Genomic DNA, 144,179 nt, shown 5'->3' on the forward strand with positions numbered 1-144,179 from the left:
CATTGATTCACATTGACCTTCTAGGCCACTGAAACCCCCAGATCTGCTCACATGGACTGTTGTCCAGCCTCATCTTTCCTCCTGTACTTATGTGGTTGATTTTTTTTTTAACCTAAACACAAGGTTTTATATTTATCACTTCAATTTCATCTCAATAGCTCCAGCTCCTTGTTCCAGCCAATGAAGATCTTTTGGGATTCCAGGTTTGCCATCCAAGGATATTCCTTAGGGGCACAATGGATAGTAGTCCTATAGTCAGAAAGAACTTCATTTCAAATCCAACATCTGACACTAACTGTGTGAACCTGGGCTTAACTTTCATCTGCCTCAGCTGCCTCAACTGTGAAATGAGAATAATTATAGCACCAACCTCCCAGGGTTGTTGTGGGAATCAAATGAGATAGTTTTTGTAAAGTCCTGTGCCTGGCACACAGTAGGTGCAATATAAAACCTTATTATCTTCACCCACCCTATCTAAGAAATCTGATGAGCATTCTGTCTACCCCTCTTCTCAAAGTTATTAATAAAAAAGGTTTAACAGACATAGGCTCAAATAATCTCAGAGTTGGAAGATACTTTATATAATCGATCCACTAGTATGTATTAAGTACCTTCTATGTGTCACTGTATTGAACATTGGAGATGTAGAAACAAAAATGAAACAGGTCCTGCCCTAAAGAGGCTTACATCCTCTCTAAAAGGAGAAAATATACAGATACATAAAATACATAAGCACAGTCTTACAAAACTATATATATTCAGATGACTTTAAAACTTAATATTTAGCTAATAGAGATGTCTTCCAACAAAAGTTGCATATTAAATATTCATGTGGTTATATTTGTATTTGAAGATCAAATTATCAGACTACTGCTAGTCATTTCTTTACTCTGATGTAACACAAAGATTTCATTCGCCCCTGATCATTTAATTTCTAAATAAATGTGTAAAAGGAAAAATAATATTACATACATATAAACTTTATACAGAGATCATCTGATCTAACTGCTTCTTTCGATGTGACTTGCCCAAGATTACACAGGAATTACAGAGGTAAAGGAAACTCTGAGTTCAGACTCATCTGATAGAGGTGTATCCTGCTCCACACTGCCTCTCAACCCCTCCACTCCTTTCACCTGTCACTAGTATGTAAATTCGACTACTAAAGAGCCATTAAATTGGATCTGGAATGATGAACCTTAGGCTATTAGCAACTAAGACCATAGAGGGGAAATGTGTGCCCTCTTTCCTATTCTTCTCATCAATCTGGGGAGATAATAAATACACATGTGGAGAAGAGAAAACTTAAGACCACCTATAGTGTGTTGTTGAAAAAGAATATGGGAAATCCTGGAATTGGTCCAAAGGGACTTCCTGGAAGCAGTAACAAGTTAGCTGGATGTTGATAGACACAGATGGGAGGAGAAGGCATTCTAGGCTTTAGAAATGACAGGGACAAAGATTCAGGGTCAGGAATAGCAGAGACTTTACATTTATTCATCTCATGCCGGCTTTGGAGTCAAAAGACCTGAGTTCCAGTTCCAACATCGTTACTTTAATGTGTGACCTTGGGCAAGTCAGTTCACTTCTCCAGGCCTCCCAAAGGCTCCCACCATCAGCAAACATATGATCCACCACTCAGCCCCTGTCCAGGGTCCTCGCCACCCAGGCAGCTGGAGAGGGGGCCAGACCTGAGCTCCAAGAAGGTGAGAGGGACACTGCTGAAGAAGGGTGTCACTTTCCTTCTTTGACAGGGAAATTTGCAGCATAATTAAAATGAAATGTTGATGTCTGTGTTGCATGTTGCAATATTGATGTATGGGACACATAAAACATCCCAGGAAGGCCTGGTTCCACCTGATGATTTATGACCAGTACCGTCTCAGAGCTGGCTGAGAAACCCAGGAAATAGTGGGTGTACATCAGGAGAAGGGACTGTGCTTCATCGTTATAAAATAAGGGGATGGAAATAGGCAGAAATAAGTGCAGTCACCGAAGAGACAGCCTCCTGCTTTATGGGCCAAGTGTACGCCTTCTGCTGATGGAGGCAAACGGAGCCTAGGATCCAGTGACCCTCCTCCCACCTCTTCCTCTAACTGAGGCATATCCCATGTGAGATGCTTTAGGAATAGAAGGGCTCCATGCATATCCAAGATGGCACAGCTCTAGCAGATCTCATGCCACCTAGGTTTTCCTTCTGCCACTCTTTCTCCCTGCCTTAGTCTATACCGAGTTTTTACTTTCCAGTTTGCTGAAATCACTGGGGAAATGGCCTCCTTTGTATGTCTCCACCACTGCCACTAGTCTTTCCCCTAGTTCATTATTCATCATGAGTACTTCCCCCTTCCTTCCCTTGGGCCCTCAGAGACAGAGGGTGACTTTGGAGAAAGGGTTTTCTTAACTCAAAATTAAGGTAATTAGAATAAAAGCAAAACACATCACAGAGTTACCAAAATACAAAAAAAATTAATATATATGTATATGCACAAGCATATATATGTATATATATACATATATACCACAATTATATAGATAAGTATATGCATGGATGCTAGGGTAATAACATAGGACCTACTGTGTGCCATGCACTGTGCTAAAGTGCTTTACAAACATTATCTCCTTTGCTCCTCACAACAATTTTGGGAGGTAGGTGCTAGTATTATCCCTACTTTACAACTGAAGAAATTGAGGCAAACAGAGGTTAATTGATTTGTCCAGGGGCACACAGCTAGTGAGTCTCTAAGTTTGGATTTGAACTCCCACAAACATGAAGGGAAGGATCATTTCATCACAAGATTCATCAGGGTTGCCCTCTTGCTGCCCACTGTGGGGGTCCTCCATGAAGATGATGGGCAAATTCATGAAACGTTCCAGACGTGTTTCTGCTAAACTACCTACCTTTCCCTTGGTAGTTTCCTTGGTCTCTCTACCAAGCCCTTGCTTCAAAAATAGATTTAGAATTCACTTCCTTTAGGAAACTAGTCTCTATTAACCCTACAAAGACCCAACCATGAATGCCCCATTCTTTGGGCACCATTTTGAAATGACATAAATCTTCCCTTTGTTGCCATTGTAGATTCTCTACATGTGCATTGGTCTGTTTGTGGCATACAATGGTAATCTCTACATGGGACAACACTGACTCTTTGGGACTCCCTCTCCTTATCCCCCAGCTCCTTAAGTTAGAGCTAGAAGGAATCTCCTCAATTCACAGACACAGAAAGTAAGGACTAGAAAGTGTAAGTGATTTGCCCAAAGTAACACAAATAATTGGATTACAATTTTATGTGTTGATATTATGTGACAAAGGACAAAGATCTTAACCTAGGTCTCCAAATCTAACATCCTTCCAATGTACCATATTCTGAAACACAGTTTCTTCATGTGTAAAATGGGGCTGATAATTTCCAGCCTTGTTCTTACTGGCCTTCTTGCTGTTGCTCATGTGACTGTCTCCTAAGCCTAAAATACATCCCTCCTTCTTCACCCCTACCTCTCAGAATGACTCATTCCCTCCAAAGCTCAATTCAAGAGCCATCTCCTACAGGAGGCCTTCTCTGATTGGTCAAAGCCAATTTCATAAAATTACCTTGGTTTATTTCATATATACAGGACAGCTAGGTAACTCAGTAGATAGAGTGCTGGACCTAAAGTCAGGAAGACCTGAGTTCAAATCCATCCTTAGACACTTACTAACTGTGTGACCCTGGGCAAGATGTTTAATCTTGTTGGCCTCACTCTCCTCATCTGTAAAATGAACTGGAGAAGAAAATCACAAACCACTCCAGTGTCTTTGCTAAGAAAACCCCAAATAGGGTCCCAAAGAGTCCGACACAACTGAACAACACCAACGCTAAGAAGATAATGATGGTAACAATAACAGTGGCAATCAATGAGCATGGATCACACATTGTCTTAACAGTAGATCAGGGTCCACTCCCCAAGGTGTGACAGTAACTAATAAATAAGGGAGGGTCACAGAGAGGAAAGGCTTGGTGGGACTAAGGGGAGGGGAGGGAAGAGAAGTAAAACAGGAAACTGAAGAAGTTTTTCATCTTCTATTCTTACACTATGTGTGTGGATGGGAGGTTGCCTCAGGTAATCTGTATGAAGTGACAATATATGTAAATATGTGCATATTCATTTATGCCTACATGTAGGCCATGCATATGTATGTGTTAGCTGATACGTGTATATCTATTTCAATATTTCAAAGCTCCATTATTTCATCCATACAAACAGTCTCTCCATTTATGCAGATAGCAACCCCTCCAAGTCCGAGTAGACAAATTCCCAAGTACCTGAGAAGGGAAGCAGAGTGGTACAATGAGAAGAGCATTGGATTCCAAGGTATAAAGCTCCTGGATTTGAGTACTGGTCCAACTCTTTGCCATCTGAATGGTCTTGGGTACTTCTCTGGACTTTGGTTTCTTTATCTATAAACAAAGAAAAAAGGAAAGATTCAGACTAGGTTCTGTCAAAGATTCCCTCTGTCTCCAGATCTCTGATCCTATCTATGATCACTGTTACACTTCTAAGACAGGGCCAATATAAGGAAAAGATTTTGTGAGCCTTTAAACTCCATGTCAACGTGAGTTATGACTTTAAAATCCAATGCTTGTTGACCAACTTTCTGCCCAGTTTGAACTCTTTGAACTTTGAAGACTCTTTGAACTTAAGCAGGCTGGTCATTATTTGGACTCTACTCAAAGACTTTCCAACTTAGTAAGACCCAAGGTCACATCTGTGCCATGATGATCTAGTGGAAGACAGGTATGTAATCAACAAGGATTTATGACATGCCTACTCTGTACATGCAGTCACTTAAGGTAGATTTTATAAGTGTGTGTGTGTGTGTGTGTGTGTGTGTGTGTATGTGTGTGTGCGTGTGTGTATGTAGAGGTCCAAATATGTATATTCATAGAGAACCCTTGTAGCAAAATGTTAGGCGCTTATGGGCTTTGAGTAAACAAAAAACCAGAACAGAGGTTATTAACCTCAGATTCACAAATTCCCCTCTGTGATCTATAGATAGATTTCAAGGGATCCATGAACTTGGATAGGGGGAGAAATTGCATCTCTATTTTCAATACCCTCTAACTGAAATTTAGCTTTTCCTTCAAATATGAACATAGACAACAAAATACTCTTCTGAGAATTGACTTGTAGGTTTCACCAGAAGGCCCACCAGGGTCCATGACGCAGTACTTGGACTAGAGTGATTAACCTTAGTCAGTCAGTCAATAAACCTTTATGAAGCATCTACTATGTGCTAAGCACTAGGGATACAGATATGAAAGACAGTCATTGTCCTCAAAATCCTTACAATCTAATGCAAGAGCACAAAACACAAAAGCAAGTTGAAAAGGATGTGGGGGCCTTAGGGGTTTTCAAATAGTAGGTTAAATGCAAGGACTGGGTAGGTCAATTATTGACACAAAAAATTGTTTTTAACAACTTTACTATGCTTTATCATAATTTCTCCTAGCTGTGTAAATGTACTTCAAATAAAAATAATTACAAGCAGATATAATTTTTGGATAGCTAGGTGGCTCAGTCAATAGAGAGCTAGGGCTGGAGTCAGGAGCAGCTGCGTTTAAATCTGGCCTCAGTCACTTACTAACTGTGTGATCCTGGGCAAGTCACTTAACCTTGTTTGTCTGAGTTTCCTCATCTGTAAAAATGAGCTGGAGAAAGAAAAGGCAAATCACTCCAGTATCTTTGCCAAGAAAATCTCAAATGGGATCATGAAGAATCAAACAGGACTTAAAAACAACTAAACAATAGTTATAACTTTATTTTGAAATAGAAATTTTCATCATTCTGTCTCTACTATGTGCAAATGCAGTAACATCAATTGACAGATCTTGTTCCTCTGAGGTATTTTTCAGTTCTGCTCTGACTTTCAGGGGATCTTGGACCCTCAGTTCTCCCCCAGAGAACCAGGAGAAAAGGGACTGTTAGTAGAGAGAGTTATTTAGAAGGTGAGAGGTCTCTAGAAATTATCTAAAGGGAAACCAGGACTATTCTACTCACTTACCACAGTATGAGGCACAATGGGTAGAAGTTACAGAGATCAATTCGAACTGAGTATCCAGAAAAATTTCCTAATAATTCAAGCTTTCTAAACGTTGCATGGGATGCTTGGGCAGAAAATGGGTTCCCTTATTCTCTGAAGGGAGCCATAAGGCCAGGTGGCCACTTGTTGGGCATCTGATAAAGCAGAGGGGTCAAACACACTGGCCATGGGCTGCATTCAGCAACACTCCCACATACAGCCCAAATGAAAATAAGGTAAAATATAGGTAATGTTACATTTTAAAACTCAGTCAATATGCAGCCTGCAAAGATCCTTCTCAATGGATTAATGGTGCTTGTTTCTAGGAAAGTTTGACACTATTTCTCTAGAGGTCATTTTGTTCAAGGTCAAATTCAACTAAAGGGCCTCTAAAACCCCTTCAGATTCTGAGGCTGGAAACTAATTGGGCAGAGGGTACCTAATGACTGAATAAGCTTCTCTGAGGTCCAGGATCAGCAAGAAAACAATCCAGAGTGGTCTCCTGTTCACCAAGTGCTTGAGATGGCTGTAGGTGCGTCAGGTGTTTCTAGCCAAGGCAAGAAAGGCTTGGAATATTCCCTGAGGCCACAAGATAAACTTCTTCATCTAAGGTTGTGTGTTTGTCCTTCGTTCTTGAAGAGGACCATGAGATCAAGATGATGACATAACTTGCAGCTGCCTTTGATTTGAGTAAGGGAGGGCTGTGCAAGGTTACCAACCTCACTTTCTCCTCCAGAATCAGCTGAGTCCAGTGGCCTGATATTCATCAGGATGGCTAGAGATGGCCCAGGAGGCAATATGAGATCCTGGCCCTTTCAGGCTAAGGTATTATAGCATTCTCACTTTGAGTGATACACCCATTCAATGAATAGGCTTCTTTAAGGAGGAATACTACTTACTGCTGGCTAGAAGCTACAGGGCTAAAGAAGATGCCACCTGCTGGTAGCTGTAGAGGGCTAGGGAAGTGATAGGAGATGCATCAGCTGCTGTCTCAAATGGAGACAATGGTGGGTGTCAACTGCTTGGAGCTGACAACAGCTGCATTAGGCACCCCTTGTGCCTGCCAGGTGCCTGACTTAGTACAGGACTGTAAATGGCCAAGGCTCCCAGGTCTCTAAAAGAAGTCTGCTTATTGGAGGGTGTCAGTATTTTCCATCCAAGATTTATATTGTTTTTCTTAAATTTCAAAAAAAAAAAGGGAAAATTTGTTTTTTCTTGGAGTTTGGTGAACCTTTGGTTTGCAAGGGGATTTGATGAATAATATCCTGGGAGGTGCAGAGTAGTTTCTAGATTTGGGGGTGGAGTTAAGAAATCAAAAAAGTGGGGGTGAACCCCAAAAGGTACCTGGGCCTTTCATGTGAAAGGTTCTCACATGAAAATTTTTTTGCACGGCGAACTTAGAGTTTCCAGGGACACCCTCCTTAGACCTGTGCCCCCATCCAAGCAAGCTCTCCATGGGGCCAAAATAGAAGCTCAATTACTTGGTTTAAACCAAAATTTACTGAGACACTCACAAGGGGGAGGAAAATGCAAGTAGAACTGTATTGGTCGGCCAAATTTCTAGTAGAAACAAGGTGGGGAGGGAGGTTGGGAAAAGAGAGGATAAACAGACATTGTCTCACCTTTCCTCCTCCTTTCCCACCTCTTCTTTCCCATCCTCCCCTTCTCTCTACTCTCTTTTCCTCTCCCTCCTCCTCATCTTCCTCCTCTTCACTCCCTCATTTCCTCTTGGTGTGCTGAGTTGGCCAGAAGCCCAAGAGTGAGCCCCAGTCAGACCCTCCACTCGGTTGATAATTTACTGCAAATGAGGAGCATTTCTATAATGGAAAAAGGCCTGCCCATCCCACTAGACCCCTGAGGGTGATTTGCTGGGGATCTCTCAATAATGGAAAAGAGAAGCTTCACTCATCAACATTTCCTTAAAGAGCTGCCTGGGGGAGGGGAGGGGAAACTAGGGGAAGAAAGAAGAGAAGAAACCATAGAAAAGGGCAATGGAAAAGTGGTGAGAGAGGAGGAGAAAGCTGGGAACTAAGTGAAGGGAAGGAGAGAGGGAGAGAGGGGAGTAAACCAGAAAAGCAGGAAGGGAGGTGTGGGGAGGAAAAATGAGGGGAAAAAGTAGGAAAGGGAGAGGAGGGGAAAAGAGGAAAGGAAGGGAGGAGAGGGAAAGGTGCGATGGGAAAAGGAGGGGAGAGATAGGAATATTTAAATGGCCTGGGAAAAGAAAATGAGACAATGAAAATGGGGGAGAAAGAAAATAACCACCCAACCACCCCACAGCTGAGAGTTAAAAATAGATTTGTGGAGAAGACAGAATGAGAGCAGTTGTCTTAAGAGAGAAAGAAATGGGGATGAAGACAGAGGAAGAAGCTACAGAATAGTTACAAAGAATAAAACATGACAAGAGAATTTAGGTTGCCCCATATGTGTCTTCAGGTGGCTCAAGCAGGGCTAGAAAAGTTATTCCACCTGGTTCATCAGCAATTATGTTTGGCAGACACTGGGCCTGGCCTCCCTAGAGCCAGCTGGGCCTGTCCTGGGACACCGATAGCCTCCCTGGGGTTCAAATCATGACTGCTCCTTCCCCATCAGAAAAGGACTGTCAGGGAAGGTCCAAGCATAAGCCTATTCCTGAGGAATAGGGAATTGGGGGAGAGGTGGGGGCTGTGCATAGACCTGATTCCACTTATCTTAGCACCAGATCAGTTTCAAAACCAACCTCCTAACACAAGTGTTCACATGCCAGACCCCACACCCACACCCACACCCAAAAAAGTAGCTCCCTCTAGAAACTTTGGGACTTCAAGTCAAGAGGTTTGAGTTCAAGTCCCAGCTGAATCACTAAGTTGCTTGGCAGCCTTGGACAAGTCACCACCCCATTCCAGGCCATGGAAGAGATTGGATCAAATGTACTCAAAGGTCCCTCCCAGCTCTGACCTTCTAATAATCTATAGATCTGGGTTAATGGTAACAGAGGCCTCTGTGGCTGAAATCAAGACTCATTTTAGAATTTCCAAGCTTGGAGACCTTCTTCTCCAGGCTTCTGCCCCCAAAAGATTGACAAATGAAAAAACTGTCGAGGCAATGCAGAATAACAGGAAGAGCCCTACATTTGGAGTCAGAAGACTTAAGGTCTCCCACACTTGACCTATGTGATCTTTGGCCAACTGCTTCCCCACTTCTGAGCCTCAGGTGCCTCCCCTCTCAGAGGAGGGGATTGGGCTGGAGAGTGTCTGAAGTATGTTTCAGCCGTTTACCCTATAAGCCAATGAGACTCAAGAGGGAGACTCCATCAAGGTCTCACACCAGGTCAGTGGCAAAGCCAAGGACTTAAGCCAAGTGCTCTTGGCTCCTAATCTTGGGCTCTTCAAGTCACTCTAGATAGCAAAACCCAGCCCAGCCCTGGCAAACATGGCTACAGAAGAGCACCAGGCATTGGAAAACCTCAGTTGTCCATCCTGAGGGATCATCTCCTTTATAGGTCCAAGAGTCTTTCCTGAGTACCTCCTGAAAGTCTAGTCTGGTCCTGAGTGCTGAGCGGAATGGGAAGGGAATTCACTACTTTGTTCCTGTTCAGTTATTTTCAATCGTGTCCAACTCTTAGTGATCCAATTTAGGCTTTTCTTGGCAAAGCTATTGGAGTGGTTGTCATTTCCTTCTCTAGCTCATTTTACAGATGAGGAAACTGAGGCAAACAAGGTTAAGTGACTTGCCCAGGGCCACATAGCTCATGTCTGAGGCTGGATTTGAACTCAGGTCCTCTTGGCTCAAGACCCAGTGTTCTATCCATTATGACACCTCACTGCCATCCTCAGAAAGCCTCTAATCTACAGTGACTAAAAAAGATGAGGATACGCATAAACTACAAATCTATGTGGTGGTAACCTAATATAGCTGGACCTATCCAAGGGTCTGAGGCAGGTTTATCTTTTTAACTATAGCCACTGGCAAGAGTGAGCATACCTTTGTGGGTAAATACTGTCAACTCTCTTACACAAACACATTAGCACTAGAGGGATTTAGAAATGAAAGGAATCATACTACCCAGATAGGTCACACAGTAAATAGAGCCCTGGACCCAGAGTCAGGAGGACTTGAGTTCAAATTTGACCTCAGGCAGCTGTGGGCTGTTGGATAAAGTCACCTAACCTGTCTGCTCTATTTCATCAGCTGCAAAATGGGAGGCATAACAACCCTACCTCCTGCTGTTATTAGAGGATTAAATGAGATCATATTTATAAAGTGTTTAGCACATAGTAGGCACCTCATAAATTTGTGTTTCCTTCCCCCAACTCCCTAATTTTATACAGGAAGAAACTTGCCCAGGATTCAGTTCAATTCAATTCAACAAACATTGACACAAGCAATGCAAAGGCAAGTTCCATGGGATCTCTGGCTCCAAATCCAGGCTCTTTTCTACCATACTGCACTGCCCCCAAGAGTGTGGAGAAGTGGGGCTGCCCATTGGTCCTCTGCCCAGCCTGGCCTTCTCTCTGCCTTGGCCTCATTGGGTGGCATCCTGGGAAGGCCACCTCTTCCACAGGACCATTCAGGAGTTTGACAGCTGGAGATTATCCAGAGCCTCGCAGCCAGCACCCAGCTGAGAAGCAGAAGAACATTAGGTTCCCAGCTGAGCTCCACCCCGAATCCGCTGTGTGACCTCGCCAGGGCTTTGGCCCTTCTCTGGGCCTCTCCCAAGCACCCCAAAGGAGCCCGGGTTTCCTCCCACAAAAAGCCACTCTAATGAACTAATTAGGAGTGTCTCTGCAAAGGCAAAGTCCCCTGTAAATGCTTAACGTCCTGAGCAGCAGGAGCCTGGGAGTGTGACCAGCCAGAAACAGCGGTCCTGCTGACTGGGCTGGTTTCAGTGCTGGGGCTGGGGATGTTATTATTTTTGTTAGGAGTGGGGATTATTACTAATATTGGATGCTGTTCATAATGCTTTTACAGAGCCTTGATTCCAGGGACCATGAAGTAATTCTCTACTGGAGATTCCCTGGGAGGCCTGGAAGGGGTGGGAAGGGATATACTGGGGAGAGAAGGTGATATAAAAACAAAGGAAGGGAAGCCCGGAGAGCTTTATTCATTTGGGCAGTCAGAGAGCAAAGGAACAGTTAAATGGAGATTAGAAGTCACAGTCTCTAAGACACTGCTTCATTTTTCTTCCTTTTCATGAATCCAGAAGAGGTCTTAGGGATGGATTGCAATTCCCTCATTTTTTAGAGGAGGAACTTGAGAGGAGGGGAAATGACTTGCCCAAAGTCACACAATAAGGATCCAATCTTAATTCACACCCAGTTCACCTAACCTCTTCCCTCCCCAGCCCCCACAGCTTGAAGGCTTGCAAAGCTGTTTTATCTCATTTGATCTTCACCTGGGACTAAGGTGGTATTATTAGACCCATTTCACAGTCAAAGGTCAGCAAGCATTTGTTAAATCCTTACTATGTGTCAGGGACCATGTTAAAGTGGGTGAAAAGCAGGAAGAAAGCCCACCTAATGGAGTTTACATTCTAATGGGGTTGGAGGGGGTGGAATATATAAAAGAAAGCTGAAAAGCCCAGATGAGGAAACTCAGGCAGGCAGAGGTTCAATGACTTGCTCAGGGTCACACAGCTGAGGCAAGATTTGAATTCAAGCCTGCTTGACCCCAGATTCAGCATTCTATCCACTGTACCACGTAGCGGCCTAGTAGGAAATAGCAGAGCCTGGATTATGGTTCCTCCCACTCCAAATTCCTTTCCACCACCCCATGCTGTTTACCCCCCAGACCCAGACCAACTCCTCCCATATTTCAGAGTAAGTATCAGTATCAGTATCATCCACAAGCATTTATTATTAAGCTCACACTATGTATCAGGCACTGGGCTGAACCCTGGGGATACAAAGCAAGGTAAACAGACAGACTGTTCCCAGAGCCCAACTCCCTTTCCACAAGACCAACACTGGCCTACATAGATTTGGTCAGTGTGGTGCTGTGGACAAAGCACCAGCCTGGGAGTCAGGAGATTCAAAAAGATATTGATTCTCCTCTCTGGGACTCAGTTTCTCCATATGTCAAATGAGGAGCTTGGACTCATGTGGTTATGAGTGGCTCGAAGAGGAGGGGTCCTCCTTGCTCCGAGATTGTTTGCAGTTTGTAGGAACTGACTTCTGACATCGATAAATATTGATCTCCTGGGCTCTCCTGCTGGGCCTTCCATGAGGGCCATTAGGCATCTGCTTTGAAAAGGCACTTGTCTCCAAGGTCCTGTCAAGGACCTGGGGGATGTAGCAAAAGCCTATGTAGATGAGCTCCCCCCCAGCTCAGGACAGGGCCCATGTCGGAGGGAGCCAGGCCCCCTCTGCCAGCTCTGCCCAATGCCTGAATCTGCTAATGAAGATGGATGGACTCAGCCTGGACCTGGGGAGCCCAGGGATCCTGGGCACTAATGAAAATTGTTTAATAGTCAGGAGCGATCAAGAGAAGTGGTGATTAATTAGCAAGAGAAGGGAGTTAATGGCATGGGTTGGCTTGAAAGGAGTGAGCTCACTGGGACTCTTGCCTGCTTGGTCTCACAGTTTCTCTGACTTTTGGCTCTCCTTGAGAGCTCCAGCAATCCCTGGTACTGTCCCCTCTCAGGGAGCACCTGAACTGCAGGAAAAGGGGAAATACATTCATGATCCCGGGGTCCCTTCACTGATGCCTCACATTCCTCAACACTCTGGAGCAGACCCAGCTCCATGAAATAGCTACAGCTCAATAAAATTGTCATAGATTGATTTCCTATGTCCTTATAGATGTATATGGGACTCACAGAAAATACGCTTCTTAAGGATAGACATTGGTGCATTTTTAGCCCTGTATTCTCACCGCCTAGCTTAGTGCCTGGAACATGGTAACTTCTTAATAAATCCTGATTGAGTGATCAAGGGGGAAAGGAGGATAATGAGAGAGGATTACCAATTGGGGTGAATAAGGTGATGACAGAACTTGAGAGTCATTGATCAGATTCAGTACTTATCATGTGCCAAGCATTGTACTAAGCACTGAAAATGAAAAGGTTGAAAAAAAAAGTCCTTGCCCCCCATGGAGCTTACATATTAATGGGGGACATAACAAATTACCAGGAATATACAAAAAATAGAGAGAGGAGGATGGAAGGTAATGAGAAGCAGCTGGGGAAACCAGAAAATTCTCCTACGGAAGATGGGCTTGGAGCTGAGTCTTGAAGGAAGCCAAGGAGGAAAGGGTGAACTTCTCAACTCTGAGTTGGTGTTATTTTCCTCTTGTAAGGAGGATGAGCTTTGGACTAGAAAGGACAGAAGGAGCATGGCTAATAAGGAGCGGATTTCAGGAGAGGTAAGGAGAGATTAAGGGAGACCTGAGCTGCCCTTGATGAGTTCTAAATCTCCAGACTCAGACAAACTCTGTGCTCCAATGCCAGAATGGGCACATGTGATTGCCAATCAATTGGCACTTGTAGAGAAGTGGCTGGTGGACAGTATCCACCTAGAGGAGAGCAAATGATGTCCTGACTTTCAAAAAAAGGAAGACAATGGTAGCAACTCTTTTTTGTAGTGGGAATATCTAGAAACTAAGTAGGGAGGAGAAGGTCCCTTCTGGAGTGGTTGAGCAAAATGTAATATATTAATGTAATGGAAGGTCATTGTGCCATAAAAAATTATGAAGGGTACGGTTTCAGAGAAAACTGGGGAACCTCTGACACAAAGCAAAGTGAGCAGAGCCAAGAGAATAATCTACACAATAGCAACAGTGTTGTAAAGATCAAAAAAAATTTGTAAGACTTAAGAAATATGGCCAATTCAATGACTGAACATGATTCTAGAGGACCAAGGATGAATAGATCCTGGGATGATGGAATCAAGATGAAGAATGAGACATATATTTTTTGGACCTGGCCAATGTTTAAAAAAATGTGTTTTGATTGAATAAAGATATTTGTTGCAAGGGTTTTGTTTTTCTGTTTTTCTTTTTTCACTATGGAAGGGAGAAAGGTTGGATGGAGAGAGGAGGCTGTGGATAGAGTGGCAAAAAAAGAGGATTGTGAAGTATTTTTAAATACACAGAACAGAAGGAAACATACATAGAACATCTATGAAAGTTATAAGTAGAATTTATTATATATTTAAAAGGAAAATCAAGCTCTATGTAACAGAAATGTTTAGTTTCATATACAACCCTCTTTTGTGCTACTCTGTATATGGAAATTCTCATTTTATTTGGTATTTGTTAAGTTCAGAATATATTTTCTTAAAATCTTGATGTAAAAGATTACTGAGATATAGAATAAGAATACGAACTTCTTGAAAATGAGTTCTGTTCTGCTTTTGCCTTCATATTCCTAGTATTTAATATAGAGCCTGGCACAGAGTAAGGGTTTAATAAACACTTGTGGATTGATTGGTTGGTTTGGTTGCTTTGGGCTAAGCAACAGCACCACCAGGCAAATTCAAGAACAATGAATGGGCAGAGCCAGAAAGAGGGTGCCTACGTGCCTCAGGTATCTGTCCTTGGTCCTGTGTTGTCCAACACATTTCATCAGTGACTTGGACAAAGACGAAGACAACATGGTCATCAAATTTGCAGATGACATGAGACTGAGAGAGATAGCTAACATGTTGTATGACAGAGTCAGAATGCAAAAGGATCTTTTGATGAGATTGTTAGAAGGTGGATAAAATTCAGGGCCTGGAGTGAGAAAGATCTGATTTTAAATCCAGGCTCAGACACTAGCTGAGAAAATCACTTCAATTTTATTTGCCTCAGTTTCCTCATCTGTAAAATGAAGATAATAGCACCTCCCCTCCCAGGGATGTTGTAAGGGTCAGATGAGATGGCACAGTGCCTGGCACATAGAAAGCACTATACAAATCTTAGTTATCATTATTGTATTATCTTAAGGTAGAAAACTGGCCCAAATCTAAGATGAATTGTAATGGGAAAAAAATGTAAAAAATGGAGTGCATTCCAGACATGGAAACTGAGGCACAGAGGAAGGAGATGGTCATGAATGTGGAGTGTCATGAATGAGGAACAGCCAAGTTTGACCAGATCATAGAGTGAGGGGGAGAAAAGCGACCACCAATGGGTCTAGAAAGGTCCTGAGGCCAGGAACCCAAGTTGTATCCCATGCATCTCTGTATCTCTCTACCTGTTTCCCATGGGGAGCACAGATCTGGGGGCTTACAGAATACATGTTTGATATATTTCTGCAGAATGAGCAGATGAGATGGAGTCAAATTATATTTAAAATGTACTTCCATGAAAAGAGAGTGAGCAAGTTCCATTGGCAATGTGTGGAGATCTATGAGTGTTCCTCTCAGCTTTGCCCTGAAGTAGTGGAGATCTGGGAAATGAAAGAATAGAAGGCCAGCTGGAAGAACAAACACATTAGATAAGGCAATGGCGTTGGAGTCAGGAAGACCTGGGTTCAAATCCTGACTCAGACACTTACTAGCTGCGTGACCCTAGGCAAGTCATTTAACCCCTAGAAGCTTCAGTTGCTTCATCTGAAAAATGAAGACATCTTCTAAGGTCCCTTCCAAGTGCAAATCTATGACTTCCCTAAAGAGGTAAGGAATATAATAATAACAGTTCACATTTTTATAGGACTTACTATGTGCCCAGCACTGTTCTAAGTGCTTTATAATTAGTATCATCTCATTTGATCCTCACAATAAACCCTAGGAGGTAAGTGCTGTTATTATTCCCATTTTACAAACGAGGAAACTGAGGCAAACAGAGGTTAAATGATCTGTCCAGGGTCAGATCTAATCTAATAATTAGATTAGAACTCAGAGGTCTTCCTGACTCCAAACCCAGGGTTTTCTATTAGAACAAGACTGGTAATGGCATTTAGAGACCATATGACTCAACTCTCTCCTTTTTTTTAAACAAATGGTGAAAATGAGGCCTAGAGATGTCTTGCCCAAGATTCAAAAGCCACATTCTCCTAATCCGAGATAGACAGTTTAGATAGGAGGGAAAGTCTAGGGGAGACAAGGAAGGGAAAATCACTGGATCTGTAGTCAGAAAAATTTGAGTTTGAATCCCAGCTCCTACAGTCACCAGCGTGACTCTAGGCAAGGCACTTGACCCATGACTCAGTACCTCTAGTAGGAGAGGATTAGGTTAGATGTCATCTTTCAAGTCCCTTCTATATCCTGTGGAGCAATGAGCCTTAACAAACCCATGAGCCATCAGTGACTGAGACTGGACTATGGATTACAGAGAAGAAAATGGGGTTTGATTGTCTTTCTCTGGCCCTTGGTAATTAAGACAAGATCTGGTCTTTATGCGGAAAGCCTAGTCAAGTTTCCTTGGCCAGGCCCGCCCCCTTGTGGTGAGAGAGCAGAGTTGCAAGGCAGTAAGCAGCAAAATTTTCCATACTTTGTAAAGAAAGATCAGTTTGATCCCCAGGTGTTCCATTAGTCGGCAGCACTGATCCAGTAACCCCCATTGGAGAGCACTGAACTAGGCACATGTGAAGCTGTCAATAGGAAGGAAGGAAGGAAGGAAGGAAGGAAGGAAGGAAGGAAGGAAGGAAGGAAGGAAGGAAGGAAATGAGCATTCATCAAGCACCTACCGTGTGTGCAAGATACTATGTTAAGCTCTTTACCAATATTACTACTCCTTTGATCTTCACAACAATCCTGGCAGGTATGGGCTATTATTCTACCCATTTTACAGGTGAAAAAACTAAGGCAAACAGTGGTTAATTGACTTGGTCAGTGTCACAGAAAGCATATAAGTATGAGGCAAGATTTGAACTCAGATTTTCCTGACTGACTTTCAGCACTCCATCCCTAGGTCTATCTACATGCAGGAGATGATACAAGGTTATATGAAATGGAGGTGGAAGTGGAAAATATTCAATGCCCACACAGTGCAAGAATCATCTCTACTATATCACAGATATTCAGCCATTTCTGAGCACTTCCAAGAACAGAAAGCTCACTACCTGTCATGGCAAGAAATTACATTGTTCATAGAATTTAGAACTGGAAAGGACCTTATGGGCCATTTTAGTCATTATATACCTTTTCTAAAATGTGGAAAGGACCTTCGAGATCATCTAACCCGCCCCTTCATTTTACCCAAGAAGAAACAGAAACTAGTGATTTGCCCAGGGTCACATATGTAGGGAGTGCCACAGTGTGCAGAGAGCTGGTCCTGAACTCATAAAGACCTGAGTTCAAATCCAACCTCATTTATTTGCCAGCTGTGTGACCCTCAGCAAGTCATTAGCTCTCTCAACTGTACGTGGGCATAATAATAACAGCTACCCTCCATGAGAATCAAGTGAGGTAATATTTTTAAACCTCTTTGAAAACTCAAAATACCATATAAATGGTAGCTAAGAGTATTACTCTTATTATTACCATAAGGAGAAAGTACCTCAAGCCCATTCTATAAGAGCATTCACTGAAGAAAATGGAGCTCTTTCTTCTGGAAAGCAATTGGAGAGAGGGTGGAACATGACAGCCTTCAAGTTCAGGGCTGCCATGTGGAAGAGCGACCTTGGGTTCTCAGGGCAGCCCCAGGAAGCAACAAGTGGAAAAAGAAAAGAAAGAGGCCAAGTAAGTGTTGACCAAGAAAAAAAATTGAGAGCTGTCCATGGTGGAGAGGCAGCTGTTGTTTTTCCTCTTTGAAGATTTTCAGCCAGAAGGCTGAAGGACCACCTGTTAGGTATGTTACAATAGAGGTTCCTTCAGGGTGTAGGTTATACAAGGTGACTCTGGGGACCCTCATGCCCCCAAGATTCTGTGGTTCAGAGTTCCAATTCCCATTCATTTGGGCCTGGGGAGTGTAATAGCACTATGCACCCCACCATACTCCCAACAGACTTAGCTCCAGTCATGGATCAATGGAAGAGAAATTTAAAATAGCTGATATCTGCAAAGCGTGTCACAGTTGATAGAACGTGTTCCAGCGTCCTGGCTCATTTGGTGCTCACAAGCCTACAAGGGTAAAAGGATGCAACACTCATGTTTCACATAGCTGGGGTACTTTCCTCACAACATCCCATGAGGAAGAGAGAGAAGTAGGATCATCCTGTTTTACAGATGAGAAAACTATAGTGCACAGGGGTTAAGTGACTTGTCCAGAGTCACACAGGTGTGAAGGATCTGGCTTGGAATTTAAATCCAAGGAGAAATGTAGTGTCCCTCACATGGTATCCTAGAAAGTACAATGAGCAGAATGTCAGAGGACCTGGGTTTTTAGTGGTAAAGAACCAAGCCGGTTTTCTGTGTGACTCTGGACATGCCCCCTTTCCTCTCTGGGACCCAGTTTTCTATTCTGTAAAAGAACAGAGTTGGTTGACATGATTTGAGGCCCCTCCTATCTTTAATGCTCTGGGATTCACTCTCTGAGAAAGAAAAGAGGCTGTAAATGCTGACTGAGCCTCCACTAGAAGAGAGCCCTCCTCTGTTAAACATTAACCCGAGAAAGGACAACAGGCCTGCTCTGATTTCCAGGCCTGGGCTCCCTTTTTCTTCCCTTTGACTTAGGGAGAGAAGGGGCTTTTCTGGAAGCTTTGATCAAGAAAGGAGGGGCTAAGGGGAGGGTCAGAGACAAGGAAACTCAGCGATCACTTTCCTGTTTAGAAACCAGGGCTGGTCCCTCAATGAGGGGTAGGAGAATGATAGACACTCAATTTTTTGATTGGAAAGAGTCTAGGTTTAAAACTAGAAACCCTGAAGAGCCTTGCCCCCTTCCCTGGCCAGGCCTTCTTCCCACCCCCAGTGTCCCTCCCCTCCCCTGAGAGCTGGCCCTGGCTGGCTAGAACAGGAGAGGAGCCAGACAGCTGCTGGCAGGGAGTGGATGTAAGCCCTTTGCCACACCCCCTGCTATCAGAGTGGTGAGGGAGCTTTGGCCTCGCTGGTTGAGACTACCTCTCTAACTCCCTCCTGTTTCAGCTGTGGTCCTCCGGGGGATTCTCTCCTGCACCCACTCCTGACATGGTAAGGACCCCATGCTGGGGAAGGGCAAGAGCATTGGGAAGCAGCTGTCCAAGATACCGGATTGACTGAGACAGGGCAGAGACATTGAGGGCTGCCTCCTCTAGGCAGCACAGTCCTGTCCCTCAGTTAATCAACAGCTTGCTTCCTTCCTGCAGGCAGCTCCAGGAATGGGAGGGGGAGGGGGAGAAGTTGGGCAAGCAGGGTTCCTGAAAGGAAAGTCTCTCCACCTGGTGCCAGGCAGGAACCACGGTGTGTCCAGAGGTGACAGAGACCCTCCATAGGCCAGCTGGGAAGTGGAGAAAGCTGAGGTCCAAGGGGAATGAGAGCAAAGCATTCCACCAAGATGACCTCCGAGACTTTCCCGCCCTGAATCCATGTTCCCTCGATCACACTGAATTGCCCTTTGACAGGCAGGTGAATGGGGATTTGTTAAATGACCAAAAGATACAGAGTGGTGCGGACAACCCAGAATAAGGAAGACAAAGTGTTCAAATTTGAGTTCTCCTACTTAATATTTGTATGACCTTAAATATCTCAACTTGTGTCTGGGTCTGTTTCCTCATCTGTAAAATGAGATCCCTTTAACCTCCCAATCTTCCATCCCAAAGAATATATTTGAGGAGGTGGAGGAAAGCAGTAGACATTGACCTCCCAAAGGCAGGGGTTTCTAAGGGAGGATCAGTACCTCTGTAAACCTGGGGGAAATGTGCAGCCATTGGTGCAGGAAAAGGCATCTGTGAGATGTTTGCCTGAATGGCTTTTCGATGAACTAGCCTCACTGGTGTGGGATGGTGTTTCCATACTGGGGGTGGTCTCACCCTCACCCATACCAAGTTCTAGTTCAAAATGGGTGGGGGAGGAGGAGAGGCAGGAATGGATCTAAGAAGCCAGAGAGAGGTCCATACCTGCAGAAGGGGCTAGCCTGGCAAATAGGCATTTGCTTGCTCAGTCTGAGCCAAAAAGTCGAATCAGAACTTTAGAGCTGAAATGAACCTTAGACATAATTTAGCAAAGCCTTAAAATGGGGGAAGGGATGGGGATAGATGGAGAGAGTATAGTCCATACTGAGTAAGAGTCTGTGTCTAATTGGGAGATCTGGGGGAGGGGAAGAAGGATCTGACAGAGTGGGCGGGTGGGGGGTGGGGAGGGTGGTTATTTTTCCTCCAGCCTTTCACAGGCCAGGATACTGGACTAGGTTAATCTCCCTCTGAATCTCTACAAATGTCATCACTTCTCAACCCTTGGACCTGAAGGTCAGAAAGGTATTCATGTTGGGTGGGCATCTGGTGGGAGAGAGACAGAAGAGGAGGAGAGACATTTCAGAATTTCTGAAGAGATCACACCCCTTCCAGGGCCATCCCTGAGCCCTGTTTCCCCAGCCCCCACACCCTCCCTCAACACACCAGACAGCAGATATTAAGGCTCAGTCTGAAGTCTGGTTGCCAAGATACTTGGATGGAGCTTATCAGCCAGTCTGAAAGGGCAGGGGTGATGGTTTCTAGACCTGTGTTTACTCTGAATGTTTCCTCCCACCATGGTGTTCCACCATCTCAGCAGCTATCCAATAGGAAAAAGAGGAGAGGAGGGGAGAGAAGGATAATTCAATTCAACAAACATTTACTGATCACCAGCTATGTGCAAGGCACTGTGGGGGATACAGAGAATGACAAGGCATAAGCCCTGTTGTGATGTTTACAGTCTAGTGGAGATGGTATGACTTGTGTCTATTCAAATCCTACAAGGTTCATCTCAAGCCTTGTCTCCCTGAGGAAGTCTTCCTTGATAACTCCAGTCATCACTGATCACTCCTCTCCCTAAAGAATCTCCCTCTCCCCTCTCCCCACTGTCTATAGGATACATCTAGATATTTTACCCCATTTAACACTATTCTTCAGTGTATTCATTGATCTTCTGTTTCCTGTGTCCAATTACATTATAAGCTACTTGAGGACTGGGACGGTTTCTTTTATTCTTTCTTTGTCTCCCACATGGTAACAGTAACTGGGAATCCACAAGGTGCCTGAAAAGAATGCCAGACTTGGAGTCAGAGTACCTGGCTCTGATACTCATTTTGTCACTCAGTTGTTTCAGTCATGTCCAACTCATCGTGACCTCATTTTGGGGTTTTCTTGGCAGAGATACCACAATAATTTGCCATTTCCTTCTCCAGCTAATTTTACAGATGAGGAACCTAAGGCAAACAGGGTTAAGTGACTTGCCCAGGGTAGGTGTTATTATAATCCCCATTTTATAGTTGAACAAAACTGAGGCAGAGATGAAGTGACTTACCCAGGGTCACACAACCTAAGGTTGGATTTGAATTCAAATGTTTCTGACTCCAAGTCCAGGGCTCTGTCCCCAGGTCACCTAGCTTCCTCTAGTTTGCCTTGGTTTCCTCATCTCTAAAATGGAGGGTGTGTGAGGGAGAGGCTTATGATATAAGAACCACCTATTGATTTGTTCTACATGACTGATCAGTGAGAGAGGAAGGTGGTAAGTTGATCCTGAATCAGTCACTGTCCTCACTTAATTTCTCTAAGCCTCAGTTTCCCCATCTGTAATGAGGAGATGGATTAAATGGGCCCCAAGATCCTGCTCAACCTGTGGTTTTAGGAAATCAGAGCATGAATAAACTGGAGCAGAGCAGATTCCTGCCATCGTGGGCCATCCAGAGCTTCTTCCGGAGTGTTGGTGTCTTATCTTGCTTCCCCTGGTTTCTTAGAAGAGCCCTTTCCTTTGGGGATGGGGGTGAAGGATGCAGTGCATCAGGGGTTCAGATTTAGCTAAGGTTTTTGTTACTCTCCTGAGAAGGAAACAGAAGCCTGACTGCAGACTGTATGCAGGGCTGGCAGGTAGAGGCCAGAAGGCAGAATGGGAAGCAACAGGTGGAAATTGTGGAGGAAGGAAGGAAGGAAGGAAGGAAGGAAGGAAGGAAGGAAGGAAGGAAGGAAGGAAGGAAGGAAGGAAGGAAGGAAGGAAGGAAGGAGAGAAGGAGGGAAGGAGGGAAGGAGGAAAGGAGGGAGGGAGGGAGGGAGGGAGGAAGGAAGGAAGGAAGGAAGGAAGGAAGGAAGGAAGGAAGGAAGGAAGGAAGGAAGGAAGGAAGGAAAGAAGGAAGGAATTAGAGGTGTCCTAAAGTCTAAGGGGTGTGAAGTAATGAGCTCCTCATCACTTCCCAGGAATGCTGGGATAGCTGCTTGATGGGAGGGCAGCATTGTCAAAGGGATTTCTGTTCAGGACTAGGTTCCATGGCTTTAGAAGGCCTGTAAAGGCCCAAAAGCCAGTTGGCAGATGGTCCAGGAGAAGCCCCCAGACCTGCTAGCCCCGAGCCTTAACAGCCCTGTCCTTTCCAGTTTTGTAAATTTCTGAAGTGAGACAGGACCTGGAGCTGGGATTTCCATGGTGCAGGGAACTCTCAACTGAGGAAGCGCCCTCCACCCACGCAGGTGGGCACTTTTTTGTAACTTAGGAGTTTCAGAGGCCACAAGGCGGTCTCCCCATCCTAGGATCCATTTGAGGCTGGGAGCGGGTAGGCTATGCCACATTCCCCTCCCAGCAGTGCTTCCGATTTTCTGGACCTTACTGCTAGGATGCAGCTGCCTTCTCACCTGGGAGCATCTCTCCTGGGCACCAGCTCCTTCTGAGAGGCCTCCATTTGGGGGACTGGCCTAGGCTGGCTATGCTTCCTTTCCCCCCTACCCCCACTCCCTTACTCCTCAGCTCCCTAGGAAGTGCTGTCATTAGAATATAAGCTGCCTTTGGGCAGGGCCTCTCTACCCACCATACCACACTGATATCTGTACATACATTACAGAACCCCATTTTCTCCTTCAGGCAGGAAAAGTTCATAGACTGAGTGCTGAGGAGAGAGACCAGCTGCTGCCCAACCTGCGCGCCGTGGGCTGGAATGAGCTGGAGGGCCGAGATGCCATCTTCAAGCAGTTCCACTTCAAAGATTTCAACCGGGTAGGGATCCCAGGGCCTCGTGGGAAAGGGTGCTCTCAGGGACACCTGAATTCATTCTGAGAAGCATTCATTGGGAAGCGAAAGTGCCTCCCTGTGCAGGCAATGCTTTCCTCTTACAGGGGCCTTTTGGGAGAGAACTCCTGGAGACCTTTGCTAATCCATTTTGATGAGGGAAAAAACAGGGTTGGTGGACCTTGCCCATATAGGTGATTCAAGGCAGACTGGGTAATCCAGTCTTTAATAAGAATAACAACTTAAATTTAGATAACCCATTAAGGTTTGCAAAACACTTAATTGATCCTCATGACAACCTTGTAAAGCAGGTTCTATTATTATACCATTGAACAGATAAGGAAACTGAGGCAGGCAGAGGTTGTTACTCTCCCAGGGTTGCATAGCTAGTAAATGTCTAAAACCTGATTCCAAATCGTCTTCCTGACTCCAGGCCCAACACTCTATCCACTTCACCACCTAGGGGCTCATCACAGCAGGGATAGTGTTGTCTGGGACTTTTCCCCAACCCTGTGCTGGTCTTCCTGGGATTTCCACTTCAGGTGAACATGGTTGGTGATGTTTCCTCTTCAGTATATAATAGGAAAGCTAGTATATTAAACACTAGGCTCCTTAGAGCTGGATTATTCAGCCCACCTCCCTATCTCTGGGGAGGTGGCCCTTATCTGACCAACTGTCCATTCATTCTCATGCTGTGGTTACAATGCTAGCCAGGCTTGCCTTGTTCCTCCCTCCCCTAGGCTTTTGGGTTCATGACAAGAGTTGCCCTGCAGGCTGAAAAACTGGACCACCACCCTGAATGGTTCAACGTATACAACAAGGTAAGCCCTGTTCCTCCCCACCCTATCCCCAAGCCAAAGCCTGGACCACCTTTGAACCCTGGCTCTTCCAGCCATCCTTGACCACCTCAGCCTACATGGGATTTCACTCTGAATTTAAACAGTTTTTGTATTGCTTCCTGGGGTTTTTCTTCCTAACTAGATTGAGCTCTGTGAAAGCATAATGTCTACTCCATTATCTTTAAAAACTAATTCTGGCTATCCCAGGGCTGGGCACAGAGTAGGTGCTTAAGACTTAGTGACTTGAACCCAGACCTTGACCCCAAAGCCAGCATTCCAGTTGTATTTCCCTCAGTACAGGCTGAGTGACAAAATGAGACCCAAAGTCACCCGAGTGAGTAAGCCATAGGAATGCAGTTCAGCCTAACCGTTGGTCCCCTTTCCAAGAGGCCTTGGTGAAGTACATATGGTCATCAGAGACATGCGATATTTTTCACTTTTGATCTTTGTTCATTAAAAATACGAGAGAAGATACAGCAAAGGATTTGTTGGTTCTTTTTTTAAAAAACAGGCTTGAGAATAGCGGTCTAAAGCAAGCCAGTCCAAAAATAGCCGGTGTTCCTGAGTCTCAGAGGTGGGTTGGTGGGCTACCACCTTTTACAATGAGTTTAGTGGAGGCCCAAGCAACACTGGGCACATACACCTTGTGTTCAGACAGGTTGTACTGCAGTAACTCTAACTTAGAATAAATCAACCTTCAGTCTCTGGTTTTATTTTTCAGGTCCACATCACTCTGAGTACCCACGAGTGTGCAGGCCTGTCGGAGAGGGACATTAACCTGGCCAGTTTTATTGAGCAGGTGGCTGTGTCTCTGGCTTAGATCTTCTCCCCCTTCCTCCCTCCCTCCGCTATCCCTTCCTCTTGCTGCTCTAGGAGAGTGGGGGTGTTGGGGGGGGTGAGAGAACACGGGAAACCCTAGACAATGAATGGATCAGACTTAGTGGCTGTAGGGGGTAAGTGGGGAATGGACACAAGGACAATATGTGTACTGTGAAATGTTCCCTTGTTCTCAACGCTCGACCCTGTCATCTTTGCCCACTCCCTAACCTCACCCTGTGCTGTGTGCAGAAATTGTGGCGAGTCCAGTGTAAGGAAGTTAGATAGATGGGGTCCAGGGGCAGCCAAGTTTTCTTCCCTTCTTGTATCCTGTGGGTGCAACAGTGAAGTGATGATTTCACCATAAGCTACTGAAATGTAACTAGGAGTCAGCTAAGGATGTCCTGTCCACTGTCACTTTGAGATGGGATCCTTAAAGAAACACCCAGTTGTAATGGACAAATGTGACCTCATACCTCAAATAAAGCTACCTGTGACACACTGGGTCTGGAGCTCTCTGGAGGTAGGGCCCAAATAGCATCAATGCTTGGTTTTCAATGACCCTTTTGGAAAGTCTCTTTCCAGTTGAGGATTCAACATTCAGTCTGTTATTTTCATTAGCAAAAGTAGAAACAGTAAGCTAGGGAAGTCATCAGTCTGAAAGCAGGGTCTTTGAGAAGAGGCTTGATGAATGAATCCCTTCTGTCAAGAACTACTGCTACAGGTGCCACTCTTTCTGCGGGATTCTGGGATCTTGGGGTCTGTGACAGGTCTTAAGCTCCTTCCCCAAGCATAATGGTGCTCAGTCCTCAGTCCCAATCAGCTCACTCTGACTTGTACTCTGCTGTGCAGACAGGGAGATATGGTTCAGCCAGGCTGGGAGTTAAGACTAAGAACCCTGGGTTAGAAGTCCCTCCTTTCCACTAACTAGGTGATCTGAGACAACTCACTTTACGTGGATGAGCCTCAGATTGATCAGATGTAAAATGAGGTGACTGCACTAACTGAGGGTTGAGGTCCCTTTCAGCTCAGACTTTCTGTGGCCAGAGCATGGCTCCTCTAACGGACTGGGTCTCAGGTGGCTCAGTTTACCTGGAGATGATGTCGTGGGAAAGGGCACTAGGGCCAGGGAAGAAACAGCAATAAACCGGGGGCAGGGATGGGATGATTTTTTTCCACCTGAGCAGCCAGTTAGATCCATTTTCACTGGCCAGTGCCCTTTCTCCGGAGAACGCTATTCACACACCACTCACAAACACTAACTCGTCTTTTCCAAATATTGGCTGGACTCACAAACACCAAGCACCCTGAAGGCATTTCCCCTTCCAGGGCCAAAGGATAGGTGGTGCAAAAGGAGGGGAAGAGAGCTGCTCTGCTAGGCTTTGCACCCATAGCTTCCACCCTGCCCTCAGCTTCCAGGGTTGTGTTAGGTAAAGACCATTCCCACATCAGGGCATCTAGACAGAGGGCCCAGGCCTGGAGAAGACTCTTCTTCCCCGAGTTCAAATCTGACCTCAGACTCTTACCAACTGTGTGTTTCCTCATCTATAAAACAAGCTGAAGGAATGACAAATCACTCTAGTATCTCTGGAAAAGAGAAAACCCCAAGAAAACCCCAAACATGGTCACAAAGATTCAGACATGACAAAATTCCCATGTCAGTGAGTAAGGAAGACAACAGCCTTAAGAATCCCACCATGTTGCCTGATCTCGCTTCCCAAGACTGTGGCCTGCTAAGAGCCAATTCCTGATTGTGAATCACACTTGCTTCCCCACAACCCCCTCTGAAACCTGTGTGTGGGAGAGAAGACCTAGGTTACTGAGGACTGTGGGAAATGACCAGTGAGAAGGCACTAGCGTTCAGGATAGATTGTCGCATTAAATGATTCTATATCTAACTGCTAAGAGACAATGGGACTTAGAAGTTTATTCTACAATTGGTAGAGGAGGGGATAGAAGATGTGTTTAATCCCAGATGAATTTCTAGAGGAAATAAGACTGAAGTATTCAAAGCAAGGTAAGGGCATGGAATCCTATGCACTGCTTACAGAGGCTGGTTGATAAGGAGGCCAGATGGGGTCCCCCAAGGCTCTATTCCCTCTTCCTTTCTCCCTCCATCCTACTCCCCTAGGTGATCTCAGCTCCCATGGATTCAACACTGAGGATTCTCACATCCATTTATCTAGCCCTAACCTCTCTACCAACCTCCAGTCCTGTATCTCCACTGCCCTTCAGACATCTCCAAGTGGATGTCCAGTAGATGCCTTAAACTCAACATGCCCAAAATTGAACTTCTCTCCCATGTACCTCTAAACCCTCCTCAAATTTCTAAATTTCCTATTACTATCAAGGTCTCTCAACCCTCCATAACCAATCTGTCGCCAAGGCCCATAGATTTTACCCTCTTAACATCTCTTGCTCCTGGCTTTTTCTCCCCACCCTTGTGCAGACCCTCATCACCTCATACCTGGACCCCTTCAATAGCCTGCTGGTAGATCTATCTGCCTTACCAGTCTCAACTCTGGGGTATGGGGCATTCAGGAGGACTAACCCCTCTGGAGTGGAGGCTGCTGAGCCCTTCTCAAAGCTGCTTATCCACCTTTGGTATCTACCTGTCACCCAACTCTCACCTGTGGCTCCTGTAGCATGATAAGAAGCCACACCCTGTAAAGTGTCTCAGCAATGGGTTAAACCAGGTTGAAGGTAACCAACAGGCCTCAAACTGTAGGGTGAGTTAAGGGGGTGTGTCTACCCCAAGCATGTCAAGACTTCCCCTGGTGGAATGGGTGGATGAGAACAATTTGTCCCAAGGCTATGAAAGTAGCTGAAGCAGGTCCTGTGGAGGGCTTGAAGCTTGGTCAGACATTGAAGACACCAAGGTTATCCAATGCATCCAAGACATTGACAGGCATCCTGACTTTTGTCTTGCCACTGGACTTGGATGAGTCTGGAAGAGAGTGAGGCTGACAACTGCACAAGGTTGCCTGAGACCCAATTTGCTAACAAGTCAGTGACATCCAAGTCCTTTTTCTAAAGCACAGGTCTGACCATCTCTCTCTCTCTCACACCCCACTCACTAAGCTCCAGTACCTTCCTATCCCTTCCCAGCCTGCCCTCCCTCTCCCTAGCCCCCATCTCCTCTTCAATGCTCTTATACTTTACAGAATACAGTGACAATTGTTTCCTAGCTGTTCCTTCACAATGCTCCTCCTCCCTACTGCAGACATGTTCCACGTTGTCCCCCAGGCCTAGTATTCCCTCCCTCTTTCTGCCTCCAGGCTTCTATCAAGCCTCAGCTAAAACCCCTCTTCTACAAGGAACCTCTCTTGAGTCCCCCTTTTAATGTTGGGGCTTTCCCTCTCCAATTTCTCCTGTATATCTTGTTTGTACAAACCTGTTAGCATGCTGTCTCCCCCAGGAGCCCAGGAGCTTCTTGGGAACACATGCTGTCTTCTGCCTTTGTGTTCCCAGTTTTTGGTGCATAATAAGCACTTCATAAACGTTCATGGACTCATTTTACGGCTTTGTCAGAGAAGGCCTTGACATTAGCTTGTTACCACTACCTGAGGATGGTTCCCTTCCTATCAGCTCTGGACAATCATGACCAAGTATTCATCTTTTAACAGAAAGGGAAGCTACCACCAGCACGTGGCACTGTGCCAGTCCTTCAAGAAGCCCAAATTTGCTAAGCCTCAAAGCTGTGGATCTCCCGGATCCTCTTCCTGGGGAGAGCTATCCCCAAACAAGAAAGTATATCATCAAGGGAGCATAGCCCTTTAGCATAGCCAAGGCTATTCTGAAGGCAAGTCAATGGGAGTCCAGAGGAGCTGAAACCCAACTAAAAGAATAAAATGAAATAAAATAGTTTGCTTGAATCAGCTTGGCTCCCGCATGCCCGGTTTTTAGAATTCTTTTCATTCCTAATTCCTGTCTGGAACATTAGATGCCACAATGTTCAAAGCTCTACTATCACCACCACTTACCATGGCCTGATGAAGGATGCTGGGACTGAAACCTCCCTGCCCTTTTCCTAGACCAGGGTCCCATCACTGAGGCAGTCAGAGAGTCAAATGAAGACCACTTCATTATGTCATAGGTTTAAGCTATAGAGACATTCTGGACTCTGACAACATAAGTGGCAAGGCCCTGCCTGGGAACCAGGAGTGAGGTTCCCATCCTCTTTAAAACGGGCATCTCCAATATCTCTGCCCTTCTTTCACAGGGTGTGAAAATGAGTACCAAAACATAGTCAAAGTGCCGTAAGTGCTATGTGGGCCTGTGTCATCACAAGGGAAAAAATTCAAGCTCAGCATGGGCCTTCCTCCCCAACAAAGCAGTCCCCATCTGATGGCTAACGCCAGGGTTTTGGACCAAGGCCCAGCACTACCTCCTGAGAGAAGTTCGCCCAGCTGCAGTCCCATCTAGAAATAACCTCTCCCATTCTGGAATGTCCTGATGCCCGAGTCGGGTTTAAAAATGACTCCAATCTTCCACAGTGATGAAAGTTTTAGACGTTTAATTGTTTTTCAAGGTTACTATCGCAGCTTGGCAGAGGAATCAGGGAGGAAGAGGGGAAGGGGAGGGTAATAGGGGAAAGTACCGTCAAGTTTCCAATTATGAGGCTGAAAACTGCATTAAGAGTGAGTTGATAGCACGTCTCACATGGCTACTTCTCTACCAGCAAGAGAAAGAAGAAATGAGACAGTAAACCAAGGACAGTCACTTGCCTTGCCCTGGGCTGCTGACCAGCTCACACACACCATAGTACAATTATGTCTAAGTTGGAAGAGAGAAGGGAAGAGATTTGATAAAAGAGTGAAACTTGGAATTAAGGCTGCATCAGGACTGACAACTAGTGTGGCTCTCAGTTCCTTGGAAAAGAGCTGAGGGAAGAAGAGCCTTGGGGGCTTGGTCTGCAGAGAGACCTCCATGGTTCCAGGATGCAGTGAAGGGCGAGGACTGCAGCTCCATCCATGCCCGCTGGCTGGTTTCAGGGCTCTGGATCCCCTAGAACACTTGAGACTCAAGTACAGTTCCTGCAATTTTCAGACTACTGGCACCACCACGAAGCAGTGCCTTACACAGAGTAATTAAATGGTCAGAGGGATGGTTGATAAAGAAAATGAGGCATGTGATTCTCAGCTCCAAGGGACTTCTCCCCTTCCTCCAAATCCCTTGGGGCAAAATGTACAGGAAACAGGGTAAAACAAGTCAAAGAAGTCAGGCATGCCATACTATCACATAATCAGCAACAGCTGGCAAGTCCACTACTCTGGCACTTTAAATAAGCAAGACAAGAATGTGACTCTCCTTCCCCACTGGCATGTGGAAGTACAAATTCACAGCATTGGGAGCTCACAGGATCTGCCAAGCTTGTGCCAGTGGATAAGCTGGCCATTCCCAGGATCCCTGAAGAAGGGAATGGCCCGCAGGAAAACATCATATAGCTTTGTCATAAAAAGTCCTATGGGTGGTATTAAAAGAAGTCAGTAGACACATTTCACCAACACCTGGGATCTGGAGCGGCTGCTTACTATGGCAGAGAAAGGCACGCTACTAAGAAATCAGAAAGCAGGACAGCTCCAGCAGAGCAGGGCACTAAAGAGAGGAAGAGCATGGAGCGAATGCAGGATCTGCGCACTTACCCCATGACACCTGAGATACCAGTCTACCAAGGAATTGCAGGGACCAGGACAATCCCCATGAGGCCCTTTATTTCGAATAAAGATGTTGCCCTGAGCCTGCTCCCTTTTAGCTAGGGATGAAAGAGAAAGCCTGAGGCTCAGCTGCCATAAGTACCATGGGAATTTGAGCAAGTTTGGGGCATAAACTGGGCCTATAATGGAGATCCCACATCCTCCTCAAAAAGAGCCAGAATAAGTCAAGGCAGATTGGTGAATGCCCTTTCAAATGTGCCTTCAAGTAGCCAGGATCACAACGCATTTACCAGTTTCATGCTACAGGATGGCTTGAAGAAAAAAAGACAAAGGTAGGAATAGAGAACAAAATTTCAGTGCTTCCCCCAACCCCAGCTTGAGTCCCCATTCCACTCCAATACAGTGAAGTCTAGCTTCTGACTGTAGCAAGTCTTGGGGGGAGGGAGAGGAGGAGGGAGGTAATAGACCATCTCCAGTTCAGGGAACAAACTCCAGAGACAGAGATGCCATTGTACCTTGGTGAGCATTTTCTTTATCCAACCTATGGAAGACCCTGAACCCACCAGAGAAAAAGGACCATGAGTAGCAGTCCCAGAACCAAAAGGGGATTTCTGATGCAGAAGTGGCTAAGTCCAGTGTCACCTTCCCTTTGGGGGAATGGCAGGACTGAGCTGAGTCACTTCCTCTGGGAAGAAAAGGACTGATCCAACCTTATCCCACCAAAATAATGGTTCAGGCCAGCCAGTCTCCTACTAAATACAAAGCAATCAGCCATGATCATCATAAATGGGTCCAGCTGCCTACTCCTGATGCTTGTTGAGAACGGAAACCCAAATCGGTTCAGAGGAAGGACGTCTACTTAAGATAGACATAGGCAACTCGGCTGAGGATGACAAAGGAAGAGACAAGGGGAGACTGCTCAGGACTGCTCCAGAGCCACACCCTTGCTTCCCTAAGAAACCAGGAGAGGTCAGAATAGCCACACAATGATTATGGGTGAAACAGCTAATAAAATACCTAGGAAGGGATGACAGCAGGGACAAGATCATTACATGAGAAACTCTTTCAGTTATCTCCAAATTAAAAGCAACCCTGGGGCTTGGAGAGAAGGAAAGGAGGAAGAATCCTTCAAATCCACGTCTTAGAAGTTGCCCTTGAAGTGGAATGTGAACAACCGCCTCAGTTCAGAGCAGCCTGCTTCCTCCATAGGTCAGCCCAGGAGCACGGCTGGAAGGCATCCTCAGGCACAGGATCAGTGAGATTTGGGGGAACCATTCTTTTGACTGCCCTGATATGTGTCTGTGGAGAAAAGACTGTCCAAAAAGGCCTCTGTCAATTCGGATATTATCTTCCTGTCAGGGACAGTCTGGGACATCCCATAAATGGCACCCTGCAAATCAAACAAGATTTGACATTACTGTTGCTAGAAAATAAAGGAAACGGCTGCAGTCAGCAGTTCTGAATTAAATCCCAGCTCCCCACTGCCTTCTCCTACCCCCCCTGCCAGCCCTGGGAGTTTTCCACTCTTACTTCAAAAGCCTTCCACCCAAGGTCACAATCCCCTACATCAAAACAGAGACACTCTCAGAAACAACATTTCAGCTGTTTTCTCCTCAGCTTCAAACAAACATTTTTTTAACTTTCTTTTTTTTTAATTAGTTTATTTTAGTTTTCAATATTCACTTCCATAAGATTTAGAGTTCTAAATTTTCTTCCCCTTCCTTCCCTCTCCCCTCCCCAAGACAGTGTGCTGTCTGGATATAGGCTCTACATGTTAAAACACATTTTCACATGAGTCATGTTGTAAAGAATTAGAACCTATGGGAGGAACCATGAGAAAGAAACAAAAAAAAAAAAAAAAGAGAGAGCAAATGGCAAGCTTCAGTCTGCATTCAGACTCCATATTTCTTTCTCTGGATGTGGATGGCATTTTGCATCATGAGTCTTTTGGAATTGTCTTAGATCCTTGCATTGCTGGGAAGAGCTAAGTCTACCAAAGCTAGTCATCGCACAATGTTACTGTTACATATTTGAAATTACATTATTGAAATATTTCAAAAGACCTGAGTCCATATTCTAGCTTGGGACTTACTGCCCACGTGACCAGGAGCAAAGTCAATTTTTGAGCTAAGTTTCCTCTTTTATGAAGGACGCTCTTCTAGAGGATATTTAAAGATTCTCTCAGCTCTAAAACCTTATGGTCCCATCATCCTACTAACTTACAAAGAGTGGAGAAAAATGGCTCCCTACCATGCCTGTTGTCTTGGCTTTCGGATTCTTCATGATCTGTGTGACAGACTCCCGGACATCCTTCAGAAACAGCATGGAAACCTTGGGACGAGTATGAACCAGGGTGATGCAGATGTGGATGCTGACAAGGAAAAAAAATAACAGAAGAGAATCATAAAGCAATCCACTTGTCTCTTCCTGGTATTTTTTCCTTTAGTCAAATTCATGGATTCAGCCAACATATTCCAGTCACTGGTCTCCTAAGTATTAGTGCACATGCCAGCACTGTGAGTCTCGGGCAGAGTCAAGAAGCATATAGGATAAGGAGGAAAGAATGTTAACTCCCCCACTCCCCCAAATGCTCTGTTCCCTTTAATCCAGATTTGTACAGGATCCTGTACATCTAGAACTGACAGAAGCCACACCCCGTTTCTCTGTGAAACACCTGAGAGACATCACAAAGAGGCAGGAATTAGTCAAGAACTTTCAAAGATGGCTACACATTTGCACCCATAACTCTCTTTAAAAGAGCCCAAGCTTCTGGAAGCTATGAAGATTCAGACCCTGGAAGGTAGTCTGGACACCCAACTTGGACATCCCATCATGAACTCCAACTCAGACAACTGTGAGCTGTCCCATGAGTCAATAAGAATCTCTCAAAACCTCAGTTCCTCATCTGTAAAAAGAAGGGAATGGACTCAATGATTTCAGAGACTCTTGGGCCTTGGAGAACGAGCTGATCTTTATATCCTCCCATCTAACCAACACAGACTAGGGGATTCAAGAAATAGCCACAGGGTTGGGCTCTCCTGGCCTGCAGTCAAACTCCCATGACTGCCCTGGCCACAGATACTCCATGCTGGGTCACCTTGGAGAGGACCCCTAACCAGCAGCATACTTACCTTGATGGGAATTGCAAAATATTCAAGTTCCAACCCTTGGCAGTCATGAGATTAGACAGTCGAAAAATATCGAAGTCATTAGAGCCTAAAGCGATGACTGACAGCAGAGGGTTCCCAAAAACAAAGATGCCTTTGATTTTTTCTAGCCTTAAAAAAAGAAAAAAAAGATATTTGGTCACAGGTGGTCCTTTTATTATCATCCTCTTTAAACAATACCCTGCACATTGACAGTACTCAATAAAAACTTCAGGCTGCTAAGGTCCAAGCCCTATGACCTACATGGAATGAAATCCTTCAAGTATGCGTGCAATAGGACAGCCACTCATCAACCCAGAAACATTCGATGCCTTCTCATCTGCTCTTCTCTCAGGTTTAATCCAAAGCTATGATTAGATATTTATGCTAAACCTTAAAAATTCAAAAACCTCCAAGGGTAGCGAGAAAAAAGCTAACAACTCAGCCGGATGAGGATAGTGTTCTGAGGGGCCACTACCCACAACAAGGACTGGATGCAGGAATCATTGCCATTATTTATGGTATCCAGGTCAGCAGCCCAGCATCAACAAGGAGATGGCTTCATTCTACATGAAGTGGTCTGAGGTTAAAGGCCGCTGGCCCTTCCTGGTTAGAGGCCTTGGTTCTTGGGGCATGGAAGGAGAAGAAGAACAGAAATCTGGACAACCAAGCATCCAGGACAGACATACTCTGACTTGAGGAAGCGGGCGGTTCTGATGATACTCTTGGTGGCCTCAACATAGCCATTTTCCCCCATGTGCATCAAGGTGGCCCAGCAGGATGCGATGATGCCACCAGGCCTCGATCCTGCTATACTGGGAGAAGCATAGATCCCTCCCTGCCAGTCAGGGGAAACGAAGAACTGGTAGCGCCTATACTCCTTGCTGCTGTACAGTAGCACGGACGAGCCTTTGGGAGCATATCCATACTACGGGGAGAGAAAGCAGAAAGGTAACCACACTAAGAGATGGAGAATAAAGTCAATAACCCTATGAGGCCCCACTTTGGGTCCTGCCCACTCTAGTTGGCACCACTGGACTAATCCATTTTCCTTTAGCATCCCCAATCAAATGCCCCATTTAATAAGGACTCCAGGCATTTCATGTTGGCACAACTGCAATTCACATTCAATTGGAATTCAGCCAGACTACAAAGGTGATTTTTCTTTTTTTCTTTTTTTTAAATGTTATCAACATGTAGTAAAAAATAATAGGCAGTAAGGTCGAAAGGGAAAGAGCAAAGGACTTGGAGTCAGAAATCCCAGCCTCTTGCAGATATGTGTGACCTAAGCATCCTCATTTGTGAAATGAGATGTCAGACTAAACTCTTTCTAATGTTGATCCTAACTCTAAAAATTTCAACAAATTCCCATGAGGAAGTAGGAAAGTGTGAAATTCAAATGCTGGGAGCAAAAGCTTACAACTTCTTCCAGGTACATTATCCATTCCTGCTAAAAAGCTGTCCTTTTTATTCAGTATTTCATCTGTGAAGGAATGATCTTGATCTCAATCTTTGGAGAAAGGAAAGTCATGGAGCAAAAACATCCAATTAATGTCTGGCTGAGAATCCATATGATTTCCTTACAGCAAATCTGCCTCCCTAGTTTGATCGATCCTCTGAGCTGGGTGGTGGGAAAAGTCCATAGAAGCCTTCTAAGAGGTGAGAAGGCAGCGGACTGCGATCAAAAATTCACTGTTGAGCATTCACACATCAAAAAATATGACTTAGCTATTTAACTGACATTCTGAAAATGCAACCAAAGCCATTCAAATACCAACAAGGCAAACAGTGTCCCACCTTTGGCCCCACTTAGCCTTCTTGCCCAAGAGTCCCTAAGTGGTTATCATGGTATCTATTCAGTCTGTTTCAAGGTATGTTTCAAATAGGGGGAGGAGATCATAGCTTCCAAATTCTGGCTACACTCACTTTTTCATACACTCCTTCCCCATAATCTCAAGATTTCAGGGAAATAAGAAATGACTTTTTCCTACAAAAAGCATGGAGATGATAGAATTCTACGATTACAGACATTAGATCAAGATTCTTACAGTCACAGAGGTAAACAAAGATCAGCAGAGTGATAAATTCTAATCAACTCCTTCCAGCTGTTTCATTTAATCACACAAGGAACTCCTCCTGTTTGGCTCTATTTTCTTGGTGGGAGCTAAGAACCAAGAGTCAGATTTCCAGAACAGGAAACTGCTCAGAGATGTGAAATATTGGCCAGAAGTACAATAGGTTACTTTCAGTCACAGCAAATTCCAACTAAGAGTCCAGTGGCTATCTGAGCTGTCATTTTCATTCTCCAGTTTGTCTTACCTTATGAGTATCTGCAGAAATGCTAGTCACGCCTTGCACCCGGAAATCAAAAGGCTGATCCAGTGGGTAGCCTGCTTGCTGCATGAAGGCAATGAGGAAGCCCCCCAAACAGGCATCTACATGGAAAGGAATTTTATACTTGACAGCCAGCTACACAGAGAGAACACAGAACAGAAGAAGTCCTTCAGGACACTGTGACAAACTCAATGATGGGACGCAACAGGAAAGGTAGGCTCAACACAGTTATTCTGCATTTATGTCTGATGCAAAAAGAAACGAAAACTGGAGATGGCCCAACATCTCCCCAGTGTTTCACATAAAGGAATATTATTTTAGAAAACAAAATCTTCCTTCTTCTTATACCTCATTCATCCTTTAATTCTACATTCAACCACAAAATAATATCTTCAGTAGCTAACTTCTTTTTAATATTTTTTAAAATTCAATTTTATTTCATATTCAGTTTCAAATCCTCTCCCTCTCACCCTCCTCCCCCACCCATTGAGAAAGCAAGAAAATAAAACCCCTTACAAATGCGTATAGTCAAGCAAAGCAAATTCCCCCATCAGACATGTCCAAAACCTAAGTATACATACACACATACATGTGTGCATACACGTGCATCTGCATGCTGAGCCCATCAGCTCCCACCTGGGGTGCAGAGCATGATTCACCACAAGCCATCTGGAGCTGCAGTTGCTCATTTTACTGATCCAAAATACGAAGTCTTTGGTTCTCTTTTCAATACTGTTATCGTATGAGTTGTGCTCCTTATTCTACTCACTTCACTTTGTATCCATTCAACAAGTTTTCCCAAATTTTTTTTGAAACTGCCCTTCATCATTTCTTGCAGCACAACAGTATTTCTCACCTCCATACGCAAACTTGTTCAGCCATTCGCCAATTGTGGGCATCCCCCTAGTTTCCAATTCTTTGCCAATACAAAAAGAACTGCTATAAGTATTTTTGTACATATGGATCCTTTTCCTCTTTTGTGTTTATCTCTGGGTTATGGACCTACTAGCATCTAGGTCCTACTATGGATCAAAGGGTCTTTCTTCATGGGCTAATAACCTTTCTGGCACAGTTTCAAACTGCTTTCCAGAATGACTGGACCAGTTTATAGCTCCACCAGCAGGACATTATTGTACCTGTTTTCCTACAACTTCTCCAGCATTTGTCACTTTCCTTTGTTGTCACCGTTGCCAATTTGATGGGTGTGAGGTGGTTTTAATTTGCATTTCTCTAATAATTAGTGATTTAGAGCATTTTTCATATGACTATAGTTTGTCTTTCTTCCTCTACATCCTTTGACTGTCAATTAAGGAATGGTTCTAATTCTTGTAAATTTGACTTGGTTCCCTATATATTTGAAAAATGAAGCCTTTATTTAAGAAACTTGGAAAAAAAGTCCCCATTTTCCTGCTTCTCTTCTAATTTTAGGTGCATTGCTTTTATTTGTGCAAAAACTTTTAAATTTTATGTGATCAGAACTCTCCACTGTGCCTCCTATGAACCTCCTCCATTTGGTCATGAATTCTTCCCCTATCCAGAGATCTAACAGGTAATTTCTTCCATGCTCCACTATTTTATAACGTCAGCCTTTATGTGTAAATAATGTACTCATTTAGAACTTGGCTTGGTATACTGTTCAAGACGTTGGCCTACACCTAGTTTCTACCCAATTGCTTTCTAGTTTTTCCAACAATTTTTGTCAAATAACGAATTCCTGTTGGGATCTCTGTGTCTTTTAAACACTAGACAACTGTGTTTGTTTCTGTAAAATAACAATAACAAAAATGATGCACCAGGCACTGTGCTAAGCACTTCATGATTATTATCTCATCCTCAAACAATTCTTGGAGGCAGATGCCATTATTATCCCATTTTATAGACCAGAAAACTGAGGCAGAGATTAAGTGACTTACCCAGGGTCACACAGCTAGTAGGTGTCTGGGACCACATTTGAACTCAGGTCTTCCTAACTCCAGGCCCAGTACTCTATCCACAGTGCCACCTAGCTGCCCATACAGGTATTATTGTGTACCTAATCTGTTCCACTGACCAACCTCTTTATTCCTTAAATCAGCACCAAACTATTTTGATGATTACGGTTATGTAATAAAATCTAAGAGCTGATCTAACTAGGTCCCCTTCCCCTTTAGTTTTTTTTCCATGAATTCTTCTAATATACTTGACCTTTTGCTCCTCCTGATGAATTTTGTTATTATTTTTTCTAGTTCTACACAGTTATCCTTTGATAGTTTGATTGGTATGGCACTAAATAAGTAAATGAGTTTGGGCAGTATTGTTATTTTTATTCTATTGGCATAGCCTGCCCATGAATAATTACTATTTCAACCAATCATTTTGAACTGTGTTTACTGTATTGCTACAGTTCTATGTTTTTTGGTAGGTAGACTCCCAAGAAGTTAATGCTTTCTGTCATTTTAAATGGAATTTCTCTATCTCTTCCTGCTGAATTTTGTTGGTAACATACAGAAATGCTGATGATTTGAATGGGCTTATTTTATATCATCAAACTTTGCTAAGTTTTTAATTTTTTCAATTAGTTTTTAAGCTAAGTTTCTCCAAGTAAAATATCATGTCATCTACAAAAAGTAATAATTGTTTCTTCCTTGCTATGCTTATTCCTTCACTTTCTCATTCCTGTCTTATTTATATAGCTAGCATTTCTCGCACTACATGGAATCATAATGATGATAATGACGAGCCTTGCTTTACCCCTGATCTTATCCAAGAAGCCTCTAGCTTATCCCCATTACAGATAATGCTGGCTCTTGCTTCTGCATAGAAAATTTTAAGGAAAGTTCCATTTATTCTTAGGCTTTCTAGGGTTTTGTGGGAGTTTTTCAATTTTTTTAAAGCAGCAATGAATGTTTTATCTTGTCAAAGGCTTTTCTTTGCATCTTTTAATGTGATCATATGATTTTTGATGTTTTTGTTATTAATATGACCATGCTTATTATAGTTTTCCAAATATTGAACCAGCTCTGTATGCCTGGCATAAATCTAGCTTAATCACAGTGTGTAGTTCTTTACAATATATTGGATTAGTATCCTTACTAATATTTTCTTTCAAATTTTTGCATCAATATTCATTAGGGATATTGGTCTATAATTTTCTTTCTCTGTTTTGATTTTCTCTGATTTAGGCATCAAAACCATATTTGTATCATAGAAGGAATTTGTCAGGACTCCTTTTCCTATTTTTTCAAATAGTGTATATAATACTAGAATTAATTATGTTTTAAATGTTTTGAAGGATTCACTTGCCAATCCAACTAGTCCTGAAGTTTTCTCTTTGGGACTTCATGTATAGACTATTCAAGTTCTTTTTCTAAAATAGTGCTACTTAAATACTCCATTTCCTTTTTTGTTAATCTGGGCAGCTGACATTTTTGTAAATATTCACCTACTTCATTTAGATTATCAGTTTTATTGGCATAAAGGTGGGCAAAATTGTTCCTAATAATTTATTTCTTCTTCATTGATTGTGAATTTACCTTTTTTGTCTTTTTCACTTTTAATACTGGTAATTCAGTTTTTTTTCTTTTTTTATTCAAAGTAGCTAATGACTTATCTACTATCTCTCTCACACACACACACACACACACACACACACACACACACACACACACACACACACACACAAACCCCCTCCAAAAAAACAACACACCTCCTAGTTTTATTGATCAGTGAGGTTTTTTTGCTTTCAATTTTGTTTATCTAACCTTTGGTTTTGAGAATTTCTATTTTGGCATTTTAGTGGTTATTTTTAAACTGTTGATTTTTTAATTTTTTTAGTTGCATGTCCAAATTAATTGGTCTTTTCTTTATCTCTTTTACTGATAAAAATGTTTAGAGAAAAACAAATTTTCTCCTAAGAGTTCTGGTTGCATTCCAAATTTTTGGTATGCTGTTTTGTTCTTTGCCATTATCTTTGACGAAATCATTAAATGTTTCTATGATTTGTTCTTTTATCCACCTATTATTTAGGATTATTTCATTAAAATTAATTTTTAATCTCTGCTTCAATGTCCCTTTATTGAATGTAATTTTTTTTCACTAATTCTAAAGATACAAAGAAAGGCAAAAACATCACCTGCCTTCAAGGAACTCACATTCCAAGGATAATTTGATAATTAATTAATCTAATAATATTGTAGACCTCCTTGCTTGAGAACTGAACTAATGAGGATCACAGAGAAAGGAAATAGTCTTTCACTACTCCTTATTCTGTTTTCTACATCATCCCACAACTCAAGAAACTTTCTATTCAGCCTCCTCATTGTACTTATGATGAGATTGAGAATCAGAGATCTGGAATGACTTAGCTAAGTCACACGTCCAGTTAGTTAAAAAGAAGCTAGAATCAGTTCAATAGTCTTCCAAACATGTCTTTTTTAATCATTCAGGGTTGCTGATGGAACTTAGTGAAGTAATAATCCTGTATTGCTTCTAAGGCCCAGGCCAAAACTCAGGTTCCTAGTTCACCCAGAATGAGTGAGAATGTAATCCTGAGGGCCATGTGTTTCTTCTCTGGGATTCCGTTTTCTCATCTTCCAGTCTTGGCTGGAGAACTTGAGATCAGTAGTGTTTCCTGGTCAGGGAACCATAATGAGGTTTGGGGGTGCTCAAGATCCCAACATACTGACACCTGGGTCCTGACAAATGAATTCGACTCAAGCCTTCTTTCAGCCAAAGTAAAACAAATTTTATTAAAGGTTCATCATATTGGGTTGACTCTTAAAGAGGCTCACCATTTGTGATGCTTGTATTAACAAGTGGGCCAGATAGAATCTCAGCTAGACTGAGTCAGAGCTGGATTGAATCTGAGCCTATTGAATGTAATTTTAATGCACTATGGTTGGTAAAAGAAACATTAATATTTCTGCATGTTAGATTTCTATGCCTTAATCCACAGTAATTTTAATGAAGGTGTCATGCATAACTAATAAATTGGCCTCCTCCATTCTTCTGTCATTCAATATTCTCCAGAGGTCTATCATAACTAGCTTTCCTAAAATTCTATAAAGGTCCTTCATTTTTGTTATTTTATGGTTAGATTTATCCAGGTCTGAGAGGGGTAAATTGTCTATTTCTCCCTGCCCCTTTTCCTTGAAAATCTTCGACGCTAGGTCATTTGGTGAGTTACGTTGAATGCTGATATTCATCTGTTGTCTACAATACTTCTTAGAAAAATATTTCTCTCTTTTAATTAGGTCTATTTTTGCTTTTGCCTTATTGGAGATCACATTTGCTATCCTTGCTTTTCACTTTTTTTTTACTTCTCCTGAAGCATAATAGATTCTGCTCCAGCCCCTTAGTTTGCCTCTTTGTGTATCTTTCCTATTCGGGTGTGTTTCTTCGAAACAACATTGTTGGGTTTTGATTTCCAATCTATTCTGCTTTCCTTTTCTGTTCTATGGGTGAGTTCACTACATTCACAGTTAGGAGTGATAATTATGTATTTCCCTCTATCCTCTCCTCTTAGTTCTCCATGTTTCTCACCTGCTCTTTAGGAGTTTATTTTGTTTCTGACTAATTCTTCCCATCACCTATCTTCTCTTGTTGCCCCTCTTTCCCTTAATCTCTCTCCCTCCTATTTCTCTGTTGGATAAAATGCATTTCTGTACCCAACTCTACGTTTGTTCTGTTTTTTAAGCATTTCAAATGAGAATGAGGTTCAAGTGTTCCCCATTCCTCCTCTACTCCTCCTTCCTTGCTTACAGACTTCTACTTACACACTCCATTTTTGTGTTCTAATTTTCCCCATTCTTCCTCTCCCTTCCCTCACTTCTCCCAACATCTTCCTCTTCCCCATTTTTTCTATTCTTCTTTTAATACCAACAAAAGATAAGAGAAGCAGTCCCAGGTCCTCTAATAAAACTCCCTCTATGATGATGAGAGAGGTCTGAGGACCACATGTATCTTACCCCCATATAAGAATAAAAACAGTTAAACCTTGTTTAGTTCCTTATGAGTGTTCATTCATGCTTACCATTTTATGCTTCTCTTGAAATTTGTATGTTGGATTTCCTATTCCATCCTAGTCTTTTTAATGAGAATGTTTGGAAAGCCTTTATTTCATTAAAGGTCCATTTTTTTCTGCCTATACACAGACTCCTACCCCCACCCACCTTTCCCAAAATGCTGTTGATATCCCCTTCCCACCACCCACTTGAAGCACATGTCTAGGGACTTCCTTAGAATGGAATCACCCAATTAACTCCTCAGAGGCCATATCTCTCTACTACTGGTATGGCTGAATCCCAAACTGTGACTGTTTTTATTCATCATGTCCAATCAAACGAAGTTGACTTTAGCCCCAGTCAAGACCCCTCCATGTCACTCCTAACAGCCCACTGCTCCCCCAGTACCTTGGCCACTTCAGGGATAGGATCTATCACGCCATGGGGGAACTGAGGCGCTGAACAGACAAGCATTGCAGTGTTTCTGGAAATGGACCTTCTCATTGCCTGGAGATATAAAGAGAAGGAAGATGAGAATTCTCACAACATGCCCAAGAAGGGTCCAGAGTCACTATTTGGTTGTCCCAACTTCCCTGCTCTTACTATAGCACTCCTGCCTGGGAAGAGAGAGCAGGGTGGGATGACTAGGGGCCAGGCACAGCCTGCCAGCCTGGAGGAGGAAGAAGGCAGACTTTCCCATGTCACCTCATCCTGCTCATTCTCAGAGGCTTACTTGAGAACCCAGCTCTGCACTTCTCATTAAGAATTCATATAATCTGAGTAAATGTGGTGGCCAGAGTTTCCAACAGTCTAGCTATTATCACCAAAAAAATAATATTGTTAAGTGGTTATCTGAACAGGGAGAGGGAGAGGGACTGGACCTGTGTTAGAGGTTAGGTGACTTGAACAGGGTCACACTGGAGTAAGTATGTGAGGCTGGATTTGAACTCAGAGTCCTGGGCCTGGAGGTAGGAAGACCTATCTAATAAGCTGCCCTCTTCTGAAGCTTATAGTCTTAGAGAGCTGCCTAGAACAATGAGAGGGTGAACTGACTTGCCTAGGGTCTCAAAGCTAGCAACGTATCAGCGGCAGTACTTGAACCCACGTCTCCCATAACCCACCACTTTGCATTTGAATGTGATGATAGGTAAGATGAACCACATGGATGCAATCCTCATCCTCCTACAAGGCAAGATGGTTGAGAAGAGCTCTGACAAGGAAACTCACCTTGACATTCACCTCCATATTCTTATTCAGTGGGACACGTATCAGCTTCATCCCAAAATAATGGGCTGCCTTCTCGAAGGCAGCATGGACACTGACAGGGGCCACACTAGGAGACAGAAGCATACATTCAGAACTGGAAGAGACCTTAGAGGCCAAGGTCAAATTCCTCATTTACAGATGAAGCAACTGATCTCAGAGTAAATCCCCGAGGGAACTAAGCCCCGAGTGGCGGCTCTGCCCCCACCTGGGCAGCTGAACTTAATCTCACACTGAATAGCAGCCCGCCCCTGTCAAAAGCCCGGAGGCTCGGGAGCAGCATTTGAATCTCTGCCCCCAAGCACTGGCTGGGCAGAACTGGAGGCAAAGTGAGTGCGAAGAGGACACTCAGAAGTCAAGTAACTGGCTGGGAAAATGCCCAGATGAAGCAACTGAGGCCTAGGAAGGGTCAATGATTTACTCAGAGTCACATAACTAATAAATGTCTGAGGCAGGATTAAAAATCCAGGTTTTCCTGACTCCAAGTCCAGAACTCTAGCCACTAAATTAAAGGAGAAAGGAAGAAAAATCAGGTCAATGCAAGGCAAAGGGAAGAGAGTGAATTGAAAAGCAGAACTAACAACCAACTTGAAGAATTAGAAGTCAATCTATTCGTTTTTAATCCCCTTCCTCATTATTCTGGAAATACCACCCTGGTGACACTGTAAATAAAGAAACAAAATGAGAAATAAACGTCTCCTTTCTGCTTTAAAAAAAAAAATTCAACCAAATGGGATCAAAGTTTCAAACAGGATTAACAGAGGAAACTGGTCAGGTTCAGGTCTTCTTTTTCAGACTTATCTGAACTAACACTCAGCATATCCTACCTTAGAAACAACAATGACTTTCCCTTAATACATCCCACCAAACTGTGACCCTTAAGTATCCAAGATCATAAGATGATCATGTGCCCAATGAAGGAAAAGGACAGCACTAGCTGACCCTCAAGCATCAATGATGAAAGGGGATCACGTGTAACATTAGCTCTTGGTCACTGGCCCTGCCTCAGATATCAGTAGGTGGGGAAAAACAAATGCTAAAAAAGGTCAGTCCACTGGGTGGCAGCAGGTCAAGATTTCAAGAAAAGGCCAGAGAAAAAAGGATGGATTGTTCTGGGGAAAACTAGGGGCAGCTTGTGGTTGGAATGGTCTGTCTTAAGGCAAAACAAGAAGGAAAAAAGGCTTTCCTCAATCGACTGAAAGCTTATAATCCAACAGGAAGAGGTCAAACACGTCCCAAAAAGCACATGTTGGCCATTTCACTGGTGAGACCCAGGCCCTGTAAGAGCATGGGGCACAAGATGGCAGGGAGCTCTTAAATTCCAAAGAGTATGAAGCCTTGTCAGGTTGAGTCACTGGCAGGTTTGCTTAGAACAAGGGCTTGAGGATGAGAAGGGTCCCAGGTACCAGAAGAGATCACCAGGCCCACTTTAGGGTTTCTTGCTACCTGGCATTCTAGCAGGGGAAATACATCAAGGCTGGGAAACAAATACATACATTTCTGGAAATTTGATGCCCTTTTCATAAGCTAGGTCTCGATAGGCTTTGCAGGCCACCAGGATGCTCTCGGTCCCCCCTGAAGTCACCTAAAAGGAAGAGAAGACATTAGCCAGGGAGGCAGCCGAAAGGAGCTTCCAGACTGCACTGGATATTCCGACCTGGGGAACCAGTGGGTTTTGGTTTATCAGCCAAAGCTAACCTTCTGGCAAGAGGCAAAGGCTACTGAGATGCTGATTCTCCCTTTAGTTTTTCAATATCTTATACCCGCCTGAAGAAGTTTCTCTTTCTTCTTACATGGAGGTTGGATGTGGCCAATAAACCAAATCCAAAACCAGTCATTTTTCCACCTCCGCCTATAGTGTAGAATGAATATTGGACTTAAGGGATCAGAAGACTTAGGTTAAAATTGTGGTTCACACAGGTACCAGCTATGTGCCCAGCGGTCAATCGCTTTATTACTACGTGAGCCTGTTTCCTCATCTGTAAAATACAGATAATACTTGCATTACGTATATCACAGGATTCTACAAAAATGTTTTATAACTGTTAGACGGCTACATAAAGTGGATCGTTATCATAAATATACACCTGTACAGGCCATGTATATGTATGTATATATGCATATATTTACATATATATGGATAGTGACAAGTATGCATGCTGCAATAGAAACCAACCTATCTTACCTATTCACAAAACAGAAGGTCCTGTTTAAATGCAAAAAAAAAAAAATCATTTGACCCAAGAAGTTCACTAACACAAATGGGAAACTCTTAGTAATTTCTGACAAATATTACAAGAAAAATGACTCCTGCTTCCCCCTCCTTAGAAGCTGGTGTTACAGATGACTTAGAAGGCCTGCCTTGAGTTTAAACAAGAGAAAGGACAACAGAAGCAGTGCTCACTTAGTCAGGAAGGGGATAATATGTATCCTGTTTATCTAAAACAGGAACCATATGAATCATGGTTATGAAGGACCCTAAATATTTCTCTGTAATTCTACCATATATAGCCTGGAAAGAACTTGATTGGTCATTTCAAGAATACTAGGTTTCCAGAAAATATTGTCATCCAACTATACCAAAGAAATGACTATCTATTCTAAAGGTGTGGAGATTCCTGGATCATCAGGAGAGTAGTACCAGCATAAAGTTCATAAGTATGTGGCCCTCTTTTGATCATGCCCCAAAGTAGAAACTCAATATATTAAGTTTATTTACTATATTAAGATGTTTTTTGGATGTACAATTTTAAGTATACTTTCCCTTCAGATCACATGGCATATATGCATGTTATATATCATATACACACAATATATATTCATGGGAACAACCTATTTTATACACTGATGGAAAACTCCATCCCCATCAAGAAAAGACCACTAAGCCCTAACTTGTTGTGGTGAGGAGCTATTCTGAAGCTCTTCAGAGAAAAGTTAGTCCCTGGGATTTGGGAAGTCCTTAAGAAATGTATGATTCTCATGTCCTTATCAAAGAGCAAGGGAGAGTGTGGGATGGCTCAGGTCCCTACATAAATCAATTACTCAGAGGCCTCTCAAAGCGATGACAGAAAAGAGATTTATTCGATTCTTGAGAAGCGGGGCTCACCTGTAGGAGTAGGAAAGACAAAGACAAAGAAAAGGCAGTGATTTATATAGACCCTAACGCCAAGTCCCTCCTCCCCCCACTGACCATTATTCTCATTAGCTGAGAATATGATCTTACATTCTAGACACGAAATCTAACCAATCCCTTTTGAAATGAAGACATTGAAGAATTAGGTAAACTTTATCCAATCATTGAGAACCTAATGTACTACACAGTTTTATATCCTTATATGGAATTATTCTGTTCTAAAAATATAGTAACCTTGAGCCTCTCAGTCTTACCTCACCCCTGGGAGAAGAATTACAATCTGAGAAGTCTTCACTAAACCTATCCCACTCAGGAGTAACTAGGAGTGTTCCCTTGTTTTGTAAAATGATGACAAAACCAGAAGGAAAACAAAGTTTTGCAAATGGTGTCAGAGACAAAGCCCCAGTTCCTTGACACAGTTCTCCAGGGTGTAGCTTGTGACCTAGTGAAATCTCAGAAAGTCATTTTAGGAGTCTGGGGTTCTGAAATAAATAGGATGAGTAAAGCTCCAGCAATGTCTCTGGCTCCAAAGATTCAATCTCTGTACAAAGGTCTGGGCCATGAGCTAAGCAAAACCACTTCCCCAAATCACCAGTCACCAGAATCACATGGCTAGTATCTCAGATCAGCATCTGTGCAGTGATAAACTCCTAATGTAGCACTGGTGTGTTACAAAGTAACGGCTAGATGGGACTAGATTGTTACAAGGACTATAGGAATGGATATGCATGCATATTATTCCTGATAGTTTAGAAAAAGCTCTAGAGTTAGTGGAGCAGGAAGAAGGAGCTACCAACAACCATGTATGTTGCAATAGATGAGATGAGACCACGGTTCATAAAAGGAGTGATGCTATGCTAGCCTCCTTAGAAATCTCTCTTAAATGCCATTTAGAATACTTCAGAGCACTTGACAAACCTTTCCATTTCTCCCTCCCAATTGGGGATCTCAGTTTATCTAAAGCCACAGGGTAAATGAGGTCACCTAAGGCAAAAGGGTATTATTCATGTAGGGAGGTGGAAGGATAGAGGGGAGGGTCATGATAGGATGATGGGACCTGAGCCCTGAATTTTCCCATACATTTCAGCAATCCAAATCAAAGGTACCTAGCTGAGGGATCTGGCCCTGCCCAGCCCAGCCCACCTAGATACTCAACAATCCTTTCACAGTGGTCCCAGCCTACCCCAGGCAATCTACCACTCCTTGATCCCATCCATATCTTCTCACAGTCCTTTTGTATGTGTCAATTTCATCCGCATCAAGATACAGATTCGTTAGGCTACTTTGACTGAAAGAAGGCTTGGGTTTCCAGGCAGACTCACCCTGTACCCTGATATTTCTAAGTTCCCAGCAATCCCAAAATGCAACAATCAGACCTAGAACAACCCTAATCTACAGATCACGTAGATAGCTGGGACAGAGAACCATAGAATGCATCACTGAAAGGGCCCTTTAAGAACCTTCTTACTTCTGTGGTGACAAGGTAGAAAGCTGATCGGGAATCTCTATATATCCCAAAGCATTGTGATTTTGATCTTTTCTTAGCACCAACCAGAGGCAGCATGAAACATATCTTTTAGAGTAAAAGTCTCATGTATACATACATGTATATATGCTCATATATATGAAACTAATTTTTCAAATGTACTTAGATACCATTATGACTTTCAAATGCAAATTACTGAATTCATATTAGCTTGTCATCATGAATTTACCAAAAAAGCAGTTATGAATAGCATAATTACTAACAGGTGGTGATATAGTTAATATTAAAAGAGCACTTTCATTCCAATCTGAAACCAGAATGTGGGATTCCAGGATAAGGAGTTTGCCCTCCTAGAAGTAAGAGAGACCTTGAGTCTTAGGAATATTATTTTGGGAGCTATGTGGAAAATAGATGGGAGAGGGAAGATACCAGATGTAAGGAGTTTGAGTGGCTATTACAATAGTCCAGGAGAGAAAATTAAGACCTGAACTCAGGTTGTGGCCTTGTAAAGTGAAGAAATGAAAGGACTATGAGATGCTATGAAAGCAGAATCAAAAGGTCTTAAGGTAAAGAGGTAGAAAGGGAAGAGTCAAGGATTATTCTAGTTTTCAAACCAGGGTTTCAGGAAGAATGGTCGTGAGGAAAACATCATTTTTAGATGTGCTGAATGTGAGAGTTTCATGTGCTGAGATGTTTAGCTGCAAGTTATAGATATGAGTCAGTATACAAGGGAGAAATTAAGGTTGGCTATACAGATGAGGGAATTAGTTACAAAGTGATGATAACAGAGCCCATCAGCTCAGGTGGAATCACCAAGAGAGGCCCAGGACAGAATACTGATGACCCTCAGTCTTAGGAGGCAGGAGCCATCCTAAGGGGATAAGCCAGCAAAGGACACCGAGAATTAATCAGTCAAAAGGTATTTGGGAAGCAACTAGAACTCTGTTCTAGGCACTGTGTTGCATCCTTGGAACACAAACGCAAAAAGGAAACAGTCCAGCTATCAAAGAACTCACATCCTATCAGGGGAGAAGAAGTACATAAATGCACACAGTATAAATACAAGGTGATTGAGGGAGGGAGAACAATAGAAGTTGGGGGATCAAGAAGTGTTTTATGTAGCAAACGGGGCTTGGAATGAATCTTGAAAGGCTTCCATGAGGCAAAAGTGAGGCAGTGTATTTTGGGCAGTGGGAGCAGCCAGTGGAAAAGTACAGAGATGGGAGATGGCATACAGAGTGGAAGAGAAAGCAAGAAGGCTCCTCCAGACACCCACAGGAATGCAGGAAAGTCAATAATGAAGAAAGGCCCAAGATGGAGCCTCAGGTTATGCTCCCAGTTCAGGGAAGGAATGTTCAGGGAAGGAGCAGCAAAGGAGATTCAAAAGAAGGGGACAGGTAGATAGGAAGAGAACAAAGAGAGAGCTGTGTCATGAGTAAGCGATGAACGCAGGCAGCTTTCTCTAGGAGTCTGGCAGCCAAGATAATAGCTGAAGGGACAGCAGGTCTCGTGGAGGTTTTAAGGATGAAGGAGACTTGAACATGTTCATAGGCATCAGGGAAGAAACCATCACTCAAGAAATGGGAGTCACAAAACCCAAGGAAACTCAAATTTGAGTTCAATAGTATAAAAATATTAAACAGTTAAGAAATAACTCCTAACTTTGGAGAAAACATTTCAGTTGAATGATGAATATATGGGGAGGTGAGAAGCAAGAGGGAGGTGAGCAGGTGAAGGCAGCAAGCACAGAACTTTCTAGGAGCATGGCCAGGAAAGTCAGAAGCAGAAAAAGAAAAAATTCAAAGGAAAGACAGATGAGATCTAATCCTATTTGTAGGAAAACCAAAAGGAGGCAATATATAAGGAGAGATAGAAGATGAGAAGGGAATGACTGATGAAACAGTCTCCTAAATTAAACAGAGAGAGGTAGAATGAAAGTCACAAGTGGAGGAGTTAGTTATGGTGAGAAGGGCTGCTTCTTCCTTACAGAATGGAACAAAGATGGACAGGAGAGGAGTAGATAGAGAAGAAGACTCACTGAGTCTTGGAAATGTGACGTAAAAGCAAAGAAAATAAAAAGACAAGATGCAGTGGTATTCTGAGATGCAGATTAGGGGGAAAAAAGAGAGATGATAATGGATATTTTCAAGTTTTCAGTGAAGTGAAAAGCAAGACCATCTGCTCAAAGAGAAAAAAGTAGAAGTGACTGCAGGGACTCAATAAAAAAGAAAGTTTGGAAGCACCAATGTAGAAAGCTCAAGAGTGAATCGATAAGTGATTAATAAAAGAAATTCTGTGTAAAAGTAAGGGCCCAGCTGAGAATACAGAAAATGAATCCCTATGGTCATTCTTCTCCCAGACTTTATCATCTGCTATTTCCATCAACCAAAGCAGGTCTCAAAGTTTCCTTTTCTCTCCCATTCTGTTATGGCCACCTCTTAATCCTCACCCCTTTCTTCGTGATGATTATGAATTAAACACAAATTGCCTATTTGGTTTCACCTGAACATTCTGACCCTGAGCACTCTGAATAAAGGATTTTAACTTCCCAAGTGTCTCCAGTATGCCAAGTAACTAGGCAGATCAGCTGACTGGCTCTCCTTCAAGTTGCTGATAATGGCATTACCAAGAAGGTCCAACCTATGGAGGAAAGCTGGTGTGAAAGGTGGGAGAAGTTGGAGGAAGAAACTCACCAACTATTCATGTTTTGTCTAACTCCTTACACTGGTTTTCAAAATCAAGAATCATGCAAAGAAGCTTTTTCCAGCCTGGCTTTGTAAGAGATTGCATAGAATGTGCTGTTAGGGTAAAGATGGCCTTGTATGCTCATTCAAAACCAATCCTCCCATATCTACCTACCCTTCACTGCCACAAACCAGCACAAAATGTAGAAAGAAATGTACAATCCTAGCTAATAGCTATTCATTCCACTTTGAAGTGTTATGAGGGAAAAGAGCCCCATCTACAAAAACTGCCTGGAATATCTACAAGGTTCTGCAAATGTTATTTTCTTCTGGTTACAAGAAAAAACACTGGAACCAACAGTCTCAAATATAAAATCTGCATGTGTCCTCTGTTTTCTGGATCACATAACTATAAAAGTCTAAAGAGGATGTCTTGTTTTGCTACCTAATCTGAAACATCTTTTCTTGACTGATTCCTAACAGCATGATTTGTCCATGGCTGGTAGGCCCCAAATATTGGCAAGGGAATTTAAAACAACAAGTATGTTCAGAAACTCCTGCAACCAGGAAAAACCAGTTCTTAAGTTCATCAGACAGAAATGGCACCACTGCCAGCTGGGAGAAAGGATCATTAGGCTACCTCAACTTTACAAGGGAGACTCCTATGCACATCAACAAATCCCTACAAGCTCACTTGGTCAGGTGACAAGTCCTGTACTTCAGAACAAAGAAATCTAGCATTCCTTCACACTGAAGTACCAGCAGTGGTTACCCAAAGTGCTAGTTCATTTTTTGCCACTGAACAAAAGAGTTTCAAAAAATAAGTAGCAGCATTTATGAAAAATCAGAAATGAAAGAAAACACATCAAAACCACCGGCAACCACTTCCTAAAATCAGAAAATTGGAGATTTGGATCCAGAAGAGACAGGAGAAATTTGTAGAAAATTAAACCAATTTAACCACAACCAGGAAGCCAAGAGTCTAGAAACCACCTCATCCAATAAATACTATTCCCTGACCCAGCAGAGACATGGCAACCAAGGGCAACACCAATTTAGAATACAAAATCATATGCAAAAATCATCTGAAGGAGGAAGATGAGAAGAAATTATCTACACTAACAGCTCATAAAACAGTGAGAAACAGTAGAAGGGAAAATATAAGAAAGCATGGTAAGAAACCCAGTGATCTTGAGAGTATTTAAGGATGAAATAAGGAGGACAGGAAATAAATGACAAATGAAAAATATCTGTAAAATTTCTGTAAAAAGGTATTTTCTCCAATAATGACAGTGCAACCACCATACTTGTACTGTATTATTGTATGAGGAAGTAGAGATTGCACTCAAGGGAGGAAGGAGAGTAGAGCCAGACCAAATGTACACGTGAGAGGTTCGTGCTTGAGACAAAAATTATGAGGGCACTGAAGGATCAATTCTCAAGACATATGAAGCAGGAGGAAAAAAAAAGGACATGAAACACATCAAAAACTACCAACCTGCTTACTTTCTCTACAAAATCCTTAAGAAAATCATCTGGAAATTCCTGATAAAAGTATAAGAAAGAAACAGGCAGGCTTTCACAAACACTCTTTTACAGTTGACCTCACCTTCATATGGCATGGTTCACTGAAGGGTTCAAATAAAACAAGACTTCACTCTGTTTGCTTAATTAAACACACAGGTTGGATTTGAGAGAGCAAAATGCCTTACAGGTTGCTCTCCTCCAAGTTGATCTCTATGGACATAATAAAATTACATAAGATTCCTTGAAAGCTGAATGAATGAAAAAGCATGTATTAATTGCTTACTATGTACCAAGCACTGTGGATGCAAAGATCATCCCTAACCTCAGTGAGTTTACATTCTAAGGAGGAAGACAATACACAGATGGGGACTGGAAGCCAAGAAAGGATACTTTGGTCCAGAAAGTTACAAGATGGCAAGATGGAATGAAATAAAAGATGGAATGACAGAACTCTGATTAATAGCCCTGATTATTAACATTAAGCAAAGCATACAACATAGAGATAGTCACTCACAGTATTTACCACCATTACAAAGGATGTCCAGCTTCCACATGGAACAAGAAAGTGGGGAATGGGCTGTGAAGGCCACGTCCAGTCCTCTATGAAGGGAAGCTCTGGGAGGAGGGCACCCTTCACTTCTCCAATCAGAGTGGAGAGGAAGAGGCTGAGGGAGATGGAAAGGAATTTGAGTACCCAAGGCTGAGTTAACAGCCAACTCTGGAGAAGGCATTCGATTCTCCCAGGCCTCCTCCCCTGCCCATAAATCCCTGGGAATAGTCTCTCCTAACCTCATGGTGGAGGGAGTGGGGCTGGAGGCTGAGGGGTGAGCAAAGACCTTCTTTACCAAACAGAGTCACTGATTTGGGGGCATTCTTCTCTAGGCTCAGAAATTCATGCTAAGACCAAAGCCATTAGTAAACTCCTCAAGAGAAAGCTTTCAGCTTGGAATGTCTGTTCTCTTCATAAAAAAAAAAAAAAAGCCTATACAGCATTTTTTAAAAGTAAGATTTTAAAAATAATTTTTTAAGGAAAAAATTAAAGTCCCAGAGCTGGATGAAAAAAAGATGAGCTGGAAGAAATATGATAGAATTCAACACACATTTATTTCTTAAGTGCCTCCTAGGGACAAAGTACTGTGTTAGGAGCTAGAGATAACAACAACAACAAAAAAACCCAACACCCAATTCCCACCCTCAACGAGCTTACTCAACCCTTGACCAACCTGGGAGCTCTGAATACAAAAAATTTGCTGCTTTGTCCTTTGTGGATGCTTAGATAAGTCTCTGTGAGGCACCCTGATCATTTTCCTACCCAGGGTTCTGAACAGGGTCAGCTGCAAGAGGCACAGCCTAACCAGGGCTGGGGAACCTTCAGCCTCAAGGTCACATGTGGCCTTCTAGGTCCTTGGATGCAGCCTTGTGACTGAGTCCAAGTTTTATAGAACAAATCCTTTTATGAAGGGGATTTGTTCTATGAAGTTAGGGTTCAGTCAGAGGGACTCACTTGAGGACCTACCTCATGGGCTTCATGTGGCCCCGAGGCTTCAGGTTCCCACCCAAAGGAGCCTGAGCTGTGTCGGGCTTCCAAATGCTGTCATTCGCTGGTAAGAAATAGAGTGAGAAGAGCTACCATGTGTTTTGAGGCTCCCAAAGGGCCCTCCTAACCACAACTTACAAGGGAGGTCAGGAAACATCATTCCCCACATTTGAAAGGAATAAAGGACACCTCCAAATCCATGACCAAGCCAGAAATCCACCCCCAGTTTCCTGATCTCAAGAGCAGCACAGTCTCCATGATGCCATGCTGCTTTCTGCCCACAATGACAGCACAAGGAGCAACCACTGGTGCCTCTCTTGAGGTAAAGGACAGCCTCTCCTCCACTGCCCTAACTGCCTAAGTAACTTCTCTGAGCAAATTCTGAAAGGAAATTCCAGGCTGAGAAATGAGAGAGAAGTCAAGAGAGGTGTTTACTTACACAGCCACAAGACTCTGGTCCACCATTAAAGAGGGTGCAAACTATCCTCACAATCTCCGCCTCCATCTTTCGAACTCCTGGAAAGACATCTGGGTGTAATGGATTGCTCCATGCAAAGTCTCCATAAACCTACAAAGAAATGCAACTCAGCGCACAAAGCAAAAGGGAATCATTTCAATTTCAGGAAGGTCATGCACAATGCCAAGGGATGGCTAAGCAGGCCCAACCATCCATCAGGTTCTTCAATGACACCCCAAACGTACTGTGCAAGGGAGGAGGGAAATTCATCCTGAAAAATTTGTTTTTCAACTTGCACAAAACAGAATCTGAGGAAACTATAATTAGGCTTTCACACCTTTTCAATCTTCTCCAAACCATGCACTTCAAGCTTACCATTAACACAAAACATGCCCCTCTACTCCCTAATATCCATTTGTGCCATCACACAATTGACCCTCTTTTCCTTTCTAACCTGATCACTGCCAACTCTGACAAATAATTCCCAGGATTTCCAAAATTCTGTTTTCTTTGGAATGGGACACATAGCACACAACATTTGGTGTGTTAACATTTCCCCTAAAGTGGACCTCATTTACCTTCACAAGAAGTTCAGTGAGTTTTTCATCACCACTGTACACGGCCCCAGAGACTTTTCCATCTTCCCAATGTGAATTTCCTGAAAAAAAAAGACAAAAACAACGCCCCAGCCGCAAATTAATGTCATCGGGTGCCTCATCAAGCGCTGACACAATATATAATGGAAGAGGGTTTGTTTCCAACAAAAGCCAAAAAAACCCAAACCTATCCAGGAATAAGGAAAGAATAGTTGTGAAACGAACAGCAGATCTATATTGAATTAAAAGGTGAAATATTTCAACAGTAACCTCTCAACCAGTCAGTGTTCATCAGCACTTACTACGGGCTGGGGTCGTGCGCGAAGCGCTGCGGAGACAGCAGCCCTTGTCCTCAAGAAAGGGGACATGTGTATGCACAAGAGGATACAAAACATTCACCCAATGGCTACAGGGCAGTTTTGAGCCGAGGGAGATGAAGAAAGTGGAGACTGAGTTGAGCCTTTCGTTCAGAGGCAGCTGTGAGGAGGGGGCATACTTCAGGCCCGGGGGGCAGCTAGTGCAAAGGCAATGAGTGATGGAACATCATTTCTGTGAAACAGTAAGCACAGCAGGAGGACTGAATCCCAGAGAGGGAAGGGCACCAAGCAGGGAAGGAGTCAGGCTGAGAACTCTGACTCTCAAACAGAAGTGCTTATTTTTGATTCTCAAGGCAAGAGGGAGCAACTGGAATTTATTGGGGGAGGTGACAAGATCATAGTCGGGCTTTTGTGGGGAGGGAGACTCTGGTGATCAGTGAGAACGGTCTTCAGCAGAATGGTGGCTCTGTGAGTGATGTACACTGGAGATGCCATGCAAACAGATGACAAGACATGGCATCCAACTGGAGATGGGAGGCAGATAAGAGCAAAGAACCAGGGGTAACCGTAACCATGAATCGTGAACCTGGGTGAGTGGGAGGACAGTGGTACCCTCCTCCCTAACAGGACACTTAGGAAGAGGAATTGGTTTGGTGGAAGGACAACAGGTTCTATTTTGAACATTTTGAGTTTGAAATGGGACATCAAGTTTGAATTGTCCAATAGGAAGGACAATGGGACCCATGGGAGCTGATGAGGTCACCAAGAGATAGAGAAAAAAGAGAAAAGAGCCAGAACAAAGCCTGAGCATCCCCAGAACGAATGGGGATGGCAGAAAAGCAGGCCTAGAGAAAGAAGCTTCTGGAAGAATGAGAAGAGCAAGGGTCCAGGAGAAACTGGTCAGCAGTTTCAAATGCCATAGAAAGATCAAGGAAGGGGAAAGGCTGAGTGGAGGAAGTCCCTGGAAGCTTTGGTGAGGAGGGTGGGTTGTTTGTTTAAGATCAGATCTCCCTACTGACAAGGCTGGAAGGGCAGAGGTTACAGATTTAGGCCAGGCCCAATCACTAATCGTTTCACTCCACATCCAAAAAATTGGCAAACACAAGCAAAGATGGAAATAGTCATTCCTGGAGAGGCTATGAAAAGGCAGGCACATGGATATGACCATTCTGGAAAGCAATTTGTCATTCTGTTAAAACATGTAATGGAATTTTACAGCATTTTAAGAAAGCCTGAATAAGAGACTCTCAAAAAGCATGAACCGGACCATACAAAGTGAAGTCAGTAGGATGAAGACAAGGGCAAACACAATGACTAAAACAATATAAAGAAAGGACAAAAAAGCATGAAATGCTGCCTCATTCGGACCAAGCTCAACCCTAGAAAGAGAGAATAATATACCTCCCCCCGGCAGAGGTGGAGGGCTGCACTTCAGACAGAGCATGGGCTGTCACACTCAGCTGCCTGATGTGGCTGAACTGCAGTCCCCTCCCCCATCTTGTTTATTGTTATTTTTAAAAGGGGATGCTCCTTGGCCGGGGTGGGAGGAGAGATTTATCTGGAAATGAAGGGGACATAAAAACAAGACATAGCAGTAACAATTTTTTAAAGGTAATAGAAAATGTACATATGTACATAGTTATACGATCTGCCACCCAAATAAAGAAAGTTCTTTGTTGAGACTAGTCTAGCAGGTAGACGGAAGGACCTTTGCTGCTTCTCATAATAAATCTGCCAAATTGTAGTCTGTTAGCTCTCCTCCCCCAGGCTGTGGGTCATGACCCATGATTTAAGAAGCACTGAAGGGGTCTCTAGTGGAAAAGGTTTAAGAAGCCCTGCTCCAGAGTAGACCACTTTTGTGCTGTGCCAGTCTTTATACTAGGGCTCAATGATATTTCTAGTGAGGTGTCTCAGGTTCTGATGCCCATTCTACTAACCTGCTTAAGGTGTGTGGGATGGGGAGCAGGGGAATAGGGAGAATGACTGTGGTGGCACTCACCACCAAGACGTAACTGGAGAAGACATAAAAAGGGGAGCATGCCCCTAATCATTCTAATTTCTTAGGTCATCAAACCCTACTTTATATACCATCAGCACTTGGAGGCTGGCCAGCACCCAATTTTATACTTTGCAATATATACTACCAAGAACTCTCAAAATATACTGATTATTAATTTTTAATTTTTATATTAATTTTTAAAAATTCTACTTCACACATTCCCACATGAATTTTAATGGTCCATAAGATTTTACGTCCTAATTGTTTGTTGATGGAATCTAAATTTAAATGCAACTTACATGGGGGAAATGCAACTTGGAAATATTTGATCCAGCCTTTGAGAAAAAAGAAACTCAAACATAAACAAATGAGTCCTAAAAGTGCAGGCTCCAGCTCTGCGGCTCTCTTTGGCCTGTGGATACAGGCAGCTACCATTCAGAGGAAGGGCACATTACGCAGACTCACAGACTCATACCAAGGGAGTCGTAGTCCTTGAGTCTCTCCAGAATGTCAGATGCACTTAAACCTTCAGCCGGTAGGTTTCTCACGTACTCCTTGTCCACTTTCAGGAATGACAGATTCTTGACAATGTCTTCCCTGGCCTTGTTAAGTCTCTCTCTGATCTGCCAAGACGGAAAAGACACACAATCAACAGCCAAAATGGAAAAAAGAAGGAGCTTAGTGTCTGGATCAGAGCACTGACTCAGGGCCAAGCCCATGTTTTCACAAAAGAAAGGGAAGCGGCCGAGCTGTCAGAATCTGCTTCCTGGGCTGGACAACCACCTTTCAGAAGTCTGAAAAAGTAACTTTTTAGAGCTAAAGAGACGTAAGGGCAAAGGTGCTCTTACACACTCACATCACCACTGGTGAGTCTGGCTTACTAGCAGAGGTCAGAACTTCTTAAAGGATGACAATTTCACCAGTCTTGTGAACAGTGAGAGCTTGACGAAGAGTCAGTGACACAATTATGAAGAATATCCAGAAAAGGGGTTTAAATTGGGATGAGAAGGTCTAGACTTAGGCAATAATTTTCCTTCTATAACAGCAGTGACAGCATTAGAGCTGTTGGGGAATTTTTGCTTTGTTTGGGGAAGGGGAGTTAGAAAGCACTGAAGCTTGACCAGTGAGAGTGAAAGCTTCAGCTCCATTCTGGGTTTGGAGGTTCCTTCCCTACAATGGAAACTTTCTACCCTGGAGTCTACAGCTAATCTGATCTGAGTCACTACAACCATGCTACAGCCTCTAATTCCACTAAGCTCCTTTGCAAACACCAGATATGAGCCTGAATCTACTACCATGTAAGGAGGCACTACTAAGTCCACACTTCAAACAATAAGAACAAATGTTTGCACAAGTGAAGACCACCTGGACACTGAGCCCTTAGCTTTCCAGAAATGGGGCTATGATTCCAATCAGAAGTCCAGCATATATTGATCATCCTCGGCCATTTTGGAAAGAGATAAAGGAATTAATGCCGAATGTAAATTCTGTCAGGTCCCAAGAGCCCCAATCCCTAGACATTTACTGACCCAGAAAGCAGGACTGATTTCCTTTCTTAGACATTTACAACTCAATGGGGACTTGAAGAAGGTCATCTACTCCAAATCCATTCTTTTATAGATGATACCCTCAGATGATCAAAGATGCTAAGAAGTTTGTTTAAGGTCACCCAGGTAAGTAAGCAGCAAAGCCAGAATTCGAACCCAGGCTCCAACCCAGTGCCCTTGTCATTATCACCACATGGCTTCTGCTCCTCTGGTGTTTGCAAGAAAACATGTCAATACCTCCCTGCATCAGCCCAAGATCACTTAAAGGGGGAATCCCAGTCAACTGGTACTTTCCTATCATTTGGCTAATAAACTTGCACAGCCCCTTTTCCTAATCCTTGATTCAGAATCACCAGCTACTTCTACCCATCCTCTCATTCCCATTCCACCCATTCCTCTTGTTTAATGTTTTGGTTTTTATTAATTTATTTATTTTTAGTTTTCAACATTCACTTCCAGAAGTTTTAAATTTTCTCCCCCTCCCTCCCCAAGACGGCGTACAAATCTGATATGGGCTCTACACACACATCCCTATTAAACACATTTTCACATTAGTCATGTTGCATAGAAGAATTATAATGAATGGAAGAAAACCATGAAGAAGAAAAAGAAACAAAACAAAAAAGAAAATAGTCTGCTTCACTCTGCATTCTGACTCTAGTTCTTTCTCTGGATGTGGCTGGCATCTTCCATCATGAGTCTTTTGGAATTGTTTTAGGTCCTTGCGTTGCTGAGAAGGGCTAGGCTAAGTCTATAAAAATCAGTCATCGTATACGGAGGATTTTACTGTGTACAATGTTCTCCTGGTTCTGTTCACTTCATTCAGCATTAGTTCATATAAATCTTTCCAGTTCTTAAATCCACTTGTTCATCATTTCTTATAGCACAATAGTATTCCATTACATTCATATACCACAACTTGTCCAGTTATTCCCCACTTGATGGGCATCCCCTCAATTTCCAATTCTTTGCCATCACAAAAAGAGCTGCTATTTTTGTAAATGTGAGTACTTTTCCCATTTTTATTATCTCTGTGGGATACAGTCCTAGGAGAGGTATTGCTGGGTCAAAGGGTATGCACATTTTTGTAACCCTTTGGGCATAGTTCCAAATTGTTCTCCAGAATGGCTGGATCAGCTCTCAGCTCCACCAACAATGAATTAATGTTGCAACTCTCCCACATCTTCTCCAAAATGTATCATTTTCCTGTTTTGTCATGTTAGCCAATCTGATACAAATGAGGTGGTACCTCAGAGTTGTTTTGATTTGCATCTCTCTAATCAATCCTTCTTAGATGCTAAGGATGAAAAAGTCATTTTGTTTATGCCTTCTTCCCTGTCCTTTACTGCACCTGTGTAATGAGATAAGAGCATCTGGAGGTAAAAGGGTCCTTAGAGACGATCTAGTCCAATTCCCTGATTTTACAGACATGGAAACTGAGGTCCAATCAATCAGCAAAATTTATGAAGTATTTTCTGCACCAGACACTAAGAATACACTGACAAATGCTCCCAAGAAGCTTTAATTCCATCAGAAGAGACAGAAGGCACATGCATGAGTACACCCCCAAATAAAAGGTAATGTTGCTGAGGGGAGGGCAGCAACAGCTGGGGAAAATCAGAAAAGGATTCTCACAAGCGGTTACATTTGAGCTACCTGGGCTTCCAAGAGGCAAAGATGAGGAAGAAGCATATTTCTGGCAAAGGAAATAGCCTGCACCAAGGCCCCCAGGCAGGACCAAAGAGGGCCAGAAGGGAAGTGAGGTTTAAGTCTGGAAAGACAGGCTGGAACCAAGTGGCAGAAGGATTGAAATGCCAAGAGGAGGAATTTGATCCAGAGAGCACTAGGGAGCCAAGGGAGGTTTTGTAAGCAGGGGAGTGACATTTTGGCAGCTGGGCAATGAATGGAATGGAGAGAGGAAAGACTTAAGCAGGAAAGCCCATTAGGGAGCAAGAGGCAATGAGGATCTAGAGTAGGGTGGTGGCAATGAAAATGAGAGGCATTATGGGGAGAGATGAAATGACTCTGCTAATGCTACAGTTACCATTAAAAAGTGACAAGAGGAATTAGAATCAGTCAGTGTCCTGGTCTAAGTCCAGCCAAGGCAGTTCAACCAAATCTTCAGAACATCCAGACATCTCTGTCAGAGTCAAAGGCAGACATACATCGGCACACTTAGCTTGCTAAGGCTCACTTATTATGTTGGAGAGGGCAGGGTTAAGGAGAACATGCGGTAGACTCTCCTCTGCCCCAGATTCTATGCATTTCATTATATCAGTGCTGTGTGATCTCAGGCAGATCATGGTCCTCTTTGGGCCTCCATCCTAGGGACTCCTCAGGTCCACTGAGGTCTTCCCCAGGGTAACTGGGTAGTTCTCTAATCAGGATCCTAGACGGTTACAGTGAAAAGTAGCCACGGAATTGATTGATCTAGTCTCATTTTCATAACTGGGGAAGAGAGGGTTAGAAAGTAATAGAAAGTAATACTCCTGAGGACAGAAAGGAAGGGAAGTCTGCAAATAAGAGAATACAAACTTGTCTGGTTTCATTTTTTTCTGATGGATTTTCTGGGGATGGATTTTGTTTATCTTAACTTGTAAAAAAAGAAACACCATACAAAAGATACAAAGGTCACCATCTACACATGTTACTGACCATGAATCAGAGTGCAAAGGGAAGAGTTCCTTATCTCCTTGACTATCTAAGCCAAGCAAGCAGCCTATTGTTGTTCAGAAAAACCCCTTGTGGCCCAGATTCTAGGTCCAAGGAGTTTTCTGTGCACTGGTCATTCCCCTTCTTTAGAATCCAAAGTATCCAGAAACTTCTTTCCTGGGATCCTCCCCAGGGTCCAAGGAAAACTGTCAATTCCCAGTCAACTTGAATCTCTCTCCTAGAACCCCAGGGGTGGAAATCCATTCAGACCCTTCTGCCAAGAATCTTGTACACATCCCATCATTAAACACCTAACTTACTCAGAATCCATGAAACCCAATGAGAGCTTGAAGGCAAGCAGGCAGGCAGCAGGGAGGGAGAGAGAGAAGGAAGGAATTTATTAAGCACTTTCTATATGTCAAGCATTGTCTCATTGGATCTTCATAACAACCATGTGAGGTAGTACAATTATTATCCCTATTCTACAGTTGAGGAAATTAAGGCAAACAGGTGAAGTGACTTACCCAAGGTGTCTAGACTAAATTTAAACTCAGGCTGACTCCTAACTTTACTCTCTAACTCTAAAGCTCAGTGATCTAGCCTCTGCACTACCTGGCTGCCTCAACACTCCCTAGCAACATCCTTAGTAGCACCCTTTGCTTTCTCTCCCCTTCCCTATTCCACTTTGGAGGTGCCAGTCCCAACCCCAGTGTGTGCATGGGGCACGGGGTGGGAGTTAATGCTTCCCTAGTACTTTTTCTTTGTTGCCTCTGCCTTCCCCTCCATACTCCTTTGGGGGTCTTCAGATAAGCCATATGGACTTTCTTTAAATAACTGGGAGCAAAGGTCTTACTGCTTTAGCACTGATTGGTCCATTTAATCCTTCTGCAAAAAAAAAAATCCAAATAATTGACCTCAATATATCCAAATGGGGTAAATTTGGGTGGCCAAAACTATGGGTGCCAAATCATGAAGTGATACCTGCCAAGTTTTCTATTTTTTTTTTAAGGCATAAAAGCCAAAGGAGAAAGATAGAGAGAAGGAAATATGATTAGAAAAAAAAGACCTCCACTCCAGGTCTTGTGACCAGCGATGGAAAACTGACATTTTCTCTGATTCTCATGACCTCTAAAACTTTTCCAAGACAGGAATTCTATATGAGAGATCAAACAAATTCAGCTATCTCCATGATCTACAATACCAAGACGCCAAAAGTACAAAGAGCTAATAGCAGAAAAGGCTAACCCCCTAACTGACTCAGCACTATCTCCTCCACTAGCCACCACATGGGTAACCCACTCCATGGACTTGCAAGAGAATACAAATTTACCCCTCCCTTCTCCCAGAGCTGAGGAAAATCAAAATGCAGAAGTTTGCTCAAGAAACTCTGTGAGGCAATACAGCTCCGTCTGAGAAATGAGGAACAGAGGGGATTGAGGAAGAGTATGTATATATACTGCTGAGAGAAAGAACCGGGTATCTAACTGGGTTCATTTCCATTTTCCCAGAAGTCACTTGACTGAAGCCAGTGAAACACTAAGCTGCTCTAGACAAGAGAAGCTCAAGACAGCATTAAGGTTCAGTAGTCAGAAAAAACAAAATGAAAGGAGGAAGAGTCAGAAAGTGAGCAATAGGGAAAAAATAAGGAAAAAAGACTAAAATGATCAAAAGTCTCAAGAGGAAGAAAACCCAGTTTAAGACCTTGAGTGAAAGCAGATAAGCCAACAGAAAAGATATAAATACCAAAAGGGATTATGGTCTCCAAAAAGTCCAGGAGTTTATGAATAAGTATTACAAGAATAAAGAAAATGAGTCAATACCAAATGAGGCAGAGGAACCTGTGGATTCCCAAGAGATCATAGAACAACAACATTAAGCTCCTGAATCATTAAAAAGAGAAGAATTGTGAAAGAATAATTTTGGCCTGAATGGCAGAAATAATTAACAAACTAGAAAAACTTGAACTCACAGTCACAAATCAAAGAGAGTATAATTGATTGAGAATGTAAACATAAAGAAGTGAAGGATAACCTGGAAGAATAGGGAAAGATAGATAATGTTAAAAGAAAACATATCTATCCAAGAAAAACTTCTTGATTGTGAAAACAAGATATAAGGAAAAAACTTAAATTATAGGATTTCCAGAAGAGCACAGAAGTCAAAAAAATCTGAACATTACAATGTAAGAGATAATATAAGAAAACTACCCAGAATTTCTTAACACAGAAAACAAGTACCAAGCAAAAGAATCCACAGATCAGCTCCAAAGGGGAAAAAAAACCCTATCCTACAAACTCCAAAACATATAATGGTTAATCTGAACAATTCCAGCCCTTTTTCTCCCCTCTCCTTTCTCCTCCTCTCCCTTCTCTTCCATCCTGTCTCCTTCTCCTTTGCCATCCCCAACCTTTCCTCTCTTCCCCAGCCTAGATGACACAGTAGTGGAGATGACCAACGAGGCCACAGAGAACACTGAGGTGGATATCACAAGACTGTGCCAAGATGTGTTCTCCAAAGTAGTACATACCTGAGAGGTGAGCTAACAGTCACCAGTGAAAACTATAAAGTTCTGAGGAAAAAAATGAAGAAACTAGCTTAATATCTAGGAATGAAAGACATTACAGTAAGCATAAATAGAAACCTAAAGGACTTAAACCAGACATTTGCAGCATCTGTGCCTCATCTGGATCAGATCACTTTCACTAAAGGGCAAGTATCAGCTCTCAAGATTGAGCCAAGATGGCGGAGTGAGAGCAAGCACTCACCTAAGCTCTAAAATAATTCCCTTCAGATACTTCTAAAAAGAGAATCTTAACAAATTTAGAGTGATAGAATCCACTAGGAGACAGTGTGGAAGATTTCAAGTCCAGGACAGCCTGGAAGGTTGACAGGAAGGATCTGTTGCAGGGACCTGGAGGAGCACAGAGAGTACAGCACACAGGCTGTACCAGCACAGACCCTGCCATACCAAAGTCAATCAGGAACTACCTGGCGGTCTGAAGCAGTGCAGATTCTCAAACATATCAGCCCAGGATAGGAGTCCAGTAGAACTGAGTGAGAAATAAGCTCAGAACCCAAGATAACAGAAGCAGCAGCTCCTGAGACTAATAAGCCCACAGATTAAATGTCTGTTAAGTCACCCACTTGAACTTCCAGGAGCCAAGATGGAGGAGTGATCTATAAATGCTCTGCCCCTCCCCTTGATTACCTTGAAAAACCCAGAGAATATTTCCCCAGGAAAAAACTTGGGGGGAGGGGGGGTGCGGAGCCAAGATGGCAGAGTAGAAAGACACACATATGGACGCTGCCCCTACACAGTCCATAAAACACCTGTAAAGAGGACTCTCAACAAATTTTGGAGCAGCAGAAGTGGAGAACAACAGAGTGGAGATTTCCAGCCCAGGGTGACCTGAAAGACCCACAGGAAACGTCAGTTGCACCGGAGGCGGAGCAGAGCTCGGAGCACGGAGTCCAGCCCAGCCTTGGCCAAGCATGCGAACGGCTCATGAACAGCCATTGGGGGCAGAACCTCCAGTCGAGGAATCCCCAGTCCCAGCAGCAGAGGGACCGCAGATCCCTCAACCCACAGGCACCAAAAGTCAGCGACAGGGTTTATTCAGCTGGACAAGAAGGGAGAAGGGCCTTCACATCGGGCAGGCGGCAGGAGTTCTCTGGGCAGCCCCTACAGCAGCCTGAGACCATAGCTGGATCATAAAAACCCCTGGGGGCACTGAAGAGCTGAGTCTTACCTCAGCCTTGTGTAGACACCCTGAGGCAGCTGGTCTTTGGCTAGCACTGAATAGAGGCCCTGCCCCCGCAGCTTGACTGAATCCCACCCCCCCAGTGCTGGCTTGGCAGAACTGGAGGTCAGGTGCCTGTGGAGAGGAAACGCTGCTAAGATTCTGGGGACAAAAATCCTTCCCTGCAACCGGACCAGTACACACTTGATTGTGCCACCTTGGAGGAACTGATATCTTACAGGTCCCCAGAGTATACCCTACTCTTGACAAAAGACCCAAAAGTCAAGTAACTGGTTGGGGAAAATGCCCAAAAAAGGGGAAAAAAAGTAAGACCATAGAAGATTACTTTCTTGGTGAACAGATATCACCTCCCATCCTTTCAGATGAGGAAGAACAATGCTTACCATCAGGGAAAGACATAAAAGTCAAGGCTTCTGTATCCCAAACATCCAAAATAAATATTCAATGGGCTCAGGCCATGGAAGAGCTCAAAAAGGATTTTAAAAATCAAGTTAGAGAGGTGGAGGAAAAACTAGGAAGAGAAATGAGAGAGATGCAAGAAAAGTATGAAAAGCAGGTCAACACCTTGCTAAAGGAGACCCAAAAAAAATGCTGAAGAAAATAACACCTTGAAAAATAGGTTAACTCAACTGGCAAAAGAGGTTCAAAAGGCCAATGAGGAGAAGAATGCTTTCAAAAGCAGAATTAGCCAAATGGAAAAGGAGGTTCAAAAGCTGACTGAAGAAAATAGTTCTTTCAAAATTACAATGGAACAGATGGAGGCTAATGACTTTATGAGAAACCAAGAAATCACATAACAAAACCAAAAGAATGAAAAAATGGAAGATAATGTGAAATATCTCATTGGAAAAACAACTGACCTGGAAAATAGATCCAGGAGAGACAATTAAAAAATTATGGGACTACCTGAAAGCCATGATTAAAAAAAGAGCCTAGACATCATCTTTCATGAAATTATCAAGGAAAACTGCCCTGATATTCCAGAACCAGGAGGCAAAATAAGTATTGAAAGAATCCACCAATCACCTCCTGAAAGAGATTCAAAAAGAGAAACTCCTAGGAACACTGTGGCCAAATTCCAGAGTTCCCAGGTCAAGGAGAAAATATTGCAAAGCAGCTAGAAAGAAACAATTCAAGTATTGTGGAAATACAATCAGGATAACACAAGATCTAGCAGCTTCTACATTAAGGGATCGAAGGGTGTGGAATATGATATTCCAGAAGTCAAAGGAACTAGGACTAAAACCAAGAATCACCTACCCAGCAAAACTGAGCATAATACTTCAGGGGAAAAAATGGTCTTTCAATGAAATAGAGGACTTTCAAGCATTCTTGATGAAAAGACCAGAGCTGAAAAGAAAATTTGACTTTCAAACACAAGAATAAAGAGAAGCATGAAAAGGTAAACAGTAAAGAGAAGTCATAAGGGACTTACTAAAGTTGAACTGTTTACATTCCTACATGGAAAGACAATATTTGTAACTCTTGAAACTTTTCAGTATCTGGGTAGTTGGTGGGATTACACACAACACACACACACACACACACACACACACAGACAAGAGAACAGAGTGAATTGAATAGGATGGGATCATATCTTAAAAAAATGAAATTAAGCGGTGAGAGAGAAATATATTAGGAGGAGAAAGGGAGAAATAGAATGGGGCAGGTTATCTCTCATAGAAGAGGCAAATAAAAGACTTTTCAGTGGAGGGAAAAAGAGGGGAGGTGAGAGAAAAAACATGAAGCTTACTCTCATCACATTCCACTAAAGGAAGGAATAAAATGCACACTCATTTTGGTATGAAAACCTATCTTACAATACAGGAAAGTGGGGGAGAAGGGAATCAGCAGGGTAGGGGGGAAGATAGAAGGGAGGGCAGTGGAAGGAGAGAGCAATTTGAAGTCAACACTCTTGGGGAGGGACAGGATCAAAAGAGAGAATAGAAGCAATGAGGGGCAGGATAGGATGGAGGGAAATATAGTTAGTCTTACACAACATGACTATTATGGAAGTCATTTGCAAAACTACACAGATATGGCCTATATTGAATTGCTTGCCTTCCCAAAGGGAGGGGGAGAGGAGAGAGGGATGAAGAGAAGTTGGAACTCAAAGTTTTAGGAACAACTGTCGAGTACTGTTCTTGCAACTAGGAAAGAGAAATACAGATAATGGGGTATATAAAGTTATCTTGCCCTACAGGACAAAGGAGAAGATGGGGATAAGGGAAGGGAGGGATGTTAGAAGAGAGGGCAGATAGGTGATAGGGGCAATTAGAATGTTTGGTGTTTTGGGGTAGGGGGAGGGGAGAAATGGGTAGAAAATTTGGAACGAAAATTTTGTGAAAATGAATGTTGAAAAGTTAAATAAATAAATACATTAAAAAAAAAAAAATTGGAGTATGGGACCAAAAACAAAAAAAACTTGGAATAGGGGGATCAGTCAAAGGGATAACAATCTCTTAGCCCATGAGGCTAGGAAAATCACAAAGGGGGGGTCTCTCTTGCTATGGCTGAAGGGGACCAGTGCATGACTGGAACTGTCCCAGACAGCCCTACCTCAATGAACCAGGAGGAGATCCTGAGCCCCAGTGATGAAGTCCATAAGCACTAACACCAAGATCCAGGCATGCCTTAGCATAGCCAGGGGAATCAGAAAGACACTATTGCAAATGGGGTTCACCAAGCACTGAGCCTGCCTGTGCTCAGGAGAGGCAACCGCCTGTGATCAGATCACCCCTCCCCTACACCTTACATAGAGAGCTCCAGGGTAACTCTGGGGAATTTCAGAAATACTTCACCTGGCTTCTGCTTTGGCACACCAACCAGCTCATCACCAGGAAAGCGGCAGCATTTTAGCTTCTAGCTGAAAGTACTAGAAGCCACAATGCACAAAGACTCAAGTTCCAAGTACAAGAACCGTGGGACAGAGCCCCCTGTGCCCCAGAAGCAGAGATCCACTTTAAAAGGCAATCATAATGAGCAGGAAGCAAACTAGAAAAGAAAAGACTATAGAATCTTACTATGGGGACAAGAACCAAAACATGAATACCAAAGAGGTCAGCATTGAGACTGTACTCCCATCTGAAACTTCAGAAAGGAAATGGTCTCAAGCCCAAAGAGCATTTTTGGAAGAGCTCAAGAAGGATTTTAAAAGTCAGATTAGAGATCTCCCCAAAAGATCAGATTAGAGAGGTAGAAGAAAAACTAGCCAATGATTTTAAAAATATGAAAAATGAATTCACTGAAGAGAATAGCTCCTTAAAAAGTATTAGCTCTCAAGCAGGCAGCTTACAAGCTGGATGCTTATTCAAAGATACTAGAAGCAAAGTAGAAGAAGTTAAACAAGAGGCAATGAAAGAATTCTTTAGCACAATTTACCTATAACAAAGTTGTTTCATAAGTACTGAAATGTACAGGATGGAACTTATCACTATGCTTCAATTTCATAAAAGGAAGCGGTGCTGTTCCAAGGGAATCCCAGCCCCCACCTCTGGTTCACTGTACAACTCTGGCCATCTCTTAATGTTTCTCTAAAACTGCATGCCCTGAAACCTCATCTTTTCATGTGCTTCACTGTGTGTCCCAGACCAAGGCTTGGGTATCAGGATCAGCACCATCAGAGTAGACACAGAAGACAGGCTCTTGTCTCCCTGTCTCCTCTTCTTTTCTCTCCAAGGTGGAGAGACTCTGTTCTGAATATGCCCTGAAATGCTGATTTAAAAAAATCAAAATGACAAATGACAAAATGACAAAAAAAAGTCCCAATGACAAATAATAAATTCGATAAGTTATGATAAAGACCTTCAGGAAAAGAAATTCAAATACTGCACCCACCAAAAACCAGAGATAATAACAATCAGTTCCAATGAACAAAGGAACTTAGGAGGCAACCTAAGGTAATACACTCCACAAACCTGAGCCTGACCTTTAAATAGCTTTAAATATGAATATTTAATAAAAAAAAATAATAAGCGGTTGACTTCTGGTCATGTGAGCAATAAGACTGAGGAATATACATTTTTGCTGTTTTTGTTTTAGTATAATCAAGTGCCAGATTGAATCTTGCCTTTATCAATCAAGAGTCTTTACTAGGAGTAAAGTATAGAAACAAGGGTTTCTTTAACTAGAAACAGTATATGTATTTGTAATGTTAATGTGATTAAAGATCTTCCCCACCCATTAATGGGCCTGTCCATTAAGGACAATTTGATTAGGGAAGATTAGTAGGAATACCCACAGTTTTTTAGAGGCACTGGCTCTCAAGGGTTAGGATGCCCTCTGGCTCTAAAAATGGCATAAATACTCTGAGAGTGAGGTTTTACTTTGGGGCTTAGTTTTTACAAGAAGTGCCAGATGAAGACTCTGGCAAGCCACTAAGGCATCCTCCAGCTTTGAGAACCCAAATGTTGTGTTTCTTTCTCTGGTAATGATGGTCAGGCAGCTGTACCTGTCTGTTGAATTATGGCCAGGCAGAGGAAGCCATGTCTGTTGATTACTTTGGGTCTTACTGGCTGGAAGTGTTTGGCCAGATGAGGACTCTGGGAAACTGCTAAGGAGTCCCCCAGCTGTGAGAACCCAGGTCATGCTTCCCTCTCTGGTAACTATGATCAGACAGTTGGGGTCCAATTGTCTGTTGAATTCAGGCAGAGGAAGCCATGTCTGTTGATCTTTTGATTGCTCTGTATTTTCTTTGAAATCCAGGGTACTGACTCCCTGAACTAACTGAATGATATATGTACTTGGTTAAAGGAATGATGACACATGTGCTTGATTAAAGTGATTGTTAACCCCTTGAAAGTTACTTTCTTTCTTTTATGAATGCAGATTTAAGAACCTGCGATAGCAGGCCCCCATGTTGGGGAGCTTACTGCTACATTCAGCAGCTCCCAAATCTCCCCTGCCCAAATGTATGACAAAGGTATCAAGCCCACAGTGTCCTTTTTTAGGATAAGTTTGCTTTATCCACATTAAAAATGTGTTAATCAGTGTATCAACCTTCTTTTTTCCTCAAAACATCAGGATATTTAGATTCTTTGTTCTCATCAGCCCCTCTCCATCTCTCCAGTAATTTTAACATCATGCAACTGAATGTGATTTTCAAAGCAATCAAACAAACCAACACTTGTAATAAAAGCCTCTTCACTATCTACTTCATTTCCATTTTTTGTTTACATGGTCACTCCACTAAGAAAAATGCCTGTTTTTTGCACTCTTCAATCTGCACAACTAAAAGTCATTCCATTTCTATCACTGCTACACATCTATTTCTTGTCATTGTTCCCAAACCTGATGCTACTCAACCCTTTTCTCCCATTTTGCCCGTGTGCTTGATGACATTCCATACCACAGATCCTACGACCTCCTTCAAGCCATTGAATCCCTTCAAATTTTCATCCGAATGCAATAACAAGCCTCTTCTTTTTGGCACTGGCAGCATTTCCATCTGAAGCAGTCTTCCTTTGGTCCATTTTTTAAAGTCTCTTTTAAAAAGTTAACACAACTACAGGTAATAGAGTAAGCAGCAGTACATCATATCCCTCCCCACTTGATGTAGGCAAGTGCAGATCAATAACGTAGGGAGATAGCAAAACCCTCAATAAGTCATTAACTGCATTTTGGATAGTTTCACATGAAACGTACCATTTTATAATTTGCACTGAATCAAATTTTGCATTATTCAAATTCCCATTAATTACAACTAGCTGTGCATAATATAAACAAAAAGATCGACCACATAAAGTCAAAAGTCAGTGTTTCAAGATAATAAAAATAAGCATGGCTAGAAGAAAGAGACAGAAGACATGTATATCCCACCCCCTTGTAGAGGTGAGAGGCTCCCAAGCATCGCACAAGGTACATATTTTTAGACTGCCTTCAAAGATCAGTTATACTGATTTCTAAATTTCTGTTTGTTTTTAGATGGGAAGGCTCCCTAGGGAAAATTATGGTAATTTTTTTAAAAAGGCAACAACTGTTGAGGGCCAGGGTGGAGTGCTGTTGACAAGATCAGGAAAGACCTTCAGGGAAACTGTTCTTTGAGACTGTGCTCATTATCATCAGGAATGGCTCTCCATGCCCCCCAGGTGTTGCTGTCTCCCCGAGACAAACAAGAGAATTAATAGAAAACAAGGGATATGTAAAATATATGTTCTCTAGGCTAACAGTCTTTAAAGACAATAAGACTAGCCAAATCACTGGGACAGGAGATGAGTAGAAGGTCACATAGGCTTGCAGTTTCTGTCTACATATACCCTAACCCTCGGATCAATAACCGGAATTGGTCTATCTTTTCCCGCCTCCCGTGTCTCTTTTCTTCAACCACATCACCAAGCCGTGTAGGGACATGGGCCATCCACTACAAACGATAAAAACTTATTTTACTAAAAAGACCACAAAAAGATTCTACTTACCTTAGTACCAATAATAGGGACTCTTCTGATGATTCTAAAAAACTTCTTTTTGATCCTTGAAAACAAGCCTAAAAGAAGAATAAATGTGGCCCATTAGTGAGCAGCTTCCAAACCCCACTCCTCCCCTACCTGGGGTAGCACAAAACTCCCTGAGGGAGACAGAACCAGGTGAAGGTGGAGCTTAAGCAATTTTAAAAATACAACACAGATAATGGGAATCTGTGGTTTTCTAAGTCCACAAGCAGCCCACAGTTTGACACCAATGGCATACTGCTTCTTGTGGCTTCCCTTGCCCTCAGGCCCTACTGCCAGTTTTTCTTCCAGTATCTCCAAAGATCCACTCATTCTCCACTTACCCCCAACAAGAAACTTCTAATTGTCTTTTGACAAAATCTACCATCTATATGGGACTATATGAATACAATTACAAAACACTTTTTGCACAAATAAAGTCAGATCTAAGTAACTGGAAAAACATCAGTTGTTCGTGGGTAGGCTGAGCTAATATAACAAAACTGACCATTCTACCTAAATTAATTTACTTATTCAGTGACATACTAATCAAACTACCAGAAAATTATTTTCTAGAGCTAGAAAAAAAAATATCAAAATTCATCTGGAAGAACAAAAGGTCCAGAATATCAAGGGAATTAATGAAAAAAATTCTAGGCAAGGTGGCTTATTCCTACCAGATATCAAATTCTATTTTAAAGCAGCAATCATCAAAACCATTTGGTACTGGCTAAGAAATAGAGGGGTAGACCAGTGGAATAGGTTAGGTACTCAAGACACAGTAGTTAATGAATATAGCAGGCTACTGTTTGATAAACCAAGAACCCCAGCTTCTGGTATAAGAACTCAATGTTTGATAAAATCTGCTGGGCAAACTGGATAACAGTGTAGCAGAAAGTGAGCATAGACCAATGCCTGACACTATACACAAAAATAAAGTTCAAATGGATACATAATCTAGGTATAAAGGCAGATACTATAAACAAATTAGGGAAGCATGGAATAGTGTATTTGTCAGATGTATAGAAAATACAGAAATTTATGACCAAACAAGAGATAAAGAACATTATGAAGTGCCAAACGGATAATTTTGATTATATTAAATTGAAAAGTTTTTGCATAAACAAACCCAATACAGCCAAGATTAGGAGGGAAGCAGAAAACTGGGAAAGAATTTTTGCAACTAGCATCTATGATAAAGGCCTCATTTCTAAAATATATAAAGAACTGAGTCAAATTTACAATACAAGTTACTCCCCAACTGATAAATGGTCAAAGAATATGATCAGGCAGTTTTCAGAGGAAGAAATTAAAGCTATCTATAGTCATATGAAAAAATGCTCTAAGTCATTATTGACTAGAGATATGCAAATCAAAACAATTCTGAGGTACCACATCACACCTATTAGATTGGCTAACATGACAAAACAGGAAGATGATAAATGTTGGAGAAGATGTGGGAGAGTTGGAACACTAATTCATTGCAGGTGGAGCTGTGAACTAATCCAATCATTCTGGAGAGCAATTTGGAACTATACCCAAAGGGCTACAAAAATGTGCATACCCTTTGACCCAGCAATATCACTTCTAGGACTGTATCCCCCAGAGATCATAAAAATGGGAAAGGGTCTCACATGTACAAAAATATTTATAGCAGCTCTCTTTGTGGTAGCCAAAAACTGGAAATCAAGGGGATGCCCATCAATTGGGGAATGGTTGAGCAAGTTGTGGTACATGAACGTAATGGAATACTATTGTGCTATAAAAATGATGAACAGGAAGACTTCAGAAAGGCCTGGATGGACCTATATGAACTAATGCTGAGTGAAAGGAGCAGAACCAGGAGAACACTGTACACAGTAAAAGCCAGAGTGTGCGAGGAATATTTCTGGTAGACTTAGCTCTTTACAGCAATGCAAGGACCTAAAACATTTCCAAAGGACTCTTGAGGCAAAATGCTATCCACATCCAGAGAAAGAACTAAGGAATTGCAATGCAGAATGAAGCAAAATATTTTCTCTTGTATTATATTTTGATTTGGTTTGTTTTTCTCATGGTTTCCCCCATTCATTTTAATTCCTCTATGCAACATGACTAATGTGAAAATGTGCTTAATAAGAATGTATGTATAGAAACCATATAAGACTGCATGCCATCTTGGAGAGGGAGGAGATAGGGAGGGGGAGAAAATCTAAGACTTATGGAAGTTACTGTTGAAAACTGAAAACAAATTAATTTTTTTAAAAAAAGAATCTACAATCTTGTTTTTTCTTCAACAGTTTGACAGAGATTTCTGACCTGAGTACTCCTTAATAATCATGGAGGTCCCCCAAATCCAATAGAGGGTAGTACACAGTGTCTCCCTGCTTTCTCACAGGTCAGTATCTTCCAAATCATCAACTGTAATGTTTTCTTTTGTTTTTTTCAGTCATCCTTCTTGATGTCCTCTCTGTAGCACCAGACATTGATGACCAAACTCCCTTGCTCTATCTGTCCTTTTCCCTTAGACTCTGTACCATCTACTCTTCTATTTCTCTCTCCCTCTCTCTAACCACTTCTTTCTTTTCTTTGCTTCCTCTTCATCTCCTTCCTAAATCTAAGGCAAATGCTTTCCTTCCCTCCATGCTCATCTTTAGTAAACTCACTCATACATTTCCTATAGTTCCAACTATCACCACACTGCCTACAACACTTTTACCTTGATGCTCCCAAACCTTACATCTTCTTTGGACTTCACTGCTTCTGAAAACTTGATGTTATCTTGGACTCACCCCTTTTTCAACAATCAACACTTCTGATTCAATAAACTCCAGTGACCACTATTGCCTCTAGAAAACAACAATAAACATACAAACTCCTTGGTTTAGCTTTTAAAACTGTTTACACCATGAGCTCAACCCATCGCTCCAGTGCTGCTGGAGCTTACTCCTTCTCTGGCACTGGCCTTGCCTCTGCTCCTCGCCTGGGAGACTCCATCAGCAGTCTCCAGGCCCCTTGCACCACCGTCCCTCCTACCTAGAATGCACCCCCTCCTCACTCCTATCTCATGTAGTCTTTCTTCAAAATCCAACTCAACCACCACATTCTACAATGTTCTTCCTGACCATCCCCTCCCCAAATGACAGGGTCCTCGCTCTCAAACCACCTCACACTTAACCACTTTGTGGTTACATTTATTCTCATTTTTTTTCATGCTTAAGACACATCTCCTCCCTTAGAACAGAACCTTCTTGGAAGCAGGGACTCCCTGTTTGTATCTGCACCTACTTAAGTGCCAGAAACACAGCTAGCACCTGATAAATGCTTTTCAATTGATTTTCACTTCCATATGTTCTCTGTGATGTAGCACAGAATGAGAGCCACAAGTATCATTCTCCCGCAGTGCCTGGCATGTATGCTGCACACAGCGGACACTTGATGAGGCCGCATCATCAGAGCCAGCCACCATAGTATTTCCCATACATTTTTATTCCACAGCCATGACAAGAGAGGTGACAAATGATGTGACCACAACTATCAGAGGCAGAATTTGAAACCAGCTCTTCTGACTCCAACAGCAGCACTTTTTAAAAATGTATATTTTTTTATTTTGCTAAATACTTCCCAATTACATGTAAAAAAAACCAAACTACATTCATTTTTCAACATTTTACTTCTAAATTCTCTCCCCCTCTCTCCTATCCTTCCCCATTTCCTGAGAAGACAAGCAATTTGATATTAACTGTACATGTGACATCATTCAAAACACATTTCCTTATCAGCCAAGTTGCAAAAGGAAACAAAACATGGAGAAAGCTTTAAAAGTGTGCTTCTATCTGCACTCGGAGGTCATCAGTTTTTTTCTGTGGAGGTCAATCACATTTTTCATCATCAGTCCTTTGGAGTTGTCTTGGGTAATTGTATTGATCAGAGTAGCTAAATAATTCATAGCTAATTATCATACAATGTTGCTGTTACTGCATATAATGATCTGGTTCTTCTCACTTCACTTTGTACCAGTTCATATAAGTCTTCCCAGGTTTTTCTAAAACCATCCTGCTCATCATTTCTTATAGCACAATAGTATTCCATCACAATCAAATATCATAACTTGTTTAGCCATTCCCCAAGTGAAGGGTATCCTCTTAATTTTCAGTTCTTTGCCACCAAATAGTCATATTCCAAGTCCTGTGCTCCTTGAACTTGCTACCTGCTAAGTTTTGTGTCATACATGGTATTTGAATGGTTTCTTTCGGGTTGCTTGATGCATTTTCTCTTTCACCTGTGAACTCTCGAATTTGACTATAAATATTCATTTTTATATCTCTTTAAGTGGTGAATGGTAGATTCTTTCAATTTCTATTTTACACCCTGGTTCTAGGATATTGGGCAGTTTTCTTTATTTCTTGAAATATGTCTAAGCTCTTTTTCTTATCTTGGCTTTCAGGTCCAAAAATTCTTAAATTATCTTTCCTTTACCTGTTTTCCAGGTCAGTTTTTCTGCTGAAATAATTCACATTTTCTCCTGGTTTTTTTTTCATTATTTTGACTTTGTTTTACTGTTTCTTGATGTCTCATTAGCTTCTGCTTGCCCAATTCAAATTTTTAAGAAATTAATTTCTTTAATGAGTTTTTGTACCTCTTTCTTCATCTGGCAAATTGAATTGCTGTTTTTTAAGGTATTATTTTCTTCAGTATTTTTTGTGTCTCTTTTATCAAGTTGTTGTCTTTTCATAATCTTCTTCCTTTGCTTTCATTTCTTTACCTAATTTTTTCTTTACTACTCTTATCTTATAATGATTTTGTAAATCATTTTTTCAAAGAACATTTTATTTTTTCCCCAGTTACATGACAAGAAAATTCACATTTTCCTTTAAGGCTTTACTTGTAGCTATTTTTTACTTCATTACCTTTTTTTTTTTTTTTTACTTCATTGTCTTTTGCGTTTGCTTCTTGGTCTTCCTTGTCACTATAGTAGCTTTTTATGATCAAGTTATTTTTGTTGTTGTTATTTATTTATTTTTCCCTATCTTGATTTTGAACTTTATATTAAAAGTTGGGATTTATTCCCAGTGTAGAAGGGGAGTAGGGCACTGTCTCAAGTGTCAGGCTTTTTTGCAGTGCTATTTTCAGAACCAGTTCTGGGTATTCAGAAGTTTTTGCTGTTTCCAAGGTGTTGTGATCTGGGGAGGGATGTGGTCACTGCTCTGATCTGTACTCTGGTCCTTATCCCAGGAGGGTCCCTGATCCCTTGGGACTGTAATTGATACTGCTCCTCAGGGTCCTTGGGGTCATGACACTGTTCCTTGGGGTCTCTGAACCCTGATGACTGAAAGTTATGCTGCTCCTCACAACTCTGCTCCCTCTTGACTGAAAATGCTCCTCTTTGCCCTTGAACTGTGACCCAGAAGTAGGTATAAGCAATGGATTTGTCAAATAGCATTTGGTCCTGCACCCAGTGCTAGCACAGAGGTCCCCTATAATCTCTGACTAGTTGCCATGTTCAATTACCATTTCTGGATCAAGAGCTCCTAAAGCAACTGCTGCTGGTGCCACCAATGGAGTTTCAAGCATCATGTTTTGCATTACATTTGCAGGCCTCTAATGAGTCATGTCCCAAAGGGTCAGCCAGAAGACAGAAGGCTCCTCCCAAAAAGAGTGGTAAGACATTTAGCTGATCACACTTTAGTTAAGGGCAGGACTCAAGTGTGAAGTTTTTGGCTAAATCCTTAGGAGAGAATCATTCTAATAACAGCTATTGTTTATTAACTGTCCTGGCCACCTCAACTCACGAAGAACTTGCAGTTCTCAGCACTTATTAGGCATTTACCCTACGCTGCCTGGTGTTGGTTTTAGTTCTCTTTCCACAAGCATTTGTCCTACCACTCCAACTAGACCTTGAGCTCTTAGTTCCCACCACCACCCCCAGAACGTATCAGGGCTCAAGAATATTTGATTGATTGCTTACTTTAGGGAGCACAAAACATGAACAGCAGGTAACACTGTGATTTATCTCCATAAACTTGTGCAATAGCAGAAAGCTGCTTTTTCACTCTTTACCCGCTTTAAAGTTTACGTTACAAGTTGCAGTTTGATAGCTACAACCGAGACTGAAAGCAAGAATATACAGAAAATGCTGGAATTCGTTAGCGTTGTAAAGTGCTAGAGCTGGAAGGGATCATGATTTCTGATTTTGTCAATAAGCAAACTGCCTCTCAAGAATAAATCAGGAGAGGTCTACAAACTAGGGAGACTGTATTAGGTACCTCCAAAAGTACAGAGATGCAAAGAGGTAGACAGGAGAAAAGGTGAGAGCAATGTTTAGGGATGAAAGCAAGGAAAGAAAGGAAGAGTGAGAGTGAGAGAAAGCAAGCTGTATCACATTATGAACACCAAAGAATGTCAGCTGGAAAGTACCTTAAATTTCCAGCCCCAAATGATACCTATCTGCTCCCAAGTGTACTCCCCGAAATTTTTTTTAACTAAAATATGTTCTTACCTAATTAGCTAGCACCCAAGAACAGGGAGGCCAGTAGCAATGAAGCTGCTATCACCATATAACTGTCATAACAACAGACTTGGGTCAATTAATAACTATAACTAAAACTGAATAGTCATTACATATATGCTACACACACAGATTTCTATTCATGTGAGACCACTTTCCCTCCCTATTCAAAAAAGTAAGATGCCCTAATTTGGCCCAGCTCTCTCATTCCACAGATGAAGTAAGGCGCACAGGAGAGAAGGATCACAAGATGCTAGAACTAGACCTTTGAAGGGACTTCAGTGATTCCATCAGTTCCAACTCGCTCATTTTAAAGATAAGGAAACTGTGTCATAGAACAGTGAAAGGGACAGTGAGAGTCACCGAGCTAGTCTGGGTCTAAATCCTACCTGATTCCAAGTCTAATGTCTATCCGCTCCTGTGATGACACAGCCTCTCTTAAGCTGAGCACCTACATAAGTCCCACAAGGGAATGGCTAGGTTATGATACAAGTTTCCACCTCCTCAATATCTTTTTATCTTTTCATTTTTTGATTTTACATGAATTTAATCATTCTTCCCTCCTACTGCCCCCCACATTAAACAATTTAAAAAAGAAAAGAAAAAAATCTTCATCATACGCATAATCCAAAACAGCAAAACCCAGTCCCCACATTAGGACCACATCACATTCCGTCGCCTCTCTGATGTAATTAATCTTCAGTCCTCTGGACTAATGGCTGATCATTGCATTAACCAGAGTTCTAAAGTCCTTCCAAATTGTTTTTCTTTATAATGTTGCTGGTGTTGTATAAAGTGTTCTCCTACCTCTGCTCTCTTCACTCTGAATGGGCTCCCAGTGGTCCAGTTTCCTCTGAAGCTGCCCACTTCATCCTTTCTTATGGCACAATAATATTCCATTACATTCATATGGCACCATTTATTTGATCTTTACCCAGTAGATGGGCATCTCCTAAGTTTCCAGCTTTAGGCTATTACAAAAAGAGCTACCATAGGGATTTTTGTACACAGGGGTCTTATTCCTCTTTCTTTGATCTCTTGGATTATCAGCCTAGTAGTAGTATAGTTGGCTCAAAGGGGATGTATGTTTTAATCACTTTGGGGGTCTCTTCCCGATGGCTTTCCAGAATGGTTGGACAAATTCCAGCTCTGCCAAGGGGGTGCTAATGGAAGAAGGGTGAGTAATAGAAGGGAGGACAGACTGAAGGAAGGGGTGGACAGGGTGCATGCAGTCCTGGGGTAGGGGATGGAGAGAGATGGGAAGAAACTTTTGAATTCAAATTCTTGTGGAAGTGAATGTTAAGAACTGAAAAACAAATAATTTATATATTGAAGGCATAAAAAAAAGAAATCCATCCCAAACATACTCATGCCAAAAGTTAACTTTTTAAAACTTAATTTCCCCCATAAAAAAATTTTAAAACCCTACCAAACATACAATAAAAGATACTTTATATAAATGTTATAGGAACATTTATTTAATTAATGTTTATTATTAGGTACAATGCACTTAGTAATAAACCTAAGCCCAGGAAGGATACAAAGTATGACGCAGACCCTGTGCTAATGAAGTTTACAATCTGGTATGATGGCCATACTATGCTCACATATTGGATAACAGAATCCAGGTTCAAAAAGACTTTAGCAGTCTAGAGCACTAAGCTGACTCTAATAGGTTGAAATTTAATAGGGATAAACAGGATCACACACTGGTAGATCCAGAGCTGAAAGAAACCTCAGAGACCATGTAACATAACCCCTCGTTTCACAGATATGGAAACTGAGGTTGATATATGTTGTGACTTACCCATAATAACACCAAGAATAAGCATCAGAGACATGACCCCTGACTCCAGAGCCAATACTCTCTCTTCAGTCCCTATATGCTGCATCCCCAATGCAAAGTCTTACAATTGGGTTAAAAAAAATTATTTCAAGATGGGAGAGAAATAGCTGGACAGCAGTTCATCAGAAAAATATCTGGGGGCTTTAAAGGACTCCAAGTTGAATGTCATAAGTGGAATATAGCAGCCAAAAATGCCAAGGAATCTTAACGAGAAAGGAATAATGTTCGGGACTAGGAATGTGATAGTCTTGCCAGGTCACACCACATTTAGAGAACTGTGTCCATTCTGGATGTCACATGTTAGGAAGGACATTAATCTGTTGGAGAACCAAGATGGTGAGTTTGTCCCATAAAACAATTCAATGAAGAAACTAGAGGCATTTAGCTTGGAAAAGAGAAAGTTCAGTGTAGAGAGTTGACTCTAGTGATGTGAGGAGCTTTTGCAAGGACAAGAGATAAAGATTTTTTCTACTTGATCCTGGAGGGCATAAGCAGAAGAACCTCCTTAATGGAAGTCATAAAGAGGTTCCTAAGAATCAGAGCTTTTCAATTTTGACTATTAACAATGAAAAAAGTTGTGACACATTTGAATAAAGGGCCATGAGGCAGTTGGTCATTCAAACCAATGAGTGTGACAAGGGCCTGAGCGGCACATGGCATGGAGGGCCTCTTTGCAGCATTTACAGGAAGAGAAATCTGAATTGATAGGCACCAAAAGTCAGAGTTATTGGAAAATATCTTCGAGGTTGGCAAACACTAAAGTAAGGGCAAAGTCTACAGGCTCAAAGGGAGCAAGTTAAGGCTACTCTGCAAATACTCATTAGCATACTATAGTAAATTTATGACAAAGATATAGAAAAGAACTCTTGATATATTTCTTTTATGGACATGCTAACCTGTGACACTTACATCTGTCTGAAAAAGCATGGCTAAAGAAACTTGAAATCATCCACAATGTTCTCAAATACAGGTTATCCCAGCCTGAATAGAGAGCAGGGGTTTTCTACCTGAGTCCATGAATTCATTATGTTAATATTCTGACAACTGTATTTCCCTGTGCTTGGTTTACCGTGTAATTCTATATACTGTATTTGATTTCGTGCATTTGAAAACATTATTCTGGCAAAGGGTTCATGGATTTCATAAGACACTTTCCCAAGAGTTCCAAGGCACATAAAAACAGGGTAAACTCTAGAACAAACAAACAAGTTTTCTTTTCCTTCTCTCTCCATCTGGATAAGTTGATAGTTATGGACAATTTTAGACAAAAAAGAAAAATAACGAGTGATTCTTCTCACTTATTCAACATTGAATTCAATGATTTGCTATGTACCTACTATGTACAAAGCCCTAAGGCCAGGCTTTGGGGACAGGAAATCAACATGAAAAGGATTCCAGTGCTCCAAGACCTTAGATATTTAAACCAACTGAACTCAGAAGGAAGTGAAGGCTTTGAAAGAACAGTGGTGAGGAGAGATGTGATTCTGGACTATTAAAGATGGAACGCAGAGTTTGGGTAAAGCAAGGAGTCCTATGTGACTGAAATGCAGGGTACCCAAGTTATGAGAAATAAGAAAGGAAGTGTGGGCTGGAGGATGTTTGTAAGGGGCTTTAAACGTCGAGCTAAGAAGTCTGCATTTTAGTCTAACAATCCTAGGGAAGATGTTTGAGCAAGGGAAAAACATGGTCAGACCTGTGCTTCAGGAAGACTATTTTGACAGGTGTAAGACAGAGCACCTGGAGAGGGGAGAGACTAACAACAACTAGTAGGCTATTGGAATAAATCCAGGCAAGAGGTCGAGCGCCTGAACTGAGAAGAAAAGGATGGATTCAGAAGAGGTTGGAGAAGGAGAATTGACAAGCTATGGCACTTGATTAGAGGTAAAGATAAGGGAGAGGTGGGCCATAAAGATGACTCTGAAGCTAAATACAGGGACAGAAGAGTTGACACAGATGGGTTTAAGGGTTGGAGGTGGGGTGGGTGGGGAAGGAGAAGTAAGGCATGGAAAAATAGAAGGATTTTGACTAGAATCATAGCATAGCATTTTAGAGCAAAGAGAACTCCAGAGATACAAGCTATTCATTTGACAAATGAAGAAAGTCAGGTTCAGGCAGAGCTGGGACTCAGATTCCTGGTCCTGAGTGTGCTCAGTGCTATGCCTTGCTGACAGCTGCTCAGGTGGGGACTGGGGACTGCAGGCCGCAGTCCTTTTTGGGCATCCCCCTGGAGGACAGAGGCTGGCCCCCACTTTCTCTTGCATGCCTCCCAAAATTCCTGTCAAACAGAAGGGCTCTGTTTTTACATCACCTTCATGGAAGCAACAGTGGTGGATACAGCAGACAGAGCACCACCTTAAAGTCAGTGAGACTACAGTCCAAGTGCTACCTCTGATAGATCCTGACTGTGTGACCCTGGTCAAGTCTCTTTACCTCTCACTGCACTAGGGAACTCTCTAAGACTGTAAGTTGCAAAGAAAAATCTGAAATATATTGGTAATCAATAAAATCACAATCTTATTGGTACTATAAACAAATTAGTGCAGCAAGGAATAGTGTATTTATCAGATTTATGGAGAATGGAAAAATTTTTGACTAAACAAGAGGCAGAAAACATTATGAAGTGCAAAATGGATAATTTTGATTACATTAAATTGAAAAGTTTGTGCACAACCAAACCCAATAGGAAGCAGAAAACTGGAAAAGAATTTTTGCAACTAGTATCTGTGATAAAGGCCTCATTTCTAAAATATATAGAGAACTGAGTCAAATGTACAAGAATACAAGTCATTCCCCAATTGATAAATGGTCAAAGGATATGAACAGGCAATTTTCAGAGGAAGAAATTAAAGCTATCTATAGTCATATGAAAAAATGCTCTAATTCACTGTTGATTAGAGAGATGCAAATCAAAACAACTCTGAGACACCACATCACACCTATCAGATTGGCTAACATGACAAAACAGGAAGATGATAAATGTTGGAGAAGATGTGGGAGAGTTGAAACATTAATTCATTGTTGGTCAAGCTGTGAACTAATCCAACCATTCTGGAGAGAATTTGGAACTATGCCCAAAGGGCTACAAAATGTGCATACCCTTTGACCCAGTAATATCACTTCTAGGACTGTATCCCTAAGAGATCATAAAAATGGGAAAGGGTCCCACATGTACAAAAATATTTATAGCAGCTCTCTTTGTGGTGGCCAAAAACTGGAAATCAAGGGGATGCCCATCAATTGGGGAATGGATGAATAAATTGTGGTATATGAATGTAATGGAACACCATTGTGCTATAAGAAATGATGAATAGGAAGACTTCAGAAACGCCTGGAAAGACTTATTTGAACTGATGCTTAGTGAAAGGAGCAGAACCAGGAGAATTTTGTACACAGTAACAACCACAGTGTGTGAGGATTTTTTCTGGTAGAATTAGTACTTCATTGCAATGTAAGGACTTAAAAAATTCTCAATGGTCTCTTGAGGCAAAATACTTTCCACATCCAGAGAAAGAACTGTGGAATTCGATCGCAAAATGAAGCAGATAATTTTCTTCTGTATTATGTTTTGTTTTATGATTTCTCCCATTCATTTTAATTCTTCTATGCAACATGACTAAGGTGAAAATTTATTTAATAGGAATGTACGTGTAGAACCTATGTAAAATTGTACACCATCTCAGGGAAGGAGTAGGGAGATAGTGGGGGAAAGGGGAAGAGGGAAGGGAAAAAAAATCTAAGATATATGGCAGTGATTATAGAACACTGAAAACAAATAATTTTTTAAAAAAGACAAAAATCACAATCTTATCACTATCCCTTCACAGACAGAAAAAGATAATAATGATGGTACTAGCATTTAAAAATTCTTTAAGGTTTACAAATCACTTTACAAATATCTCATTTGATTTTCACAACAACTCAAGACATAGGTGCTATTATCATCCCCATTCTACTGTTGAGGAAACTGAGGCAGAGGTTAAAAGATCTGTCCAGGGTCACTTAGCTTAGTGTCTAAGGCCAGATTTGAACTCCTAACCCCAGGGACTAGCACACTATCTGCTTTGCCACCTAGCTGCCTAAAGTAACAGCCATGAATAGTCAATCCAAAACAATTAAGTTTGCACAGGTAATCCAATTTGGGGGTGCTTTCTTAACAGCCTAAGTTACTCCTCAGGTTTGAATCTGTACAAGTTTACAATGACCCTTACTTTGATTTCTGAGAAGTTAAGGAGATGAATATAAAAAGATGGGCCATAAAAGCACTGCTAAAACCCACAGTAGATATGCTAGATTCCACAAAGCTCGGTGATCAAGAAGGGCTAATGTCAATGGGAGTCTTGGATTTGAACAGCACAGAAACACCTTTCTCATCTTGAGGACAGTGGACACACTTACTCTCAGACTGGAAGATAAACCCATAGAGCCACACCATCAGCAAGGTCCACAGTACACTCCATGCAATCAGCTGCCAGGGTTCATATTTGGTGCAGTGTCCATTTACGTAGTTCTTGGCATTGATCAAATATACCTCCAAGATTTCCTGATACGGCTCAATGGCCTTCTAGAAATAAAATACAAGAATAAGAAATGTTATGAGAAAGAAAAAGAGAATTCAGTTTTTTACTATTTACTTTAAGTACTCTTGGCCCAACTACCATTTTCTTTTACAATTAAGAACTTCCAAACTCTTATCCCAAAATACCTAATTATTTCCCTTCCAAAAAAATCTCAATTCCAGCCAGACTGGCCTACTATCCTAAATCTTTTGCTCACATCTTTTTGCTTAGGAAATATATTTCCTCAAAAGCAAGAACAAAACATGTACACACAAAAATAAACACAAGGTAACTTAAGGAGGGAGGGTGAACTTATTAACAGCTGAGAATTTAAAGAATGTCCCTGAGCACCTGAGCTGATACTTACAAAGAAGATAAAAATTCAGAGAGGCTGGGACAGAAGTACATTCCACTCACTGGGGCTGGCTAGTCCTTAGCCCTTCTCTGTCAGTTACCATTCCATGAGACTATTTCTTAGCTGTCAAACTGGTCTACAAGTTACAGAGGGGAAGGGTCCATGACCATCAGATTGAGCAAGAACTTTCTCTACAACATACTCAACCAATGGTCTCTGCTCAAAGACTTCCAGTGAGAGGAAAGACACTTCCTTTTGAGACAGCAATTGCTGTAACAGCTTGGTAACAGCTTATGTGGGTGTCAGACTAGATAATCTCCAAGCCCACTCCAGTGTCAGAATCTCAGATCCTATGAATTAAAAGCTCCTCTTTAGAGCAACTGTAATCTCTTTGTGATACACTCTCCTGTTACATAGAAAGAGACTCTCCTTAGCCCTCAGTTTGCCCTCAAGGATCACACAGAACAAACCAAATCCCTCTCCCACATGAGGACCCTTGCTGCACATGATACCGAAACAACAAGCAACGCACCATCACACCCACCAACAAAAGCAGCTAAGTCATGTCAATGCTGCTCCCACAGCAGCAATGGCAGCAATCTTCCTCAAAAGGACATTGGGGAGGAAAGAACAAGATCCGTAGCATTTTGAATCACTACCACCCAAAGGAGGAATCAGAACAAGTGTTCTCCAAGTTTATAAGACAGAAGGAGAAAAATGGCCTTATTTTGTTTGAGGGTTCTAGCAAAGGATGGCATAATGAGCCATTTCCATAACAGAGTGGGAAACACTGCAGCTCCTCTGGAGACTGGGGTCTATCCTGGGTCATTCCCCAGGGTCACACTATTGCTGTCACCAAACACAACCACTACAGCACTGGCAGTGGCCAAAGTCCATGCTTTGATAGGTTCTATCATCCAAAAAAGTGCAATCAGCTTCCAACAGCTAAAAAAAAGCTTCTGTGGGAAAGTCTAGGTCCAAGAAGTCAAATTTGTAACTGAGAGAGAGGGAAAGCCATTCAGAGAGAATTCTGAAGATCGTGGTTTCTACCTAGTTACCAACCATCGATTTCCAACAATCAGGATGGATAGCAAGGAACAATAAACATTTCAACTAGAGAAAAATAAATCAAAATTCTGGGGTATTCAAATACACAAGGAACTCAAACTCCAAAATTTATAATTTTTTTCCAATTAAACTTAGTTTTATCAATAAAATACCCTCCACAATTATAGAAAGACATCAATAAAAAGTCTCAGAGAGATTAAATGATTAGCCCAGGGTTACATAGTAAAGGCTGGTCCTCACACCTCCAACTCTTGACTCCAAATCCAATACTCTTTCAACTGCATCACAAGAACCCCTTCTAATTCCTCACAGCCCACAGGTAAGAGACAGAAAATAAACCTAATGGATAACCAACGGCCCCATTCTGAACCCTCTGAATGTGACATAACTCCACAGCCAGTTGTTTGAAGAGATCATGCCTCCTACTGGCCACAGAACCATATTAGGACCAGATAATTCATCCAGTCTAAATCCCTCAGCTTTCAGAGGAAATTCAGGCTCAGAAAAAAGTGACTTTCCCATGGTCACACAACAGGTCAGTGACCACAACGTCCTTCTCACACTCAGCCCAAATCCTGGACTTACTGATAGTGAATATCACTGCCGATGCCAATTTAGCATAAACAGCCTCAGTCCTTGGGGGATGAAAAGCCTTGCAGCACTGCTCAACTTACACATTATTGGGCTCTGTGGGCCACAGTCTCATTGGGAGGATGGAGGAGACTATTCTTTGGTGCTCTGGGTGTACACATAACCCCCTGGGAGAATCCTGATGTAACACAGCCTTAAGGAATCTTTTAACCCCTTTTAAACCACCGGCACCCCAAGAGTTACGTTCTCTGTTTTCAAGTTCCTGAATAACCTCGCCTTAACTAGTAAAAACTGTGCACACGGGGGCAGTTTGTACAATAACAAATGGGCAGATTGCCTATGCAATGCTCCGTATGACAAGCTTAAATAACACAGTTACGTCATGACTTACAGACAGGAATGTAGACAATGACAGAAAGAGACAAGAAAACTTCACATATTAATAATTACCCTTTTTTACCATACTTCGAGTTTAAAGCAAAAGTTTCTTTTACCATGTACACACACATATATAACTCTCTAGCCAGAAGGATTCCAATTTAGTATGGCCTAAGTACAAACGGTGTTTATCCTGCATAGTCAAGTGGCTTCCTAGGACATGTCAAGGAGTCATCCCACCTCCTCTAGACCTTATCTTCTTCCTGTGTAATGAGGGACACAAGGCTAGTCTTTGCCAACAAACGGAAGAGGCAAAACACACAATTCAATTCAATCCAACAAACACTGAAAAGCGCAAAAGACAAACGACACAGTACCTGCCCTCAAGGGGTATGCAGGGTGGGGGTCAAGGGCAGATACAAAGTGAACACAGACAAAGAAATCCAAGACAAAATGAGGATGGAGAAAGTCAAAATAACTGGGAGAAGTCAAGGAAGAGTTGGAAAAGAGGTGGTAGCTCAGTTATGCTCTGAAAGAAACCAAGGATTCCCAAAGGCCATAAGGAGGCTGAGGTGCACAGAAGAACCTTCTATGCACAAAGGTGAGCTAGAAGCAAGCACAAAGGCAGGACAGATGGACTGTGAGGTTGGGGGCAAGGAGGTGCAGGAACAGAAGGGCGTAAGCTCAGTTCGGCTGAAGACTTCATAAAATGATTGGGAAGGGCTTCAAATGCCGGGTGACAGAGTTTGTAGCTACCCCTGGACCCCAAGAGGGAAGAGAAGACTGGTGAGCAGGGGGACATGGTCAGATCCTTTAGGAATACCAAGGCCATGATGAAGGACTGCATGCATGGTCAATCAAGGACAGCCATGGAGTGGAGTCAGGAAAGTCACTCTGCCTATCAATGTTCCATTCAGCTCTCTAAGACTAGCTTGCCAATGGTGTGGGAATTGAAGAAATTTTCAAGCAAGAGTTTCTCACACTGAAGAAATCACACACTAAGAAAAAAAGCAGCAGTGGAGACAGGAGAGACCAAATGCAAAGAGGGCAAAGAGGAGGCTTTGTCCACAATTCAGGTGAGAGGTCCGACAAGCCTAAAACACGAGGGCAGTGGCCCCTGTGTGTGGAGAAAAGACAGATAAGAAGAATGTTGTAAAGACAAAATCATTAAAACTTGGCAACTAACTGGATACCAGAATAAGAGGGGAAAATTGAGCATTTTACCTTAATTCAAACATTTATTAAGCATTTACTGTGTGCAGGGCACTGTGCTGGGCCCTAGAGACAGGAAGACAAAAGAAAACAGCACATGTTTTAAAGGTACTGACATCCTATCGCTTCCAGGCTGGGTGACTAGAAGGATGGTGGCTTTCAGCAGAGATAGAGAAATCTAGTGGGAGGAGAGGTTTAGAAAGGAAGAGAACGAGTTCTGGCTTGCACATGTAGAGATGTCAATGGTACTTCCATAGGAAGACATCCTCCAAGAAGGTGACAATCAAGGAAGGGGGCTCTGAAGTTGGCTTCTGTGAAGTTCAAGCCATACAGATATATCAGACTTAGAAATGAAAAAGGCCAACTCCTTCATTGTTAAGATGAGGAAACTGAGGCCAAGGGAAGTTACATCATTTGCCTGAGGCAAATCACAAGCTAGGAATCACAGTGGCCAGCTGGAATCTGACCTCAGGCCTTTGCCTCCAAAGGTCAGTGTTCTTTCCACTGCCTCTGCGGAATTTTTCTTCCTTCCCAACCCTGCAAGTGTTCTTCATGACTGTCTTTTTTTGCAAACACTCCTCATGTGCACTGCAGATCAAGATGAGCAGGCATCCCATGAAATGATGTTTCTTGCTGCCCTCGGATGCATTATAAACCCAGATCCACTTATTCTTTGCTCCGTCTCTTCAAAAAGACCTGGACACCATCTATGTCTTCTAGGTTTTTTTATGGTGGGAATGCCAACACTGGCATGACTCAGTTCCTCCACTAGTATGCCTACTTGTCAATTACTGGACCAGGGTCTCACATTCAGAGTATCGACTTTTAACCATGTTTATTTACATACAGTCTAAAAACTGTGTTAAGTCTTAGTTACTGTCATTGAAGGAACAGGAGGGGGCCCTACAGGACTGAGGGCCACTATGAGTTGCCAAGGTAAAAGAATTCATCACCTAGCTGACAGTATGCTCTCGTACTTAGCTAAGGGTAGTACTAGAAAAGCAAAGGGCTCTTTCATTAAAAGGGTACTTGACTGTTCTTGCCACCAGAAAATAAGAAATACAGGTAAAGGGGTATACAAAGTTATTTGACCCTACTGGACAAAAGAGAAGATGGAGACAAGGGCAGAGAGGGATGATAGAAGAGAGGGCAGATTGGTGATAGGGGCAATTAGAATGCTCGGTGTTTTGGGGTGGGGGGAGGGGACAAAAGGGGAGAAAATTTGGAACCCAAAATTTTGTGAAAATGAATGTTAAAAGTTAAATAAATAAATAAACAAATTTTTTTTAAAAAGTGTACTTGAAGCTCTCTCCAGACACCACCTTCAAGAGCGCAGGATCATTTCCACATCAGGCAACCCCCTCAGTGTACACAAGACATAGTTTCAAATCCTGAAGTATTACTGAATAGCTATTCAGAGCTGGGGAACCTGCAGCCTTGAGACCATCTATGGTCTTTTAGGTCCTTGGTTACAGTCTTTTGATTGAATCTAAGTTTTACAGAATAAATCCTTTTATTAAGTAGTTTTGTTCTGTGAAGTTTGGATTCAGTCAAAGGGCCGCCCTTGAGGACCTAGAGGGCCAGCTGTGGCCTTGAGACCACAGGTTCCTCACCCCTGAAATAGCTTATGTGACCCGTTAAGTCACTTCTCCTCTCTAGAGATAAATCCCAAAGATTTAGTGAAATGTGATTTGTGATGGCAACACCAAACTCCATGGGGCAGCAGGGAGGAATGAAACTGCTCGACTTCAGGCCAGTGGTACTTGCTAGCAAGAATTCCTTCTACTTTCATGACCTGGAGAGAGTAGGCCCAGGCACAGTGATGGGCCCCCTATCTCAGTAACACTAAGTGGCAGCATCAGCAGTGGCCAGGTCCCTATACAACCTGTACATGACATGGCTCCCTCTCCTGGAATTGATACAAAGTCACATGCCAAAGTTTTTCACACTAAGAAGGAACTTCTGAAAGACTGGTCCACAGTATACAATCTCTCCAGGAGACTTCATCTTTTTCAGCTGGAAAATAAGGTGCCAGAACTGGGACTCTGCAACAACACGATTAGGAGCAAAGATCACCAACCAATAAAGAGGCAACACTGGACTCTTGGGAAGGAGCTGGCAGCCCCCAACTACCCGACACTGAGAGTTCTCTAAGCCTTCACAGTGCTGAAGCTTCACTCCCTGACAACCCTAAAACACAGAAAATAACTTTTAGAAAAAAGCAATGCCTAAAACGTTAACAGGTTTTTTTTGGCAGGATGCTAGTCGACAAATCAGCACACTAGTAGGTTTTTGCCTATGCTAACCATCCTATATCTAACAAAGCTGAGGAAGAAAGAGGGCAACTGAAAGCCAATATCCTTGTTAGAAACTGAGAGCAGCAAAAGTGACTGTGGTATTATTTCAAAGGTAGATGATTAATCCAGTTTTTCTGTGACCCTTTGAATCTAGCAATGGGCTGATTGGCTTGCCATTCAGATGGGGCACCAAGTTCATTGAGTTTATACCAAGAAATACCAAGTCAGTGCCAATCTGGATTTATCAGCATTACATACATAAAAGTCCACTGATAACTTACAATTCATACCTGATCTTTAGCAAGATATTATCTAAGATCAAAACCTCCCACCCTGGAATTGTGTGATCAAGGACTAGGTTTTGCTCTCCTCTATCACTATTGCACAATACAGGTCCCAAGAGCTTTTCAAGAAGAGCTGGAAACTCTGGCTTTGCAGCCTAGAACACCATGGAAGACGGAAGAAACGTATTCTACCCAGCTTCTCACATGCTGCTCTGGGAAATGGTCTGCAAGACTGACCAATAGAAGCTAATGAAAACTACATGGCTTAATAAGAACTAAATTGCAAGCTAAGGAATAAGTTACATAAGTGACAGATTCTTCAGGAAAACAGCCAGGGAGCAAAGACTGTCTTTCTCCACTTATGACCCTAAAAGAATAGGGAGTCAAAGGAAGGGCATTCATCCTTTCATTAAGTCATAAAACTTTGCAGCTTCAAAATCCAAATATAAAACTGGTAAGAAAAATACATACTTTTTTGGGCTCCTCAGAAAAAACTAGATTATAATGACCCTCACTGAACAGAAGGAATCAAGTCTTAGAAAGAGAAATGGTAGAACGGAGTTGATCTGGCAATCTAATCTCTTCCTCCTCATCACAAGCTACCGATCACAGTCAATAGGAAAACATTTATTGTCAATGATGATCAGGGCACCTTTATGAAGTGCCTGCTGTGTGCTGAGATCTATGATAATTGAGTAAGGTTCTCTTCACCGAGGCAATCGCTGTGGCAATAGAGAAACTCACTTCTATGTTCACAAAACAATATGAAAAGTACCCAAGATAAAATCGCCCTATATAACTAGCTCTCCACCTCTCACCCCAACCAATCCCAATGGGGGAAAAAAACTTGAAACAAAAGAAAATAAAAGTACATCTGCAGCTAAATAACTATCTTCCTGGCAAGAATGAACAAAAAAGAATCAGAAAAATAGATTTTCCCAAAGGACCTTCCCTCCTCTCTCTGTACCTTGCCCTGCCTTTCATTTCCCCATTGGCTAATTGGTAGTACTAGGCCAGTGGTTCTCAAATGCTCCCCCATCTTCTCTCTAGATATCACTTTCCCTTAACCCAGAAATGCTGCCATTGTCATGACAGCCCCATTGTCACAAATAGATCTATGCTTCATATCCTGCCTACGTTGCCAAGGGACTGAAGAGGAAAGAATACTAAAAGAATACTGAAAAGACTAACAGAGGGATAAAAAGGAAGAATCTTACCATATAAACCCAGACATCCAGACACTCCTCAGGAAAGAAGCTTCAAACAGTATTAGGCTTTATAATATCAAAGCTCACTTAACATATTTGTTGCTTGAATGAAAAGGTGCAAAGCTAAAAATCACTGTGCAATACCTGATAAAGTTGCCCAGTGCTCCTATTTATTAACTGGCCAAGAAAATCAATCAGGATGAAGTAAAGTTTGTAACAAATGGTTATCTGAGATCTGGGCTAAAACAATTATCTGAATACCTACATTTCACAGGCCTTTCCTACATAAAGGGAAAAAATACAATAGAAAGAACCCCGAGAGGTCTCTCATGGGGAAGAAACGATCCATGCTCCTCTTTTCCCCAGTCTCTCAGCACCTAGAAATGACTAGGCATTTCTCAAACTGAAGATGAATTAGCTTTTTTAAACACTGAAATCCTTTGCAAAATTTCCCTCAAAAGTCTTACTGTTTCTGGGGATGGCAGGAATTGAAAACATCCTGAAAAGCATTGCCAGAGAAGGCTGTAAAGGTCACATTTCCAGTGAATTTTTATGAAAAGCCATAGCTTACATCCAGTCCTATCCAGAGGAAAAGGGACTTCCATTGGGCACTCTGACTTCCTCGCAGTCCTAGGCCTTTTGCCGACCTTCATAGTTACAAAGCTTTCCTTCCAATTCCAAAGTTATATCCTCTACAAAGTAACTCCATGCAAAATCTACTCATCTACAACTCAGTCTTAAATGAAAAAAACAGACCCCGTCTCTAAGGAGATGCAAGGTTTCCTCTTGGGATAAAAATTACCACAACTACTCATAGCAAGAGCCATTCTAACGCAACCTTCAGAGTAGGAGTTAATTCTCTTCTTGGCATCATAAAGGAGTTCCACTCTGTCAAAACAAGTCCATGTTTTCCATGGAAAAGAGGAAAGACAGGTTTGATGGAGGAGGAAAAATAAGGGCAAAGAACAGAATAGTTCTGGATCGACTTTGCCTATAATCCTGCAGATAAAACTCCACCCAGATCAGGTACAAAGGTCTCACTGGAGTCATGTCTCCTAAAATCTGGCTAACCCAAAGCCTTTTAGAGATAAAAGCTTCTCATCTAAAGATTGCAAAATGAGCTGGAGATGTAAGAAGCTCTGAGAAATGCCAGACGCTCGAAGACTGCCTGCCCTGTTCAAAATAAAGGTCAGGAACAGGCCAAGAGCTTCAGGGCCAATTATCTACCTAAGTATTCCATAAAAAGTTATTGATTAAAGAAGCTATTTCTAAAAAATGATCTATAAGCTTGCCTCGTTAGTGATGTTTACTGTTATTTTCATGAGTGAGCAAACAAATGCTCCTATGTATGCTCAGAATTAGAAAGTCATGACCAGGTCTTGGTAGAACCAGATAAGCAGCCTTCAAATATCAGGAAATAGAGGGAAATTCATGGAATCAGTCTAATTCAATGACCAGGACCTCATGCAGAGAGTTAACTGGAACAAGAAGGCCTGCATCGCTCCCCCTCTGTCTCCCTTAGAACAGAGAAGGGGTCTTGTGCCATGCAAAAACAAGAGGATCGCAGTCTCACAGTGAAAGGAGCCTCTCACACAAAGGTCATGGAGGCTAAGTCACACTTGAACAAGAACACCCTCCCCAACAATTCAGAGACTTGGTTAAATGGAACTGCAATGCTTAGCAGAAACCAAAGAAGCTCAAGGAAGCTTGACTCTGACAACTCTGGAGCAGACAATCGAGCACATGTAATATCTACTCGGAGTGGATGGGTGGGTTCAAAACACTGGTTCATCAGTCACAAACTTATGAGTTAGGCTAGTGGGACTCTGCCAGTGTGTGTTTTCTCATAGCAAGGATGTCCACTGATTTCACAGAATCTCAGAAAGTGAAGGGGCTTCCGAGGTCCTCCAGCTAAACTTAGACTTAAGTGAATTCCCCTCTAAACTTCAGAGGTAGCTTTGGGATAGCTCAAATCATTGGCAAAACTATCCTTATATTGAGCCTAAATCTGCCTCTCTGCAACTTATATCACTGCTCCTATAATCTACCTGACAAAAATGAGAATGAAGGAGAGAAAAAAAGGAATAGGGAGATACAAAGGGAAGGTGACATCACAGCTAAAAAAAACTTTAAAAATCTGAGGACAGGTCCTGAAGATATATCCTGACCCTCGTTCTAAGCAATGATTGGTAAGGTGGTGTCTGCCAAGCACTGAGAACCGATGCTGTCATTCTTCCCAGAACATAACTCAGATGATAACACGTGCCTAAGCTTTCTGTAACTGTAGTGATTCTAGCAGAGTTCCAAGTATGGTACCCTTTAACCTGCTTCAAAAGCAGGAGTGAGTACTAAACCAAGTCCAGAATGTTTACAGCCTATAAATAAGAGTCACAGATCAAAAAAAAAAAAAAAAACAGACTAACACCAGAATCACCTTTACTAGGAAAGCCCCAGGGGCCTCTGTGTCATCTGGAGGGATGAGGTCTAAAAGTCCCCTAGATGCCCTTCTTCCCTGCCCCCAGCATGTCCAGACAGGGCACAAGCCCAAGAAAGTGGCGCCAAGTTATCTTACAAATTGAAAGTGAGTATTTCCTTTTGCCTAAATCTTCTCACAGATCTAGTGCTACCAAAACAATTAATGACTGTCTCAAAAAGCCTATTCCTTTTAAGTTACTTTGCCAAAATTACTTCCAACAAGAGGAAAGAAAACAAATAAGTTCAAATAAATGGTTTTCTTTTTTTTTTTAAATTCTCCAAAGAACCATCTCCTCCCAGCACTGAGCATACCTGTAGCAGTCTGGACACTCAGATTCCCAGGGCCCTTCAAAGGGTGATTTTTGTCCTAAGATCAGCAACCAGAAAATCAGATTTAAACTCTGAACTCACTAGGGTACATTCTAAGAGCAGAGTCATTATTCTGTCCCTGAGCTCTATCAGTTGTTACTATCTCTAAGATAAACTTAGAAGAGTAAAAGTATCTTGACCAAAAGCTGATGTGCTCAAGAGTTTCCCAGGGACCAAAGTCTCTTTGTGAGCCATGAGAGGGAGGGGATCTAACCTAAAGTAAACAACCATTCTGATGTGCTCTGAGATCATGTCCTCCATACTTCAAGGATCCTGATGGCAAAGCATTTGATGGCCTTTCCTAGGAGTGGGCCAATCTTCATGAGCAAAACCATTCAGCCAAAACCAGTCATCATGAGGCATCCAGCCTCTCCATACCTGTGAGGCAGACCCTCAGATGGTGGCACCCGGTAGTCCTTGCACTCCACTGGCACAGTCTGAAGAACCCAGGGTAGCCTCCATATCATGGCATAGCATTGGGACTTTCATGAAGAACACTAACACACAAATCAAAGTCTTCTCAAAGTCTTCACTGATAGCCAGGTTTTAGAAAGCCAGTCAGATATGAAGACATATCACTCTTTCCAAGCTACTGCCACACATCAGAAGCAAATCTTTCTGAGATCTCACTTCAGAATGAAAGTTGATCTTTAAGAATTTTAATCAAATTATTCTTATGTTTTTCCATAATTGCAAAAGGAAAAACTCATAAAGGCTGTGTTGGACACAGTCCTAGTGAAGCTCTCCTTCCCAAAAGGAAAAAAAAGTCTTAATTAGTGGGATTTGAAAGGAAGAGATAAAGGAAAATGAGACCAAAAAGAAGACACAATGCTGTACTGTTCTTTACACAAGACTGTATAGATAAGTTATCTACCCTTATGCCAAACTAAAGTAAAGATGGATGGACAGAAACCTCAACCACAATAGGACATAATGTCTAATCTAACAACTAAGTTATGCGGTAATGGGACAGGGCCATTTGTGTAGTAACTTCTCATCATTGGAAATATTCAAAGAGTGGCTACAGGCAACCCACTCCAGGATGTTCAGGAGGAGATTTCTGCATGGGTAAGAGGCTGAAGGTAAATCTGAGACCCTTTCCAATGTTGTGATATTATAGTCCTAGAGAATAACACTAGGTTCCCCTTTCCACACCTAAACAAGAACTCTCAGCAGGTTGTGGGCCCACCCTTCCATTTTAATGCAGCCTACCCTAGTAGATAGAGTATTGGACTTAGAGTGAGAGAGATCTAAGTTCAAATACAGTTTAGGATCCTAGTCAAGTCATTTCACCTCTGTGAGTCTTAGTTTCTTCATGTATAAAACAAGGTTGGAGTAGATAGCCTCTGCATAGGTTCCCAAGTCGGTGATACCACCCTCTGAGGTGAGCTAGAATGATCCAGGGGAGTAGTAGCAGCCTCAGATGTAATTGAGGGGCATTGAATAAAAATAAGGGGGCAGTGGAAGCATAAGAAAATTCTGAAAAACGGTTTGTACATGTTTCATCTATTGTGTAATAGAGTTAAAAACACAGTGATTACATTATTTCTCAAATAAAGTGCAAGTTATAACCCATCAATGATCAAGTCTGCCAACAGGTCTTTATAAGTAAGTGTTGGCAGACGAGTATGTCATTCATGCGCTGTCCGGTAGTCCTGCATACATCACCAGGAACATGTGAATATAATGACTTGTTTACAATATGATATTGCCATATTGCATCATCAAAATTTCAATGCAGGAAAAAAACCCGCAAATTTACTACAAATTATTAAACTTAAGAAGTATCACTTTTAAATATTTAATATTTTTTAAATGACATAAATTTTTAAAAAATGTCAAAAGGGTTAGAGAAAGTAGACGTCCAGGGAGATGCTGAGTAATAAGCTTAGAAACCTTTGCTCTAAAGTCTCTCCCAACATTAAATCTATGATCTCAGGATCTCTTTATCAAAAAGAACTATTTCCCTTTCTTCCAACCATATCTCTCTCCTTCAGTATCATCCTTAGGCTTTCCAAACTAACTAGGCTGCAGCCCAGTCACTTCTCTGGAAATAAATGATGAATACTCTGATGACAATATAAGCTCCCAGGGGCCACAGATGTATCCCCAGGCCCAGCACAATACCTTAGACATAGAAAGAGGGTTAATAAATATTTGCTAAGCTAATTCCAGCAAATTACCCTCTCCTGTACCCTTCTCTTCTCTCCCAATTAATTTGCCATAATATTTTATTTTATTCCACTCTACCCTGAAGTTTCATATATATTGCTATTTATATGCTTATCCAATTTCTATGTTTACATACTTTGGCATTTGGACTTACATACATGAAAATCAACTCCTTGGGGCACATGCTTAATTTTAGCTTGACTTACCCACTTTCAATTAGAATATTCTGAGGGAGTACAACCTATATATAACATGAGACTAGACAAAACACAATTAGGAAGGCAAATGTTACAAAAACTTCAAGTGTATTACAAAGCCAAAAATATTTTGTTTGGGGAATATACTACTGCTGTATTTATTATTTATATATAATTTTATTTTGGGAATACACTGCTGCTTCTACCCATTGTCAAACCTTCTAGGAAAATGACTGTACTTATTTTCTTCTCGATGCTCTCCTTAGATTGAGACAATACTAACAAGTACAGTTACCCACCTAGAACGTACATTTAAATACAGACTAGTAAGAGTCTCTACCTTCCGAGGACCCTTTCCATCATCTTAAATAAGGCTCATCCAAATAATTATATAACTGATTTTTTTCGGTGTATACATATTCAGTTCAATTAACAATTATTAAGTATCAACTATGTGCCACACACAGTGTTAAGCGCAGGGGATACAAAAAAGAAAAGCAAGTCTCTTCCCTCAAGGAGCTTACAATGTAATGGGGAATGACCCCTCCTCCCCCCCGGAAAAGGCAGATGGAAGCAGGGATTGAGGGTGAAGGGGTATGATGTTCTATGGAGCTAAAACCAAGCTGAGTAGCTAATGGGAAGTGAGAGTTCCCTGGAAAGTTCTGAAAGTTCAGAGCTCTCTGTAAAAAAGGCTTTGCAAGTTTACTGCTCTACCCTCTAGTCCTCCAGGCAGGACAGACAACTGAGGGCATTGACAAGGTGCTGAGCATCAAAAACTGAGTATTCACAGAGAGAAACTAGGGCTTCAGGGGCCATAGGGTTCAACCTGTGTCTGCATACAGACTCCTGCTACAACATACCCAACAAGTGGTTCCACCAGCTTTTACTGAAGACACAAGGCAATCCATTGTACTTTATGCAGAACCTAAATCCACATCTCTACCTACCCGTCACCCACCATTCCTAGGCCTGCTACTTGCCATCATGGCTTACCTACCCTATAGAGGAGCTGGGAAAGAGGGAATTTCTTAAGAAAAAAAGTCAACAAAACTCAGGCTTTAGAAGAGTTTGAGTCCAGAAATCAAGATCAAAAAACCTGTCCAGTGATGTTCCTAGGCCACGAAAAGCATCCAGTATCTCCAGAAAGGATTCTTCTGAAGCAAGCCCAAAAAAGCACTATCTCCTGAGTAACAAAGCCCTGTCAAAAAGGTCTAATCTATGGGTGATATAATTCTAAATAACAACTGTCTTTTGTCTGATGAGTTCAGTCTACACTCACAAGAGGTCAGTGTGGTTCAAGCCCCGGACCTGGAGTCTGAAGATCTCAGGTAAAATTTTAGCATTCATAGTGACTCCTTGTGCAATTTGAGGCAAATAACTTAGGTTATTTCCTAAGCAAAATATTATCAGAGTTGAAGAATTGCTACTCATATTCTCTATAACACTTAGTCCTGTCTATTAATTTTGACTCTTCACTTCCAGCCTTACATTTGCATTATAATGGCAGAAACTGTTGTTAATAGAGGTTCCAGCAGAAAATGATCAGAAATCTGGTCACCTAAGTTTTTACATCAACTTATCTGACTAACTATAAAAATCTCAATTCTAGAAACAACTAAAGTTTTCTCATTTACAGCCCACAATTGTTCTGTATAGAGCAGAGGGCCCCAACCAGCCAATCACAAAGGTCAAGGCCTGATCTGTGGGATTCAATTGTAGAAGCTCTTTCTCTGAAATCTGAGATCATTTCCAGTAACAAAAGACCTGAGCCACAGCTGGAAGTTCCCTACAGTCCTCTAGTCTCCTCCCTATCTCCAAATCAAACCACCACCATCCATCACTCCGGCCTCCTAATCCAAGACTTCAGAGAAATAACCTCCCCAAGGAAATGTTGGGAATCTGCATTTCTCAAACTCTCTGATCTCAGGCCCTCTTTACACTCTTATTTGGTGAGGCTTACACTTTGCAGATCTTAAAGCGCTCTCTAAATGCCATTGTTATTATTATCATTAGATAACTATGGTCCTGAGGGCCCCAGGCTGGTGATGACTTCATTCCCAGAGCCTCCAGCTGCTGAGATTAGAGTTTATAAGTATGTTTATAGAGCACTACAGGGGTGTACAGCTAAAGGTTTAACAACTGGGCTCTCTGGGGGAAAAGGGATGCATACACACAGTTTTTAGTTTGATTTCCATTATTAGCATCATCATCTTCCTAAATCCAGACAATTAGTAAAAGGACAAACAAAGCCCTGATTTGTAGCTTTCAATCAGGTTAGAACTTGCTCCAGCACAATCCTAGTTATATCAATATTTCTGTACTAGAAATTTAAGCTAACAAATTTTTAACCCATTACATATTAACAAAATTTTTTGATGAAAAATACCTACGTTTCTCTAAACAAAAAAATTTTTAGTGACAACAGTGGCATCATCTTGCATATTTTTTGCAAATCTGTTTAAGTTGGATTCTCATATCCACTTTTGAATTCAATCTGAAGTCAGGAAGACCTGAACTCAAAATCTGGTCTCAGACATTTACTACATGTGGGACCCTGAGAAAGTCGCTTCACTTCTATCTGCCTCAGTTTCCTCATCTGCAAAATGAGATAACAATAGCACCTCCCTCACAGGATTGTTGCTAAGATAAAATAAGATAACATTTATGAAGCACTATATTTGTTGTTCAGTCTTTTCAGTTAAGTCCCCATTTGAAGTTTTCTTAGCAAAGATGCTGGAGTGGTTTGCCTTTTCCTTCTCCAGCTCATTTTACAGATGAGGAAGCTGACATATACAGGAGTTACACAGGAGCTAAGTGACTTATCCACAGTCACACAGCTAGTAACTGTCTGACGCTGGATTTGAACTCAATGCCAGGCCTGGCACTCTATCCACTGAACCACCTAGCAGCACTATCTATATAAGTGCTAGCTATTACTATATGGTGTTTTAGTTAAGAAAATCTGGCCTCACAAAAATACAGCTGGAAAATGGAGGGGTATTTAAATAGCAAATAACCTCTTAGCATTATTTTCAAACAGTTTTGACCTCAAGGACCCCACTTGGAGAACATAGCTTTGGGGCAGCCTTTCCTCTCCAGTCCCAATGTGTTGATCCTGATTCAGCCAATGACTCACCTGATTGCTGGTTGGGAAGAGAGAAATCCCCACAAATGAATATTTTAATGAAGCCCCTTCCTCTTGAAAAGCTAAAAGTGCTTGCCAACCACCAATGTGCTGCACACTCCTGGTCCTCAGCGCTAGCACATGAGGGAATAAAGAGGATTGGTTGCCAGCCTGCAGTGAGGATGCTAGAAAACCCACCACCTGCCCTCCTCTGAATGAAAGTCAGGTCTACCAAGCAACATTCATTAAGGACCTCTAGATTCCAAGGGCTGGTTCCATCTCTGTCATTTTTGTCTTTATCACTCCCACCACCAGCACCCCTCTAGTGATCATTCGCACCATCAAGAGTCCTCACCGTGTCTAGTCCTGTGCTCAGGGCACTGGGAACTATGACAAAGCCTAAGACATGCTTCTGGCCCTATGGTCTACTGAGAGAGATAAGATATAAGTGTATGTGGAGAAAACAGCTACAATAATATAGTTGTATGTTATAAATGACACAAATAAGACCTATAGGCTATTGCAATATCTTATTTTTTAAAGACATTTCTTTTCCATTAACAAGCATTTTATTTTCTCTCCCTTCCATTTCCCCTCACCAGTGGGGGGAGGAGGGGAAGGTAAACAAAACCCTTATAACAATCACATATATTCAAGCAAAACAATTTCCATATATACATAACTCATGCTACTGCAACTTTCTGAACTCCTTACCTCACCTAGAATCTCCCCCAACTCCAATCACCCTCCAGAGAGGGCCCTCCTGCCTCTTCCTGATGGACTGTACTGATCAGAGGCAGTAAAGCCTAGCTTCAAGCCTGCCTCTGACCCTTATTAGGTGTCACTTAACAAAACCATGATGATGTCTACACAGCACTCACCAGACTGCCACAGACCAAGAGGAGGGAGGGAGAGGGAGCTCAGAGGTCATCAGCTCAACTTGAAGCGCTATGCTTGTGGAGAAACAGAAAGGACCTGTTTCACCCAGGTCATGCAGATGGTGTCAGAGCCAGGGTGGCCAGACTCCAGGGCCAGTAACTCTTTCTGCTTGGATCTTACAATCCTACTCAAAAACCTTTATGTGACTCTTTGTCACATTTCATAGAAAGTAGAATCCCATTAGCCCAGCATTCAAGGATCTTCACAACTGGGCTCCAAACCACTTTTCTAGACTACTGTTATGCTGCAGTCAAACTAGACCTTTGCTACATGCCGCCCCTAAACCCATCCCATCCTTTCCCATCCCTGGGCCTGGCCCTCAGCACAGATGTTCCACAACCAGTCAATCTCTACGCCTCAAAATCTTCTCCATCCTTTAAGGGGCCCCAGGCTCCCTCCTGAGAAGAGTTCACAGTAATTTATCTGCACTTCTCACACACTTAAGAGTCTAAGTTAATTAAGAACAAAGGCCATGTTTTCAAGGCCCAGAACAATTTTCACCTCCATGAAGCCTCCCCTGATTTGCCTACAGCACTTACTCTAACCAGTTTTCCCACAAACTTGTAGCTTACATTTATTTGGCCATACACTCTCACACTCCCATACACACACACACCCCATGTAATCAAACTCTTTAAAGTCAACCAAGTACAGGGTTCTGACAATCGCACCATCTGAAAACATGATGCACTTGGCACTGGCAACAGACTCTCTACTACTGCACCTTACACAAGAATTCAAGAAAAGAGCAGCTGATTGTTTCTACACAAGAATTCAAGAAAAGAACAGCTGATTGTTTCCAAAGATTGCCTCATGCAGTAATCGTGCTATCTTTTAGATAGACCTATGTGAATCCACACCAGGACAAACATTTCCACTCCCAAAACAAAGACAACATTAGGCAGTGCTGAAGAAATAGAAAGCAATCACCTACCATTTCCAAACTAACTCTGGCTGACAATCCCTCTAAAGAATCAGCATTCTGAAAGTAACGAATATTGATTAGATTATGAGACAGAACCTAAGAATCCATGAAGTAATAAGTCCATTCATGTGTATGGCACTCAGCTATATCTTACATACAGGAACTCAATGAGAGAAGTGGAGTGAAGGCATGAAAATCAAGTGGGGACAGTGTTAAATAAGATTTTTTTTCTAGGAGTTTAGTCACAGAAGCAGAAAAAAGAAGTTTCTACAGTTTAGACTATTTTTTAAAAATGATAAAACAAAGACATCCCCAGGGCTACAGCAAATACATACATATGTATCTATATATTTTTGTGTATTCATGTGTGTAGTATAGCTACATGTACATATTGATACATGTGGGTGCCTATATACATGTGTGTGTTTACATGTATATGTGTACATACATATACACACAAGTGTATTTCAGTAAGGGTTCTGACTACTGAAAAGATCTACCCAAAACTTCACTACAATCATTATTGGTGCCTAAAGTCTTAAACAGGGTCTGTGAAGAAGCCATGAATCACAGCATTACTAAAATCACCCACATTCCCCAACTGCAAGCAAGATCTGTTTACCATTTTGCCTTCATCTACTTGTTTTGCTACTCCGGGAAGTCATCATTCACAGAAGGAAAATTTTAGGACCAGATCCTGTCCATTTCCCAATGATGACAATCAAATGAAGCCAGTAAAGTAAAAAAGAAATCCGGAAAGAAAAATACAAGTTAGAATAAACAGGCAGTAAGAAGAAAACTATTCCACAAAACCAAACCCTGCAAGGTGGCTAAAAGTTCCCTACAACCAAGCCAGGAACAAAGAGAAAGGAAAGTAACAAATCTGAAGCCAAAACGTTCTCCTTCTCTGGTTCTCTCTTCCCATGACCCTCCATTCTCTAGATATAACTTAAGTCCTAAGGAAAGGAGATCTAAATGCTCTCCTATCCCTGAAAAAGACACAAGAGGTGGCAACTACACACCCAAGGGTCCTGATTCATGCTGCAAATTTGTTGTTTCTGCAAATTTCCATTTCAGTCACGAAAAAAACTGCATCTAGAAAAGACTCACCATCTTTAGGAGGTCCCAGTCAAACATCTTTCTCTTCTTGCTCTTCCGTCAGTGCCTTCTTGCTGTTAAAAAAAAAAAAAAGGAACCAAGCGGTTTAATTGCTCCGCTGATGATGAACACTAACAGTCTCAGCCCCGAGCAGTCAAAAAAGATTTCGCTTCCTCCTTTGAAAGCTCAGGTTTCACTCCTAGGGGACTAGGCGTCGGCCCCGCCCTCAGAATCTGATTAAGCGAATCAGGAGCGGGCTCCCTCAGGCTCCACCCAAAAGATCCCTCCCAAACTGGACACCCCAGTCTGTAGCAGCCCCTGGTCAATTTCAAGGAATCAGTTTCCTCCAGTTACAACTCAATTTCACGCGGCGGGGACGTGGGCGGTGTCACCCTCAATTCCACTTTCTTCCATCAACTTTTACTACGCCTCCAACCACACCTGGATTTGATCCATCTCCGAACACTCCCACACCTGGTAGATCAGGATCCCTGCTGAGACTCGGATCAGGGTTCCTCTGCACCCCACCCAGTGCCCTCAGAGGAACCTCACCCATTTGAGACCCACCCAGGGGTACACCCTCCCCGACCTTCGAGGATGAAATCGGTCCCTCAGAGACGCCCCCAGGTCGTCCTAGGAGGGACACCCTCCAGAACCTTGAGCGCACTCAGAACCAGGTACATCCAATCCCCTTCAGAGTCCACTACCCCATAACCACTCAGAGGAACACCATCCCACCTTTGGTGGGATCTCCAACCAAGGATCCTTAAGCCCTCAGGGGGGACTTCCCATTCCTCCTGGAGGAACTCCCAAACCTGAAGAATCCCCGACCTCTCAGATGGATCCCCAAACCGGAGGGACCCCTGACCCCTCAGAGAAACCCCCAAATCCTAAAAGCTGGGACCTCCCGAAGGGACCTCCAAACCAGAGAACCCCGACCCCTCAGAAGGACTCCCCCAACCATGGAGAGCTGGGACCTTCGATCTGCCGGAGGGAACCCCCAAACCAGAGAGAACACTGACCCCTCAGAGTGACTCCCCCAACCCTTGAAAGCTGGGACTTCTGACCTGCCAGAGGGATCCTCAAGCCAGAAAGAACCCTAACCCCTCAGAGCGACTCCTCCAACCCTTGAGGGCTGGGACCTCTGACCTCCCGGAAGGACCCCCAAACTAGGGAGAACCCCGACCCCGCAGAGCGACTTTCCCAACCCTTAAGCCGGGACCTCCGACCTCTGGGAGGGACCCGTACCGGCGAACTCGCCTCAGCCCGCTCTCCTCACCCCACAGCGAGGTCCTTGTCGCCTCCTTCAGAGGCCCGACCCGGTCCCGGACCCGGAGTCGGACCGCCGCCCCCGCCGCCGCAGAAGCTGCTGAGATTGGAAGAGAGGCTGCTCCGCCCCCTCCCTCTTCCCTCTAGCCCCTCCCCCTCCCGCCGCCGCCACTCGCGCCGCTCCCTGCCCGGAAGTGGCTCCATGGACCCGCGGAGCACTGGCTTATCTCTCAGGCGCAAAGCTGCCAGCGCAGCGCATGCTCGGGAGGCGACGCTGATGGCGGCTCTGGGAGACCGGAGACAGAGAGCCCCCACCCGCCCCGAGAACCGAGAAAGCGCTAAGTCCCCCATCTGGTGGCCAAGCGCAGGAATTGCACCCTCCCCTTACTGGGATAAGCTCCAGGGGAGAACGAGAGAAAGGTTCAAGGTAAACTCTCCATCAACAAGCATTTAGTAAACGCCAGTTATGTGCCAGGCTCTCCGCTGAGGATCCTAGAGCTAAGAGCTAGCCTGCAAGCACCCTCGAGGACCACTCAGTCCAGCCCCCTCGTTTACAGGTGAATCCTCACAGATGGGATTGGAGCCCCGGCTCCCTGACTTCGGGGCCAGGGCCCTTTCCATGGTACCAGACTGCAGAGAGGAGGAAGGAGATACATAGTAACTGTGTATGAGCGACTGAGCGAAAGCCCCTCCATTCGTCACACTGTATCCTTGACATCGCTGCAGGTGCCCTTAGGGGGCTGTGGGACCAAAGATGAAGAACGGTAGGGTCCCTTCCTCAGAAGGGTGTATGACCCCAGCAGGGGACATGACCAAGGACCGTAGTACAAATTAGAATACATGTAAGTGCATGGGGGAGAGCACAGGACCTCAGCCGGGTTTGCTTGTCCCTTCATGCTCCACTTCTCTCTTAAAAAAACACACCTTCAGGTCTTTTGCTGAAATAATTACAAGCTCTGCCAGGTAGTGAGAGAAAGGAGCTGGTTATTAAATTTTCAATGCGAGTATTTATACCTTGGAAATGGGGCAGTGGGGTGGGATGGGATTTGTTGTTGTTTTGACAGTGTCTGGAAAATAGTAAATACTTGATAAATGCTCCTTGACTGACTGGCCTCTGAGATATCTTCCAGCTCTAAATCTGTGATTAATGGATACTGCTATAACTTGTTATAAACAGACTAAAATTTGAGTCTCTTGACATCCATCCCAGACTCCATCACTTTGCTTGAGTAAAAAGGAAAACTTTCTAATTGTTCAAAAGGAGAAATGTAACATTAGAAGACATCACGGTTGTGCCTATATATTGTACACTTCTAAGGAAATATTTTTGTTAAAGAAAATACATTTCTTAAAAATTATTAGTACTCCATCCTTCCAGTCACCTGGGTTCGAAATCTCAGAATCATCCTAAGGTCTTGCTTCTCACCTCTATCCCATCAGTTGCCAAGTCTTGTAGTCTCCATCTCCACATCTCTCTTATCTATCCCTTCCTATGACCTCCCCTTGTGGCTTATTTCATCATTGCTTCTTACGCTAATAATAGCTATATCCTCCTAATTGGCCTCACTTTTTCCCCGACCTCTCCTCTCTCTAATCCAGCCTCCCCACAGCTGCCAAATCAAAAACACAGGTCTTTCAAGACACCTCCAGAATCTTCAGTGGCTGCCTCCTTCCTCAAGGATAATATTCGAGCTCCTGTGTGTGGCTTCACAGTCTGGTCCCTGGTGGGTTACATCCTCCTTAGTGAATTCTACATTCTGATCAAACTGGCCTGGTTGCTGTTAACTTCAATCCAGCATTCCTCCTCCCACCTCATGCTTCTGTCTAGGCTGTCCTTTGAGCCTGGAATGAGCTCCCTCCTACTCTGAGATCTCATTTCAGATCTTATCTAAATAAGTTTATTATTCCAGGTGTCCTACATTCCCATCTTGATATCATCTATGTCTCAGTCCTTGGGGCTGACGGTGCTATAACAAATCACTAAGTTTCACTGGGCCTTGCTTCACCCAGAGGTAGTCCCACACCTCTGTCTCCGCCATAGAGCATCCTTCTCAACTCCGACAGTGAGGAGGAGGTAAAGAACTACCGTGCTGGTACTCTGGCTCACTGCAGTTCCCTGTGTCTTGTTCCTGAGTCCCAGGAGTAGCCAAGTACCACCAGCATCCTGGATTATAAACCCCAAGAAGACCAGGTGAACCTCCCTCTAGAATTCTGCAATCCCTTTTTATCAAAAACAGTGTCATTCCTTTTCTCATTTCTTTTTTATCATTCCTTCATTCCTTGTCCATTTGGTATAGTGCCTTTAGCCCTAAGCACTGGGGCTTGAAAGTTGGAAGATTCATCTTTGTGAGTTCAAATCTGGTCTCAGATACTAGCTATGTGACCCTGGGCAAGTCATTTCCCCTGTTTGCCTCAGTTTCCTCATCTGTAAAATGAACTAGAGAAGGAAATTGCAAACCACTCCAGTATCTTTACCAAGAAAACCCCAAATGGGGTCATGGAGAGTCAAACATAGGCCTCTGAGAATCCGTAGTAGCCTTCAAAGCTCAGCTCAAACTGTACATCTCATCTAACACCTTTCCTGATCACCAACCCCATATTCTAAAGCAGCATCCATGACCTGGGACAGGTAAAAAAATTTCTTTAATTTTATTAACATTTGGTTTCCTTCATAATCTTAGGTGTTTTGTTTTAGGCTTTCAAACAGCATAATTCTGAGAAGGGGTCCATGGATTTCACCAGAATGACAAAGGAATCCAGGACAAAAACCAGGTGAAGAGCTCTCCCAAAGCACCTCGTATGTTTTGTGGCTGTACTAACATATACATACTAAACATGGCATGTGTCTTCCCTCCCCCTGTAGATTGTAAATTCCTTTTCATTTCTTTTCTCTCCTTTTCATTTTTCATCTCTCCTTGTTTCATTCCTGTTTTTGCATCCCCAACATATACTAGTCACCTAATAAATGCCTGTAAATTGACCAGCTGATATCAAGAGAAGGGAATAAAGGATAGAAAAGTGGCCTGGAAGAACAGAAAGTGATCTATCTCCTGCCTGATCCAAAAGGCCCTACCATCTTTGCAAATCCTGGGACAGGATCAATACTAAAAAGACAGTTTTCCAATAGAAAGAGGGTTGAATTTGAAGTCTGGACCTAGGTTAAAATCTTGGCTCAACAACTTACAACCTGTGTGATTTTAAATCACTCTGGGCCTCAGTTTCCTCATCTGTAAAATGACAAGCTTGTATTAGATGTTCCCCAAGTTCCTTTCCAATTTTAAATCTTTGATCCCAATGACAATTACAGAAGGTAAAGACACTTTAAAGCTCTCTGGCCCCTTCCATAGGGCAGGGCCTAGCTCTCTAACAGTAAGGGAAGAGACCCATGCCAGTGAGCTTTGGAACAGAAGTTACAAAACTTTATCTCAGCTTCCATTTTGTTGCTGTTCCCCATAAATGGAATTCCATCACCCATCTCCATGCCTTTGAACAATTCAATCCTCTCTATGTCTGGGGTATTCTTCCTCCTTACCCCTACCTCTTGAGATCTCTACCTCCTACATCTTACCTAGTCCACCCCAGTCATTATCATTTCTCCCCGAAACTACTTTGTATTTACTTAGCTGTATACATTATGTTTCTCCCCAGTAGAATTACTCCTTGAGGACCAGAAATGTTTTGTTTTTGACTTGGTATCCCCAGCACCCAGTGTGTACCAAATATGTGCTCATTAAAATAAAGGCAACAAACTGGCCAACAGGTATAGCAATATATTCTGTCCCAGTTCCTCCTCTGAAGACTTCTTGTCTTTGTTACCCAGGACAAGTCACTTCACCTCTCAATGCCCGGAAACTCTAAGACTTGACATGGCAGAGCAAGTACCCATCTGCTTTGGGGTGGGGAGTTTCCCTAGTAAGAAGATCCTTGCTGAAATCACTCTTCCAGTCTTTTTGTTTTTAATTTCTTAGTTTGCCAAGTTTGGTAAGAAACAATGATTTCTTCTAAAAGTTACCACAGGGAAGATCAACAGGCAAAATGTAAAAGCCAAGAGGTCTAGTTGAAACGGACTCCATTTCATTCAATCAGTTCTCCCCAGGTAGAAATCCTGAGTTAAAGGAGAAGTAATTTCCCTGTGACTATATACTAAGTAGAAGGCCCATCTTTATACCTTTTCCTCCTGCCCCCATTCAGGAACTGTCCTCTCTCATCCTCCCTCACGAACGATCACAGAGTGGTCTGAGAAGCATCAGTGGACCTCCAAAGTAATCACCAGGCTTGTACAAGCTACATAAAAGTCTGGTGGTTTCAATTCAACAAACATTTCTTAAGCCTGTCACTATGGGCCAGGTATTGTAGACAGAAAGGCCAGAAAATGAAATAGTCACTGCCCTTAAGTAATTTACATTTTCTGTTGTCTTGGCTTGGCTTTTCTTTTTGAAAATTCTAGTGTAGATTTTTTTTAAGAGCTGGAAGGGTTCATAGGGAGGCAGCCTAGCCCCATCAATTTGTAGAGAAGGAGATCAAAGCCCAGAAAGAGGAGAGGACTTTGTTCAAGGTCACTCTGCTAGCTAGCAGCAAAGCTGAGACTGGAACACAGGTTTTCTGATGTGAGAAAGGTGCAAGGCACTTTCCAGTGGCCCACCATATCAATGCTTTACAGGTGAGCCTCTCAGATGAGGCAGCCAGCCTTAGGTGACTGTTTCTTTCCATTCAAATTTGAATGCTTTTTTGCTATCTCAGTGATAAGGGAGGGCAAAGGGGGAATATATCCTTTCCCTGGAATCTTTCACCACAATGAGCTACCAATTCAGGCTAAAAAAAGGCTAGCTTTACCTTGGTTACATTCTTAAAGACAAACAACCCAATGAAAAACCCAGTACAGGCTCTACAGAACATACAGAAAAGAAGGAAAGCTTCCCACCCTCCTCCCAACCAATATGCGCTCAGAGAGACAGAGACAGAGAGAGAGAGACAGAGAGACAGAGAGAGAGACAGACAGACAGACAGACAGAGAGAGAGAGACAGAGACAGAGACAGAGAGAGAGAGATTTGGAGTGGGCTCTCTGTGCTAACTCACCTGGAGGATGACTAGTACCAGCGCAGGTTGAAGCACGGGGAGATGCTGGTCCTGCCAAGGCTCTCCCACTTGTGTCTCACTTCTGGTACCCGTTGCCACGTAGGATGTATCCCTAGAGTGACCACTGCACAGAGACAAATTGGTGAGAAGGTTCCTGTTCCCTGAGGGAGCCAGGAAGCACATAACAAGAAGCTACAATCAGGAACGATGACAACATTACAGGTCCCTGGAGGAGATGGAAAGGATGTGTCTCAGGAGGGGGAGATGGTAGGTAGGGAAGGGATGGGGGAAGCAGGAATGAGTATCCAAAGCTTCAAGGGATGGCATGGCAGGGGGCTTCTCAGGGAGATGAGCAGCAACACCCATTGCTTCAACCACAAACAATGGTGACCAGATCCTTAGGGAATTGAGTTACTGCTAAAGGAAGTCCCCTCATCCCTCCCAGGCTTCAAAAGGTCCACCAGCAGACATCAAAAGAAGACCAAGAGACAGACAGTTTCTCAGTAATGAACAAAAACAAACAGCTGAGAGGGAAGGAACTCCCAGAGAAATCAAAGCCAGGCCAGTCATCAAACACTGACCTGAAGAGGAGGGAAGGAAGCCTACACTCACCTGGCAGAGCAAACAGACACCCCACGGACCCAAGCCTTGAAGTTAAGAGCTTTCCCTCTCCAGGATAGTTCCATTTAAATTCCCAGTCCATGAGCTACGTGATTGGCTGAACCCAGCCCAATTCCTCTTACCTTATTGGTGTAAACCTGAGAAGAAACACCTACTAGGACTCGGTCTGTCTCGACAAGTTGATTGGTGCCTTTTAAATGTGTCTTTCCTTGCACCTTTCTGCTGAATCCAAAGCCTTTGTGAGGCTGCTCTAGTCAGCCGGCAGCAGTCCTGTGGATTTTTTCCAAGAGGCTGTTGCTAGGACACCAGCAACAGGTGCGGACCACACCTAGCCTGAGCTCCAATACTACTGATTTCTCATTCTTTTCCTGGGCCCTGGGATGACTTTAGGGATTTTTGAGGTTTTGTTTTTGGGGGGAAGAGGTGGGAGGAGGTGTCTTCCCAGACCTGAGGCTTTTCAAAAGAAAGAATTGAGTTTCTTGGGTCTCACTGCTAATTATTTCCATTCAGATGGGCAAATCTCTATGAAAAATCAAAGGGAGATTCTTGTCCCTGTTTTACAGGCTGTGTAGCCTAAAACTCCCTTCCCTAACTGTACCCTGTGACCTTATTCTCACCCATGCCAGCCCCATCCCAGTGACATCCCTGCTCAACTCTTCAAGGTTCCATAGCCAGAGCAGGGACTACAATTCAATCCTTTGAAAGTTTTCTCCTACTAATAGCAATCTGCCCATCCTTCTCCTTCCCCCTGGAAATTACTTTGTATAGATTTTCTATTTTCTCATATGTGTTTCCTCTCAATAAAATAGGAGTTCCTTGAAGCAGGAGTTGTTTCATTTTGTCTTTGCAGCCCAGGCCATAGCATATAACAGGCACTCAATAAAAGCTTGAATTGAATGGGTGAACTGCATTCCTGTGCTTCCCAAGGTCACTTAAATGGAGTTTAACTATGAACCCAAAGAATTTCATTTGGGCTTTAAGTAATTACTGCATGGCTGTAGTTTGCTGAGCAAGTAGAAGATAGAACAAGGTATGTGTGAAGAAATAGTCTGTACCTTTTATTCTTTTCCCATAGACATTTCTTTGTTGTAGTTACCATGGAAGTGTGCCATCTATCACCTCTAGCCTGTTTCTGCAGAGGTCTGGTTAGCTGCAGTTAATTGTGTCTATTCTAGAGCACAACTATCTTTTTTTTAAAGCAGGTGTTTCTTAATGGTGAGGTTTTTTCTGTACTCCCATGTATTCCTGCACCTTGTTGATGTAGCCAATCACAATAGAAAAGCATTTCCTTTGATTTTTGTTGCTTTACTATATAAAAGAGATCTTAGAGTAAATCTAATTGGGTTTATAGTAAGCTCTTCCCCTTCTTCCCCATCTTTCTGTCTCTCTGTCTCTGTGTCTCTGTGTCTCTCTGTCTCTCTATCTTTCTGTCTTTCTGTCTCTGTCTCTCTGTCTCTCTGTCTCTCTCTTCCTCTCTCCTTCTTCCTCTGTCCTCCTCCTCCCCCTTTATGCATCTCTCTTACATTTCAAGTTTTAAAAATCTTGATTCTTGACTATGTCTCAGAATTTTTCTTTCAGATACCACAACACTAGCCACAAAAAATATATAGAACTGGCCCAACTTGAAGCAGGCTGGCAGTTTCACCAGAAATGGAGCAATGTTTTTTTCCTTTCAAAACCTTTGATGGCCAGGGCTATGTTAAATGGGAGCCCCTAGGGAACCCATCTGTTCCATTCCATGCTATGCTATCTTAACCTATTACAGGGGAGGGAAACCTGTGGCCTTGAGGCCACCCCAACCTATCCTACCTAACCTACCCTATTCCACTATGTGCCAAGTGCCAAGAGTACAAAGACAAAACAAAACAGCCCAGATACTATACTAGAAGACTTCCCATTCTATTCTGCTATAGGCAGAACCTAACTTTTCTTTTTCTGTTGATTTTTTTATTTTTATTTTCAATTCCAAATTCTCTAGCCCTGCTGTCCAGTTCCTTCTTCTAGCCTTTCCCACGTAACATTGAGAAGACAAGAAATAAAATACCCATGATACATATTAGTCATCTACATTAGCCATGTTGCAAGGGGGGAGGGAAGGAAAGAAGGGAGGGGGGAGAAATAGCATTTTTCATCTTGAATCCTTTGGAATTGTCATGGATCATTGTATTGATCAGAGTAGCCAAGTCTTTCACAGCTTATCATCATGACAATACTGCTGTTGCAGTATTGCCGTGTACAATGATCTCCGAGTTCTGTAGAGCTCAGCTTTTTAATAAATTTCTGTCTACTCAGCCAACTTCATTGGCTTCCTAGTATGTCACAGATAAAATATAAACTTTCCCTTTGACATCAAGGGTCTTGACAAGTAGGCTTCAACCCAGTTTTCCAGCCTTTCTATACCTTCCTCCCCTCTCCCTATTCTCTGGTCCCCCCAAACTGGACCTGAGTAATTTCGATTCTTCCAGATGATATTCCCTCTCCCATTTCACTGCTTCACTGCCCCCATGCCTAGAATCCAGGCCCTCCTTACCTCTGCCTCTTAGAACCCCTTATGTCTTCAAGGCAGTTCAAGAGTCCCCATTTACATTAAACTTTTCCTGATCCTACCTGCTACTCTCCCCTCCAAAAAAATCCCTTGTTTTTATTTTGCATATTCTGATTTCTATACATGTTGCATATCCCAATAGAAAATAATCTTTTTTGAGGACAAGGACTATTTTCATTTTTGTCTTCAAGTCTCCAGTACCTGGTACCAAGTACAAGCTTCAAAAATGCATGATTGATTATTGATTGAGTGATTGTCTGGGGCAGAGGGATTGCCTAACAGGGAAAGTGGTCTTGGTGGCTGCAACCAGAAAAAAGATGGTGTAGATTTGTTTGGTTAAATAGAATTTATTTTGAAAAGAGCTATAAAACAATTAAGTGGTGAAGTAGATAGAGTCCCTGGCCTGGAGTTAGGAAGATTTATCTGCCTGAGTTCAAATCCAGCCTCAGACACTGACTAGTTGTGTGTCCCTGATCAAGTCATTTCACCCTATTTGCCTAAGTTTCTTCATCTGTAAAATGAGCTGGAGAAGGGAATGATAAACCACCCCAGTATCTCTGCCCATAAAACCCCTGATGGGATCACAGAGAGTCGGACAGGACTGAAAGAACTGAACAACAACAACGTAAAGCTGAGTCAAGTGGCCTCTCCTGGTTCCCAAGTCCCAGTGAGGATCACTGACCTAGGTTTTCCAGAGGACATTATTTCAATGACCTCTCTGCAGGAAAGTTGGTTGAGATGTTGTGCGTATTGATGAGGGTGGGGAAGGGGAGGCTCAGGTAGCCTTGTCTGAGGAGAGTCCATCTTTGCAGGATACCCCCACCTTCTCAAATACCTGCGTTTGTTCAGATGAAACATAGCTAGGAGGTCTAAGGTAACTTGAGACCTCAGTAAACAAAGTTGGTAATTACTACCTCATTAGCCTGGAGATTACTTGACTAGACCCAGGGAAACAGGTTTCTCAACAGCTTCCAGGGCTGAATCAAATAGGCCAACCTCCCTGAAAGCTTCTGGACAAGAGGTGTACCTCTCCCTATAATCCATAGAAATGCTGACTTATCGGGCCCTGGTTTTCATTTGGCTTTAAAAAAAATGGAAAACAAAAACAAAACAGAAACCAGAATGATTCTCTCTCACAGGCAGGTGGTTGTCATTAGACGGACAACGGGTATGCCTCCTGTATGTATGTAGTTCTTTTTTTTAAAAGGATCACAAAACAGTTTCAATAGCTTAGTTGGCTCCCCTTCACAGTGCTCCTCTAAATGGAGGGATGGAAAATATCACAGACTTAGAGGATCTTGGTCTTAGAATCAAAAAGAGACCTTAAGAGGCTCTATCCCAACTCCCTTGTTTCATCGTTTTGCTTGATGCTTTCTGCTTTCAGTACTACAATCACTTCCCAATTTTACCAACTCCATGGAACCCTTTCCTAGAACCACAGGGAAAAAAAATGATCAAGTAAAACCCACAGATAAAGTGACACCAACGACCAGCGCAGCCTGTAGTCCATTGTCAGAATCTGCCCCCTATCTACTGAAGGGAAGTAGGCTTCCTTATCTGTCTTCTGAAGTCAAGAGGCACCATTACAGTCAGTCATAGTTCAGACTTGTTTCACTGTCCTTTTAATTTATACTGCTGCAATCATTGTACACTGTTCTCCTGATTCTCTTTACTTCCTTCTGCATTAATCCACAGAAGGTCTTCCAAGGTGTCTCTGACTTCCCCGATCTTGTCCATTCTCAGAATCACAAGATCACAGCATTTTGGTGTTGGAAAGAACAGTAGTTGTCTAGACTGACCCATATCTGAAAAGAAATCCCTGGTACAACATGTGGGGAAAACAGGCATCCAACCTCTGTTTAAAGGGACGAACCATTGGAAAGAGTTACCCTGAGTCTTTGCTTCTATTTGTTAAACACCCCTGGTTCCCTTAACAACTCCTCATGGGCCGTGGATTCAAACCCTTTCACCATTCTGATTGCCCACCCTCTGTTCGCTCCAGCTTGATTAGTTGTCATATCCCAAACTGAAAACAATACTGTGGTCTCTAGAGTACAGTAGTCCTCTCACCTCCTTATTTATGGAAGCTAAGCCTCTCTTAATGCTTACCAAGATTACATTAAGGTTTTAGCTTTCATGTCACAATGCTAATTCATACTGAACTTACAATCCATAAAAACCTATATTGCCAGGAGATTCCATTGCAGGTATACACAACACTATTTATATATATCCTCCTCATTAATGGACACCTACTCTGCTTCTAACTTTCCGCTGTTACAAAAAGAGATTCTGTGACAATTTTGGTATAGATATATGGAGTCTTCTTTTCTATTATTGATTTCCTTGAACTATATGCATAGCAGAGGGAGGACAGGGAAAATAATCGCTGAATCAAAGGTCATCAACAGTTTTATAATTTTTCTGACATAATTACACAATTCTCTCCAGAATGGCTGGACCAATTCACAGTTCAATCAGTAAAACCTGACTTCCCACAGCTCTTATCTTCTATGTCAATGTCATGGGTGTGACTTGAAATCTCCATCTTGCTTCAATCACCATTCTGGAGTGGTAATCTGGAATCTTGAGCTACTTCTCCCTTCTGTTTAGGAACTAACACTGATGTGGCAGCTTAATTACTTAACAACTGACATTTTTCAAGAGTCTTGACTATATTATTAAAATAGCCCAACACTGTCAACAATCTCTACTTGTTTCCAGGCCAGTTTAGGATGGAGATTGTGCTTCTAGCATTACATATGCTCTCAAAAATCTCCATGAAAGATAAGGAAGGAAGGAAGGAAGGAAGGAAGGAAGGAAGGAAGGAAGGAAGGAAGGAAGGAAGGAAGGAAGGAAAGATTTTGGCACTGGATACTTTTCCATAATAAATGCTTGTTGACTTGATTAATTGACTACCCAGGCAAAATGGGGAGAAAAAGAGCAGTCCCCACAAATTAAACAATATATCATGTAAAATGTTCATAAAATAGGTGGTGGGAATAACATAGGAGAAAATTCCTAGGACTTTATTTCTCTCAGTGCTGTAGGCTGAAAAAGTCCATTGTCTATTGGGGGAGATTTTCTCTCATCATTATTGATTTGCAGTATTTTAGTATCAACACTGATAGTTTGCCTTTCTTCTTTTGCACACTATTCAGAGCTACTGACAATCCCCTCATTTTATAGATGGGGAAAGTGAGGCCAAGCAATCAATAAGCATTTTTTAAGCACTCCTTGCATTCCATGCTAAGAAATGTGGACAAAAAGGCAAAAATAAGACTCCTTGCCCTCAAGAGTCTTCCTTCAATGGAAGAGTGATTCGAGTGTGGGAGTCAGAAAGTCTTGAATTCTAATCCTGCCTCTGACACCTACTAGCTATGTAATCTTGGGCAAGTCCACTACAGGAGTGTGATGTCCATTTCTGAACAGTAAAATTTATGAAGGTGATGACAAAGGAGGACCAGTCTACAAGATGGAGAAAAGCCCAGAGACCTTACATTCCAATAGCTGTCTTCATATATTTGAAGATCTATCATTTGGAAGAAAGGTTGGACTTGTTCTTCTTGGGCCCCCAAGGGCAGAACTAGGAGAAGCAGATGAGGCAGAGTTAGGTTCCACTTAAGGAAAAATGATCTACCAGTTAAGAGTTATCCCAGTGTGGAATGGGCTTCTTGGAGCAATAGTGGGTTCCCTTTCTTGGAGGCTAAAAACCAGAAGCTGGCTGACTCTTTGGGGGCATATTTAGAAGAAATTCATACGTAATATAGCTTAGCTAAATGGCCTCTGAGATACCATGATTCCTTGATTGACATATAGCCCCTAATTTGCCTATGGAAGTATATATGATTTTTCTGGTGGATAAGTAACATATTCAAGAAAATTATGGGGGAAATGGGCTTTTTTGGCTTAGGGCACTGTGGGAAATAAAGTCCTAGGAACCATTCTCCTAGGTCATTCCCATCATCTATTTTATGAATATTTTATATCATATGTTGTTTAATTTGTAGGAACTGCCCTTTTTTTTCCATTTTGCCTGGGTAGTCAATTAGTCAAGTCAACAAGCATTTATTATGTTAGAGAAAAGTATCCAATGCCAAAAATCTTTCTCCCCTTCTTCCTTCCCTCTCATGGAGATTCTTGAGAGCATATGTAATGCTAGAAACACAATCTCCATCTTAGGCTGCCCTAGAAACAAATAGAGATTGTTGACAGTCTTGGGCTATCTCAACCATACTAGTTAAGACTTGAAAAATGCCAGTTGTTAAGAAATTAAGCTGCTACATCAGGGTTAGCTCCTAAACAGAAGGGAGAAGTAGCTCAGGATTCCAGATCACCATTCTAGAGCCTGGTGTTTGAGCAGGAGGATCAAAAGCAGAGCCTGATCACAGATAAGCTACTTTGCAGCTGATAGCCCACAAGATGAACTTTATGTCTGCCACAAAAGGAGAACTCTGGAAGCAAAGACCCAAAACCATATCAGAACTTGATGCTTCAAAAAAGGTTGCTCTGATTCACCTGGCCCAAAGAGATGTGCTGCCAAGTTAGAAAAAGCCCCACCTGTATAGCCCCTACTGAGAGCAACCAGGAATTGTAGAAGGAGCCCCCAATGGAGGAGCAACACTTTGGCAATAGTGTCATTAAAGAAAGCAGCAGCAACAGGGAGCACTGATTAAGCGCCTATTGTGTGCAAGGTACAGGATCATGCACTGGGAAAGCATAGACAAACCCATCCTCAAGAAACTTCTATTGGAGGACTCAGTCCCCAGGTAGCCTGTGTTCCTCCTTCCTTGCCGAAGAAGACCATGCCATCAGAGAAATAATGACATGACTTGCACTTGACTTTGTTTTGATCCCAGATAGCAGAGAGAAACTAATTATCCCGAAAACATCTGTATAGAAAAAGTAAGGGAAATAGTCCTATCTCTTAAGGGCAGAGCTGTGGGGAGATAAGAACTCTACTACAGTGGTGTTGGTGGGACCATGGATATGCTCAAACATTTTGGAGAGAAGTGGGGCTAATATACATTAAGAATTGCAAAACTGGTCATACCTAATGACCCAATGATTCCTTTACTGGAACTTTACCCCGAAAACATCTTTGAAAATGAAACAATCGTCCCTTTTGGGAGTGTTGCCTCCAAGGATGCGGTAAGCATGGAATCAGGCCGGCTTCGGAGACGGCGGGGGCGGGGGAGGGGGGCAAGGGGAGGGAGAGGTCGGTGTCGGAGTGGTGATTACAAGCCCGGAGCGCCCTCAATGGGTTCTGCTGGGGAAAGGGAAAGATCCGTTGGAGCCTGCACTTTTCAGCTTCCCCGGGGGGTCACTTGGAATTTGGTGAAAGCTGGAAAGAATGTGCTGCGAGGGAAACCTTGGAAGAAGCCCCTCTCTTCACCTGAAAAATGTTCTCTTTGCTTCTGTTGTCAATTCAGTCAGTGAGAAAGACAATTACTGTTATGTCACTATATTGATGAATGAAGCGGACATGAAATGATTCAGAGCCAAAGAACGTAGAACCTGAAAAAAATGAAAGTTAAGAATGGATTCCATGGGAAGATTGCCCTCCACTAGATCAGCTTTTCTGGGCTTTACGATGTTTAAGGGAACAAGGCTACAATCCTTTTTTTTTTTTTTTTTAATTTATTTATTTAGCTTTTAACATTCATTTTCACAAAACTTTGAGTTCCAAATTTTCTCCCCATTTGTCCCCTACCCCCACCCCAAAACATCGAGCATTCTAATTGCCCCTATTGCCAATCTGCCCTCTCTTCTATCATCCCTCTCTTCCCTTGTCCCTACCTTCTCTTATGTCCTGTAGGGCCAGATAACTTTCTATACCCCTTTACCTGTATTTCTTATTTCCTAGTAGCAAGAACGGAACTCGACAGTTGTTCCTAAAATTTTGAGTTCCAACTTCTCTTCATCTCTCCCTCCCCACCCATTCCCTTTGGAAGGCAAGCAATTCAATATAGGCTATATCCATGTAGTTTTGCAAATGACTTCCATAATAGTCATGTTGTGTAAGACTAACTATATTTCCCTCCATCCTATCCTGCCCCCCATTGCTTCTATTCTCTCTTTTGATCCTGTCCCTCCCCAAGAGTGTTGACTTCAATTGCTCCCTCCTCCCATTGCCCTCCCTTCCATCATCCCCCCCACCCTGCTTATCCCCTTCTCCCCTCCTTTCCTGTATTGTAAGACAGGTTTTCATACCAAAATGAGTGTGCATTTTATTCCTTCCTTCAGTTGAGTGTGATGAGTAAACTTCATATTTTTCTCTCACCTCCCCTCTTTTTCCCTCCACTAAAAAGTCTTTTGCTTGCCTCTTTTATGAGAGACAATTTGCCCCATTCCATTTCTCCCTTTCTCCTCCCAATATATTTCTCTCTCACCCCTTAATTTCATTTTTTTAAGATATGATCCCATCCTATTCCATTCACTCTGTGCTCTCTGTCTGTGTGTGTGTATGTGTGTGTGTGTGTGTGTGTGTGTATGTGTGTAATCCCACCAACTACGCAGATACTAAAAAGTTTCAACAGTTACAAATATTGTCTTTCCATGTAGGAACGTAAACAGTTCAACTTTAGTAAAGTCCCTTATGACTTCTCTTTGCTGTTTACCTTTTCATGCTTCTCTTCATTCTTGTGTTTGAAAGTCAAATTTTCTTTTCAGCTCTGGTCTTTTCATCAAGAATGCTTGAAAGTCCTCTATTTCATTGAAAGACCATTTTTCCCCTGAAGTATTATGCTCAGTTTTGCTGGGTAGGTGATTCTTGGTTTTAGTCCTAATTCCTTTGACTTCTGGAATATCATATTCCACACCCTTCGATCCCTTAATGTAGAAGCTGCTAGATCTTGTATTATCCTGATTATATTTCCACAATACTTGAATTGTTTCTTTCTAGCTGCTTTGCAATATTTTCTCCTTGACCTGGGAACTCTGGAATTTGGCCACAGTGTTCCCAGGAGTTTCTCTTTTTGAATCTCTTTCAGGAAGTGATTGGTGGATTCTTTCAATACTTATTTTGCCCCCTGATTCTAGAATATCAGGGCAGTTTTCCTTGATAATTTCATGAAAGATGATGTCTAGGCTCTTTTTTTAATCATGGCTTTCAGGTAGTCCCATAATTTTTTAATTGTCTCTCCTGGATCTATTTTCCAGGTCAGTTGTTTTTCCAATGAGATATTTCACATTATCTTCCATTTTTTCATTCTTTTGGTTTTGTTGTATGATTTCTTGGTTTCTCATAAAGTCATTACCTCCATCTGTTCCATTCTAATTTTGAAAGAACTGTTTTTTTCAGTGAGCTTTTGAACCTCCTTTTCCATTTGGCTAATTCTGCTTTTGAAAGTATTCTTCTCCACATTGGCTTTTTGAACCTCTTTTGCCAATTGAGTTAGCCTATTTTTCAAGGTGTTATTTTCTTCAGCATTTTTTTGGGTCTCCTTTAGCAAAGTGTTGACCTGCTTTTCATACTTTTCTTGCATCTCTCTCATTTCTCTTCCCAGTTTTTCCTTTACCTCTCTAACTTGATTTTCAAAATCCTTTTTGAGCTCTTCCATGGCCTGAGCCCATGGAATATTTCTTTTGGATGTTTGGGATACAGAAGCCTTGATTTCTATGTCTTTCCCTGATGGTAAGCATTGTTCTTCCTCATCAGAAAGGAAGGGAGGAGGTATCTGTTCACCAAGAAAGTAACCTTCTATGGTCTTATTTTTTTTCCCCCTTTTCTGGGCATTTTCCCAGCCAGTGACTTGACTTCTGAGTGTCCTCTCCACACCCACCTGTCCTCCAGATCCGCCCAGCCAGCGCTTGGGGTCTGAGATTCAAATGCTGCTTCCCAGCCTCAGGGCTTTTGGCTGGGGCAGGGCTGCTATTCAAAGTGAGATTAAGTTCCAGTGCTCAGGTGGGGGCAGGGCCACCACTTGGGGCTTAGTTCCCTCAACTAATGGATCCAAGCTCCTGCCTGCTTTGGGAGGCCTTGTCTGCTGCCGTCTCCACTGCTGCCTCCCGAGGGGGCCTGAGTTATGGAGACACCCCACTCCCCTCTCAAAGCACTGAAAAGACCCTCTCACTGACCTTTGGTGCCTGTGGGTGGAGGGACCTGTGTGGCCACTGGAGAGTCTGTCCCTGAAGCCTGCTCTGATCTGCTCCTCTCGGTGCCGCGGGGCCAAGGCAGGGCTGGGCTCTGCTCTGGGTCCGGTGCACGACAAACCTTTCGGGTCAGTTTTTCACGTCTCTCTGGAACAGAAATCTCCTCTGCCCTGTTGTTCTGTGGCTTCTGCTGCTCCAGAATTTGTTGGGAGTTCTTCTTTACAGGTATTTTATGGGCTGTGGGTTTGGAGCTAGCATATGTGTGTCTTTCTACTCCACCATCTTGACTCCTCCTCCTACAATCCTTTTAAGGAAAAATTGGATCATCTAGTGGGCTACAGAGGAAATCATCAATAGAGTACCTGCACCACCAGTCATTTCATTTTAGTAAGGAGAGTCATGCAGGTATTCAAAAAAACCTCAGATATTCTGGAAAACAGTGAAGCTAGAAGGTAAGTTACTTATTTATTCTGGTAGCAAAGTAAGTAACGGAGGCTACATGAAAGTAGAGAGTTGGCCTCAGAGTGGGGAAGAGTTGGGCTCAACCATCTTCAAGTTAGTGGCTATTTGACACCTCAGAGTATATTCCTTACAGAGCCTGGAACTGGGACTGGAACTCCCATGAGGAAACCCTCCCACACCCTCTCCCCCCAACAGGGCAGGTCAGCACCTTCTGTTACTGTAGCTTCAGAAAGTTGCCAGAGTTATGACAGGGCCACACAGCCAGGAGGTATTTGTTAGAGATTGAATTTGAACTCAGTCACAATCTCTAAAATGAGAGGATGGGGTTAAATAATTTTATGATCCACTCCAGCTCTGGGTCTGAGATCTTGTGATCTTATTCATGGAAAACAATCCCTCCCACTGAGCAGTTGTCAACAAGAACACGGACAAATGACCTGTCTCAGGAGATTGCTTCCACAGTTTTAAAATGCCAGAAAATCAAGATTTTGTGATTGTGAAGATAGCAGTTTCTACATGAGACAGGGACCTTATTTCTCAAATGGGATGTGAGTCTTAAACTAGGGATGAACTAGCAAAAAACCAACAAGCTTGTGTTTTTTCTTTTTTTATTATTTTTATTTTTAATTTATGGAATAAAACATAACATAAACAAAAAAAGAAAATGAAAACATTGATACAAAGTTATTTGTGGCTACACAAAAATATCTGTACATTTTATTTATGATTGGAAAAAAAAACTAGACACACTCAATATAGACTTTGGCTATATGGGGGAGGGGGAACAGACTTAGAATGGGAATGGGAAGGTGAGATTTCAGCTACATGCCCAACGATTGAACAGTGTTTGAATAAATGACATTGTATTAATGTAGTAGAAAAATGTGATGATGCTAGAAATAAGAAATGGAAATATAAGGAAATGTAGAAAGACCTATATTTAGTGATGAAAGAAGAGATCAACAGCCCCAGAATCTACCAAAAAAAAAGCCCTAAGATGAATTTTGGAGGGACTTGGAAACAAACATGGAAAATGTATTTTTTTTTGTTTTAAGGCTATTTGTTTGTTTCTATTATATGAAACAATAAAGCAGGTTACGTAATATTCAATTTCTTCTCTTTCATGTTTATTTGGTTGTTATTATTGGTGACCAAAATACAGTTTAAATTGAAGAGGGGAAATTACCCTAACTCTCACTGGCAAAGTGTTAGGAAGATGGGAACATTGCTGCTGGTGGGACCATGGATTAGCTTGGACATTGTGGAGAGAAATTTGGGCAATACAGAAGAGAGTTACCAAATGTATAATATTATAAATAGATACATGCATTGGAAAGGAAGACCTAATAACAGTGGCAGGGCAGGCGACCAGGGATAGGTGCTAAATACCAGGAGGGAGGCAGAACTAAGGGCTGAATATCGGGAATAGGGATGAAAGGTAGGACCAGGGGCTGGACATGACAGCTTCAGAGCTATGTGACAAAATCATAGACTCTCAGACTTAAGAGATGGGCACTTCTGCACCATCTAGTCCATCCTGTTACTAAATAATAGTCCCTAGTCAACATGTCATCGCAGCCATATGCCAAGAAGTCAACATCTTCAAGCCTTTACTAGTAAGGGGTGCACCTGCCACCTCCTGAGGTGGAGGTGGCATATGAATGATGCTAATTGTCCTTTTATCATGGAAAAATCTGCTTCTCTACAACATCTGCCCACTACTCCTAGCTCTGTCCTCTGTGCCCAGGCAGAACAATCTGATCATTCTTCCACAAGACAGCCCTTGAGATATTTGAGGAAGGCTGTCATATCCCTAAAGATTTCTTCTCCAAGCTAAACATCCCCACTTCTTTCAGCTACTCCTTGTATGATGTGGTCTTCAATCCCTTTTTCATCCAGATAAAAATGATGTCCAGAACTTAACATAATGCTCCAGGTGCCTTCTGCCCAGGGCCAAGGCCTGCAGAACTATCAATTGGAAATAGAAGTGATAAGTGCCAGAGATTAGGGGCTGAATACCAAGGGTGGAGGTTAATATCAGGAATGGGAAAGGAGACCCAGGAATGAAATAAGATTATCAGGGATGAGATTGAGGGACAGGAAAATTAGAGATGAAAGATCTGGGTATTAGGAATGAGACTGATCAGGAATGGAGAGATCAATGTCAGGGATGGTGGTGAGTGCCAAGGACAAAGACTGAGAACCAGGGGAGAGAATATCAGAGATGGGGGTGTATCAGGACTGAATCTTAGGGAAGATAAGGGAATATTATGGGTAGGGGCCAAGTACCAAGAACTGGGATGATATCCATGATACTAAGGACTGATCATCTATAGGAAAAAACCAAATTTATGAATGCATATGAGGCATACAATGAAAAGAACATTCAGGGACTCAGATAGGGACACAGTCAGGGAGAAAGGAAGAGCATAGGATCTGAGAAGTATTTGGGGCTGCATCTGACACAATAGATCACTCAGAGCCAGAAGACTTAAACAAATAGTCCTTGTACTAAAATTGTATTCCAATACCTTCAGCTGGAAGCAGTTCTCAAGGACAGTTTACAAGCAGTCCTAGGAATAAAAACGAATAACAGCTGACTGGTCAGAAGGTTAAAAAGCAGCAGGCCTGGGGTGCAGGAGCTCCCTGGCAAAATCTCCCAAACTACTTTCATTCTCCTCCTCTAAGTTCCAAATTAATCTTCTTGAAGACAAAGTTAACTTCCTTGCTTACACAGTGGTAGCTGGAACTGTGGGAGTATGTGGAATTCACTCATTCCACCCCCAGTTCCACCAATACCCTGGCCCACAACAGGGAGAAACTCAAATGAAGAAGAGATGGAAAGTGATCAGAGTAGATAGAGAAGATGAAAAATATTGAGATAGAGAGGAATCTCACAGAAGAAACCATCTTCATACCTAAATTAGGCTACCATTGTGCCTTATCTCCCCACTTGAGAGCTATGGACTGTCAGTCATTACAGATGAAATAAATGGAAGTTTAAGCTTCCTCTCCGTTCCCTTCCTCCCCTTGCCCAACCATCAATTTGACTCCCAAGGTAACCTGAACACCATGGACCTCTAAGAAAAGATCACTGCAAGGGAATAGGCCCATTAGTGTCTTCGTTTGTTGCTTGGGCTTCTTGGGTCCAGGATGAGAAGGAAGGGAGTCTGTACCCACAAAACTGAGCTCCAGAATGTCAGTTTCTGGGATGGGAGAGATCATAAGAAAATTCATCTGGAGGAACAAAAGTTCAAGAATATAAAGGAAATCAATGTAAAAAAACAGGAAGGAAGGGGGCTTAGCAGTGCCAGATCTCAAAAAACAATTTGGTCCTTGGTAAGAAACGAAGATTGATCAGTAAAACACATTAGGTATCCAATGGACAGAAGTAAATGAGTATAGCAACTTAGTGTTTGATAAACCTAAGGATCCCAGATATTAGGGCAATAACTCACTATTTAACAAAAAACAATTGGGAAAACTGGAAAGTAGTCTGGCAGAAACTGAGTACAAACTGACTCTCAAACCATATGTGAAAATAAGCTCAAAATGGATACATAAGCTAGACATAATGAATGATATTGTAAGCAAATTAGTAGAGCACAGAAAAAAATTATCTGTCAGGAATATGAAGATTACCATTCATGACCAAACAAAAAGGAAGGTTCACATGAAATAAAATGAATAATTTTTATTGCAAAAATTTTTTTTAATCTATGAAGCTAAAATCAAAAGAAAAACAGGAAACTGGGCAGGGGGTGAAAAGTTTGCAACAAGTTTCTCTGATAAAGCTTTCTTTCATTTCTGAGATATAGGGAACTATGTTAAATTTACAAGAATAAGTCATTCCCCAGTTGATTGAATGGTCAAAGGATATGAATTGACAGTTTGAAGAGGAAGAAATCAAAGCTATCAAAAGTGAAAGGAAAAAATGCTCTAAATCACTATTATAGAAATACTAACTAAAACAACTCTGAGGTACCACCTTATATCCATCAGATTGACAAAAATGACAAAAAAGGAAGAAGACAAATGTTGGAAAAGATGTAGGAACAATGAAGCACTGTTGGGGAGTCTTGAACCAGTCTAACCATTCAGGAAAAAAATCTGGAACTGTGCCCCAAAAGTTATTAAACTGTAAATATCTTTTTACCAAGGAACACTACTACTACGCCTATACCCCAGAGAGATCAAAGAAAGAAGAAAGGGAGCCATATATAGAAAAATATTTCTAGCAACTATTTTTTGTGATGGCAAAGAATTGGAAAGCAAGGAGATGCTTAGCAGTTGGGGAATGACCAAACAAATCACAGAATATGAATGTGATGGAATGCTACTGTGTTATAAGAAATTGGGGAGGGTATAGTTTCAGAAAAGCCTGGAAAGACTTGTATAAACTGATGCAAATTAAAGCGAGTCGAACAATTGATATAGTAACAGTTATATTGTAAACATAATCAACCCTGAAAAATTTAGTACTTCTGATCAATACCATGACCAACCACAATTCCATTACTCATGAAGAAATATGTATTCCAGAGATAACTGATAGCTGATAGACTCAATATACATATTAAAGCATATTTTCTTCTATTTCTTTTTCTTGGAACATGACTAATCAGGGCATTTATTTTCATATTTGTAATGATTTTTATTTTTCATGCCTTCTTGATGAGTTGGGGAGAGGGATAGAATTTGGAATTGCAAATAAAATTGAATTTTAAAAAGCCATTTAAAAAATGTAGTGTCTATCTTGTCCAATAACTTACTTTACAAATGGGAAAATGGAGACCCACTGGAAGGGAAATGATTTGTCCAAGGTCACACAGCTAGCTAATTCAACTTTCTATAGCTCTGTGCTTCCCATACCAACCAGAGGTAGGGGGAAGTGACTATCATTAGGATCAGATTCTTAATCTTTCAGATTAAGAACTCAGAACTTAAGCAGAGATATACTACCCACAGAAGTTCTCTCCTTCTCAGGTTCCTGTCATCCTCAGAAATAGGGAAGGACAGTGGCAAAAACAGGGACAGGAAATTGAGAGAAAAAGAAAGAGTGGTAGAGACAGGAGAGAGGAGTGAAAAATGAGAAAGGGAAAGAGACACCAAGACAGACACACAGATGGAAAGGAGACGGGAAATGAGGGAGAGAGACAGAAGCAGACAGAGAGAAAGAGAGAACAAGACACAGAATAAAGTGAAGTCAGAGAAAAAGAAATGTACAAGAGGCAAAGACAGAGACCCAGGAAAAAAGAGACAAGTGAATAAGCAGAAGGGTGAAAGATAATCAGAAACAGGAGAGAAAAAACTATAAGAAGGGAGACAGGAATTAGCATTTATTGTTAAGTGACTACTACATGCCAGGCACTGTGCTGAGCTCACACTTTACAAATATTATCCCATTTGATGCTCATAACAACCCTAGAAAGGTTCCTCATTTTGCAGATGAGGAAACTGAATCAGGCAGTGATTAAGTGACTTGCCCAGGGTCACACAGTTAGTAAAAGTTTGAGGCCAGATTTGAACTCAGGTCTTTCTAACTCTGGGTCCAGTACTCTAGCCACTGAGAAGGGGAAGGTGGGAAGAGAGAGAAATAGAAGTGGAAGGAACTGGTGAGGCTGTCCATCTTAGTGTAGCATAGGGCTTCATCTACGGCTCACAAAGAAGCAATAATAGACATCCTCAACCTCTTCTCTCCACTGCCCCCTCTTCTCTAAGCGAGATTTTATTTCCTGCCAAGAGAAGCAGGGCATTGGGGCCAGAAACTTGACCACTTTTCTCAGAGGGAGGGATTAGCAGGTTAGAATGATATCTGCTCTCTTAAATATTATTCATCTAGAGGATGGGATTTTCAGGTTCAAGCTAAATTCCTGATCATTCTTTATTCATAGGGAATGGAGACCTCCCTTCCCATCAAATGCCAATTCCACAATGAACACACATAGCAAGTAGCAAAAAAACCCATTTATCAAAGTTGATAGCAAGAAATCAGAGAATGTTTATGTAGAATGCATGCCCGATAATAGAGTGAAGAAATTCTCTTGTTGAGAACAAGGTAACTCAGTTCAGCCACTAGAGGGAGCCCCAGATCTCACCCAAAGAAAACTTTCCCAGAGTCTCAGTGTAACGAGCTGGGGATAGGGACATGACGGAGACTCCTGGCTTCTTTCATGTCAATTTCTTCCCAGTCTCATTCACCCTTCACGCATCCTGAAGTGGGGTTGAAATCGTCCATCTTCTCTCTCAAAACTGGATGCCAGAAATACCCAAAGCAACTGCCAAGCCCTGAAGAGACTGAAAAAACTTAAAGAAAATCTAGAGACTGAATCTCTCATCTCTCCAACCCCACCCCACCCCTCACCCATGTGTAGGGCACTGATCTCCACCAATGAGAAGAGAGTCCCACAACAATGGACTTGGGGACTGGGGTTATATTGTCATGAAGGGAAAAGTGAAACTTCTTGGAAAAACTGGCACATCTAGTGGTTCTCATAGTGCCAGGTCCTGGTTTTTGTAGCACTAGCCAAGTTTACCAACCTGGCACATGAGGCCAAGGAGAGTTGTGTATGTTGAGGAAAGTCATGGTAAGATGAGGCAAAGCTGGCTCCCAGAAATTCTGTGAAAGAGCCTTAGGAAGCCCCCAAAGACCCAACAGTACCCCATGCACCAATAGCACCTCTTCTGATAATTCCCTCCCCTCACTGGAATTTTCTCCCTTTTGGATCAACCCTGTCCTCTCCAGACTTCATGATCCTAAAACCTGTCTTGATGATGGGTCTCATCATGAACATCAGGATTTGGATAAAGGGGAAGAAGTTTGTCAGATGCTTTTCTTTTCAGACAAGAGGCCCTTAAGGGAAAACAAGAGGGGAGAGGGATTCAAAGCAGGAAAACTAGGACAGGACTTCACAACTTTGCCCTAGAGACATACACAGGTACAGACCCACACTTCATATACCATATGTAAATGCACATACATGCACCTATGGACTTGATGTTCCTTTATGTGCACATACACAAACCTATACAAATCCACACACTTCTAGAGAGGTCCACATGTGGCCCCAGAGCTCTGGCCTGGGTACCCAACATGCACTTCCATCTCAGGCTGACAATAAGCTCCCGTTAAGATTGGGTTCAGGATGGCCTGCCCTAGCTCTCCCCTCCATAAAATACCCATAGCCCATAAAATACCTGTAAAAAAATGACTCTAAACAAATTTTAGATCAGCAGAAGCTACAAAAAGACAGAGTGAAAGAGATTGCCAGCCCAAGGCAACCTGGAAGGTCAACAGGAAAGGTCTATCGCACCAGGCTTGGAGCAGAGTACAGGCCAGCCTTGGCTGTGGCAGGGATAGGACTGGAGCAGGCTTCAGGGCATGGAATCACAGGTAGCAGCTGCAGTTACTGATTTCTCAACCTGTAAATGCCAAAGACAGCTTCAAAGGTCAGTGAGAAAGCACTTTCACTTGGGTGAGAAGGGAATGCAGTTTGGTCCTGGCCCCAGGGTGGTGGTAGGTGCTGCAGAAGCAGCCTAAAGACCCTGGGGGAATTGAGCAGCTGATCTAAATCTCAGCCCTGAGTGGCAGGCATGGGGTGAGGAGCAGCACTGGCCTGGTGGAGCTGGTTGTGGCTGTGGAGAGGGAATTCTACTCACAGATCCTGGGCAGAAAAGCTTGCAGTTGCTCCCAGATCAGAGCACAGGTCAGGAGAGGATAAACTCCTCTTCCTTGATTGCACCACCTTGGAGGAACTGAGAGCTTACAGGTCCCTAGAGCATACCCTCTATTTGACAAAGGACTCAAAAGTCAAGTAACTGACTGGGAAAATGCCCAGAAAAGGGGAAAAAATGAGACTATAGAAGGCTACTTTCCTGGTGAACAGGTATTTTCTTTCATCCCTTCAGATGAGAAAGAACAAAGCATACCATCAGAGGAAGACAGTAAGGTAAAGGCTTCTGCATCCAAAGACTCCAAAAAAAAATGCAGTGGTCTCAGGCCATGGAAGAGCTCAAAAAGGACTTTGAAAATCAAGTAAGACATGTGGAGGAAAAATTGGGAAGAGAAATGAGACTGATGCAAGAAAATCATGAAAAGTCAATAGCTTGCTAAAGGAGAACCAAAAAATGCTTTAAAAATAGACTAACCCAAATGGCAAAAGAGGTCCAAAAAGCCAATGAGGAGAAGAAAGCTTTAAAAAGGAAAACTGGTCAAATGGAAAAGGACGTTCAAAGGCTCACTGAAGAAAATAGTTCTTTAAAAAGTAGAATGGAGCATATGGAAGCTAATGATTTTATGAGAAACTAAGAAATTATAAAACAAAACCAAAAAGTGAAAAAATAGAATACAATGTGAAATATCTCATTGGAAAAACAACTGACCTGGAAAATAGATCCAGAAGAGACAACTTAAAAATTATTGATCTGCCTGAAAACTGTGATCAAAATAAGAGCCTAGACATCATCTTTCATGAAATTATCAAAGAAAACTGCCCTGATATTCTAGAACCAGAGGGTAAAATAAATGTGGAAAGAATCCATTGATCACCTTCTGAAAGAGATCTGAAAAGAAAAACTCCTAGGAATATTGTAGCCAAATTCCAGAGTTCCCAGGTCCAGGAGAAAATATTGCAAGCAGCCAGAAAGAAACAATTCAAGTATTATGGAAATACAATCAGGATAACACAAGATCTAGCAGCTTCTACATTAAGGGATCAAAGGGCTTGGAATATGATATTCCAGAAGTCAAAGGAACTAGGACTAAAACCAAGAATCACCTACCCAGCAAAACTGAGCATAATGCTTCAGGGGAAAAAATATTCATTCAATGAAATAGAGGACTTCCAAACATTCTTGATGAAAAGACTAGAACTGAATAGAAAATTTTACTTTCAAACATAAGAATCAAGAGAAGTATGAAAAGGTAAACAGGAAAGAGATCATAAGGGACTTACTAAAGTTGAACTGTTTACATTCCTACATGGAAAGATAATATTTGTAACTCTTGAGACTTTTCTCAGTATTTGGGTAGTTGGAGGGATTATATACATATAGGCAGAAGGCACAAGGTGAGTTGAATAGGAAGGGATGATATCTAAAAAATAAGGGGATGAGAGAGGAATACATTGGAAGGAGAAAGGGAGAAATGGAATGAGGTAAATTATCCCTCATGAAGAGGGGAGAAAAAGCTTTTTCAATGGAGGGGGAAAAGGGGAAGGTGAGAGGAAAAAAATGAAGCTTACTCTTATCACGTTTGGCTTAAAGAGAGAATAACATGCACGCTCAATTTGGTATGAAAATCTATCTTACACTACAGGAAAGTAGGGGAGAAGGGTATAAATGGAGTGTAGGGGGATGACAGAAGGGAAGGCAAATGGAAGGAGGGAGTAATTAGAAGTAAACAGTTTTGGAGAGGGACAAGGTCAAAAGAGAGAATAGAATAAATGGGGGACAGGACAGGATGAAGGGAAATATAGTTAGTCTTTCACAACATGATTATTGTGGAATTCTTTTGCATAATGACACATGTATAGCCTATATTGAATTGATTGCCTTCTCAGTGGGGATGGGTGGGGAGGGAGGAAGGGAGAAAAGTTGGAACTCAGAGTTTTAGAAATGAATGTTGAGAATTGTTTTTGCAAGCAACTTGGAAATAAATACAGGTAATGGGGTATAGAAATCTCTTGCTCTACAAGAAAGGAGAGAAGATGAGGATAAGGAAAGGGAAGGATGTGATAGAAGAGAGGGCAGATTAGGGGAAGGGGTAATCAGAATGCATGGTATCTTGGGGTGGGGGGAGGGGAGAGATGGGGAGCAAATTTGAAACTCAAAATCTTGTGGAAATGAATGTTCAAAACTGAAAATAAATGAATGAATTTTTTTTAAAAAAGAAAAAAAGATTGAGTTCAGACCAATATAATCAATGAGAGGGGAGGCACAAGGAGGAGAGACACAGTAATCACTAAGTATTGGACCCTGACATGAAATCTTTGGCCTTACTCAAATCCACTCATTCATTTTATGTATTCATTCACTGACACATTCACTCACCTGTTCATTTATCCACCCTTTCATTTCTTTACTCATTCATTCATTCAGCTCGTCTTTATTTAGAGTCTTCTCTGGGCTAGCAACTCAAATAAGACCATTTCTGCCACTGTCCCAAGGCCAATTTTATTTAAGGGAAAAAATACATACATTTTGGGGAAAAAAAGGAGATCTTAGCCTAATGGGGGGTGGGGTTATTGGGCAGGGGCTACTGTTAATACCCAGCAATAAACTGGCACCAGGCACAGTCTGACTTGAAGAAAGGCTATAAAATTATTCTGATAAAAGAATCTAAGCATGCCTCTTCTACTCCTGCCCTATAATCACAAGGAGGAGGGAGGAAAAGATTCAGGGTGGGATGAGAAAGGGGAAGGGCAGGATCAGTCCTTCACATCCACAATCAGCGGAGTGAGGTGAGGTGAATGTTTGATGCCCATGGAGAAAGAAGGGGCCTGGGGCTTGTGAATGGTGACTGTTTGAACCTCATGGGAACCAGGACCTGGGTAGTTTGTCTGGTCACGGGGGTACCCAAAGAGCTTGCCCATGGAGTAGGCAGGGCTCCGGTTCTGGTAAACTGATGGCTCAGGCCTGGAGTGCACTGCTGGGCCAGGGCTTTTGTAGATATCCTTTTTGAAATACCATGGCTCAAAAGTGGAACCAAAGCCATAACACGGGGCAGAATGGTTAACAGGGGTGCCGTATCCCAGCCGTCGGGGCTGTGAGTACTGGTTAGGGGCTGGATTGGGATCAGACACACGATATGGACAGCGGTAGCCCATAGTGTACTGAGGGGGCCGGCGCTCCCCAGGGGGAGGAACCTTCTCCCAGAAGTATGTAGGGGGCGCTGGTGTAGGCCACAAACCTAGAAGTCAAAGGGGACATCATTCAGGCAGGGTTAGCAGTAGGGTCTGAAATGGGAACAAACAATTCCCAGTTTGGTTTTTGTCATGTCCCCAGTTCACAGCAAGGCAGCCTTCTTAGGAGGGAAGGGTGACCTCAGCTGTTTGCTGACCCTGATGCACAGGTCATCTCAAACCCTTCTCTAGGTAACATGCCTGGCTCTAGGGGGATGGGGTGGCATGGCCACTGTCACCAGATTGACATGATCCTTGAGGACCACCAAAGTCACACTCCCTGCCCCTCCCACTACTCCCAGAAGGTAGGGTGATCAGCCAAACACAAAAGGAATGTACAGAGGCTTCTCAGCTAAATCAGACCCTTTGCTGACTTCTATGCTAATCTTAACACTCCTTGAACAGCTTCTGAAATCATTCTAAGACACTCCTATGTGGGAGATATTTAAAAGAGAGAGTCACTGAGCTTTGGAGAAGGAGACCAGAGAGATGCCAGAGACCAGTAAGAAAATACACTGAGATGGCACTTGACCATGTCACCTCTGGCGACCCGTCTATGAAGAATCTATCAGTGTCCTCATCCATCTGGTAGCTAAAAGGACCCTAAAGAACCTGAAATGGCATCAAGTGGCAATTATCACAGGAGCAGATGGTGGTAAGAAAGAGACCAGCCCATGCCTGTTATCTTTAAGACAAAAATACCTTGTAGGGGAAGGAAAGAATGGTGGTTATGATCCCCAACCAAGAGAGTCTGTGGTAATGTTTGAAGAACAACACAGGTAGAAATCTGGGTAGGAAAAATTGAGGTTTCAGACCTTCCTGGGAACAAGAGATGACCCACTTCTCTGAAGTTTTAAAGCTGACGCTATCAATTTCTCCTTCACTGTGACAGAGTCCATTTAAGCTAAATGTGAATGAGTAACCCTTTCAGGAGTCATGTAAAGGTGGGGAGAGGATTTGAATCTCAGTGGAAAAGGGCCTGAACCATGAGATATTTATGAGTAATTATTTATATTCATGTCCCAATTTGGTAGCCAAGGAAAACCCTCAGAAAATCCAAGGCATTGGGAAACTGGCATTTCATGAAGGCACCAAGAAAGGAAAATTGTAACAGCCCAAGTTTTGAACTCTGCTCAGTAATTTGACTCAGCAATTTGACCAACTTCTGAAACGGCTACTTCATTTAGGGATGCCCAACGACCACATTGGGGCAGGTTGAATGCGCAGGAATCACTTCAAGCTATACCTCCTAGTGTTACTACATGAATATTACCTACAATCCAAGCCATGAGGGACCTCATAATTCTTCATGCAACCCCACACAAATGGGAGCTTGTCATTCCTATTGTCATATAAAGATTGGCTTAAGGCAGGATATGTGAAACAGTGAGTAGTTTTCCATACTTAAATGCTTGGTGATGATGAGTGAGCCCAAGAACCTATTGTTCAGGTGCTGTGAGGGTCTCCATACTGACATATGGATGTGGACCTGGCCTCCAGGGTCCAGTAATGGGGTCTTTATTTTTCTCCCATTCCCTTGCTGTTTTCTCTAGTCTCAAGATCACAGCAGAGTGCTCTGGATTTGTGGCCGTAGAACATGCATGTCTCCTAGACTAAGTCATTAGGGCTTCAGAATATGAACATAACAAAGATGTGAGCTATCCTCTAAGGCCCATCTGAAATGAGAACTTCCCTGTACCAAAGAGAATGACATCCTTCTTTATAAAAAACAAACTATCAGATAAATAGGTATATATCAAGTTCTGTTGCAAATATGTCATAGAAAAGCAACAACACCAGACCTCCTCCCCATTTGCTTTCTCCATATATCCCCTAGACTATAAAGTGGTAGATTTTTGTAAGGCGTGCCTTCATTTCTAACAGAATCCGGAGGGCTTTCCAAAATTTAGCTGTAAAATGGCAACCTCTGATTGGAAATAACCTCTGCCAGGAAAAATCACAGCCATATTTACTCCCTCAAGAGCAAGACTCCTATAGACGTTGTAGTGGCACATATTTGAAAAGAGGCCCATAGCACCATTTCTATGAGACTAGGTTAAAGCTGTCACAGAATTTAGGCCTGGATGGCAATAGGGACTTATGGGGCATTGACAAATGCAGAAAATTTGAATCTTCACATCTCCAGTCCTACTCGTGTTCATACATAACACACCAATCATCATGTATCCAATCCAGCTGCCAATAATGCCAGCAGATCAGATTGTTCTAACCTCACTCCAAGATGACCTACACTCAGGACATCATGATGGCTTCTTTTTAGCCTTACTTTCTGACTTTAGACTTTGTGTGAGAGCCAGAGCCTTTCTGGAGATAATGACTGGGCTGTTCTCAGTTGTGTTTTGTGCCCTGTTGGCTCCTGCTACTTTCTCTGAGTAATGAATATTGTATCATTCTATAGTCTCAGAGAAAACTCACGCTGGGAACCTGTAAGCTTTCAGTACACTGCCCTCCTGCTGTCAGCTCTGCAAATTCCTGGCCTGAGATTGGATCTGAGCAATACAACTGCAGATTTGACCCTGGTTGGAGCTCCCGTAGACTGCTTCCAGACTCCATCATCCAACTGCAAAGTCTGCACATTCAAAGTGACAGAACAGAAGGCTCCCCTATGATTTAGGCTTCTTGACCTGGTTATTCTGCTGTGGGATTCAGATTGAGACTACAGACTGAATCTGAGACACTGCACTGCCCTGGAATCACAGTCATACAGCTTCTATTTCCTTATGTACTTGATCCTAGCTCAGTCAAAAGCCCTTGACTATTTCATTTCTCAATTTTCACCCCTCAGCAAAAGTCCCCTAATAAGTCCACGCTGAATCTATGACCCAGGACTGGGCAGTAAATGACCGCTTTCATTTGGTACCTGTTCTTGCTCCTTGTAATGGCAAGCCCTTTATTCCAGATCTCAGCCCTCTTTCAGTCTCTGAACTGGAATGCTTCTCAATGCCTCTTCTGGCTAGATCCCTTTTTAGTGTTTGCAGAATTCTTTAGTGTTGCCCTATGCTGACCTGGGCTGGAAAAAATGACCATGATTTCTTTTCTCTTATATTTCTCAATCCTAGTCAGGTATAATCTCAGTCTGGTGTAATTTTCAAGATCTTTTTGAAATAGTTTCTGTGAAAGAACTTGGCTCTGCTTCTTCCTGCTACTCCACTGACTTGGCTGGTCCCTAACACATGCTTTCTTATCACTACTCAACAATGCTGGTATCATAATGGAACCTACCACAGAGAAAAACAAACCACTACATGCCCTTAAACTCACACTGCATCCCTATGGACCAGTTGAGCTTCCAACCCCAAGTATTCACATATACTAATTTTTTCATTGCAGTGGAACAAGACTCTAAACCCCCAAACAACTCTCATTCACCCAGACTTTTTCTCCTCACTCTATATTATTTACCAAAAACTCCTTCCACATACCCAGGAGCCTCAGCTGCACAACTGCCCTTCCTTTGCCAGTATCTAAACCACTGAATAAACCCAGTGTTTTCTTTACTCTAAGCACAAGGATTCCCTCAAAGAAAAATCTCAAAAACAGGAGCATCCTCTGAACATAGCACCTCAAAGGGGAATGCAAGTCTTCTTCAAACAAACTGAATCATTGTAATCAGTAATGATCATAACCAGGGAGATGCTAGTAAATCTTTAACAACTGGCTCCACTTTTTAAAGTTTAGTCTGAATTATTAATATTTTCTCCATCACTTTAAGTCTAACATGATCAGCAAGACAATATATCAAGCCTTGATTTGTAGTATTGCCCAGTTTCCAAGGTACAGACTACCCCAATGAAAGATTAACAATTGACTCTAGAGCTGGTTAGAGCTGAGCCCAGCACACTCCTGAAAGTGACATACCCTTCTAAGTAGTATTGTCAGTGCAAGTTTGATGGCCACCTGTTCCCTATGTAGCTTATCATAATTTCTCTCCACCAGTATTAATTAATAGGAGTTATAGGAAGTTACACCGGTTCCCAATTTAGTCCTTTCTCCCTCCCTGACACATCAATGTCACATTCTCCCACCAATTCTCAAATGGACTACTATCACATATATTAGTTTTTGTCATACCTCTGGAGGCCAAAGGCTAGGCTGATATAGTTATTGGTTTCCACAAAGCACAAATCTGAAGGATTTGGGTGATCAGAGTTGTTGGGCTTTTACAAGTGCCTCCTCCTTCAATGACAAGAGAGCCTTTTCCTATTCAGTTGCCCATGAAGAGTTTCTATCTCGCAATGTACCATAACCTCTGGTCAGGGCAAGCCAGAGAATAGGAAAGAGGTCAGGAAGCACCATCAAAAAACATAGTTATGGGAGTCCTTATGAGTCATTGCTGACCAAACTGTCCAATAACCTCTGATCCCCAAACCTCAGGCAGGCTACTTATATGAGCCATTGCGCAAGACATAATCAGAAATGAAAACAATTCAGGGGAACATAAACATAGAAAAGAAAATCTCCCTCTAGCACTACAGTCTATGAAACCATGTTACTGTACCATGAATAAATTTCACTTCTCCTGCTTTCTACATCTGTCAACATAATCTGCCCTGTAGCCACACTATAAAGGCTGGTCTAGGATAGCAAAGGTCCTGGCTATCTCTGCCTATAGACAGCCTCAGAACAGGAAAGATGCTGGTATCCTCTTAGGATGACTGGCATTAGGGGCTGCCTTCCTGACTCCACAGTTCAATTTCACTAACTTCTTGATTGTACTAAACATCATCAATCATTGAGAACCTAGAAATAAACACATGGTAAAAGTTGACAGCACCTCCAATGTGCTGTAAATTTCTGACCTCCAGTGGTGAATGCTTAGATCTAGGTCTTCTGTCCTCAGAATGAATTTCCAAAATGTCTCCTGTTCCTGGCAGAATGCACACTTCTTTAATTTGCATTATAAGCCATGATGAAGGAAGCAGGCTATTACTTCTCAGACCCATGATACATATTCCTATTTCTGATATAAGACAGGAAGGATATCATCCTAATATACTATACAGTTTGATCCAGGAATTCTGTAAGGACATTATAAATTCAATGCTGGTGTGAGCTGGGGCATTCACCAATATGCCAGCATTCATCATACCCAGAATGTTTGTAGAAGACCCATCTTCTACTGGCAGAAGGCATGACTCAGATGAGATTAGAGGATTTCCAGAAACCCAATTTGGTACAATTTGTATCTCTCCCACCCTGATCTCCTCCTAAAATGTCAGAAATTAGAAGAAGGAGGCAGTAGATATGGATCATCATTTCCTTCTAGCCCTAGTGTAGTGGGGCATTTCTCCTTCCCTTCAGGCACAAATCTCATCATCAGGGTCAGATGAATATATTCCACAGACAAATTCTGAATTTACTCCTGCTCATGGAGTGTCAAGGTACCAGCTAGAGATCAGTGAGACAAGTCTCAATCACATTGTAGAGCCAAGTGATCTGCCCTTCCCTGTAAAATCAAGGTAGTTTCTATTCCCTTTCCTCCCAATGGCAAGGTGACTGTACTCAAGAAGGGATTTCCCCTGTATCCTACTTGAGTAATTCCTGTTTGGTCAAGCTGAACTAGTGGCAGCATCATTTAATAAAGTGCTCATAACGGTGCAAACAGCCCAAAACAACTAATAATGGCCACCTTGCACACACTACCTGTTCCATATATCTGCCTGCAATACATATTAGGGAAGTGGCCTCCTAACCCACTAAACTCTGTTCCTCAAGGTTGGCCTTCCAGTATAGCGATTCAACCATTCATTCAAGGATGTGTGTCCACCAAGAGACACTATTAAATCCCCTAACCTTCTATTAAACAACATGATCTTCTGAAGTCCATGTGCACATGTCCCAGACCCCATGGTGACTTTTACCATTAGAGTCATCAAATTGATCCTTCATTGTCCGCTAAGTCCCCAGTCCTCATCTAATGAACCTCAATTTGAGAGGACTTCCTCTTTCTGTTGATAACTTCTGCCCCCAGGGGACTAAGATCTCCTCCAGGCTGCCAGCAGTCTGGGCTCCAGACTAGGCTGTCTTTCCCTTCCCTCCTCCCTGTGTTCTTGGTCTGGAGGCCAGCACTTCCTCTTCTCCTCCCATCAATCTCTCAAATGGAATACAATATTTATTTTTCTTGCCAGATCTCCAAAGACCAAATGCCCTCTTTGGCAGTTTGAGGGTTCGTTTCTCAGATCTCAAGATATATCTACCCCTAGATAGCCTCCTCCCTGATCAAAATAGCCCCTGGCTGACAAGATTTGACATGCAAGCGACCATTGCCTTTCTGACTCTTTCCAAACACAGTCTTTGATTATGCCACATACCTCAGATGTAGGGATCCAAGAACTCAGAAACTCTTACTTTGAAGTGCTTCTAACTCTCCAGCAGGGGATCTCCCTTCCTCCATGAAAAAGAATGAAATCGAAGATTGTTGGAAAGGACCTCAACAATCCTGAGGAAGAGTCCTAGCCCCAGTGGACTTGACAAGAGGTCACAGCCTGGGCTTAAAGACTTCCAGTGAGGGTGACTTAATGTTCTCTCAAGCTGGTCCATTCCCCTGGGAGTCAGCTCAAGCCTCAGTTGGCCTTTTTACCACTTCCACCATTGGCCCTGGTTCTGCCCTCTGGGGTCAAACAACTATACACATACAGATAGACAGGCATATATATGTATATGCATATATATGAGATATATATATATGTACAAACAAGAAATATGTATATATGTATAGATAGACAGATAGATACTACTAGCATTCTCTTTGATGTCTTCTGAGCCATAAATGCTTATAAACCATGGAGTTGCTCTTATTAATCCCTGTGCAACCTGAACTAGACTTTCTCCACTTATGGAAGAAGAGAAGGTTGGTTTCATCATGGTAAGATAATTAGGACCACAAGGAAGTCAGAAGTCTGGAGTAGTGCTCCGTGCCTATAATCCCTGGGGAGAAACGGAGAGGGAACAGATGCCAAGGCTGGTGGATTGAGCGAATTCTGGGGTCCTGAGCTGCCACGTAAACTCTTGGGTCTCCACACGAAGTCTGGTGAATCTCTGAGTGTGGAGGGCTACCAGGCTTTCTAAGGAGGGGGGAAACAGCCCAGATTAGAATAATAGATCAGGTTAAAGCTTCCTTGCCAAACCTGCATGTGACCATTGAGCTTCAAGCCTAGGTAAGATAGGGAGACCAGGACTCAGAAGAAAAAGCAGCAAACCAAGGCAATTATCTGTGTCCGGAAAGTCAGCTCCTAGTGCCAATAACCCTGACAAGGACACCGGTCTCTGCTTCTTAGGTTGACTCTAACCAATCTATACACATAGAGAGAGTTCGAAATAGTGAACCAGTGTTTCCAAATTGGCTCTCACACTGTAGAGTTGGCTACTATGTCAGGAAGAAGGCCTCTGTGGGACCCTGAGGAGCTGATTTCCTGGGCGGCTTTCTCTCTGTGCCTATGTGTTCTCTTTCTGTTGCACTGGGTAGCTTTAGCTGCCCAGTTGATGGATATCCAGTGCACATCAAAGGTCATGGGCAATGATGACTGTGTCTTAGTAACTGTTAAGATAGTTGCATCATTGATAATACTTTCCAAAGCCTTTCCTATTCTCCCAGTCATACCTATGTTATCCTAGGTTATGGGAGTCAGCAGTCACGGTTTATAGAATCCTAACTGTGTAATTCCGATATCCCTGTCCCTCAGGAATTGTTATTCTGGCAGGATGACATTGCACAATCAGACATAGCCAATTCCTGACTCTTGAGTTTAGGTCATCACAGACCATCCTCAGAAGTTAACATGCCTGTATCAGTGTGACAAAATGGTTAAAGCTGGATAAGATCCCTGGGGAATCAAGATGCAACCCATGCTCTTTGATAAGGGTTTCTAAGGATGATCTAGACCTAATGTCTTGGTGGATCAGCCTGGCCTTCCCTCCCATCACATGATCTCATTGCAACCCCAAAATCCTATTGGGCAATATCACAGCCGCACCAACAGTGTTTGCATCACTGCAACCCCAAAATACCCAAGGAAATACTGCTTGCAGCAGAGCTGCTGTTGTAATTACCCAAGCTCCCTGGGTGGGGTGATAACAATTGTTTCCAAAGCTCCTGGGATTTCCAAAGTAGGGAAAAGGTTTAGAAGGTGGTGAAATGGGAGAAATGGTGGGAAGTGGGAGCCCAGGCTAGAAGCATGTCTCCCAGACTGGAGACTGATGGGCACATCCCTGTCACCAGAGGAAGAGAATCCTCTCTTCCCAATCCCAACCTATTCAGGTCTCTCCTCCAAGTCCGATTCACAGCATGGTCTCTGTTCCCCCATCCATACACCCCTTTTCTGCCTGCATGCTCCCCTCAAGTTTCTTGGACACAGACCTTGCCCCTCTCCACCCCATGTCATGGACTACCAGATGAGAAGCATGCTGTCCAAGATCAGGGCATGTGTGGGGAGAAGGCACTGGCGGATGCCTTGAGAGGCAGCAGCACCAAGGTGGTGCCATGGATAGAAAGCTAGGCCTGTAATCAGGAAGACCTGAGCTCAAATCCAGCCCCAGGCAATGACTAGCTGTGTGACCCTGGGCAATTCACTTAATTGCTATCTGCCTTGGTTTCTTCAATTGCCAAAAATGGGAATAATAGTATCACTATCTACCAGGATCAAATGAGATAATATCTGTAAAGCATATAGCACAGTGCCTGGCACATAGTAGGTACTTAACAAATCCTTATTCCCATTTGAATCCTGAGAGATTGAGTCCTGGACACATCATGTCCATGTTGCCATGTCAGTGAACATGATATCATTGCATTGATACTATGGTATCTCTACTGGGGTATCCACGTGGCATCCAGACATAGATATTGGGGAGTGGGAGTCTGCATACAAACCCAGACTGTGTCCCAGGGATGCCTCTACAATCCTAGGCCTGCATCAGCATAGATGCAGCAGATTAAGGAGGGAAGATGTCCAATATGCTGCCCCAAGAGCATCCCCAGACCATTTCTGGCTCCCCATAACAGAAATGTGTGTGCAGCGTTGTGCAGAGGAGGCTGGGTTGGCCCACCAATCCATGGCACGGTTGATGCAATAAGACAAGATGGAAGGGGAAAGGTGCCAAGTATGCCACCACCCCAAAAGAGCAACTTCTCAAAAGAGCAAAGGAGGTTCCCAAGATGTCATTTCCCAGATGTTCGCTACTCCTCTCTAATCTGTTATCCCTGAGCCTGTGCTGACTTCCACAGCTTCATAGACAATTGCTTGATTCTGGTTTCTGCCTCCTAACATCTCCTCTGCATTTGATGGTGAATTTTGGTTCAGCATATCCTCTGTTCCTTTCCCTCCTCCTCTCCCTTCCTCTACTTCTCTGTCCCCCACCAAATGCCTGCCCCATTTCTCCTCCTCCCTCCAGAGGAGGGGAATCAGACTTCCCCTATCATGGGTGGTAACTCGTGGTCCCTCTCTATTTCTCTCCATCTTAAAAAAAAAACCTCCACAGAAAGCTTCACCAGCCCACACCTTCCAATCCCTTGTGACAGCCCAGTACCCTACCCTGTCACCATCTTACGTAAATTTGCTATCCGTTCTTCCATTGGAACCTGGGGGCAGCTCGACACTCCAAAGCGAGTGACCCTGGGATCATAGTAATGGCAAGGCCCAGGACTGCACGTGTCAGAAATCCCTGTGAAGGGGGTGGAAGAACAACATATGTGTCAGCCCAAGACCAAGCTCTCTGACCAAAACCAAGGGTTGGGGCCCACAGTGGTACTGGCACTATGGTATCAGCACGGGGACATCAACAAGCACTGCAATGATGGTACTGAGACAGGATCATGGAGCCCACCCCCCCACCTCACAGCAGCATTTTCCTTCTCAAGTATCTTTAGATCTGTGGGTCTTTAGGCCTGGCACTAGGGAGGCATATGCAGGTAACAATAAAACCTTCCAGGCTATGTCTGACCAAGGTTGCCCCAAGAACCTGTGCCCTTTCCCAGAAAGATTAGCCATCACAAGGAGTCACTGATCTTGGTTTGAACTCTTCCACAGTTTTATGTCTTGCTAAAGAGAGATAGTAGAATCAAAAGGCCTCTGGAATACACTGCTAAGAAATGTTGTAAACTGAGACATATTAGCAGAGACCTAATTTGAAAGAAATTAGACAGAGATTCATAGAAACACATCTGTAGGCAAATAATAGTTCAACAAATCATGATCCTAGGTGAGGCTTCATTTACAGCGCCCCTGCCTTGTCTTGATATCCTCTACAGGAGGTAGAGTTAGTCAGTGACCTTCTCAAAGATACAGTGACATGTTGAGATAACAGTGGGATCAGGCACTGTCAAGACTCATTCAGCTCAGAACTCCTACCATGAAATCTATTAAAGGCAAGTTCCATTACTATGTCCTAGGCTAATGTAAAAGGCTGCAGACTGGGTTTAGAGACTGGGGTGAGATTGGAGGGAACAGCATTTGGAAAGCCTGGTCCATAAGAATGAGGTGGCAAGTTTAATCCCATCAGGCTCTGAATAGACTTAAATGATAAGACCTTTCCAGTCTGGATAAAACTAAACTGAGAGCATCCTAAAATCATACCTTTAAAGCTGAAAGAGATCCTTAGATGTCATCTAATCCAACCCCTTCATTTTAAGATAAGGAAACTAAGGCAGAGAAAGGTCAAGGGACTTACTAGCCCACAGGAAAGGAAGTATCAGTCATAATGTGAACCCAGGTCCTTTGACTTCAACTATTTCTAGTGGATCATAGTGCCTTCAGTTTATTGGGCATTAGTCCATATTTCCAGGATCAAGATTGCTGAAGGGCAGTCTCTGCCCCCACAAATACCCTAAGCCACAGCTTCCATATCCACACCCTACAGAAATGTTAAGATTCTGCTCTGATCCATTTTCTTCCCAGACAACAGGACTTGACCAAGTCTGGAAAAAGGAAGTTCTTGGCAGCATGCCCTCCCCACCCCTCCTCCCCTTGGCCCATTCTCCATCTCTACTTTTTCCCCAGAATCTCACGCTTCTCTGAGTGCCCGATGTGGAAAGTGTAGGCTGGTGCTCTGTGCATGGAGATATCATGGCGTAGGTAGCCTGTGCAGGATGGGAGGAGGTACCTCCCAGGCCCAGGACCTAACAGGGAAAGAGGAGAAGGCAAGGAGAAAAGTCAATCCATCAGAATCTGGCATACCGCTGTCTTCCTAGGGACAATGAACAAGGACATCCTTGCTTGATGAAGCAATCAGCTCTCAGTGTTGTATGATAAAGGAACCAGGAAGATAAACCCACTCTTCCACTTCTCACCTTTTTTCCTCAACATTTCCCACAAAACCATGCCTGAAATTTTGACTTGAGAGTTTCATTCCTTTGGATTATAGCCTCATTGATCACCAAGTCCCTGGAACCTTCATTAAATGGGAATGGAATTCTCCACTCACTCTTCATCAGGGCCATTAGGACTGGGGTCTGCAAAACTTCCTGCCTCGAGGGTACTGGTGAGAGACGCTCCTTGGAACGCTCAGCACAGGAGACAATTTTCTTCAGTTTTTTCAGTTTTTTGGTCCCCATGGTGAAGGGCCTGGGGTGCAGGTAGGAGGAACAGCAAGGACTAATGCTCCAAGTCAGGCCCTAAACAAACAAGCAGATACCTGGATTTGTCTGCAGTGTGGAGGGGAACAGGGTTTCACACACACACACACACACACACACACACACACACACACACACACACACACACCTCCCAAAGCTCCCTATCTCTTTCTCCTTCACTCCCCCTCAAAATTCTGCCTCTCTCTGCTACACTCCTCTGGCCCATTCAGCAGGGCCTAGGCAGAGTCCAAGCCCCTCTCACCACCACCTCCTTCAATTCAAGCAGTCTAGAAAATAAGATGGCAGTTGGAGCTCAGTAAAGGTTATAGGGGGATGACATCAGATTGGAATCTGGAATCTGGAGGTGTGTTTATTTCTCTGTTGCCATGGAACCCAGACTATGTCCTGGAGGTTCCTGTGCAGACCCCATCTTCAGAACTCTTTGGATTTAGCCACTCCCTTCACCCACCAACTCCTCCCAGGATAAATGAATAGGGGATGAGAAGGGGACAATGTTCCAGAGTTAGGGTGGGGTGGGAGGGCAAGGAGATACTCAGGAGTTAGAAGGGAGATTGATCATGTTACAAGAAAACTAGGTCATGTAGTTCTTATAAGGTTGGAGAAAGAGTTTGACAGGCAGGAAAGTGAAATTAAAGAATGTTAACTGAGCTAAAAGGGACTCTACAGATATCCCAGGGATTCATTTCCTTGTTTATAAAGTAAAGGGGGTGGAATTGGTGACATTTAAGATCCTATCCAATTCCAACCACTTTGACATTATGAGTCTAGTCCAACCTTGCCATTTTGTATTGTTTAATTAACTAATGACCTTTTTCATTTTGTCTTGAAGTAGCAGTGAGATGCAATGGAGAGAATGCTGAGTT

At 42.6% G+C, this 144,179-nt stretch overlaps 3 protein-coding genes and 1 pseudogene across 10 annotated transcripts; 2 read left to right on the plus strand and 2 right to left on the minus strand.

Moving 5' to 3' along the window:
* Window positions 1–18,652: 18,652 nt before the first annotated feature.
* On the plus strand, window positions 18,653–43,000 carry PCBD1 (pterin-4 alpha-carbinolamine dehydratase 1). Of its 3 annotated transcripts, none has more exons than XM_072628286.1 (5): window positions 18,861–19,023; window positions 22,855–22,986; window positions 23,739–23,819; window positions 24,559–24,636; window positions 28,280–28,531. In XM_072628286.1, the coding sequence occupies exons 1-5, from the start codon at window positions 19,021–19,023 to the stop codon at window positions 28,340–28,342; spliced, it is 357 nt and encodes a 118-aa protein (XP_072484387.1). In that variant the 5' UTR covers window positions 18,861–19,020; the 3' UTR covers window positions 28,343–28,531. The 3 variants fall into 3 exon arrangements, with proteins under 3 accessions (XP_072484388.1, XP_072484387.1, XP_072484389.1); XM_072628288.1 differs by lacking the exon at window positions 28,280–28,531 and adding an exon at window positions 42,919–43,000 and having other exon boundaries at window positions 18,899–19,023; XM_072628287.1 differs by lacking the exon at window positions 28,280–28,531 and having other exon boundaries at window positions 18,653–19,023; window positions 24,559–25,154.
* SGPL1 (sphingosine-1-phosphate lyase 1) lies at window positions 29,153–109,208 on the minus strand. Of its 5 annotated transcripts, none has more exons than XM_072628284.1 (15): window positions 109,083–109,208; window positions 102,749–102,810; window positions 83,884–84,049; window positions 71,144–71,211; window positions 57,246–57,393; window positions 54,437–54,516; window positions 53,841–53,969; window positions 44,531–44,619; window positions 42,999–43,104; window positions 42,180–42,278; window positions 35,776–35,925; window positions 34,146–34,384; window positions 33,442–33,588; window positions 32,561–32,681; window positions 29,153–31,700 (listed from the first exon to the last, which is right to left on the minus strand). In XM_072628284.1, the coding sequence occupies exons 2-15, from the start codon at window positions 102,773–102,775 to the stop codon at window positions 31,563–31,565; spliced, it is 1,707 nt and encodes a 568-aa protein (XP_072484385.1). In that variant the 5' UTR covers window positions 102,776–102,810; window positions 109,083–109,208; the 3' UTR covers window positions 29,153–31,562. The 5 variants fall into 5 exon arrangements, with proteins under 5 accessions (XP_072484385.1, XP_072484383.1, XP_072484384.1 ...); XM_072628282.1 differs by lacking the exon at window positions 109,083–109,208 and adding an exon at window positions 104,016–104,139; XM_072628283.1 differs by lacking the exon at window positions 109,083–109,208 and adding an exon at window positions 103,997–104,113.
* An 81-nt stretch (window positions 109,209–109,289) lies between these two features.
* Window positions 109,290–120,699, plus strand: LOC140514156 (nucleotide triphosphate diphosphatase NUDT15 pseudogene; annotated as a pseudogene).
* Window positions 120,700–130,958: 10,259 nt separating this feature from the next.
* Window positions 130,959–143,646, minus strand: CIMAP1C (ciliary microtubule associated protein 1C). Of its 2 annotated transcripts, none has more exons than XM_072628289.1 (5): window positions 143,444–143,646; window positions 143,145–143,334; window positions 142,729–142,839; window positions 141,273–141,386; window positions 130,959–131,713 (listed from the first exon to the last, which is right to left on the minus strand). In XM_072628289.1, exons 1-5 carry the CDS (start codon window positions 143,519–143,521, stop codon window positions 131,232–131,234), a joined length of 975 nt encoding a protein of 324 aa, XP_072484390.1. In that variant the 5' UTR covers window positions 143,522–143,646; the 3' UTR covers window positions 130,959–131,231. The 2 variants fall into 2 exon arrangements, with proteins under 2 accessions (XP_072484390.1, XP_072484391.1); XM_072628290.1 differs by having other exon boundaries at window positions 143,558–143,638.
* Window positions 143,647–144,179: the final 533 nt, after the last annotated feature.

Source organism: Notamacropus eugenii, chromosome 1, assembly GCF_028372415.1.
Source record: "Notamacropus eugenii isolate mMacEug1 chromosome 1, mMacEug1.pri_v2, whole genome shotgun sequence".
Lineage (NCBI taxonomy): Eukaryota > Metazoa > Chordata > Mammalia > Diprotodontia > Macropodidae > Notamacropus > Notamacropus eugenii.

Coding starts and splice junctions, on each gene's coding strand:
- CIMAP1C (XM_072628289.1), bottom strand. CDS start 143,521: ATGGGCCAGAGGAGTGTAGCAGAGAGAGGCAGAATTTTGAGGGGGAGT. Junction 141,387..142,728: donor CATCGGGCACTCAGAGAAGC/GTGAGATTCTGG, acceptor CCCCCTTCACAG/GGATTTCTGACACGTGCAGT. Junction 131,714..141,272: donor AGAACGGATAGCAAATTTAC/GTAAGATGGTGA, acceptor TTTGACTTCTAG/GTTTGTGGCCTACACCAGCG.
- PCBD1 (XM_072628286.1), top strand. Junction 23,820..24,558: donor GGTTCAACGTATACAACAAG/GTAAGCCCTGTT, acceptor TTTATTTTTCAG/GTCCACATCACTCTGAGTAC. Junction 24,637..28,279: donor TGGCCAGTTTTATTGAGCAG/GTGGCTGTGTCT, acceptor ATCTTTTAACAG/AAAGGGAAGCTACCACCAGC.
- SGPL1 (XM_072628284.1), bottom strand. CDS start 102,775: ATGTTTGACTGGGACCTCCTAAAGATG. Junction 42,279..42,998: donor ATATGGAGGTGAATGTCAAG/GTGAGTTTCCTT, acceptor TTATATCTCCAG/GCAATGAGAAGGTCCATTTC. Junction 31,701..32,560: donor AAGCCAAGACAACAGGCATG/GTAGGGAGCCAT, acceptor TTTGATTTGCAG/GGTGCCATTTATGGGATGTC.